The sequence below is a fragment of the Aethalodelphis obliquidens genome, unplaced genomic scaffold, assembly GCF_003676395.1.
Source record: "Aethalodelphis obliquidens isolate GAN/ISIS:26980383/991018 unplaced genomic scaffold, ASM367639v1 scaffold50, whole genome shotgun sequence".
In the NCBI taxonomy this organism is placed as follows: Eukaryota; Metazoa; Chordata; class Mammalia; order Artiodactyla; family Delphinidae; genus Aethalodelphis; species Aethalodelphis obliquidens.
The window spans coordinates 12,083,322-12,210,686 of NW_020837994.1; the positions used below are offsets into that span (position 1 = coordinate 12,083,322).

The 127,365-nt window shown below is 41.9% G+C and overlaps 3 protein-coding genes across 13 annotated transcripts; all 3 read right to left on the bottom strand.

Annotated features, from left to right (window-relative positions):
- Nucleotides 1-4,636: 4,636 nt before the first annotated feature.
- On the bottom strand, nt 4,637-11,790 carry CCDC89 (coiled-coil domain containing 89). Its single transcript, XM_027083565.1, has 2 exons — nt 6,238-11,790; nt 4,637-6,108 (listed from the first exon to the last, which is right to left on the bottom strand). The coding sequence occupies exon 2, from the start codon at nt 5,956-5,958 to the stop codon at nt 4,843-4,845; it is 1,116 nt and encodes a 371-aa protein (XP_026939366.1). The 5' UTR covers nt 5,959-6,108; nt 6,238-11,790; the 3' UTR covers nt 4,637-4,842.
- A 498-nt stretch (nt 11,791-12,288) lies between these two features.
- Nucleotides 12,289-113,133, bottom strand: LOC113607846 (synaptotagmin-like protein 2). Of its 11 annotated transcripts, none has more exons than XM_027083567.1 (20): nt 113,009-113,133; nt 68,481-68,978; nt 57,994-58,145; nt 55,333-55,468; nt 48,078-48,159; nt 46,731-46,845; nt 44,811-45,614; nt 41,537-41,605; nt 34,813-34,914; nt 32,800-32,853; nt 31,507-31,554; nt 28,052-28,146; nt 25,059-25,178; nt 23,573-23,742; nt 22,359-22,461; nt 20,184-20,354; nt 18,115-18,193; nt 16,283-16,382; nt 14,382-14,587; nt 12,289-13,544 (listed from the first exon to the last, which is right to left on the bottom strand). In XM_027083567.1, the coding sequence occupies exons 2-20, from the start codon at nt 68,579-68,581 to the stop codon at nt 13,399-13,401; spliced, it is 2,853 nt and encodes a 950-aa protein (XP_026939368.1). In that variant the 5' UTR covers nt 68,582-68,978; nt 113,009-113,133; the 3' UTR covers nt 12,289-13,398. The 11 variants fall into 11 exon arrangements, with proteins under 11 accessions (XP_026939368.1, XP_026939369.1, XP_026939371.1 ...); XM_027083568.1 differs by lacking the exon at nt 113,009-113,133 and adding an exon at nt 94,699-94,788; XM_027083570.1 differs by lacking the exon at nt 41,537-41,605.
- Nucleotides 34,921-41,528, bottom strand: LOC113607845 (uncharacterized). Its single transcript, XM_027083566.1, is given in 6 exon segments — nt 34,921-37,865; nt 37,868-37,998; nt 38,000-38,101; nt 38,103-38,865; nt 38,868-38,975; nt 38,978-41,528. Coding segments are annotated over 6 exon segments (3,516 nt in total). The 5' UTR covers nt 41,208-41,528; the 3' UTR covers nt 34,921-37,683.
- Nucleotides 113,134-127,365: the final 14,232 nt, after the last annotated feature.

Consider the following 127,365-nt stretch of genomic DNA (forward strand, 5'->3'; position numbering starts at 1 on the left):
TAATAAGATGTTCTTAATGTTTGGAAAATAATATCCAGTTTGTCCTTAAGGAGATGGAAAAATAATTAGAAAAGTCCATTCTTGGCCACCTCCCAAAATTCCAACAACTTTTTTAAGAGGCTGAGATTGAAAGAAAAAAAGACTCCCTGCCTGATAAAGCCCTGTCAATCTAAGTAGATGTGGTACAGCAGACACTGTTGGTGGCCCACCCAACATCCATCTCCCTTCATCCTCTCTGGCAAAGCCCTGCTTTTGCCAGGTAGCCCCATGTGCTATATACCACAGAGATTGGCTTCATTCCTATCCTATCCAGGATCCAGGCAGATCCTGATTGGTCCAAGTCAGTCATGGTGGCAACATTGCCCATGAAGATGTTTGGTTGGGGTATTTGCATATGGCCCAATTTTGGCCAATAATAATGAAGACAAGTCATCTGGTCAGCTTTGGGGAGAGTAGTTAGGGTCGTGGCCCTTTTTCCTTTATTCATGTGCCAAGAGGTAGTATCTCAAATGTCTGCCCAGTTCTCTTCATCTTGTCATAGTGGGGAAGAGAGAATCATTCCTGCCCCGACCCAGCCACCGCTACTCCACAGGTATCTGAGTCAATGAGGGCTGGATAGAACAGCAAGCACCCGCGCAGGTATTCCTTCAAACAATGTTCTTTAAAGGCTTAACTTCAATGTAGTGGAGTTGGGGAGAAATAGATTTTCTATCAATACTTTGTTCATTAGAAACAAATTAACTTCAGTTAATTTTCACTAAGTGAAACAGAGACAGTGTTGTGAAGACATCAGCCAGTCAGTTCATTTTTCCTGTAGTTCTCCTTCCTTTTCTAGCTCTCTTTGATTTTTTTTTGAACCAGACAAGTTCCTTAGAGGCACACTGAAGGGCTTACAGTGTAGGTAACACAAAAGATCACACTTAGCTACACAGCACTAGTCACACGTTATTTGGTTTTAGAATCTCTGTTCTATGGATTTTCATTTTAGGGTTACTGCTTGTGGATGCCACAGACAAATTCACTGGGGGTCTAGGTCTGCTTTAGAAAGTTTTGTTGTTTTGTTTTTAAATTTCTCCTCAAGGGCAGTAATTTGGAGGTGGCTGATTTACATTTTGACAGTTTGTTCCAATGATAAGCATGGCTTTACAGATGAGCATACCACAATAACTAATCTAGTTGCCCATGCCCTAATCTGGTCTGGGTCACAGATTAAATACGAGATAAGCACTGAGAGTGGAATTACAAAGTGCTGTGGAGCACAGAGGGGGAAAAAAAACCCAAACAAACAAACAAACAAAAAACGTTGCCCTTTTGTGGCTGGTTAGAAGGTGGTTTGTATACTGGGAAAAAGCATGGGTTTTAGAGCCAGAAAGCAGGTCCAGCTACATAATTTGCTGTGCCCAGCATAAAATGAAAAGGTGGAGCCCCTTGCCACACAATTATTAAGAACCTCAAGGCAGCAGCAGTAGAACCAAGTGCAGGGTCCCCGTGCAGGTGGCACGCCCATGAAGCCGGTCCTCCCAGAGGGGCTTGGGTTCAAATCTCACCCCTGCCACCCCAAAACTTGCTGGCTTTGGGTGAGTCACCCTCTCTCTCTGTGTCTCATTTTTATCTATGAAATAGTGATAACTGAACCTCCCTTGAAGAGTTGGTATGAGGGTGACATGAAAAGCACTTGACACGTGATAGGTTCACATTACTCTTACTTTCTTCCTTTGTGTTGTGGGCTCCTTTCCTCAGCTGTTCTCTAGGCATCCATCTTTAACCTTCTATTCTCATTACCCACTTTCTTTTCAATATCTTTCAAAAGGGTATTAGAGTGAGCATTATGAAATGGCCCACATCTAATCATTTGTAACCTACAAAGTGGCAATTTTATATGGTTCAACCTAACACAAACTCCTTAGCATGACTGAACAGTATTGTCCTTAGACCCGGGCAACTGAGACCCTTTCTTTGCGCCCACGTTTTAGGGAGCATGCACCTTACCCATCCCCCATGCTCTTCCAGACGCACCCTTCCCTCCTAATGAAGAGCCCAGGTGGCAAGTCCTCTACTAGCCCACACTCCTGTACGAGGATCCTAGAATTCCCTGCTCAAATGGCCCTCAGGACCCGCTTGGCCTTTGCCCAGGAGCCTCTTCCTCCTCCTCGCAGGCTGGGCACAAAAGTTGAATGGGAGAGATCACCACCCCACCCGACAGCTGTTTGGGCGGAGCTTGCACGGGCCAGCGTGGGTGGAGGAGGGGGCAGGAAGAGAGGCTGGCACGCATGCGCACCAGTCTCTTCGCTAATCCGCCCGAACCTGCATGGGAGGCGGAAGAGGGCTCGTCTGTGGCTCCTGTTTGTGCACTTGCCAGTCTCCTCCCGCCTCTCTTCTCTTATTTCTATCTGTAGAGATGCTTCTCCGCACCTCCTCCCAACTACTTATGATTTCCAAGTATTCTGGACATTTTTTAAAACCTCTGTGACTTTCTACACGATGCTGTCTGAAATCTTTCTCCCTTTTCAATACCTGATAAAATTCTACTAGTTATTTAAGAACCAGCTTATATATCAACTTCTGTGTTAGTCACCCCGGGCAATCCTCTCTACCATCCCAACCCTTACCCTCAGGCTTTTAACTGGTGTGTGTGTGTGTGTGTGTGTGTGTGTGTGTGTGTGTTTTACCCGCTGTGATCTCATAACACCCCTTGTGAAAACACATTACACTGTATGTGACTGCTCTTTTGCCCCTGGGCTAGACTGTGTGGGAGCTCTTCCAGGGCAGAAAACATGCTTCTTCATGCTTATTCTCAGTGCCCACCCCCAGAGCTTGGTACTCAGTAGACAGTCAATAAATCTTTCAGTGTGATGTTGTCATCAAAATCCCAGCTCCCCAGGGACCAACTGGCCTTGAGCAAATTACTGAATCTTAATTTCCTCTTCTTTGAAACAGAAATGAACACTATTACCTTCTTCAGTGTTGTTAAGGATTAAATAACACAATATATTGAAAGTGCTTCAGTTCAATGATAAATAGTATGGACTCAGTAAAGGGTAACCTTAATCAGCTCCTATATATTCTGATTCTCGGTAATGTGTAAGAGGAAGTAAATAGTCCTTTCATGCCAGCAAGGTGGATCCTTGGAATTTGTATTTAATACCACAATCTTAATAGAACTGTGAGAAAATAGGTTTTAAAAATTGCTTTAGGTAAGGCAAGTGATGCTTAAAATTGTTTATTAAAAAGGTACCAAGTAATATTTTTTAATAAATTCAAATCATTAGGTAACTCTTGGCACTCTTGGCACTAAATGGGTGAGAAAAATACTACACTGCAATCTATTTTGGGAAGTATTCATAATAATGCTTCTATGTCAACTAAATACAGGGAAATAAGGAAGCATAAAGTGTAGTTTTACATCTACCTCTTTAAGAACTTTGCATAAATATAATAACTATTATCTGTTTTTATCATTACACATTTAAGTATTCCTACAAAAATGATGTAAGTATACATATATACATTCCATTTAGATGGGTGTTTTTATAAAATGAAAGAGTTGCAAGAAAGTATGTTAATAGAAACACAACAATCACTATGTGTTGCTATAGGTATCATATCCAGTGTGCTATGATCTATTACCCCAAACTGGGGACTTTTGTCTATTAGCATATTGTGCAATATTAAATGAAACTACTGATATTTGCTTTTTTGTACCTCTAAATCCTGTTTTTATTAAGGAGAAAAACCAAGAAAATGGAATGTGATCTAAGCTTGCAGGAAATATTAAAATGGGTTGATTTTACTTACTTGAATCTTATTGCTCATATAGACTGACTATAATAAAGTTTGCCTACTTTGGAAAAGAATTTAACTGACTATAATAAAGTTTGCCTACTTTGGAAAAGAATTTAATGAGCTCAATTTTTGTTCTCCGAGCTAGTGCGACTAAAATAAAATTGAAAGGATACTGCCATAAAGCAGGTGAAGCAAGCAACTGTTTGGTCTGTTGCAAAATCAGACACTTTTCTGCAGGTTATCCATGCTATTAATATGCTATTAACTGTTATAGCTTACAGTCTCAACTACGGGAGATTACAAGCCTACCTATCTACAAGGGCTAATTATGCTAGTTTTTTCTTTTCACAGTAACACATCCCATTGCACTTTTAAGATTCACTCAAGGGGACTTCTCTGGCGGCGCAGTGATTAAGAATCCGCCTGCCAATGCAGGAGACATGGGTTCGATCCCTGGTCCGGGAAGATCCCACATGCCGCGGAGCAACTAAGCCCGTGTGCCACAACTACTAGACTGCACTCTAGAGCCCTCGAGCCACAACTACCGAGCCTGCGTGCCTAGAGCCCGTGCTCTGCAACAAGAGAAGCCATCGCAATGAGAAGCCCGCACAGCGCAACAAAGAGTAGCCCCCGCTCACCACAGCTAGAGAAAGCCCGTGTGCAGCAATGAAGACCCAACACAGCCAAAAATAAATAAATTAAAAAAAAAAAAAGATTCACTCAAGTCCATAATGGCTGCTAATTTTAAAACTTAGGACACATGAAGATACCTGGGGTTGAGAATGAATGAGTTATGGGGGAGGTGGAGATACTGATAGCAAACTTAGGGAGATTTCAAAGGCACAGAAAGAAATTTGGTTAATCTCGTGTATTCTAGGTGGTAGGACTGAAAATTAGTGTTATCCTGACAATGGCAACAACAATGTCATAGTAAAGTAGTTTTTCTTTGAGTGGTCTCTTGTACTTAAAGGTAGAATAAATGGAATCCCATCTTTACTCTTGCCACAAGGCACAAATACTTGATTTCTAAATTGGAGGCCAGAGGAACCAGAAGCTTCCTTATGGAAAGAGATGGCGGAGTTTGGCGTTGAGTTCTCTCTCCTTGCTTAAAAGATCCAGGCTGTGCTTTTTGAAGGCTTCTGACTGCAGCCTGAGTTCATCGTAGGCCTTCTGGATCCCATCTAGCCTGCGCTGGAGTTCCCGGACTCTCAAGTTACTGTCCACGGCCACTGCCTCTTGTTCAAACCGCTCTAGCGCACGCCTCCTGGCCACATCGGCCGTCTCCAACTTCTCCTCAAGCTGGCGGATCTCTGCTTGCTTGTTCTGAAGCACCTTGCCCCTCTCCATGGACAGCTGCAACAGCTCGTCTTTCTCACAAGTGACGGTCTGCAGCCTGGCCTGCAGCTCCCGGTTCAGCTGGCTGTGTGCCTCCTCGGCCTTGGCCATCTGCTCCATGGCCTGTTGGTGCTGCTGCTTGAGGCTCTGCAGCTGGTTGCGCAGCTGCTCTGTGTCCTTGGTGTGGGCGCAGGCCTGCTGGCTCTGGAACAGCTCCAGCAGTTCCTTCTCTCGGGCCTGGGCCTGGCAGGCTTCCTGAGCGCTCCTCTGTTTCAGAGACTCCAGCTCCTTGGTGAGGGCCTCACTCCGGGCAGTGAGCTGCAATACTTTGGCCTCCTGGTCCTTCAGAGCCTGGCTGAAGAGGTGGTCATTCTCCATCCTCAGCTTCTCATTCTCCTCTCTCAGCTTGATGTTCTGACTTTTGTGTTCGTCCTTGAAGCGGATCATCAACTCATGGTTGGCTGCCAGGGTCATAAAGCGTTCCTCCAGCCTCTGGGCCTGCTCGCTCTTGGCCTTCAGCTTCTCAGCATCCTGCATCCTCTTCTCCTCCAGCTCTGTGTTGAGCAGCTCCAGGATCCGGCAGCGCTCCAGGGCCTCGTCTGACCTCCGCTTCAGGATGCAGATGAGCTGGGACTGCTCCTGGATGCGGGAGTACAGCTTCGCCTTCTCACTCTTCTCCTCTTCGGACAGTCCCCGGAGGTTTGCCAAGGCTTCCCTCAGACCATCCAGTTCCTTAAACTCCATCTCCTCTTCCTGGTTTTCTAGATTTTTGTTTTGCTTATCTAAGGGTTCTTCAGAGGGTGGGGTGTCCATCCTGAGAGCCGTCTCTTCCTGAGGCATCAGCACTCTCCTCTACTGTCGGCTGACTGCACGGCCTCCCCCTCCAGATTTCAAAAGCCACGGTGTTGCTAGGGACTCCTGGCAATGTCTAGCAGTCGTTTTTTTCACCCAGTAAGGAGCCCTGTGATTGGTGGACAGGTCTTCAGAATGCTGTGAAGTAACCACAGGGGGACTCCGGTGAGTCCAGAACCAATCTGGTCAGGTTATACTTGCCTATCTAACCAGTCACAGCTCTCAGCCCAGTGTCTGGCCTGTACTGTACAGAGACGCCAAGTCCACCTGATTTCCAGCCAGCATCAGGGGAACAAGTCTGACTCCACATAATTTCTTGTGGGAGTAAACAATCAAGCAGTGGTGACATATTCTTCTTCCCTCTCCCGGCTTCAGTGGTCATGAGAATAAAGTCCTCTCTGTGGAAAGTGTTGGCTCCTTAAAAAATTTGCAATCTATAAATACAAAGTAGCAGTAGTACTCTGAGAGCGGTGATCCTAAATGGCTGTGAGTTTGTACCTGTAGTGTTTAACACACCTCAGAGAAAGAGCAAACCCCAGAGAAATTTCTTTCGTTTCCCGAAGCATTGTCCCCAGCTGGGAATACATTTTATTAGCTATTCAGCACTCCCTGTTTTACCCACTGGCACAATAGGGTTACAGAGAAAAGCTTAATGGACAATATGGACGTGATAAACATTAAAACAGAAAAAAGAATCAAATGAGGCTTACCTTATACACACCAAAGTCAATTCCAGATGGATTAAACAGTTAAATGTAAAGACTAAAATGAAAACAAAGTATTAAAAATGGAAACTAGAGGAAAACAAAGGTAAGTATTAAAGTTCTGGGTCAGGAAGGACTTTCTTAGCTTAAATATTATGTAAGAGATGAATAAGGTAACACTCAATTTGACTTAAACATCTAAAGTTATATATAATTTAAAAAATTATGTGACTCTGAGGTCTGGAGCCCCTTCTTTCTCAAGACCTGCCTGACGTTTTAGTTTTATTCCCTAGCCTAACACCAGCTATTGACGTTTCCCTAGCAGGCCCTGTCTGTAGGTGTTCCCTCTGCCTGGAATGCTTTTTTCCACTTTGTCCCTTGTCGCTCTAGTAATTTACCCAGCATTTTATACTTAGATAAGAATCACCTCCTCTGTGAAGCCTCTCCTAGCCGGTAAGTGTAGACGTGACCACTCACCTCTTTTAGTGTGGCCACTCTAGTCTATTTGTACTTCCAACAGAGCATTTGAAAGCCTTACTGCACTCATCATTTACTCCCCTGCCTTCCCCTGTTAAACTCTGAGATCCTTAGGGGCAGGAACTGTGTCTGTTTCATCCTTGATGACTAGACCAATGCCTTGGGGAGACTCAGATAAATATGTGTTGAATGGATGTTGAAGGCAAAAATCGAATAGAGAAAACTATCCACCATAAATATGACAGACAACAGATTTATATTTTTACAAAGAGCCTGTACAAATCAATAAAGCGTTAACATCTTAAAAGAGAAATAAACAATTGAATTCACAGATGAGGGGACAGAAATGGCCAAGAATTGAACCCTATCAGGGATCCAATAAATATAAGTTAACATTAGATATCATTTCATCTATCAAATTAGTCAAAAATTTTCCCCTTCTTTTAAGATGACCCAGATACCTGGTATTTAAGATACCTGGTATTATTATTTAAGATACCTGGTAAGGGTATAGTGAAATAGGTGCTCTCTTATACCATGGTAAAAGTCAATTGATGTATTGAGAACTTAAAACACCTTTATGCCTTTTGAATTAATGATTGTCCGTCTGGGGGAGATCTTTGCTGAAAGAAAGGCCTTTTTCTGAAAGAAAAAGTTTTGCTCCAAGTGTGGTTTATAACGGCTAAAAGTTGGAAACCAAAATGTCCAAAAAAGAGAAAATTTAAAGAAAATTATGGTATTTTCATATAATAGAATATTATGTAGACATTAAACATTATCATGTTTATAGGTAATTTAATGGCATGGAAATACTTGTGTTTGAAAGATAATTGAAAAAAGAGAGATAAAAGAGTTAAAATTTAGAATGATCTTAATGATGTGAAAACTTAAGCACAGAGCAAAGAGTTAGCTATTCCTGCAATCACTGTTAAGTCTGTGGTCAGACTTAATTTCTCAAGTCATGATGATAAGGAAAAAGCCTGGGGTGTTACTATACATGGATGGATTTTTAAATGCTTCAGATTTCACTTAGAGCAAAATAGATCTGAAAGAAGAGTTTGAGATTTTTGCTTTGGTCTCAAAGATCAGGATCTCCTGTCCCAAATCCTGAATCTGTCTATCAGGGAAAGCTTTCACCAGCAAAAGGCTCGGAAAATCTCCTGAACTAAAATTTTAATAACTTAAATTGTAGGTTATTTAGGGTTTATGAAAGTGAATTAAAAAATGTGAGTGAAACTTATTTTTAATTTCCCCCTCACATCTCTTCTTCACTTTTCCTTCAATTTCAAGCTTCGTATACTGAAATGGAACTTGAAAAGTTGAGGCAAGTGACTAGAAAATTAGAATAGTCCTCTTCATTTAAATAAAAGGGTCAGACATACATTGAAAATTTTATTTGCTGATTATCATATATGGTTGTCTGATGTAGTAAAGTGAATTCACAGAATATGTTTCCTAAGAAAAGAAAAGAAAAGAGGAAAAATACTCAAGATGTTAATAGCAGTTGTTTCTTGAGGATGAGCTTACGGACGCTTTCCCCTCTCTTTGTACCTAAGTCCCTTGCACATAATGGCTGCTCAATGAAATCTGTTGATTAAATACATTTTCTACATTAGGAATATTTTATATATCTCTTCTACATTAAAATTATTTTAAATATTAAATTCATAGATCACTTGTCAAGGTTAAGAATCTCAAAAGATCCTAATCAGTATTCATTCACTGATTTATTCAACAAACATTTGTAATGTATGGTGCGGGGCTAGATGCTAAGTATACATTAATAAATTAGGTATATCACTCTTCTCAGAAACTTTCAGTTTAGTAATAATGACTTTTGGCTCCTTTCTGCCATGGTTTTCTTTGTTATGCCATTTTCCCCCCTACCTTTGACCCTGAAGGTATCCAGTATATATTCCAGAGGTCCAAGTCATGAGCCTTGGCCAATGTTCTCCCTAGTGGTGACCAACGAGTTCCCTCCACTTGTCTTTGTTAAGTCTTTTAACATCTCCTTTTTAAAGCTGCTATTTACAGAGTTCTTCTATATGCCCTACATAGTACTAGGCATTTGTACATCTTCTCTCATTTAATTCTGACAATATTCTTGAAACATAGGCATTATTATCCACATTTTATAGTTGGCAGGGAACAAAGAAACTAATGCACAGAGAGGTTAAGTTGTCCCAAGTCACTCAGAGAGTAAGTGATAGAGACAGAATTCAAACCCAGATTTTTTGATACTGAACCCCATGGTCTTTAGTTCATCATTCATTCATTTGCTTAATCATTCATTCGTTCAATTCACATACTGAGAAACTGTTATGTCCAAGGTTTGCAGTCCCAGTTCTTAAGATAATTACCATCTAATGATGGAGACAAATAATAGAAAAACAGCAATTCAGTATGATAACTGCTAACATAATCATGGATCAATTGGACACATCACTCTTCTCAAAGAATAAAAATAGGGGCACAATGATCTGAAATCTGATCCCACATCCTGACTGAGGTGTTGAATGTGAAGAGTGAGAGTCTTCTTTTTGTAAGGCTGAAGAAGAACCAGTTCTTTAGGAACAAGTCAGCCAAGGAAGTGGAAGGAATGTTCTGTGATTGGATCAAATGTGTGGGAGCATTTGTTTTGTAAAACAAACTAGTGAAATTAGTGAATGAGCCTGCGGGGGAGTGGAGACAGGAGAGGAAATAGGAGAGTAATCCCAAAGGAGAATGGGGATTCTTCTTGGGACAAGAATTCTTCTTGGGACAACTTAACCTCTCTGTGCTTTAGTTTCTTTGTTCCCTGCCAACTATAAAATGTGGATAATAATGCCTATGTTTCAAAATATTGTCAGAATTAAATGAGAGAAGATGTACAAATGCCTAAGAGTACAAGAGAAGGCAGATGTTCGGGGACTTTTTACTTAGATGGTGAGTATGGATGAGAGATGTACAAAGAAGTCCAAGCAAGTTCCCTGGACGTAAGCCTAGGCTAACAGTAATCATGCTTTGGTGGGCTCCTAGGCCATGTGAACAGGTTATGCAGTTCCCAGGATCCTCACCATCTACTTAAAAGCTGCAGCAGTCATGATGGTTGGGGAAATTTCGGCCTCCCTGGAAACAGTCAGCAGTGACTCTTTGGAATATTATTTCATTTTTTAAATAATGGAATTTTGAAGCATTTTCACCAAAGGGGGAAACAAATTACATGGCTACCTAGCTCTTGATTTCTCCAGTGCCCATGTGTATGATACCCTATTCTTCTGAAAATGGATCACCTCTCCCTGGCCACAGGGCGGACACATAATCCACGCAGGGCCAAGCATAAGATCTTACCCTATCCATTCCTGGCTACCGTGAGTGGTCCAATAGGTGGGGACGTGACCCAAGCCTGGCCAGTTTCTCCCAGAGCTCTCTCAAGCTGAATCCAGGAAAGAGAAGTGCTTTAGCTGAGAGCTTGTGATGCTGGAGCTGCCTGTCCCTGAGGAAGAGGAGAGACAGTATCTGAGTTCCTGGTTCCAGCCCACGAGTCCCCAAAGTAATCTAGTTCCTGTAGTGCTTCCTTAATTCTCTGGGCTAACAGTTTATTTCCAATAAATCTCCCTTTGGGGCTTATTTCCGGTTGGGTTTCTGGAAAAAGAAAAAGAGCCCTAAAACATGCAGTTCAAGGAAATGCCTCCAGTTTAAGAAAATAAAAAATTTCAGCAGGGACTTTGCCTAAAAATCCCACTGGATGAAAAGTCTGTCAACTTGAGTTCACCAAAGAATTCAGGTTGCCTACACTTTATAATGCATGAAAATCCCATTTAGCCTTCCTCTTGTAGCCAGGTGAGATTAAAGCTTTTATAGATTTTTTCGGAAAAACAATGTGACACGACATCCCCTTGGATGACCCGAGGCAGTTGGAAGTTCTGTGGGCAGATGCAAGGATGGTTCTATTGTCCCCTCTGGTGTCTTGGGGATCTGGGGATGTGGGAGGCGGGCATTCCTAGTCCTAGATGGGGAGATACTAGGACTCATCTCATTCATGCTTCATAGCTGGCTGGATGCTGGCAGATGGCTGAGCAGGTAACTGAAAAAAGGGCTGAGAAAGTAGCTTGTACTATGAAGTGGCAGGAGCTGGAACAGGATTTGCACTTCTGCTATGGCTCCAGCCGATCTTGGAGATGTGCCTCCTTTCACCTCATCTTGTCCCTCCCTGCAGCCAGAACAGGAAGAGGAAATACAGCTAGATTAACCACCCTCCTAAAAGACCTTGAGAGACAATGAGGGAAGGGCGTTGTTTTAGGTTAGTTGCTCTTACTGGCCAGTGGGTCGAAGGTTCTAGCATCTGTTTCGGGGAAAGGAGGCAAGCACTCCAGATGTTTTCAATGACATTCGTTAGATACCTGTTGTAAGATCTCACCCTCCCCTCACCACCCAGGCTTCCCCCAACCTATATTAAATCAGGGCTTGTTTTGAGATGGTGAGCTAGTGGGGTTCTAAGGGGGAGTAATGCTTTATGTATCAAATGACCCAAAAATGTCTTTGTGGAAAACTTTAAGAATAAATGTTAATGTATCTTCAAAGCTTTTCAACTACTTTTTTTTTTTTTTTTTAAATTTTTGGCTTCATTGGGTCTTCATTGCTGCACGCAGGCTTTTCTCTAGTTGCGGCGAGCAGGGGCTACTCTTCATTGCAGTGCGTGAGCTTCTCATTGTGGTGGCTTCTCTTGTTGTGGAGCACAGGCTCTAGGCACGCGGGCTTCAGTAGTTGTGGCACATGGGCTCAGTAGTTGTGGCTCGCGGGCTCAGTAGTTGTGGCTCGCGGGCTGTAGAGCACAGGCTCAGCAGTTGTGGTGCATGGGCTTAGTTGCTCCAAGGCATGTGGGATCTTCCCGGACCAGGGCTCGAACCCGAGTCTCCTGCATTGGCAGGTGGATTCTTAACCACTGTGCCACCAGGGAAGTCCCTCAACTACTTTTTAAAAATAAAAGTTCTACTCTTAATAACACAGCTGAAGCTTCCCATTTAGAGGAAATGATGCCCAGAGTTGCAGTAAAGACTCTGGAGAAATATTAGCCCAAAAGTTCTTTAGCCTTGCTAGGGAATTTAGATTTTAGGTTTCTTAACATAAAGTATTTCATTTAAAACAAGAAGTAAGATTAATTTGACAATTAAATCATATAATAATTTATTCTAAGGGTTTTTACAAAATACTTTATGAAAATTATACAGACACAGGAAGTACAGTATAATTTAACAATTTACATTCTAATTAAAACTTTGTTGCAAGGCATGTCTGAGACCACTCTCATGCTCTTTTCATATAGTAGAGTTATAAGAAAAACAGAATCTCATATATGCAAGGTTTTTGTTTTATATACGGCACTCTAGTACAAAATACAGGCTTGAGACTTATCTTAGGAGAAAATTAAGCCCAAAACTAAATTCCACCTATGGCCAGTGGGTGGCACCAAAGCACATTTGGGACTTTAACACTGGGAAAAGGGGAAGTTTCTCAAGGCAAAAAACATACGTACGCAGTAAATATAGTCTCATTGCCCTAACATGGAATTCCATTTTCAATAGAGATTACAGAGTAAATAGCTTTCTTATGAACAAATTCTTCATCATCACTGATATTCTGCCTTTTTTTCCCCTCGTAGGAGTATCTTTCAGTCACTCTTCTACAAACCAACATTTCTTCAGTTCATGCAAGGGTTTTCAATGATCAAGTGGCAGGCCCTTCTACCTGTAGCACAAAACTGTGGTTTGAAACACATGGTGGTGGGACTTCCCTGGTGGTCCAGTGGGTAAGACTCCACGCTTCCAGTACAGGGGGCGTGGGTTCGATCCCTGGTCGGGGAATTAAGATCCGACAAGCCTTGTGGCATGGCCAAAAAATGAAAAAAAAGAAAAAAAGAAAGAAACACATGATGGCAAATTGGAAAACTCTTTTCATTAACAACACCCCACATTTAATTATTTTTGGCAGCTTTTTCTTTGAAGCAGCAGCAATGGTTTGATTTTCTTAACTTTCTCAAACATCTTCTTTAATGTTGGAGTCACAAACACATTACATGTTTTGTTATCATTTAAGTCTCTTGGGCCTTGTAACCAAAGAAGTACATGCAGGTTGACTTTAACATGCTGTGTAGCATTTGTTATGGCAATAGATAGAAGGTGAGGATCTCTGTCTACATAGTAACATTTTTAAGATCAGATTCCACGTGTTTAGTAGTTTTCAGTGGAGGAGCCAGTGGACTTTGGGTTCACTTGGAAATCTTGGCAATCAACAGCATTCTAAGAGGCAGGGTTGCTTCAATCCAAGTGTTGGGGGAATTTACCATCTTTTCCCAGAGAGCAACTTCCTCTGAAGTAGAGTCCATCCAATCCACTTCAGTACCATAGCTTTTCCCTGGAAAAAAAGGGAAGCTTTGCATTTAGAAAGGAATAGCTCATTGGGAAAAAACTGAGTCATTCCCTAATTATAATCACCAATGGAAACAGCTAGGAAGAGTTTTAACATCACCAGGAGGGCAGAGAAAGAACTGTTTAACCATCTGAGATATCCAATAATGGGACCCACCACAATTGGGATTATTCTCATTATTCTCAGAGTAATGATTTCTCTTCACATCCATATAAAAGTTAGATGAGAATCTGTCAGGTGCATAAGGGGATAGTAGGGAGGATTCCAGCATTGCGTTGGAAGTGACAGTACGTGATCTCTAGGGAAGTGTGGTTACAGCTTTAGTGTCTAACAGACTCAATTTTGAATCCTGGCTCTGCCACTTATTAGCTCTGTTTCTTAATTTCTTGGAACATCAGTTTCTCTGGGGCTAACATTAGAAACAACTCATAGAACTGCTGTGAAGATTAAATGAAATAATGCAAATAAAGCACTTAGTACAGTGATCAGTGCTCCATAAATATTAGTTACTATTATTATGCAAAGCACACTTTTAGCCATGAAGGGCCACAAATGTTTTTTCAGGAAAGAGTAGTGATGAAGGCTTTTCTGGTTTCCCCCACAATAACTTAAGCTCTGTGTGGACAGACATTGCATCCCGTTAATCTTTGTATCCAGAGTCCTTGGCACACAGCCTGACATTCCTTCACTCATTCATTTCATTATACTTAACAGAAACAATATCTGTTTTCATTAGGAAGAAGCAAAACAACAAACCAACCAATCTCTAGTGTCTCCAGAAGCATTTGACTCATGGAGAATTAAAAATGTAACAAATGTTACCTGTTCCAAAGCCAATCCGAAGACCTCCCAAAAACTGGTTGGTTAATTTGTAATGGTCCCAGACAGTAAGCTCGACACAGGCTTCCGTCAGGTCCTCAGGCCTGAACCCATCATACACCATGGTGTGGTTGAAGACAGGGTTGGTGGTTTTCCCCACAGCTCTCGTCTTCTGGCGACTTTTCCTACTTGTATCTGGAAGGATGGTACTACGAAAGGAAACATTATTGTGAGAACATTTTAATAAGACAGTAAACTCATGCTTTCAGTGTGCTTCAGCTACTGGGGATTGGCGAGAGGAAATGGAAGAAAAAAAGAGTGTAGAGAGATGGTGATGGTGATGGCGATGGTGGGGCATCCTGCCGGAAAGACTCTCTGCACCAGAGTGGACCACACTTGCTTGGAATCCTGACTCTGCCACTTAGTGGCTGTGTAGTATAGGAAACTGACTTAACCTCTTAGACACTTGCTTCCTCATCTATAAAATGGGAATGGTGATGCCTACCTCAAAATGTTAATATTAGAATTACATATTAAGCAAACAACTTAGTTCAGTACCTGCACTTAGTGTTTACTATGTAGCAATTGTTTGTGGATTCCTCTAAAATCTATTCCTGATTATCTGTGATAGCCTAAGAAATCAGTCTTGTACAGAACTGCAAAAGAAGAGAAACCTCTCCAATTTGCTAGATTTGACTTTGGGAATGAATTATATTACATATTTGCAATTATTTATATTTACTTTATGGTAATAAGTGAAATTAATTTAACCTACCATGTCTCTTGTGCAGACAAGAAGGGCCGGGACTAGTCTTGGAATGGGAGACTGACCTGAGCTGAAAAACTTATCAGTTGACATCTATGAAGAATATGTATAGGGAAAATCATAAATAAGGTCATATAAACTTAAATAGCTACAATTGGTCTTCTGGTAGAATCTATATAGATAAAATTAGTCAGAGAGAGTTAGGACAGCACAATAATATCTGTTTAGTTAAGATGCCAAGCATTTATATTACAACAGAGAAAAAGGTTGCAACTTAAAAACCCAAATTGTCTTAAACTCTTATGAGCTAATTATTAGTATGGGTCTATTTAGCAAATAACTTCCCAGATATTTACAGACTGAGGCAAAAGGCCTTTTGCAAATGGGCCACAAAACAGATGCTCCACAAAGGATCCAAGAGTTGTGGCATCACCATTAGCCATTTCATAAACTCTTTAGTATTGAATATTGTCCTCATCAGCAGATGTACCTCCTAGAAGACATTACGTATCTGAGCATGTGATCTCTGGTTTCAATTGTATGTATTCCCTCTTATCTTTATGATTTTAAAACTAAATGAAGTACTTCTCTGGTGGTGCAGTGGTTAAGAATCGCCTGCCAATGCAGGGGACACAGGACACAGGTTCAATCCCTGGTCCGGAAAGATCCCACATGCTGCGGAACAACTAAGCCCGTGCACCACAACTACTGAGCCTGTGCTCTAGAGCCCGCGATCCACAACTACTGAGCCTGCGTGCCGCAACTACTGAGGCCCACGCGCCTAGAGTCCGTGCTCCGCAACAAGAGAAGCCACGGCAATGAGAAGCCCGCGCACCACAAAGAAGAGTAGCCCCCGCTCACGGCAACTAGAGAAAGCCCACACGTAGCAGCGAAGACCCAATGCAGCCAAAAATAAATAAATAAATTTATTTTAAAAACCCCAAAAGCAAAAAACTAAATGAAGCCTTGGAGAGGGTTCATGTCAAAGATCCCTCTAGCTCAAGTCGCCACTGTCTCAAGTTAGTTTATTTATACTACTAATGACGACTTTCAGCATCACAGATACAGAAAAGTAAAACCAAGCAGCAAAGGCCAGGCTATTGTAGAACTGAGGGTGGAGAGTTATCAATGCTGTTACCATTTAACAAAAGAATTTAGATGGCTGCCCCTTAGCAGTGGTAGATCAAGGCATTCCTTCACCCAGATGTGCACTTCTCCAGTTGTAGGAAGCTTTTTACCTGTAACAGAAAAAAGAGAGAGAAAATGAAATTCCACTGCCATTCCTCTCTTGGCAGTACTGCATCCAAAGATGCCAACCTAAAAATGGTCTGACATAGCGACGCTAGCTAGTGTTTGATCATATGATCCTAATTGATTATATCTGTTCTTAACTATATCTTTCATAGTCTGGCTGTACTGAGCTCAGATAGCTCTATGAAAATAATTTAATTGATTCCAAGTACAGAGTATTACATCATTCTTTTTGGGTTTTGCTTGGCTCAATGAGATCAATTATAGATATTAGGTATGTGAATCATCCATTTACAGTTATATTCAAAACTACTCAGTGAAATGCATATACCTTTCAAATATTAATACCAATATCAATCGGTGCTGATAGGAGGCATTTTAAACATATCTGAGTATAGAGTAAACGAAACAGGTACTGGTTAAGATATAGTCACTCTTCTTGTTAAAAGTAGTTACAAATTTTATAGGACTATTGTATAGACACACATAACAGCCAGTATTATGGACAGGGAATTACTGAGAAGTTGGCTTAGTCTGAAGTTGTCTAGGTTGGGTGCACATGGGTGGAGGAATACTACCATATATTTCTGGATGGGTGGGCCAATCAGTCAACCAACCAGTATTTAATGAGCATCTATTATGTGCTCAGCCCTATGCTAGGAATGTCATTGGACATACAAGGAATACAGGAAATCTAGGTCGTTGGGAGATGTTTACAGTTAAGCTAGAGAGAGAAAATCAATAAAAACTACAAAAATGTAATATAAGAATGAAATGCAAAGTTATTACTGTAATGTTCTAGAAGATGATGTGATCAGTGAGGGTAAAAACATTCAGGAAAAGCTTTAGGGAGGAGATGGGACTTCATCTAAGACTTGGATAGGCTACTGAAAGCACCTGAGTTTGCAACCCCTGATTTCAGTCCTAACATTCATATAGATTCTTAAGGAGGACAACTTGGGGAACTGTGTGGGAAATGAGAGGGGGGTTAGCACAGATTTCCTGACAGTCTCTTGCTCCTTAACTGTGCTGGAGAACTGAGGCCTTAACATCAAGGATGCAATTAAAAATTTTGAAGAAAAAGCTTTCTCCCCTAATGAGACCTTGAGAGGAGAGGACAAATGAGCTCTAATTTCTTAGGGGCTACATATGAATTCTCCCAATTCCCACCTATGGGGGAAAAAACACACCAGTTCCATTTGTATCACAGCACTATACAGGAAAGGCCATTCACGCTGTGGAGATACAAACTTTTGGGAGAGTGAGGTAAAAGTTAAAACAAGGGCTGTAAGCTGGACTGAAAAAAAAAAAAGAGAATTTTTCTCATAGAAACAGAAAATAGAATGGTGGTTACCAGGAAGGGGAACCTGGAGGGAAGGGGAAGAAGGGAATTGTGGTTTAATGGGTATAGAGTTTCAGATATACAAGATGAAAAAGCCCAGAGATCTGCTTCTCAACATTGTAAATATACTTAACACTACTAATGGTACACTTAAAAACGGTTAAGAAAAATTTTATGTTATGTGTTTTTACCACAATAAAAAAAAGAAAATTTTGTAGTTTACAACTGTGGATTGACTCATTCGGTCTATACGATTACTAAATTAGTAAGTTTATTTAGGGCTTCACCTTTGAAAAAATCATAGAACTCAAAGAAATCCTTGAAGAAGGGAGACATAAGGCTAAGGACATAAATCTGGACAGAAAATCACTACATACCAGGCATTGGCTCTGGGACATACTGGAGAGCTAACTTCATTTCACCTCTGTTTTCTGCTTCAAAGGCAACTGGTGCTGTCTGGAAAATGAAGGAATGTCAGCAGGTATGAGACACAAACCATTTACCCTGTTTGTTGGTGCTCTGTTACGGGACCATATCTGCCTCATTTCTCGGATTAGGTATCACTCATGAGTGCCCTGGATTAAAATTTCCCTCCTCATCAGAGCTAGACTGTTGCTTTTATATTGTGTATCTTTGTGGGGTACCCAGAAAACATTTCAAGGCCTTTAGTTCAGAGAAATCAGAATGGCTTTCTTGGAGACAGGAGAGGTGTTCTGGGATGCTTTGGTTTTTATAAAAACACATACATTTTTTCAGTCATTCAACCAGCACATAAAACAACTTATTTGTATTCTCTTTCTTTGAAGGCGTAAGAAGAGTCGGGGGTGGGGGGGCAGGGCAGGGGGGGAACAAATATTACATTTTCAAAGCTGCATTAACCTAATTATTTTAGACCAAACGAGGAGATGCCTGTAAGAATAACAAAGACTGAACAATAATTTTAAAACATATCTATTATAAGAGAGAGAGAGTTCTACTTTCAAATTCTGGTCTTAAGAGCCTTATTTCCAAAACATGGCTACATGTCAGAAACATAAGGGAAGTCAGTTAAAAATGAGATGCTTTTGACAACTTCTGAGGAATTCTCATCCAGCAAGTCATGGGTAGACCTAGAAATAAGTGCTTCAGGTGATTCTGATGTGATATTTTGGAACCGTTTCTTAAGTGGAACTGTTTTATTGTGTAGATACTCAATAATAGTTTGTATTAATTGTATGTATCACTTGCAGCTATGATGGACTAGCTGGGATCACACCAACCCTCCCGATGAGGATAAAAAAAAAAAAACTGGATTAAAAGAATCTATTTGAAGGTGATGAAGAATTATTACGATAGACAGGACTCAAATGGACAAGATGTTGGAGCCTGACATTCTCTGCTTTCCACTTTGAGGCATTAGCTGATTTTCGAGTAGTGCCAACTGAGAGCACAACAAGCCTAGCAGAAAGAGACTAAGAAGCTGAGCAGGGCTTCTCACAGTGCTGGGGAGGCAAAAACTGGCCGGCTAAGGAGAGAGGGTCGCAGAAAATACTCTAGACCAGTAGTTCTCAAAGTATGGTCTCCAGACCGGCAGCATCAGCAATGCCTGGGAATTTGTTAGAAATGCATATTCTTGGGTCAGATCTTACCAAAACAGAAATCCTCGGAACAGGGCCAGAAACCTATGTTTTAATAAGTCCTTCAGGTGAATTGGATACATGCTAAAATTTGAGTACTACCTAGGTTTTCAGTTGCAACCCATGAAAGACCACAGTCTAGGAATATGGGCAAAGAAAAATTAGATCAGACCATGTGGAAGCTGAACCCCAGCTTCTAGTCAGTTCATTACCAGACTAGATTAAGGCCCTACTCTGTGTGTCAGATGCAAAAGTAAACCCTCTCAAATTATCCCTAGAATTTTTCATATGCAATGTCCAGCACGCAATAAAAAATGAACAGGCATATCAGAACAAAGGACCAAATGACCAAACTAAGATAAAAAATTAGATAAGAGGGACTCACAAACGTTTAAGATATTGGAGTTTTCAGATACACACTTTAAATAACTTTGATTAATAAATTCATAAAGATAATGTGAAGATGGAGAATTTTAGCAGAGAAATGGAATCTATAAAAAAGAATGAAATGAAAATGTAAATCTGAAAAGTATAATTGAGGACCTGTAGCTGGGTGTAACAGTAGATTAGACACAGCAGTTAAGAAAATTATTGAACTAAAAGATAGGTTAGCAAAAAATAGCCAGCCCAAAGAATAGAGAGGAGAAAAAAAAAGAATAGAAAATATAGAAAAGAGCATAAGAAACATATGGGACAGAGTGAAAAGACATAATGATCCCAAACTATGGGTAAGCATTCTGAATGAAAACGCAATTATAGAGCAGCTCTCTCCTGTATCCTAGGCCCCAAACCAACCAACCAACAAACCAAACAAAAAACTCTGCACTTACCTTCCGCTTTAGAGGGTACCACTTCAATTGTTTATTCTGTTTGTTATCCCAGTCCCAAGTTTCCAAATCAAGTTCCACTTCCCCTAGAAAACTATTGCGCTTAAATGTATCTCGGTGCCAAACAGACAGGTTCAGTTTCTGTGTCTTTAAGATTTGCCTGTCGATTTTATACTGCAGTTCAAAGAAGGAAATTAAAGTGGTAAATAATATTATTTTATGCCAAAGTTATGACATAGAGATGAAGAAAAAAGTCATCTGTGTAGATCAGATTTTTTCATCTGTTAGGTTTCAAGTCTCAAGAATATTGCAAAGTCATCTTATTCTAAGTGTCTTGTTTCAAAGAGCTCAAATTCATCTTTCACAAAAGCTCATTTTTCTTTCCCCCTCTGGAAAAGCAAATGATGGCTCAAATATCATAGCCGGCAATAGCTCTCTAAAAACAAAAGCCAATTATTCAATTTTTACTGGATGTTTTTAGTTCTAACTAGATATAACATAAATCAAATTCAGTCTAAAAATACAAATGAAGTTTAATCCAATGGTCTGTTTTCTACCTAAGGACAAAGTATTTTTTAATACACTTTATTTTTTAGAGCAGTTCTAGATTCACACAAAATTGAAAGTACAGAAGATTTCCCATATATCACCTGTCCCATATACATACAACCTCTCCCACCATTATCCTGCAAGGACAAGATATTTTTCAACCTGTTTTTTTTGGCATGCTAATAGTTTTAATCTAAAATGTAGTCAATCCTTGATTATATATAATCATGGAAGGGATAATAGTCTTTCTAATCTAAAAATAATCTCTATTTGGCTTTATGATATACTACTTGACTGTCCATTTTGGTTATTCCAGACTTGCCTTTCTCTGAGTTTACCATTTAAACTAGCTGGCTTTTCCTGAGTATAGGGTTGAAGTAGCTGACCTAGAAATAGCTAGGGTTCTGAAGTATATCATAGTCAAGTCATAATTAAAAACTTGCTACAGAAAATTCACCCATGGATGACTGAGGGTTAATTTAATGTTGCTCCTTTTCTCAGAGGATAACCAAATACTTGGACAGAATTTTCAGAAAGAGGGAATGAATAATCCTTCTCATATTTGTAGTTTTAAATAATCTGTTACTCATGACTAAGGCAGCATAATAAAGTTTGAAGGAAAAAGGAATATGGGCATTTGAGCCAGGTATACTCTTCATTAATCTATCCATCCAGCTATCCTTCCATCTATAAACATTTTTTAAGTACCTATACCAGACACTGTGCTAAGAGCCAGCATTTACTAAGTGTTTAATGCATACTAATTACTTCATACATATTGGTAGGTAGGTACTATTCTTATCTCCCTTTTGCGGATCTGAAGTGTAGATGGGTTAAATCATTTGCGTAAGGGTATGCAGTTTACAAGCAACACAGAGTTGGTCCCTGCCCTCTTGGAACTTACAATTAAACCAGTAGTTAAAGTGCTGAATGTTAACACAGCCTATTGTAAAACAAGGAGACTGAGGCAGCAGACAGCAGGGAAACTTAGGGGTTAAGGACAGCTTCTCATAGGAAGAGGCATTTCAGGCTGTGGGAAGTAGTTATGGACAGAATGTGGGGAAGAATATCCCAGTCTGAAGGAACAGAAAGTCCCAGCATTGTGAGAAAATGTAGTTCCTCCAAAGAACAGAAAGGAATCAGGGTGACCTGAAGAAAGACTATGAAAGTGGAATGATGAAGCTGGAGCTCAGGTTATCAAGGGAGTGGTATGCGTGTTAAGATGGGTGTACTTGACCCTAAGGATAATGGGAATCCTCAAATATTTTAAGCAAAGAAATAACATGATCAGAATTAGGCTTTTATAAGATTGTTTTGGCAGCAATGCTCAACTTTATCAGCTGTGTATCCTTGAGCAAGTTCCTTTATTTCTCTAAGCTTCATTTGCCTCATCTGTGAGACGCAGATAATACTATCCCCCTGGCAGGGTATGGAGGACATGCATGAGATAACGCATACAACAGTCATGGTGTATCATCTCATACAAAGCAGATTCTCAGAAAATGGTTATTCATTTCCTTCTCTCTTGGTGACTGACTTCCTCTGTAGAGACACTACCCAAGATGACATGGCCTTTTAAATGCATAGGTCACCATTTAGGATTTTCCTAGATAGAGAGGTCATAGATACCCGCAGTATCTCATTATACACAGGATTCAACGTTTTCTTCACCACAAGCGTTTTCTTCTTGCCCATTTTGCCCTTGTCTGGTAACAGATAAGTCTTTACATATCTAAAAAGAGAATTGAACAGACAAGAAGGTCAGAGAAAATAAAAGTGATGTGTCTAACCTCCATTTTAAAAAATGCACTGGAAATAGATAGAAATAATTATTTCATGACACTAGGAAAAGCAGTATGTAATAAATGCTCTCACCAACACCTTTACGCTTAAGCTTTTAAAGTGATTTCAGTGGAATTGATAATTTTATATTGTTTTGAAGATTTTTAAGGGATATTTCCTGAATTCCTTTCTTCCTTTGACCTTAACTAATGTGGGGCAGGGGGAAGACGACAGACCTCTAACGTGATGCTTAATTCTATTGGTTAGTTTCCTATTAAGAAAAGGCTTTGATGCTTGCAGAATTAAAAAAGTTTTTGTGACTGTCTTTTGAAAAAAAAATAATCTGGTACATACCTAATCAAGCCATATGAGTGTTAAAAAAAAAAGAAGAAGAAAAAGAAAAAACAACAAAAAGGCTATTAAGCCCAGTTCCTTTTAGGATTGGGCTTATGCTAGCAAAATAATTAAGCATCAGACTTCTGCATAGGGATAAGTAGGGAATACCATTCAACTTTGTAACTAAACTGAAATGGAATTAAACCTGTGATTTCAAAGATGAGTAGGTAATTCCCCCTAAAGTTCTATAGAATATAATTTAAATATGGAAACTACCTTATTCTAGAATCTTAACTATTTCTGCACCGCAGAGCATTATAAAGTATGTCCCACGTGTCCCTAATCTTAGAGAAAGTTTGAAAGTGTGTGGAGAGAGACTGGGGCTCAATCCATCATTCCTCATTTTGCTGCTGAATTTACGTAAACAGTCGCTTATCTTCTCTGTCCCTTGTTTCCTTATCTGTAAAAAGAAGGAATCAGGACAAAATGACCTCAAAGGTCCCTTCCAACTTGAAACGTTTTGTGCTTCTCTGATATTTTTATAATTTAGTAGGTTTGGCATATGAATCTATAAAGTAAACAGCATTTCCCCCCAACTTTTTTTCCCAAACGTTCCTTTTAATACAGTCACACACATACCCTCCCTTCAATTACTTTCTTTCCTTCCCAATTTCTATAAGATTAAGAGTAACTAAGAGAAAATAGTGACTCCAAAATGTACTTACGGGTCCGAACGCTGTTTTTTAATATCTGCTGCTGCTAAGTCTTTACACTGGGCCACAAACACATGCAACTCCTTCAGTGAGTCCACATAGTCGATTGCAAACTGAATATTTCCCTTCACTTCCAGATTGCCAAAGTCTCCACTATAAACACTCATCACACTGCCGCTCACCTGAAAGCGTCGGAAACACGCAGTGTTTGTCTCTATCTCATTCTTGAACCCAACACAAGGATCATGGATGTAATCTTTGCTTGCCATTATTTCTCTAGTTTGCACATAAAAGCAGTTAATTTAATATGGCATCAAAAAAGCATACCAACACAGACAACCTGACATGATATACATGACATGATGACTAGTGTTTAACAAAAATTGCCTCTAAGAGACATAGATGAAAAGTGAAATGCAAAGTTTTTTAGATGCTGACTCATTTCAAAGCAGGGTGATTTTATGGTAGGGGGCATTCAGAGTTCCATTTTTAGGCATGCTTAGAGTTTGAAGTGTTAAAGAAAGAGGATGTGAGAAACCTCAGGCACACAAATCACAGTGACACATTGCTCTATCAAATTTCCAAGGCACTAAAAAGGAATTTTACTATGTTACCCATCCGCTGAATCTAAGAAAATGCTTACTGAGCCATACACTTTTAGAGGTCAGGAAGGGCAGAAAATGGATGATTGATGAAGGAAGTTTAAAGCCTTCCCAAGGCCATATATTTGATTGTCATCAGCAGAAATTCAATTTAAATAGATTTTTTTTACAAAGAGTTTGAAAAATGCAAGGCTAGTAAGAATTTAAGCACAGATTTATCATTTGTTTAGCAGACCTGGTGAGATATGTGCGTGTGTATATGTATCAGAGATATTTGGATAAGTGTCTGAGGACATATTTACATATATATTTCTACACACATCTTACATGCACACATAAAACTACCTCACTTTATGAAAGTTCTGTGTAAAGTCAAATTCTCTAAATCAAATCTGAGCAACTACACTTAGGGAGCTTTCCTTTGAAAACTCCATTCTGAATCCCTCTATGGGGCAAAGAATCGCCTCTCCTATTCTTCTATGTGAATCAGTACTTTCATTCATCAGAATAAAAGTCTTGCTAAAAGACAGGTACAATTCTATACCTGCACACAGTATATAAAAGCATATCAGATATAAGCATACTTTGTGATAGTTACCACATTTGTTGCACAGAAAAATTTAGTGGTTCATTTTGTTGGTAATTTAGGTTTATTTTTTAAGTACTTACATCCAAAAAACCATATTTATTTATTTTGGATATGAATTCTCTTGTGATTAAAACAGAGAAAAAGGAAGATTTGGCTAGCCAGAAGCCAACTGTGGGTTAGAGAAAAAGCTCTCATGCCCCTGGAATCTGAGAAATACAACAAAAGGCCCTTTTACAGTAGCAGGAGCATGGTGGAGCAAGGTTCGCAGAAGCAGAGGGATATTAACATGAAGCCTTTGTTTACATACAGAAGACAAGGACGTCATGCCAGAGGAGCTGCTAAGATTGGTTAAAGAGCTCGGGCTCTTCTTGTGTCTGCTGAGCTGGTAACTGCCTTCTGATGTTGTATCTGTTTCTCTGTCATCACTCTACAAAACATCATACAATATATACAAAATTTAAATTCAGAATGAGTCAAGATCAAAATCTGTTTAGATAAAGATAATATCTTGGTATCCCACTGATCTATGACATTTTCCAAGGTCAAAGTGCTAACTGCCAAGGAATGGTATTCAAGATGGGGTGGGTGGTCTGCCTTGGACCTCATCGTAGGAGGAGAGCAGTGGCTAGGTACTGAAATAACAAAGCGATTTGTTTCACCTACAAGGTGGCCCCAGGGTGCATTCTCTTAATATTATACATTTATATTGCTTGGAAAACTTTGTTGATACATATGAGAAATTAACTTTACCTAGACAATAAATGGTCTAACATTTACTATCAAATCATAAAATGTCATGCCTCATTCCTCTCGTTAACATAGGCTTAACTTCCCTAAAAATCAATAGTGTCTCGTTTTACTTGAGACACTATTAAACTAGGGGAAACAAATGCTAATCTGATCTGTGTTTCAAGTTTTTTATACATATGTATATATGTGTGTATATATAATTTTAAACCACCTCTTAGGTATTTCTATAGCGCTATTGTGCTTATCTTTTGTGTTGCTATAGGGAAGTATACTGATTTGTACATTCTGCCCACATTAGATTTTAACAAATTTAAAAAAAAATAGCAACAAGATACTTATTTTAAATATGTCCCAGGAAATATTTACCTGGGTCAAGAAAGAAAAGTGACAATAATAAATTTTATTATATTTAGATCTACAGTTTATTAGATGGTAACTTTATGCTTCAGAATGAGTTCCTTTTGGGGTTAGAGAGTTTATGGAGCAGTTCAGTGGCTCCTGGGGTTAGGGAAACACCTTTATGGAGGAGTGATTAGTTCATGCCAACATATTCCAGGGCCCATGCAATTACATGTCAATATAACAGATGCCAATCCTAACGCAGATTAAGAAAAGGGTTAAAAAATTATGATTTATATGGATGAGAAAAGAATCCTTCCTCAAGGGTGAAAAAAAATCCATACATTTTTCATGTCTCTATTATCATACTCCCTTCCCACATGCTTACAGACCATTTCCCCCTATCATAGCCGTAATACATTCTACCTGGTACATCAGATCATTAGTGATTATTGGAAGGATAGGACCTTGTCTTGATGACCTGGAACACTGATTTTCATAAAGTTGGTACTCAACAAATGTGACTGACACTAAGCCTCAAAGGGACAGTGGACAAAGAAGCAATGTCTGATTTCATCCCACTTCCTTTAACATTCAGTCCAACCCCAGGTACTTTGAAAGGTAAAATGATGCAGCTTAATTTGGTATCTCTGACGTACAAACTCAACCAATTTGGACTGTCTTTTGTGCGGAGCAAGTGAGGCAGCAGGTTAAAACTGAAGGGAGGAGAAAAATAAAAAATCAGGCCAATCAGGTATCATTGGCCTCTCAAATTATTAGATGGTTCATTCATATGACCAACCAAGACCAAAGCATATCTACAAAGGTATAAAACCATAGGAACTCCATGAGGTGCCTATGCTGGTTTCCAGCTAATGAGTTAGTTTCAAAGAATGAGTGATTCTTTCCAAAGGAACTGTAATGTGGGCTCTTAAGCAAATGCAGGGGCTGAATACTTGCAACTATAGTTCATCTAAGGCTCAAGAGTAGATAGAACGGTGCCCAGGCGGTGGGGGAGAAGGGATGTAATTTATATATTGTCCAGAGCTTTCCTTACATTCCATCTACTAAGAGAACACTTAAGGATGAAGCTTTTATTTCGCCATTAAAAATCAGACCAAAACTGCAAATGGGAACAGCTAACATTAAGGTACTCTGTGACAGCACTGTGCTATGTGTTTTCCCTGCACTATCTCACTGACCCCTCACAATCTAATGAGGTAGGTACTAGGAAAGCACTCAGGGAAGCTAAGGAAATTGTCCATAATCACGTAACAAATTAGTAGCATGGCCAGAACTGGGAGTGCCTAACCTCAAAGCTCAGGCTCCTCACTAGCTGGTGGCAAGAACATGGAATCTTAGTTAAGTCACAGGATCTGAGTTCAAATCCTAAATCTACTTTTTAGTAGCTGTTGGATTTGGGGAAAGTTATTAAACCTCTGTGAGGCTCTTTCTTCTTTTATAAAATGGAGAAATTTGTACCTACCACACTCTGTTTGTGAGAGTTACACATCAGAGCGAATATCAAGTGCCTGGTACTTACTAGGTACCAAATGAATAATAGGTAATAGTCATGTTCTTACTTGAGACAGTAGGTATAGTAGTTAATAGCATGGGGGTCGGATCTGTACTCCAGTGCTGGTTTAACCCCTTTCTAGCTGAGTGAGGTTACCTTACCTCTCTTACTCTCAGTTTTCTCATCTGTAATATCTGGGGATAATGATGGTGCCCACCTCCCAGGGTTAATGGAGGATTAAATGAGATAATGTATGTAAAGTGCTTACCCCCAGTTGATATCCTTAAAGTTTGCTATGTCATTGTTACTTTACTATTTTAACATATGCTTTCAAGCTAGTCATGCTACCTAGACTTAGCTTTCACAAATCAACTGTACTCTAAAACTACAGAGGAGCTCATGCCAACATTTTTCTGCTGGATTTCTTATTTTGTACCCACTTTGAAACCAAAGTCACATTCCCAAATCTATGCACTTTGACTTCACCACCAATAAGAGTTACTGTATGAGTCAAATGAGATGTGCCTTGCCTTGTTCCAGGACTAACAACACTACCTCTATTGACATGCGAGGCGAAGGTCAGTCCTGCTGACCTCTTCGGTCTCTGCTATGGCTGAATACAGATACACCAACCTTGGCATAGCAAATCCACCTATTTGGTTCCATTTTTCGGACGGTACAAAAGACAAACTTGCCTCATCTTGGAGAAATGCTGGAACAGACTTGCTCATCCTTTTGAGTTTGTCAGGGTGGGAAAACTGATTATCAGGTTGTGAAGGCACTGTGGAAACTAAACAGTAGCATTTCCATTCAAAATTATCCTCACAGTTGTCAGACAAACATAAGGCATAAGTTGAAAACACACTTTTCTTTCGTCTATGAACAGAGATGTTTTTGTAAATTGGTTAAAGGAATAGTAGTTCACATGCACAGGACCATAAGGTAAGCAACATGCAGTTATAGAGAGAGAACTAAGCAAGGAGTTGAACCAAATAGAAAACAAAAATTTAAAAACCACTAGGTTTACTGGACTGCAGGACTGGATTTGAATTATACTGAAACCTACTACCAATGTGAATTGGTTTTAACTGATATTTTTTCACATTAGAGCTTTGAACCGCAAGATCTGTACTTTATTGGTTCATCTCCTTGAGATATATTACATTTTTAACATGCTGCAGGCTGAAAAACTATTTCATCAGATAGCAAGGATCTTTGCACACAATTCAATCATAAAAGTTTTCTGGCTATTGAGTGTCTAAAAGGAGGTTGGTTTCTTTAGTGATTGCTGGGATTACCTGTAAGAGTGTTTCGCCCTCAGAAAGTCGTGAAAGACTACAATTTCAAAACGAATTATTTTTTGAAAATGGAAATTATTTAGATACCTTTCAATTCAGAGAGTTTTCAATAGAGATATCCCAAGGCAAGTTTGAATGGTTCAATTTAAGATACTCTAAGAATTTACTATGAAAATGTAGCATATGGTTTCTTTCTGATACAGTAAGTATGTGTGTGGAAGTCACAATAAGATGATGAATTTGCTTCCTCGTTTGTGTAACTCTAGTTAGAAAACTTTCTTCTTCTTTGCCTAAGAATGACAATGTCTAAGCTTTTCTTATGGTGAATCAGAGCTTCTATATTGAATGGCTTAATATTTTTCAAGGCACTTAGAACAGTGTCTGGCACATATTAGGCCTTATGTAAATATTTGCTAAACAAATAAACATTATCTGATAGGAAATCTTTAAATTATCTTTTCAATGTGATATAAATATACTGACTTGACTTTCTCATTGAAAGAGATACTAGGAAAACAGATAAATAAAAATCAAATTGTATTTCTACATATAACTCAAAAGGCTCAAATTTAGTCCTGAGCATTAGCTAAGTTCATCTTTAGTTAAAAGAAATCTAATGAAGGAATACAGAAACTTGAACTACACATATTAAATATTTGCTCATTCACATAATAGTTCTCACCTAGCTTTAGGCTCACAAATGCATCAAAATACATTCATGGTGTCTCACAAGATGAGACCTACTTTAATTACTTCCCATTAAACAATAACACATGTGTGGGTGTATTCAGGTGACTTATACTGAAGCAGTATAAAAGTAGATCCCACAAGGGCACAATGTAGCCCAATGAGTATGTAAAAAGTATATATCTGTTACTCAAATGTAGTCAGTTTTACACTTATTGGGCTTTAGTTATTTGTGTTTTGATCATGCATTTCATTTTGTCTTGTGGTAAGAATACACTCTTTACTAGAGAAAAGGAATAACCCCAGCCCAGACGTTAAGAGTCATCTTGGAAAATATCACAAAAAAGAGAAATTAATTTACCCAGAATTTAGCACACGATTAGCCTATTTCCCTTGACCAATAACTAAGCTAATTAGGAGGTCACATATGAAGACACAGACATATAGGCGTACATTGTCTATGCCTATGTTTTGTTTTCACTCCTCAAGTTAAATGTTGAACAAAACACAGAAAGATAAACTAGGATGCCCAAACTTAAGTATTCAGTTGCCAGTTCAAAAGCAACTGGAAAAGCCTCTTTACCCAACACCCCTGAGGGACAGAAGTCTTGTTTCCTCTGCAGCAGCCGGACAGAGAACACACACCAAGGGCTGAAGCTTGGATTGACTTCTTTCGTAGGTGGTTCTTATGAATTTGTCAGGTCATGTGCCAAAGCTCAGCTCCTTCATCTCTGGCAGGAGAACCTCATGAGCAAAGTTTCAGATTTCGGATGAGATGTCACAGCTTTCAAGCACCAGCACTTCTCTACCTAATGGCTCCTTCCTTTGGCTGCTCTTCTCTTTAAGAATCATCAGCACATCCAAAGACTGTTGGGAAACTGTTATTAAAAATTATGTGGACTCCTGAGGGCAGGTGTGCGTATCATTATCTTCAACCCTCCAGTGCCTAGGATTATGAAACCACCTCAAACAGGGACGTCAAGAAGACACACATGCATATCTGCATGCTTTGCTAGCCTCCACAAACACCTTTTTAATGCACTATTTGTACTCAAGACAATAGTCACAGTTAAGAACAGCAGTCTTAAGATTGAACAGAAAATGGTAAATAATCATTATCTTTTCTTCATGGTGGATATTAATTAGTTGATGCATATTAGCTACCACATACAATATTATGTTGTGTACTAATTAATAACTTGACATTTGCATATAAAATAATCACCATAAGTCTAGCAATCATCTGTCCCCAAAGTTATTACGATATTATTGGCCATATTCCTTACGCTGTATATTACATCCCCACAGCTTTTTTATTTTATAACTTAACCTTTTAAGGTTAAGTTATAAAATAAACTTAACCTTTTCCCACCCACCATGCCCCCCAGCAACCATCCGTTTGTTCTCTATATCTTTGAGTTTGCGTTTTGTTTTGTTTTGTTTAGATTCCACATATAAGTGAGATCATACGGTATTTGTCTTTCTCTGACTTATTTCACTTAGCATAATACCCCCTAGATCCAACTATGTTGTCACACACATTTACGACTTGAGATTCAGATGTTCACTTGCTTCATATTGAACTATACTAGAGTTTAGTTTTGAACCTCAGAGCTTAAACCCTGCGCATTATAAAATTTGCTCCTATAGATAATGTAGAGAGGCATATATGACCATACTACATACTAATCGTCAAAGTACAGTTCTTTCTTAGGTCCAGATACGTTATAAATTGCTTCATGTCTATAGCCTTGCGTAAAGGCCATAAGAGATCCAGTACTCCAGACCATACTGCAACATAAAAGCCAAGTGATATTAGAAGGTGCCAACTTCATTTTAAGTAAAGATTCAAAAAGCAGAGAGACTGGCAAAAGTATAACAGTACTGAGCAATAACGTGTGTATATATAATACATATACATATGTATACATAAAAATTCTAAATATATATAACTATCCCTCAGTGGAATCATGAATTAATCTTTCAACACAGATAGTAGTAAAATATTTTTAATAAAACCCTTGTCAGAATGAAATAGTTTTGTAAGCTGCAAGAGTTTAGTATAATAATAAATGCTACATTAATGGGGTTAGTTATTTCAGCACATTTAACACCATGTAGAGCGGCAACATTCAGTCATTTGTGAGAAAGATCCTGCTACTCACTTCCTGGAATGCATTCATTTGTATCTGGTTCCTGATCTGCTTTTTGATCTACTCAGAAGAGCAACATTGAGAATAAATACCATTTTAACAGAAAGATGAAAGAGACACGAAAATAAAGCTCAAATGTCAGTTTCACTACTAAGACTGCAGAATACATCTGACAGTTTTTCAGCTTGCTTTCCTCCATTCCCCAGTGCAATTCTTCATTAGCCTCTTTGAGGTCTCCTGTTCAAGTAAATATCCAACATCCAGCACAGGAGATGTGCAGTGTCTTTCCTCTCACTCAATAAGCCACAGCATGGAAAATGGAACGAACACTGTACTAGGAGTGGTGAAGCTGAGATGCCCGTCCCCACCCTCCCACTGACTGACTAGCTACAAGAGCTTAGACAGATCACCTAATTTCTCTGAGCTTTCCTCTGTAAAATGAAGATAAAAATCACTGCCCCACCTACTTCAGTGAGGTGGTTGTAAACATAAAATGAGAACGACAAAACGATTACATAAAAGTAAGGAATGACCTTTGAAGAGCTCTGTTGCTGCATTTTACATGAGAAAGCTCAGTTAATATACATTTTTATCATTATAGTGCAGGCAACTTAGAAAACAAAATTCTAGCATACAAGTATAAATTATATTTATGTTTGCATAAATGCTGAACCATAAAAATCAGACTCATTTCCATCCCTCCCACCACTATTACCCTATTCATTTTATAACTGAACCAAGTAACACCTGATCCATTGACAAGCTGCAAGACCTCCTGGCTCCTAAAAATTCAGAATCAGTTAATTTCACCCTTGGTCTATACTTAGTTATTTACTTGAGAAGAGGCAGGATCCCCACTCTTGTTCTGGGACCCTTTCCTTTGACCTTAAATCTTTACCAGTTACACCTAGAGAGATCTAAATGCTGAGACTTGAGAATCAAATATAGGAATAACTTAACCCAGGAACCCACTCCACTCTCCCTGCCTTCACAAGGAGTTTTGCAAGTCAGAGTAGCAAAAATCTGTTCATACCCATAGAAATACAATTTCCTATTTTTAGAAACCCTCGCTTCCCAAGGGTCTCTGATGAGATCCTCACAACAGTATCACCAGCAGAAACCTTAAGAATACAAGCAGTATTAAATGCACCAAGTCAGAACCATTTTATAATAACTTAGGCACAATTCATCACATAGCAGCAAATGACGTTCTTCTATTTCTCTAACAGCTGCATCCCGGTGACTGCCCAAACCATCCCAGAACCTAATACACAGACAGACATGCAAATACATAAAGATATTTACCATCTTCAGCACTACGCACTAATTCTTCTGGCAGATTATCTACTTTTGCTTGATCTGTGCAGGAGAAATTAACAAATGGTTAAAACGACTGACCCTTGCCGAGAAGGAACAGTGAGATTGTCCCTGGAAGCCCCCGGAGTTGGAAGCAATTAGTCAAGATGCGGTGAGGGGTGCAACCAAGATGTCTTCCCCAAAATACTTTCCCTTTAGATTAGCTAGTTGAGCCAGTGCCATAGCGGGAGCTCCCATTTCAGCCCCGATGCAGCTTACATCAGCACACTGCTGCACACGGACTCCCAAGGGTTAGAGGGTTAGCTCAGAGCAAGCAATCGGCTGGCAGCAGGAGAAAGCACAGGGCTGCAACAGCCTCTTTATTCTTCTGGAAAGGGTAAGATGCTAGCCATGACTAACACCTTCTCAAACCCATGGTCATTAACAAATATTTCTGTGCGTGCATCATCATTTGTGTATGCCTCTGGGAGCCTTGCTTGGGAAGTCAACTGAAGAGATGTAACTGGGGACCAGCTGCTAAGTGGAATCTTGGCAGGCTCGTGTGAGAGTGGGTATCGGTATTTGGAAAGGAGCATGCAGGAATACCCGTCAGCTGATGGTGTTTTTTATTTTAACTCTGCGCATTCCTGAGTACTTTAGAGCTGCACCATGGAAATAGCCACATGCTTCTCAGGCAAGAGGTCTGCCAAATTGGACAATTGTTGCTGAGTTTTGGGGTTTTTTTTTCCCCTCAGGGCCCATCACTAACATCAGGAAGAACAATCAGGGCTGTCCAACAAAGGACTGGACTCGCCTTCTCTGGAAGCATTCAGGCGGATGTGGGGGGTTGGCCACCTGTTAAGGGGGCTTTAGAGGGAATTCCTGCACTGGGGGGAGTTTGGAATGGGTGACCTTCAAGGTCCCTTCCAACCCTGAGATTCCAAGATCTTTGGTAGGGTGAGGACTGCATTCCAAACTGGGACTCTATTGCCCCCAGAGCCCTGAAAATCTCTGAATTTTAAGAATTGTTTAGTGGCGTAGTTTTTTCTTTTTTAAAATCTGAGTTTTCAGTCTCAATTGCAGATGCGTAAAAATATTCTCAACATGACAATGGTCAATTTTAATCATATGAGTTTGGCAGTGGTTAACTTGCACTAAGTTTTCGCATGACCATCTATAATCCCAGGGGTACATTTTAGCTTAAAAGTATTAAGAACAAAACCCCAAGAAGTCACAATCTCTAAGTCCCTATATACATTATGCTGTATGTTAGTACTCTAGAAATCCTTCACCAGTTAAAGCAGCAGCCAGTGGGGAATAGTGTGCCTGAAGTGTTGCATGTCAGATAGCCTTTGGGCTTATAATTCCACTATCCAAAAGAAATGCATGAAAAGGGATAAAAGAGAAAGCAAAGTCCTTGAAGCCAGGGACTAATTCATCTCTATATCATGCAAAAATTCATCAGACATCCAACACTGTCATATGTAACATGGTCTCTTCATAAATGCTCTTGTTAATAGCCTGTTGATTTTGAGTCCCAGCTCTGCTGTATGATAGGAAGCAAACTACTTTACCTCTGTGAACTTCACTTTCCTCATCTGTAAAATGGGAGTAACAATTTGTCCCTCACAGGGTTGCCTATGCCAGTTAAATGGGAAAATGCATGTAAAACACTTAGCCAAGTCCTGGCACACAGTGTTCAATCAATGTTAGCTATTACCACTAGAACCACTAGCTACCACATTCTTTTAAAATTCACTGTACTTGAATAAACACTCAAACTGGGATTCTTCAAGGAAACCTAGTATTCTAGTAACCAAACCTCACGTGTTATTTTAAAAGCAAAGTTCCAGCCACTTTAGGCTGAGCCTCTTCAGCTCACTTGGGAAAAGTTATTCTCATCTGTTAACCCCCCTTTAGGGTTTTCAGTGCACAACAGCATGCAGTGAGGCCACAGAAGAGCACATACGCATTTTTAAGCTGAGATGGGGGCATGAACAGTGGGGCAAACTTTATTCTCACTTGATGAATCTGATGCAATATCTTCTAGACTTTTGGAAGGCATTTTCCTAGCAGCACTCCTTTCCAAAGTTTTCAAAACAGGACTGGGTTCTTCTTCTGAACCTGTTGCAAGACAAAACCGATGAATACTGCACAAAAGAAAAAAGAAAACAACCAAACTCTTAATAATCAATGGACACTGAAATGGTAGGTTGAAAGGAGGCATTATGCCATAAGCCTCTATACTTTTATTCACTCTATGAAGCACTCCAACAGAAGAAAATAAAATTTCTCCACTAAAGAATATTAGTATATTCTTTAAATAACTTTCCTGGTCAAGAAATATTTGTAAGCATAAATGATACAGAAACAAGATTAACAAGATTCCCACATTAATAGAAATGTGCTCTCTTAGTCTTCTACACCTCTATTTTAGGCACATGATTTGTTCTGTGCCAGACTTTGAATCTTTCCCCTTCACTTCTAGCTTTTGAAGACAGCCACAAAATGGTTTTAGAAGCATTAAAATAATTAGCTGAAAACCATAGAAGGCAGGATTCAGATGTTTTAACATCTGTGTATAATTGGGTACACAGATGGGTGAATTCTCCAGATCAACAAATGTAGGCTTTTTGGGTTTCATGAACTGGTGAAATTTCCAACAAAATGTTGGGTAATGACATGAGGTAGTCAACTTTTTATTTTACTAAGGCATTTGTGTGTGTGGGGGGGAGGTCTCTATTATCTACTAATGCCTTTATTTTATAAAAGGAAAGGCATTTTAGGACCACAAGGGAAAAAAAAAAAAAAAGGAAGAAAAAGCACATAACCGGAAAATAAGAACAGTTCTTTAAATACATCTAATTTTATAAAAGTTTTTCTCTAGATAGTCCTTAATTGTTCCATTTTGACAGTGGAAACTCCATCATGGATAAGCCCTGGTCTGAGTACTCTCATTCATCACTGTTGTAGTCTCAGTGACTAGAACAGTGGCTGGCAACAGGCACTTCGAAAATGTTTGCTAAATCAACGAATGATTCCATTAATGAGTCGATGAATTTGAGAACTACTTCTCTAGACAATACTTTCCTGAAATGCATCCCAGTTCTGCCCAATGTTAATAGGCATTCTCCAGTAAATGGATCCTAAGATGAATTAGATTTGGGACGCTCTGTGTTCAAACTTAAATGGTTTCTTACTGCAGACCTTCTTAGTGACTTTAATATGCTTTAGTGTACTAATCATGTGCACGATCTCCCAGCATTCCCTCCCCCCTTTTAAAGGAACATACTGAGGTATTGGTTGGTTAAGAGCTCAGCCACAAGTCAAACATGTTAGGCTGCTCATCAAAGTTATGGTGCCTTGTTGTCAGGTTCTTCCCTACTCTCACTCCACCCCCACCCATTTATTTAAAAAATAATAATTTAGGTTAGAAGATACAAAACTATGTACTATGTTATACCTCCTACTTGGCTTATAATTTTAAAATATCTTCTCTGGGCTCTGTCTGTCTGGGTGGTTATTTATATTGATTATTTCTTTTTTAGATAGGCTTTTCTGCTGTTCAATCAGTTACGCCGGTATACTTTGACACAGCCATATACATTAAGCAATAGTCTGTAAAGTAAGTGCAAATTTACAAGCCCTTCACCTCCTATAGGTCAATTTGGCCCAGTAACTCATGGGGTAGCTTAGTAAAAGTCTACTTCAACAAGTTTAAGATGTTGCCTTAACACTCTTGCATATGTCTGGTTTGAGAGACGGGTATTTCATTTTCCTTTTCTCACCAGTTATAAATGTTAAAGGGGCTTCAGCTTGATTACTTAGGATTAAAGGTGGATTCTTTGGTCACTTTTCAATAATAGGCCCTACAGCTACTTGCAAAGGAGCCCAAACCTCACCAATCAGCCACTCAGTAAAGCTCATTTGTTCTCATTGAGACTGAAGGGAGCCAGAAAATGACAAATTCTATTAATTTTCTACTAAGGAAGGTGATCAACATTAGTCGTTATGCAATTTTGGTTAAAATGTTCCAGCCAGAGAGCATCCTTTATCATTTCATCATTCTCATCAGCTAACTTCTAATCCCTATTTGTTCCTGGGTTTCTCTCCCAAAATAGCCAGGTTGCTCAGAATAGCAAACTGAGACAAGCCCTATCTTTTATAGCCTGGCTGAAACCAGAAGCCCAAGTCCACTTAGGTGAATATGGTAATTGATTAAGATCTCCATCCACTTAGCTAAGGCTGGAGCCAAAGAAATGCAGCAGGCCAGGCAATGCCCTTATAGGTAGAATCAGGTGAGGTCGTCAGACTGAGGCATACCCTGGAAGGGGAGGATCCTGCAGATAATTGCAAACAAGAGGGAGAGAGTGGCAACAGAAACACCACAGCCCAAGGTATCTCAGGGAAACTTCCAGCCTTGCACTTTGTTCCTGGTACTTAGCCACTAATGTGGTAAACTACTGTTCTTAAAAGGGAAATGTGTGACCAATATGGGAGTTTCTTGCCACAAATCTTACTAGAGACTCCTGTATGGACTGCCAATTAGGAAATTCTAATTAGCTCCAAGAGAAAAGCACACTTGGATGTTTTAGAGGTACTCTCTAAACCCCAAAAGTTCTTTAAAAAATATTTTTGAAACCTAAAAATTCTATCACTGATCAGTGAGAATAAAGTCAGATTCTGAAACACTGCCTGATGGGTAAAGCTATCTCTAGGTAACTCATTTGATTAAAGAAGATAAAAGGAAATGTAGTTTTTTATTAAGAAAATCTAGGGAGAACTGAAGTACAAAGAAGAATTTAGTACTATTTGGGATTGTCAAATTCATCCCAATTCTAAAAACGACACCATCCTTTATGTCAGCATTACATAAATCAACTCATTAACCAATCAGTTAAAAACTTCAAAATGCTCGCTGGAGGTATTTCTGCAGCTTTCTGCCTTAGAACTGATGTTTCCATCTGAAATATCAGAGTCAGAGAAACCTTCTTTTTCTTCCTTTTTCTCTTGTCTCTTATTTGGTGATGCCAGAATCAATTCAACTTTACTTATTTTTGTAGAGTTTTCTTTGTCAGGAGAGGAATGGGTTGCCTATTTCTGGGCACGTTCATTGCTTCAGGAGCCTCTTTGAAACCAAGCTCCTGAAAAGCCCCGTCTCAAACTACTGCAACCTCACTTTCATAATTCCTGTCCTCTGGGGGTTTTAGTTTCAGTGGTCCCTATTTCATGGTCCACAGAAAGTTGTGAGGTTCCAGGGATCTCAACCCCACTTTCAAAACCACAGAGATCTATTGGTAAATCAGCCAGCTTTGTCTCTTCCCAACACTTTATCACGTTGCCTGACTTGAGATTTGAAAACATTACTCTTAAGTTTCATTTCCGAGGCCTTTAAGGCTGTCCAGTAAAAAGAGGGCACTTTCCCCAAGAACCTGGCCTGCTTTGACTGTGAAGGCTCCTTCTCAGGAGTTTCTTCCTTCACTGACACTTGGAGCTGATAAGAAGGACCGTTAGATGATTCTTTAAGGAGTTTCTCAAAGCCAATCTCAAAAGCACTCCCAGTAATTGATGGAGCCTCAGGCTTTTCTACTGTTTCTTTTATTTCCTTAGGATGGAATTCAGAAGCAGCCTGCCTGGGCACCTCAGTACTACCTATTAACTTTGATGAATAAAGAGTCCCTGTATCACTGTCATATTTTGAGCAGGGGGTTTCAATTGTTTCCTTCAGTAGTTTTTCTAAAACAGCACTGAATTCAAGGAGCTCTGATTTAGGTTGAATAATTGTTTCCCTCACAGTTTCTGTCACTTCCTGAGATAACGCTTTGCCATCCTGAGGAACAGTAGAAGCAGATGAGCTAAGGGTTTGTTCTGATGGAGGCATTTGGGCAGCTAAATAAGATCCAACTTTATGAGTTTTATCAGGAACTACACTGAAGGAATACAAATCCTTTCTGTCTGGAACTATGCTGTCCCTTGCAGTCTGTGATGGGATAACTCCCAGAGAATTTGAGGGGCTACCTTCTACCTGCATGCCTTCAGGAAATTCTGCTTTTACTTCTCCAGAAACTACTTCCCTCCAACTGGATAAGTCAACAAAGCTTCTCTAAGTAGCTTTTGTAATACAGACTTTACATCATTCAGTGCAGGTTTGGGTAGAAGAAGAACTTTTTCTACAGTCTCAGAAATTCCCTTTGAGAAGGTAGTGCCTTATTCTGAGGAACAAGATGAGCATCCTTAGAAGAAGGCACACCTTGGGGAGTGTTGGCCACATCCCCAGAAGAACCCTTTCTGTGGTGATAGGAAGGTTGATCCAATGGGTAAGAACCTTCTGCAGCCATCTGAAACAAGTTCTCCGTGTTTAGCTGGCACTCACCGCTTTGAGCTTTCTGGGAGAGAGCTGAATTTCCCAAAGTTCCTGCCTCTGGAAAAGAAGCTAGTATCTCTCTCTGATAGGCTGATGTGTTCTGACTCCATTCTATCCCTTTTTCATAAACTCTACTCTCTTCAGACTCAGAGTCGATCCTAGTGGTTGCTGGTTCACATTTGGTTTGCGAGGGAGAGGGTGGAGGTCCAGTGGCTTCCTTCAGGAGTCTGTCTAGACTAGCAGTCAAAGTGTTCGAATTGACCTTTGGAGGAGCTACTGTTTTGTCTATATGCTCATTAACGATCTCCTTAGGTCTTTTGGCTTCTTCCTCGGTATCAGCAAAGTCTGTCTTTCGAGGCCATGTCCTATTTTCAGAAATACCTGGTTCAAGCGCTTGTTTTTTATGAACTTTTCCACCACAGGGCTGGATGACTGGTGATGAGGCTTCTGAAAGCAGCTTCTGTAAGCTGTCACTAAACGCGTCTCTGTAGTCTTTAGAGAAAACACTTGTTTTCACGAGGGATTCTTGAATCTCTTGAATCTCTCGGTCAGAGTAATCCTTTTCTTCCTTGAACACTGGAGTAACAAACCCTTCTGTATTTTTTCCCATGTTTTCCTTTGATGACTCATATCCTGGCAACTGATGAGTGGACTTTCTGGGTGGTCTCAATGGAAATGTGGTTTCATTTGGTAACACCTGGAGTGTGCCCTTTGAATTTAATTTCTCTATTTCCTCTCTTTCCGGAACTCTTTTCTGGCTTAGAAGCATCTCTCTTTCATGGGTATTTTTTCCTGATGATTTAATGTCACTGAATTCTTCGCGTTTCTGGCTATTAAAAGGCACAGAATTTTTTTGGCTTGTGGTAGTATTCTTCTCAATATTATCTTGACTGTTTGGATTGGCTCCTAAGTCCCAAAACTTTCTCAAATTCTCAAATTGAGAGTGATTATAGACCTGTTCTGTATTGGGTTCATCCATTCTTTCTTTTAGGGATATAACTTTAAAGTTGGGATTCCATTCACCAATCAGAGATCTGTCTTTCTCCAAAGAGGTATGTATTTCACTCCCAACATTTGAAGGAAGTTGCAGTGGTGGAAAAGTAATGTCCTTTTCACAATGCAAACTGTCTGTCACTGGTAATCTTCTTATAGGCTCAGTTGTCTTACTCTGAAACAGAGACACTTTACCTGGTTGGCCAGCTGAAGGATCATTTTTGGACGGACCTGATATTTGGGGCCTGGTCTCTTTAGTTTTATTTGAGGAATAAAAATGGCAGAGATGGGCTGCTTGACCATCCTTATCTAGGACCACTTGTTTGGCAGTGACTTGATTATTATATTTACTACAGCCTGTAGATAAACTGTCCATGGACTTCACAGGCTGATATGCTTTAGCAGAAAGTCGTTCCTGACAAAATGAAGATGTCGGTTCTTTATGAGTTAAGTTAGCAGTAGCTTTCTCACCTTCCCAAAAGGATATTCTGTCACTCACTCTTTTGTATTTCTCTCTTTGCACTTGGTTTTGGGGAACCTCACCTGCTTCTTGTAGTTGGACCTTAGGCTCCTTCCAAGGAGATTTATTGTTGGTAGCCTCAGGGGGTGACTCAACGGTCTGTGATTCTGAAGAAGCTTTTAGGATGTAACTATCTCTTCCTTTGCTCTCTCTCTCTGCCTTCACGTTGTCTTTCAAACTCCATTGTTCGGTAACTGTTGAAGAGTCAAAATTCACTTCTGACTTTCTTCTATTTTTTTCATAAACACAAAGCTTGGGCTCTTCTTCACCTAAACTGTCAACATCCTTAGTGTTGCATGGAACTTGATCTTCTGCATGAGATCCTTTGCAAACACTGTAGGAGTAGTTATTGGTTGGAGGAAGTACCCCAATTCCTTCTCCTACGTTTTTTGAACCTTGGCTATAGTCCACAGTTTTACTCTCTTGATTTGGACTGGAGATTTCAAATGGTTGCAGTATGCCTGGACTTTCCTTGCCTTGTGGGGACAAATTAATAGATTGGGGTTTGATATTCACATTTTTGCCATTTCCAAAAGGCATATTTTCCTCTACCTGGAATGTTGAATCAGATCCCACAGGTGTCAATTCAACTTTGGTGGATAACAGAGCCTTTGAGTCATTTTCTTTTTGACTGCTATCACCTGTCACCAAGGCAACAGCAATCCGTGACTTTGAGTCTGTTTTTTCTTTGGGCTCTATTTCTTGGGAATATTCGAGAGATGATTTCTTGTCATCTGAATGAGAACTTCGGTTAAACCAGTCTAGGACTTTAGATATGGAATCATCGGTTGTCTTCCTTATCTCAGTGGCATGTGGACCAGAGCATGAGGACGTCTTAGCTTTTAGGGACTTGAGAAGAGGGGGCTTACCTTGCTGATGGTCTCTAGAACTGAGATCTGGCACCTGAGATGACTCAGGCTCAACGTGAGACAGTTCATCTGCAACATAGAAATGCTTTTCTAAATAAGAAAAGAGAATGCTTAAAGAATTATTATTCAATCACTCACATTATCTTTTAAAAAGGCACTTTGTGTTTACATTTTCTACACCATTAGCTGTTTATATCAGCATTTATCTGGAGTTATAATGTAAACCATCCTAAATAAGATATTCTACCAAAGATGCCCTATAACAGTAAAGGAAGGTAAACATAGGCCCCTGGAAGTATGGGATGTAAGCCGAATTGGGGAATTTCTTTCAAGTGTCTGTTTTATTCTAAAAAATCAAGTAGATTTTGTATTCTGACCTGTGTTACATTTTAAACATTAATTTCTCTCAAAGCTTTGCATAAAATAGACACTCCAGGAAGATACATCATGTTGATTTTATGACGCCACCTATCTACTGGCCCACTCATAAACCCTAGAGAGGGCTTATACTCAAGTTCGAGAAACACAGACTTAGGAGATTTCAGAAGTTAGAAAAACAACGTTCAAGGAAGATTAAACAAGGAGCTCCCTCCAAAACATCAGAACGGCACAAGAAGGATATTTGCATCCAAGGGCCTTACTCCTGGTATACTGAACCAGAATCTCTGAAGATGAGGCCCAGGAATCTTTCCTACCAGCTATCCCAGTAGTTGTTTTGCATACTTCAGTTTGAGGACCATGGTCTCAAGAGGCTCCCCCATGATCCCCTATTTCCCTTCTACAATCTGTAAGCTGGAGATAGTCTCTGTGAGACAAAGTAAAATGAGGACTGATGGAGAATGGGATTTCTACCTGTTCCCTGATGTTTGCCAACCAACGGCTAGGAGGCTAGGGAAGGACACTTAAATTCTTTCTAGTCTACCAAGAAAGTAGGGAGAAATTATACTCCAATAAGGATGTTAAAAAAAAAAAAAGAAAAAAGAAAAAGTAGGGAGAGACCTTTCTGAGCCTTATTCACAGGGCACATGGCACATGTGGATGAGGGAACTCAGGCATTCTTTCCCTTTAGTTAAGACTAAAGGTGTTTCAGCATTTCTTGCTCTTCCTTATAAATGCTAAGCTACACAATACATGTTCTTGAAAATTATGTGAGCTGAATTTTTATGACATTAGCTACATCTGAAATGCACCAGAGGAGATGTCAGTTAATAAAATTATCTCTTTGATTTTAATCAACTCTGGCTAAATGCTAAAACAACAAAGGCTTACACAATAATTGGCACATAGTGGATATTGGTTTCCTTTCATAACTACACATTATACTATTAAATATATGTCAGTAATGATAAAGTTCCTTTGAGAAATCTTTAAGAATTCTTTGTTAGTCTGTTTAACAGAAGACTAATAATGAAAAGAATGCTTGTACTACACAGTGAAAAAAAAAGCAGTCTGGACAGTATAAACATAATTTAAATTATATCCATGCCTGAAAATTATTGGAAGGTCCTACAATTAAACATTAGTGATACTGCTGGGTGATATCACATATAATTGTTTTATTCTGTATGCATTTCTTCTTTTCAAATGTTTTTACACTTTTCAAATGAAAGTATATTACTTAAAAATAAGAAGAGTTTAAAAATTTGATGCCAGATAATGTTTTGTTTCCTTTGAGAAATTCTTTTGTTTTCTTCCAGTATAATATAACGAGTGTGATAATGACTGTCCTAAAGCTCAGAGCTCAAGTCAAACCCTTATAATTCACACAATTAGAGTTTACCATTCTTTTTTGGTCCTGATTTTCTTCTTATGCTCCATTATTTACTTGTATATATTTCTGTGGTAAGCAGGGGGGAAAGCAGGGCATTAATGAGTAAGCAGAACTTTGTATATAAGCTCTGAGACCAGAAGGCCTGTCTGTCAACCAAAATGGGTTTAGCTGATGACGGCTTCTCCCCAGACTTCACGGTGAGCTGAGATTGAGATTTAAAAATCAGAAAGCAAAAATAAATAGTTAATACAAAATTATAAAGGTAGTCTGTGGAAAAGCAGGTGCACTTTGAAAATCAGGAAAGGTTTACCATTTTTCTTCTATGGATTATAACAAAGGAAAATATTACCAAAGAAATTTTTTTCATCTTTTGGATAAACATTTAAGTAACCATCACCCAATTATTTGCTAATGTTTATTCAAACTTTAGTAGTTTCCTTAAAATGAGTTCCTTTATATCTTGAAGAAGCTAATTTTTAATTTTTTTTAAAAAAATATTCTCTTCTGTTCAAATGATTTAAAATACCCAGGGAGAGGGGTGATGGAAATGCTTTGTCCTTTAAGAAGTGGATTGATTTGAATAAGTATGAAAGCGTACGGCTGAGCAAAAGTGACTCAGGGTCAACTTAATATCGACTAATAAGGGAGGAGGAGAGTAAATGAGTTAGAAACTTGACTGTTGCTACTATAAATTTTCCTGACTATAAAAATTATCATAGAGTTAGTTTAGGACTTAGTGAAGATGGGAGAGAGTACACAAAATGATTTTTCCCATTGCTTCTGTTTTAAAACATAAGAATTGTGAAGTAATCATATAGGCATAGGAAAGCAGTTTGAGGCATCCCCTGAGAGTTCTAAGACCTTCAAGAAAGGACTAGTCAGCTAGTTAGCAGGAAAAAGCAGTACTCTCATTGCCTCTCGGCTCACACCAGCTGAAGGAGAAAGTTCCTTCAGAGCATTTAAAGTCTAAGAACAAATGGATGGAGGCCCTGGGCAGGCCAAAGTATGAGGCTTTTTCATAGTAAGAATTTAAAGTCTAGTTTCCCATCCTTTGAGGCTAAGAAGGTGACGGTTCTCCTGAAATTAAAAGAGAAACCGAAGTTTGGTTAAATCGTAATTGATAAATTTGCATTAGGTGAGTAATAATATATTTACTCTGTACAAAGGTATTAGCATATGTTTATTTCTCACTCTGTATATACACCTTGATTTAACTCAAAGTGCTATAATTTGTTTAGTTAAATTATTGATATGATTTTTTTTTTTTTTTGGATTAAGCATAATGTGCCGGAAAGTGTGCTATCTTGGTTCTTTTAGTTATTGGTGATTGAGGAAAACATGCAAACCCATTAAGAGGCATAAACATTCCCCAGTGGCATCCGCTTGAATTTTAGCGGGAATACCTAGAAAGCAAAATGGGTTTCTACCAGGCTGGCTGGCTGGCCTGGCCATTCCAAGCCCACTGGCTCAGTTTTTAGAGCCTGGTAGTGACGAATCTCTTACCAGCAGGGCTTCTGGACAATTTTGATTCAAGCCTTGACAATTCTGATGAGTTAGCTTTGTGTTCATTGATGGTGTGTGAATTCTCAGTGGACTGTGCTCTTGTAGTTAAAACTTCTTTGGGAGAATGGTGCTCATTCATTGGAAAGGAACCAGAAGTCGTTGGCTGATGCGTTTCATTTTTTGATGTACTTGGGCTTGAGGCTGATGGCTGAAAAAGCGAAGGCTTTCTGTATTGGGAAGGCTTAGGATCATTGCAAAACTCATCTATGTCCCCTGCATCTTCTGTTCCATTCTTCAATCTGTCAGATTCTAAAACACTAAATTCTCCTACTTCCTGGCCATGGACTAGCCCCAGACTCTGTGGGAGTTCATCCTTCACTGCAGAGAATCTCACGTGCTTTAATGGCTCCAGTGAGTTTGAGGAGGAGTCATCTTCTAAAGAATGCTCCTTCTCAGAAATTCTCTCATGGATGGTTAGGCCAGGTGACACAATTTTGCTTTTGGGTTCAACGTTCTGAGGAAAACGAACAGTTTCTGAGTCTGTGCTACTGGAACTGGAATTGCGTTTCAGGATCCCTCTTGGAGCCCCTCTTGTGTTCAGGGAGTCTGTCCTTTGTCTAGGAAAAGACTGGTTATCATCTTGCTTTAAGTCATGCGATTTATAGATCATTTTCCTGGCTGTGGGGATTGGAGCCTTGATTTGGGACCCATTCTCAGGGCCTGGAAAAGTCTGCTTTGTTTTCTCTAACTTTTGGCTTGAAATATCCAGGATAGATGACTCTTCTTTGGACTCTGACAATTCACCTGAAAAGTAAAACATATTAGATGATATACCAAATGCAGAATAACTCTGTAATTTAAAACACCTATCATAAACTTAATCTACATTTAGCAAAAACACTAAGTATTAAAGACAATGAAGCATGAAGCATAAATACAGACCTAATTAAAAAGCCTTAAAAAATTCATGCATGAACATCATTAAATTTAAGATTGCTGTGCTTTACATACATACATAGTTTGTGGTATTTTATACTCAATAAAAATTTTTTTTAAAAAAGAAACTTTAAAAATTCCTCAAGGAGGGTAAAGAAAAAACACAGAAGTCACTTAAAAAAATTCACGTATGGAAACCAGAAAAGGGAGCTCAATTTTTTAAAATCTCAATACCTAAAACAAAAATTAATTTTGTTAAAAAGTTAAAAAAAACAGGTAATGTTCCAGTGACTTCTTTTCTGTAAAGCATTTTATGCTATCTAAAGTGTATCCAATGGAGAAGAAAAATACACTAATATTAAAACAGGCTAATTGAAACTCCTAACTCTACTGTTTGTTAATTTTCTACCCCTTGTCCAATCTTTGATGCTTGTGGAATCTTCTTACAGTTGCTTTTGAAGAGATTAAATTGTCTAATGTTTCTTCTTAATGGTGAGAATGGTAAAATTCCCTAAGAGGCAGACTTCAATCAGTTAAGCAACAAATCTGATCAAATGCTCCTGGAAGACTGGGCTGATAATTACAGATTAGAGGATTGTAACATTGTCAAGTGGTCTTTTTATCTTGAGGCAAACTGTCCATTTTAAACAGAGAACTGTGTCTGTACCTGGTACACATCCAATAAAGACTGTTAAATGAATGACTGAATGCCTCTGGTCAAAAAATTTCCCAGGTCACTGGGGGGGGACCCAAGACATGGAGGTCACACAAGTGTCAGCTCCAAGACTGGAATGCATGAACTTCCGGTTTCTAAAATTTCTGCTTCCTTCCCTCAGGCAGGAAACCAGTGGGCAAAGTAGAAGAAAACCATCAGGACTTTTCACTTTCTCTTGAAAGCTATTTTGGTTAAAGGAACTCTGAGAATTTCCCTTAGTCCATAGATAACAAAGATAAAAATATCTACCTCATAAAAATAATATTTACCCTCTTTTGAAGTCTGAAAGAAACCAGCCCTTCCATTTTTTGACTGCTCATTTTTGATTTGTTGAGATAAGTGATCTTCTGGCAGCATGGAGCTATCAAATGGATTCTTCCTTTGCTGGGGAAAAATATTGTTTATTAAACTCATTTTAAATGTCACAGCAGCAACTCAGTGTCAGCAAATGCTTATTATCTCCAATAGTTGGTAGTTTTATCCAGTAAATTCTATCTGGCATGTTTGAAAAATGATGGTCTTAATTAATCTGGTTAGCAAAGAATTACCATATATATGCCATACCAAAAAAAAAAAAACACAGGACAAAATTGTATAAAGTATACTCAATTCCAGAGTCCTCCAAAGTTAAACCAGAACCAGGCATTCAAATCTAAATCTCACAGAAGTGAAATTTTTACAGATGTGAGAAAACATGGGCCTGAACATATCAAAGAGGTGGTCAACGTTGGGGTAAACCTGAGACTCTAATTAGGGCAGACTCCCACCCGTGCTCTTCCTACTGTATGAGACTCACTGTGATAGATTAAAGCTGTACTAAATATAATTGTAACTGACCTTTCCTATAAGGATTTAAAAGACAAGGTATCTTGAAGTGGTTCATAGTCACTATCATGATCATCAATTCTAATGACAGAAAAGCGTATCAGTAAATAGAATATTTTTCAATTGAAGTATAGTTGATTTACAATGTTGTGTTAGTTTCAGGTGTAGAGCAGCGTGATTCAGTTATACATACATACATATACATATATATATATATATTTCTTTATTCAGAATTCTTTTCTCCTTTAGGTTATTACAAAATATTAAGTATAGTTCCTTGTGCTATACAGTAGGTCCTTGTTGGTTATCTATTTTATATATACTAGTGTGAATATGTTAACCCCTAACTCCTAATTTATCCCTCCCCCCCAGCATTTTTTTATTAATGTAAGACTGAATATCAATATTTGCTATCTGTTGTTTCACAAATTGACAATTCCCTCCCCCAAGCAGACCTCTAACAGAGATTCAGGAAGCCATGAATAGGAATAAGTTGGTTCCATGATATGGAACCAACAAGCCACATTCTTATGCTTCAAAGAAGCAGCCCCCAACAGCATTAGACTTTTCATTCTTTAGGACAAAAACTCTAGGTCTTCAGCAATGCAGTAACATGATATTCATAAAATTTTCCACCACAAGAGTGATTTCTTATATTAAACAGAAAAATTATCTATGTTTGGTAGGAAAAAAGTACTACGAAATTCTCTTTATTTCACGGTGCTTTGAAAAAATGAGAAAAATGGCACTCCTTCCCCGAATGAGATTTTCAAAGTCTGAGCTCAATCTACCTTGGCTGGAGATACAGCTGACTTCCTTGTGCTTTCCTGGGATGTATCAATCATGGTGGAAGCTGGATTTACCACGCTGGAACTGCAAAAGAAACAATTCAGCCAATAAAAACTTACCCTTTGAGGAAGCGTAAATCACGCCTCTGAAGCCAGAAGCTATTAAGGCAGGATAGGAGAGGAAGTTTGTAAAATCAAACTGCCAGGAAGGTAGAGGGAGTTGGAGCCTAGAGATGATTAAGCAGCGAAGCAAAGGCAATGGGAGAACAGAAATGAAAACAGGCATGAGACAAGACGAAAACCATCCATCAGAAGAAGCCTTGAAGTTTTTATCACGGTACCAGGCACACAGGAGGTTCACAGTTTAAATCTGTACAAATAAACTCACCTCAAAGTCAGGACCTAACATCAGATGCAGACTAGAACAGTGAGCGGTTGTTCTCAAGAAGGGAACATCCCTGCTGAAATAAGGCCCCAGAGCATTTTAGAGATTCCGTAGGCCAGGACCAGAAGGGCACTGCTTACTCTAACTCGGGTAGAAAATAGCTAAAGAAAAGACGCAGGTGAGACAAGTGATTGGGCAGTAGAACAGAAGAAACAGCAGATCTAAGAGATGCTGTGCCGGGAGGATGGTGGATTGGGGCAACTTACTGGGAACTTTCAACCCAACTCTACAGGCTGGCCAGGTGAGTTCTCGTTCGAATACAAGAGGAGTAAAGACAAGCAGAGCATCCAGAAGATGGTGGGAGGTCAGAAGCCTGGAGCTGGCTTAGAAGGGAGAGGAGAATTCTCTAGACCATGATTCCCTACCGGAGGGACAGGGCAGCCCTAGGGTGAGAGTGCAGGGAGGGTGAATGGAGAAAAGTGAGTTGAGCCAGCTCCCTCCTGAACAACTACTCCCTTGGCTGTTGAGTAAGAAGGGCAAAGAGGGTCATAGTGGCTCCCAAGAGGGAGGAAAACGACCCACTCAGACTTCCTGCTCCAGTGGCCCTGCCTCAGGCATAAGAGGGGAAGTCACTATTGGCTGAAAGCACCGTGCCTGGTTAAACTCCACCAGTTCTCCTAGTGGCATCACAGAGTCAAGGACTTGGAAGAAGTACCTCAGAAGGTGCTGGCTTTTTACCACGAAGCTAAAGAACTGGAGGGGGGGAGGGGAGCATTTTGCCCCAAGGCCACAGAGCCTTGCCCAAGATAGTTGTCACTAAAATTATGGACTAGATGTTCTTGCAAATTCATTTCCTTTCCTTCCCTCTGCACGTTGATTGCTACTTTTGTAGTCCCAGGAACAGGCTGAACACTTGAGGAAGCCATGCTCCCTTTTGTTGCCTTCCTCACTGTTCCAGAAAGGAATTACAGCAGATGAGGCAGCTGTATATGGAATACAGCCTGACCGCAGGGTTGTGAGAAAGGGGGAGGAAAGGGATGGGGAGGGGAAGGGCAGGGAACAAGAGGAGGAACTTATAATGGAGCCAGAATTAAGGCTAATAGAAAAACACATGGCAGGAGGCCTCTGTTCTTGAAACAGGTGAGCACAAACTTGAATCAAGTTATCTAGCGGCCAATGTGAGAAAAGAATCCTGGTCACTGATAGAACTCACAGTAAAAACAGCCAATAGCTCAGGACTAGAAAGTAATGTCTCTTGAGTGTCACTTTAAGAAGCCAGTGAGTGATATGAGGAAGCTTATAGCGGATGCCATGTTCAGTTTTCTCAGTGTTTTGTATCATCTCCTTTAGTAAATAAATCAGTCACACAATGAGAGGACCTGGGCCAAATGCTGATGGTTGGGGTCTCCATGGAACAGCCATCTTCTCCTGTCATCTTCCTCCTTTCTCCTTCCCACTCACCAAGAACAAAGGACAAGCAGAGTCTCTACATTCTCCTCCCTCTGCTCCCTGGAAATCCAGTTCCTGCACCTCTAGCCACCAGGCCCACGACTGTCCACACTGCATATCATGTTGTCCCCTCCTGCCCAGAGATGAAACCAGTCTCTCTCTACTAAACTCTACTAAACTAAATCCATGCAGCTGTGGATTTCATGTCTGCTCTGCAACCTCATTCTGTGCATACATATCTTATCTCTCATAGTAAACTGGGAGATCCTTAAAGAGTATCTTGACCATTTTTCTATTCCCCACGATGCCTTGTACAGTGCCTGGTACGCAACTGGTGAACGACTGAATAACTGAAGGCCAACTGAGCCAGTGCCAAGGAAGGCAGCAGCACACAGGTGCCATAGTTTTTAAAAATATCTATGTTGTTTGCCAAATTACAATGAGGCGCATTATTTAGGTTTTAAACAAAATGTCTTTGTTCCTGCTATTCAGAAATCAAAAGAGAAGAAGAAATGAGGCATTCAGAGCACGCGATCAAACACCAGAAACATACAGTATTCACTGGGTTACCTTGTGGTTGGAATTGGCGGGAAATGGGATGAGGGTGAGATACTTGGTTAAGTACAGTTCACAAGTCTGCTTACTAGAAAAAAATAAAACAAGAGTCTTATGCCTCACACTGTCTCTGAAAATATAGTTACTTCCTCAGTTAAGCTCCGGCTTTGCTTCTCTTGAGGAATGCATCAATGTTTTGTTTGCCTGTCTTTTAACTCACAACCATCAATACAGCAACCATCTTATTCTCAGTTGATCTTTGCAACATCCCTGTGAGGTATGTATCCTTCTCCCCATTTTACTAGCGAGAAAACGGAGGCTTGGAGAGCTTAAGTTAGTGAAAGAGCTAGGGATTTGCACCAGATGTGTCTGACCCTGACTCCAAAGACAATCATTGTAATGGCTGGGCTCTACTGCCTCTGATTTCTCACATGAGTAAAGCAGTGGTTTATGGCAAGAGGACTGGAGTGAAGTCTGGGCGATTTCTTCCTTCCCAGTTACTCTCACATCTGTCACTTCCTTTCCACCCCTACTGATTCCTCCTTTATTTCTGTCATCTGTACTAGCCTCATATCCGACCTCCTGACACCAAAGTTCCACTTCTCTAATCCATTCAGCATTCCACCTCTAAAATGGGATGGTCTAAAACAGAACTTTGATCATGTCCCTCTTCTGCTCGTTACCTTTCCTGGATCCTCAAGGCCTGTGGAATGAAGCTGAAGTCTGAACTCCTCAGGAAGGAATTGGAGACGCTCCACCATCTGCCCCACTGTACCCTCCCACTCCGCCTTCCTGTTGACCCTCATGCCAAACATGACTCACTGTCCCTCTTTGCTGTCTCCCCCAACCTATCCCCAGCCCTTCCCTCAAGCGTTTGCTCTACTCTCTTGACCCAAATCCTCACTATCACCTCCAAGCCCAGTCCAAATCTCACCTCCCTTGTGATGCTGGTCACCTATCAGCTCAGCTGGAAGTGGGTCTCCTTGTCTCAAGTCTTACTGCACATTTTATTGGTACCTTGGGATTGGGATTTGCTCTCTGCCTGGTACTATTTATTATCATGTGATCAGATATTCATATATGGAAGCATTATTTTTCCTAAGAGAATATAGTCTCTTTATAGCCAGATACTGTGTCTTTTGTTTCTTAGAATCCCTCTCAGAGGGATCAGATTTCTATTCGCAGGGTGTGTCCTGCATATATAAGATATTCAATACATTCCATGTGATGAGTTCTTAAAACTGTACAGCAAGCCAAGGTTCACACCTTGAGCTCTGTAATTTCTTCCCTCAGGTACCCTTCAAAAACTACCTGCAATACTAGATGTAGCACTTAGCCAAAATGGGTTTACTTCCGTAAGAAGATTATTAAAATATTAGACTACGAAACTACTGTTAGGGTTCCCCTCCTCAAAGTGTTTGCATTTTAATACAAGTCTTTGAAGACTTAACTAAAAAGAAGAATAACGTTAGGTACCGTGGTAGGGACATCTGGGGAAGAGGGAGGGCTTTATAGCAGTCTTAGAACTACACCACGTGGGCAGTGGGACAGTCCATCTGCTCCTATGCCTAGCCATAAAATGTTTCCAAGCACATGCAGCAACTTTTAAAGCTTTTGAACCTTAACTAGCCTTTCCCTCTAAAGCAGTTAAAAATGAATTCCCTGGAGGTCCAGTGGTTAGGACTCCGAGCTTCCACTGCAGGGGTCACGGGTGTGACCCCTGGTCGGGGAACTAAGATCCCACAAGCCTTGTGGCACGACCAAAAAATTAAAAAATAAATAAAGCAGTTACAAATAACACCAGACATACCCTCTTCTGAGGTATTTTTCAGCTTAAATATGAACTGTGTCTGGAATCAGAAGCAAATTTTGCAAGTGCTTTTTTTTTCCCCCGTGTTTTTTGTGGTTGGTTTCTCCCTTTGGATTGTTGATTTCTCCCTTTCTCCTTGGCAGCCAATGCTGTGCCCATGCCCAGTACCCAGTGCTGTGCTAACATGTATTACGCTCAATGAGGCTTCAACACATCAACAAACACATGAAGAAATGGCTCAGGGATTGAGTGAAGCAAATTCAAAAATATGCTATGCCTTTTTTTAAAACCCCAAACACTGGTCCTTTACCACTGTGTGTGCCAATACTACCATGCTGAAAATCAGTAACCAGAACTAGAGCTGGGATCACTTGTACTTTTCTTTGCCACTCGAAAGGGAACCTCATTCTCTGCTGCTCTGTTCATCAAACCTCTCTCTGCTTCCCCGTGCTACAGATGCAAACAAAGATGAGTTCCAAAATAACGCAGGTAGCTTCCCATGCTTGAATACACACTGAATACCCACAGTGTTTTAACTATTCACAGGCAGAAGCCCACAGAATTGTACCCACAACGGAAGAAGGACTCTTGCCTCAGAGTTTATTAGAAAAAACTCCTTCAGAAGCTCCAATATCCAGTCACTGCTGGCTTACACTCCCCAACTCCTGACTCCTGGCTAACAAAATATTGACAGGTATTGAGTCATTCTATTGAAGTTCACTTAGTCTAAAAGTACAGGCCCCAAAATATACTTAACACACCCAGTTCCCAAATGTTAAAGTATAGGTGAAAAACATGCTGGAACCTGATACTGAGTAAAGCAGTAGTTTCTGACACGGAAAGGAGGAATTAAACAACAGCTCCTTCTACAGTTCTGGGTGATTACCACCCGTGCCACGTAATGAGCAAGGCGTGCTGGATACATCTAACATTTTTATTCCTGCCTTCTCAACCTACCTCATCTATGTTATAATAACATAATTATGAGGCCACCTGCAAATTGCCAATTTTCTTTCTTCCTGAGAAATGCCAAGTGGTTCCCATACCTCATTTCATTCAGTCTCATAACATCCTGGTGAGGCAGCTTAGTTCTGATGTACATACAGATGAAACCCAAAAGACTCTTCTGAGATCACGTGAGAAATGTAGCAAACGATGGAGATGCAAATGTGGACACTATATGCTCTAAGGGCAGTGACACCTTGGTCCCTTAGGTCCTTTGAGATGAAATGAGTTCCTGGGAGAAGGACAGGAAGTCTGACCCAGATAAAAGGGTACAATGAGCTAAGTTTGTGTCTGACACCCTCAAATCTTCTCTTGTCCACCTCTTCCCTCAGTCAGTCAGCGCTCTGGTGTCCCCATCAAACCCAGCTCTTAGGAGCTGCTCTCAGTTCCTTGAAGGGGAATCTAAATGCCTGTGTTCTCACTCCCAGAGTTTCTAATATTTAAGGTGTCCTCTTGCTGTATGGAAGGAAGGCAGGCCTTCATCCCATTAGGGAAGTTGCAGGCAGCTGGAACATGGGGAGGCACAAGGAGAAAGAGGTAACGTGTTCTCACATCCTTTCCTGAGCTCCCTGAAATACCTGTATGTATGTGAGAGCCCACACTTCCATTCATTGAGCAACTACTATGCGCTATGAACTATGTGTTAGGAATTCTACATGTACTAGCTAATTAGAGTCTCAACAATCCTGCTAGCAAACTGTTTCATTCCCATTTTACAGCCAAGGAAACAACGGCCCAGGAAGTTAAGTCACTTCTAGTGCAAGGTCACAGAGTCAATTCACAGCTACTGTTAAGGTGTTTCAACCTCTAGCCGACATGGCCTCTACAGATATAACAGAACATTACAAATCATCCTAGAGGGGAAATAGTGCCACCTACCACCCAGGAAAACAAAGCAAGTCCTCTCCAAAAGGGAAATGGATAGATAATGGGAAACAATAGAATCAGTATTCCATCATCCATGTGACATAACTTTACTTATATTTGACTCTGAAATGCCTGTTGGTGCCTACAGTATAGACCCTCTCCCTCACCTGTAAATTATGTTGGAAACATCCCTATTCCCCAGGTGCCTCAGCCTTGGATCCTGGATCACTGGCTGTCCCACCAGCAAATTCACTGACTTCATTCTTCAAATGAAATCTTCATTCTTCATTCTTCAAATCTTCAGTTGGAGATTCTGAATTGAGTTGTCTTCACTGAAGTAGTAGAGATAAAATGCAACTGCTCTCCCACCAAAGGGTAACAACTATACCACCAAGGGACAGACACCAATGGGAAGATCCTTAAATACCTAAAAGCAAATCATCATGGTTCCAAAAGGTCTGTGACAACGAAACCCCATAATCAGCTATATCACAGGAACCATGTACTGTACAAATGCACGTTTTGATTGGCCAGATGATAAAAATGTATGGAAAACACAAAAAATCAAGACTGAAATATTGAGGGCAATCTGCATCCTTAAGAGACATCTATTGAGTGCCTACCATGTGCCAGGTATTTTACATACGTTACCACTAATTCTCACCATAACCTTTCCTATATAGTATGATTCCTATCTATAGTTAGGAAAAGAGATTCAGAGAGATTAAGTGACTTGCCCGTGGTCAAATGGCTAATAAGTGGCATAGTCAGGATGTGAATTCATGTCTGCCTGGTTCCTGTGCTTGAGCTTCTTCTACTGCACCAAGCTGTTACAATTTGATCATCATTCATCTCTTTCCTGAATGACTTATTCCCCTACATTCATTTTGGAGTATCTCTTCACTGACTCTATGGAGATATCCTTAGCACAAATAAAAAAACAGCTCTTGTTGGTGCTGGAAGAAATCACCACTTAACATTTTAGTTTTATTTACTATGCAGATCTGTTAGAAATTCTGGAAGCTGAGAAAGAGTACTGCGCAGGCTTTGTCCACATCAGGGCCCAGAATTCTCTCGTACATGCCCCCTTCCCATGCCCGTGAGACCTGTCTGGCATGTGCACTCACATAGCAGGACCAAGCCACGAATCCCACGTGCAGCAGTGCTCCCCAAGAGCTCAGTCTTACCTTGGGTTTGCAGGTGCTACGTCTTCTTCTGGCTCTTCTACAACACCGGTTAGCTCCGGGGGGAGGAGAGCATCTTTGTTGACATTATTCACCCAGCTTTTCTTTGCCCTGTTTGCTCTGTCCTTACTCTGCTCAGCTGAAACAGGAAATGATAAAGACAAGAAGGTTATCTATCTCTTACCTCCACGACCTACAACTCTCATATCAGCTCTTATCACTGAAGGCTGGAACCTGAACGTCAGGTCTCCTCTGAGTGCCCAGGCAGTCACTAATGAATCTGAGCACTTGGGATCAGAATTGCATCTGCAAGAGGAGTCAAAACACAAAGACCTGGGCTTCCCTGGTGGCGCAGTGGTTGAGAGTCCGCCTGCCGATGCAGGGGACACGGGTTCGTGCCCCAGTCTGGGAAGATCCCACATGCCGCGGTGCGGCTGGGCCCCGTGAGCCATGGCCGCTGAGCCTGTGCGTCTGGAGCCTGTGCTCCACAACGGGAGAGGCCACAACAGTGAGAGGCCCGCGTACCGCAAAGAAACAAACAAACAAAAAAAACCCACAAAGACCTGTATACAAGACCTAGTTATATTACTAAGTGGCTCTGAGGCAGAGGGAATGTTTTTTGAGCTCTATGAGCCTAATATTCCTCTTCTTAAAAAGAAGACACTTGTGAAAATTAAAAGAAATCATGCAGGACTTCCCTGGTGACGCAGTGGTTAAGAATCCACCTGCCAATGCAGGGGACACGAGTTCGAGCCCTGGTCCAGGAAGATCCCACGTGCCGCGGAGCAACTAAGCCTATGCACCACAACTACTGAGCCTGCGTGCCACACTACTGAGCCCATGTGCCACAACTACTGAAGCCCACGCGCCTAGAGCCCATGCTCCACAATGAAGAGGAGCCCCCGCTCGCCGCAACTAGAGAAAGCCTGCACTCAGCAATGAAGACCCAACGCAGCCAAAAATAAATAAACAAATAAATAAATAAAATTAAAATAAAAGAAATCACGTAATTTTAAAAAAATTACATCTGCGAGAGAAGTCAGTAGATTCCCATGTTGTTACCTCCCTACAAGTACCGTCTCCAGAGAGCATGGGTGCACCTTTAAATGTGCAGAGATGACTAAAGCAAAATTCCGACTGCCCTAGGTGATTCTGACCTGAACTGGGGTCACGACCAAATGTGTACGGCCAGGGGACCCTCAGGGCAGGGAGTCCTCACTGGGACAGACACACCATCATTACCAAGTGTTTACTGAACAGCTACAATGGGCCCAACTTGAGGCTGGGTTCTGGGACACAAAGGGGAACAAATGCTTCTATTCTGGAATGTCCCTCTCCATGGCCTCCTCCTCCCCCAATCTCTACACGTCCAAATTCTATATCTTTCTTAATAGCCAGCTCAGATGCCAGGGCCCCCTTAAAATCTCTGTGATCCCTCTTCAGGAAATAACCTCTTTTGCCTCTGAACACCCAGAACCCTTTACCTGAACCTCTTAGATAATTAGCATCAACTGAGTGATGACTGAGTGCCAGGCATAGTGCTGAGTCCTTTGCATGCATTATCCTATGAGGAGGTAACTATTTTCCAAGTTTACAGATTTGGAAATAGAGGATCAAAGGGTTCAAGAAACTTGCCTAAGGCCACATAGCCAGTAAGTGCCAGGAATACTTCCATCGGTGTTAAGAAGATGAAGCAACATAAGGGCTCCCAATTTCCAAATACTCACATCCACAGGTCTCTTTACACATAAGTCTATTTTCTTCAGCTGCAAAACGGAGTCCACAGTACTAACTTGCACCCTTCAAGATTTCTGAAGGTCTGGGTGGTTTTGGAAATCAAGAGGGCTGTGAGCAATACATAGCACATCGTAAGAGGTCAGCCCTCATCTGTAAGGAGCGTGGCTCTGAGTCCGAAAGACTGAAATCCCGGAGCTGTCATTTGCCAACTATATGACCTTGGGCAAGTTACTTCCCTTCTCTGAACTTCACATACCCCACATATAGAATGCGGATAAGACCTACCTTACAAGATTGCTACTACAATTAGAAATAATAGGGACTAAACGCCTATCATATATTAGATACTGAAGAGGTGACAGCTATTTTCCTTACTGAGTACAGGCTAGAACTAGACAATGGCTGTTCTTAGGGATAAAGGTTTATACTGGCTAGTGCAGAGTTAATTAGAGAGAAGACACTCGGTTAATATTTGATGAACTCAACAGAATTCTAAAGAAGCCCTCAAAATGCTGTCTTTACAGTCCCTTAAATGATATACTTGGTTTTTAAAGAAGTACCAGGTGTCAAGGTCATTGAACAGGGAGGCTAATCTCTTCCTGTCACCCCACTCAGGAGAAAAGGTTCCGAATTTTCAGAATTAAAAGCCAAAGAAAGAGGAGGTGGTAGATCCCTTATAACCCCCAATTGTCTAGGCTACTCCAATTCAACATGGCATCTAAGGGCCTTCTCTCATCCTTCTTCACCACAATAAGTCACTTAGCCCTGCCCTCATCCATCCAAACCCAGGGCAAGGAGATTACGACCTAGAGGACTATGCATGGTGCAAAGCACACCCCTAAATGACTGACACCCTTCCTCTCTCCCAAGGACACCTTCTCCCAAGGACAAATGCTGGCTCTAAAAGTACTAGCCCAATCGACTCACCTGCTCCCTGGTGCCTCTTCTTTCTCATGGACGCTCTGATGATATCTGCTCCGTGGATTTTCTCTCTGTGCCTTTTTGCCTTGGCTTCATAAAACCATTGGCCACTCATATTCTTCAGCTGCTGGTCATCCTTAATTTTTTCAGGCAAATGTCTACAAAAGAAAAAAAAAGCTTTACTTTGCTAAGAACCCACAGTAAATAAATGAGTTTATTATGACACTGCATAAAGAAATCTGTAAACATACAGCCAGAATGAAGTTCTCAATATCTTACAAGATCCCGCAAACCTCCCAGATGACTAACAAATGTATGCTTTGACTGAAAGGTCAGAGAAGCCGAGGCCAACACTTTTTAAAAATTCAAAGATTTAAGCCATGATCCCCAGATGATGCCTGAAATTTCTCAAAAGCAAATTCACTCTTTGGCTGCAGGCTTGCTGTTCACTGTTCAAATGTAAATACCGCAGAGAAAGATGACATATTAAGCTTCCCTAAGCTTTGGTTTCTTCATCTTTAAAAAGGGGTTAATAATAGTAACCCACCTGACGGGGTCGCTATGAGGATTAAATTAGCTAATGCGTGCAGACCACCTCTGCACATGCCTGGCACCTAATAAACACTCACTGAATAACTGGCTCATCAGTTCTTGCCATTTCACTGAAATGAGCTTATCAGAGACTTTCCTGGAAGCTTGTAGGGGACAGTGCATGAGGTCCCTGGTTCTTAATGTTAGGAATGAATTGAATTCAACAAGAAATGAATTCAAGAAGACTGGCTGGGATCAGGAAAGATAATATTTATATGGGGTGGGGAGTGGAGGCAGACATAAATTCCATTTGTGCAGATACTGCATCTAAGTGTTCCATGTCATTCATGCTCATTGAAAAGTTAAAACCTAAAGAACAAGCCAAGTGCCACCCTCCTAAAATCTCCCTCATTTACAGTGAGGGGAAAACACTGTTCTACATGACAAGTCCTATAATCTCTGCATCTCTCTATCCACGTCAATAAAATGAGAATCAAAAAACCTATCTTTTCTTTTTGATAGAGCTGTACTTACAATAAAGTGGAATAAAAGCCTTAAGGGGACTTTGAACTCTTGGAGGGTAATGTGTCACAAAAATCCAAGAGGGTTTTATGATTGTCATTCGAGCCAATATGCACGCTTCCTAAAGTAGCCAATCTAAGTGTTTTAGCCAGAGAATGTGTATGGCAGCCACACCCAAGGTGGTGGCAGGGCTGTGTGTGAGGGTTGCACGCAGGCCTACCTGGGAACGGGGAAGGCAGGAGGGGCAGTTACCTGGGTTCTGGCAAGTACGTTTTCTCTCTCCCAAGTGTGCCTGGAGAGATCTTTCCAGCCAGAGTCCCACTCTCTGCTGGAAACTCCTCTCCTCCCCCAGTTACCTAGAAAGAAGTGACCTTACGCCAAACATGTCCAATCACAACCCTTGGACATACCTTGCTGTGACAGTCCATCATCAAATCCAGACAGGGACAGTGTCTTCATTTCATGGTTCTGAATCACCAGAGAGGTCATGGTTCTTATAAAATGTTTCTAATGGTTTCCCATTGCCTAAATTTTTTTTTTTACTTTTACTGGAGTATAGTTGATTTAAAATGTTGTGTTAGTTTCTACTGTACAGCAAAGTGATTCAGTTATAGATACACATATATCCCACATAGGTTATACAGAGTATTGAGTAGAGTTCCCTGTGCCATACAGTAGGTCCTCATTAGTTATATCTTTTGTATACAGTAGTGGGTATATTTACAATAGCCAGGACATGGAAGCAACCTAAATATCCATCAGCAGAGGAATGGCTAAAGAAGATGTGGTACATACATGCAATGGAATATTACTCAGCCATAAAAAGAACGAAATAGTGTCATTTGCAGCAACATGGATGGACCTAGAGATTGTCATACTGAGTGAAGTAAGTCAGACAGAGATAAACAAATATCACATGATATCTCTTATATGTGGAACCACTGCCTAGCTTTTCAGCACAGCAAAAAATCCACCCTGAGCTGCTGGTGGAGCTTTTTGCCTTCTCTTCCCAAAAGGACCACATTCAAGTTCAATTCCAGAAAAGAGAAGTCCTTCCAGCTCTCCTTGACTAGACAGTGAGCCCCTAGGGGCAGGGCCTGTACTCAATATAGCTTTTCTTGGTGTCTGGAAAACAGTGGGTGTTTATTCAGCGCTTTTGGAGTGAAGGGATATCATATGAGGTCCCTGACCACCTGGCTTCAGGATACCTGTTCAGATTCATTTCCCAGCACTTGCTCCCATGCTCCCCCACGTGCCAGCACACTAGACCTCTTACTGATCTCCACACTGCTCTTACATGACCTCTGTAGACATTAACGGCAGGAAGGTGTGGCAGAAAGACTATGGGCTTTGATGTCTCCCCAGATTAGGTCCAAGTCCCCGTTGCGACCCTTCCTAAATGTGATCTTTGGCAGGTTACTGAACCCCTCTAAGCTTCAGTCTCCTTGTTTATAAAGATAGGGGAAAATAAGACCTACTCTGCAGGACTTCCAGGATGATTAAATGCGGTGTTTACCTGAAAGTACCTAACAGTGCCCAGATCCTGGTGAGAGACCAATAAATGTGAATTCTCTCCAGATGTCTATCCCTCACTTCTCTGCCCAGCACATGGCCCCTCATCCCTCAGATCTAGGTGGCACCTCCCCAGGGAAGCCTTCCCTGATCCTTGAGGGCACTGTGTGGCTTGCCCTTCTCCGTGCTCCCACAGCTCCTCCACGACAGCACTCACCACACTGTGTTCCAATGATCTATTTGCACATCTGTCTTACACACTAATCCGTGAACTCTGCAAACTACCTGAAGGCAAGGACTACCTCATAAACACCTTTGTAACACCAGCATCCAGCACGGAGCCTGGCACAGAGCTGATACCCAGAAACTGTTGAGTGAATAAATCAGTTAACAAATAAATGCTCAGCAGCCAACCTAGTCTGAGTAAAGACAAGAGACAAGAGAGAACCTGTCGCTGCTGGGGTTAAGTGAACCACGCTCCATCACAATGGCAGTGCCTCCTCCTAATGAGGCAGGCCACCTCATCTCTTGGTGGATTAGGGAGAAGCATGATGAAATATGGCATCAGCCACCATCGTGTTGAAGAAGACCACAAACCCTCATAGCATAACAACTCCCAATTTCTCTTCATGAGATTATTTATTCGCTTATCTTTGTTGTTCAACGGAAAGGCACTTTGTAAGGGTCCTTACGCAACTCTTGATCTGCTTCTGCCTAACTGACTGTCTGCAAGCCTCTGATTCCATTAAGCTTTCAGTGCACAGTAAGCCCGCACCACGTGAGTCGGGCTCATTGAAGCACATGGCCCTTCACAGTAAAGCCATTACAGTAAAGAATTGAGGTTGGGTTTCTGGCTCATTTCTTTTCAAGTGGCAAAAGAATAGGAAATTCTTTCAAATCCAGTAAGTGCTGTTTATATATCTCCTATCATGATAATCACTACTAGGGTAAATCAATCTCTTTTTCTAGCTTAGTCATTTGGAATATTTTACAGATGAACCCATATGTATGACAGCAAAGCCCAAGTTTTATAAAGGTGTAGATTAAAAAAAGAAATCCCGCCATCTAGGTGGTGCTGTCAAAATCTTCTCTGGGGCTTCCCTGGTGGCACAGTGGTTGAGGGTCTGCCTGCCGACGCAGGGGATGCGGGTTCGTGCCCCGGTCCGGAAAGATCCCACGTGCCGCGGAGTGGCTGGGCCCATGAGCCATGGCCGCTGAGCCTGCGCGTCCGGAGCCTGTGCTCCCCAACGGGAGAGGCCACAACGGTGAGAGGCCCATGTACCGCAAAAAAAAAAAAAATCTTCTCTGTACCTAGAGACTATTATGCTTAGTGAAATAAGTCAGACAGAGAAAGATAAATTCTGTATGATATCACTTACATGTGGAATCTAAAAAAATAATACAAATGAATGTACATGCAAAACACAAATAGACTCACAGGCATAGAAAACCAACCGGTGGTTACTAAAGGAGAGAGGGAATGGGGGAGGGGCAAATTAGGGGTACGGGACTAAGAAATATAAAGTACTATGTATAAAATAGATAAGCAACAAGGATATATTGTACAGCAAGGGAATTATAGCCATTATTTTGTAATAACTTTTAATGGAGTATAATCTATAAAAATACTGAATCAGAATGCAGTACTAATATAATATGAAACATAATATTGTAAATCAACTATACTTTGATAAAAAAATTAAAATAAAATAAAATCTTCTCTACCAGCCCATATTGATCTCTCAATTTTCTTGAACTCTAATTGTACCAACCAAATTAGCACTTGATTCTCTCGTTGTTGTACCATTTAGTTGAAGTGGGAAAAAGGTAAGTTTCTTGACACTCACACTTTTTATACCTTACCATCCTCTCCACACGTGCATGTTGTACTTAGTAGAGAGCTAAGGATAGAGAAGATGCTCAATAAACACCCATGGGCTGCCACTGGGCAGAAGTGAAGGCAGAAGAACACTCAACCCAGAGAAGACACTGTCCAGTTGGTCCTCCAGGCAGAACATGCTGGTCACACCCCATTCTTTCAGCTAATACATACAAAGCATGTGTTCGGTACTGGGCCTCACGCGTGGCACTTAACATGCATCATCTCATTTAATCCTTACAATTTCACCATGATGTACAAAGAATTCAGTCAACTGCAAAAGATGGCCATCTTGCCTTCTCTGTATGGTAAAGGCCATATCTCTTCATTTTTTCGTTCAACAGTTCATTAATTCCCTATCATATACCAGAAATATGCTTGGAATTGTACAGAAAAAAGTTAGTCCACAGCCCTAACTGCTAACATCAACTCCTGCGGTGCACAGAGAGTGTGAACACTTTCAGAGGAAAGCCAGAAGAGCAGTGGCGCCCTTCATCCTGCGTTCAACATTTTTCCTGCTTGTACTCACGTAGCACACCCCAGCTTCTAGCTATTCATCATGATGAGGCAAAGGCCTAACATCATAGACAGGACCTGGTCGATAGTATCTGCTCAGCTATGCATAATAAGAATCAGCAGACTGGCCAGAGAGGTTGATTGATCCATTCCCAGATTTTTTTTTAACCTTTCAGTATATTCTGGGCAAGACGGTTAGACTATGAGATTTGAAAGTACTCTTAGATGTCTGTTTTGAATGAGAGAATGTTTGTTTTGAATGGACCTTAGATAGTTACAAATGGCCTCACTTTATAGATGAAATGAGGCCCAGAGAGTTTAAGAGGTTTGCCCAAGGTCACACAGAGCAGGGACCGGAAGCCAGCCTGACTCCTAGCCAACGTTCTTTCCACTGCCCCATCATCCTGCCTGAGAGAGCCAAACGTGATTTTGATTTCTAAGATGGCTATCACACTTCACTCTTTCTACAAAGGCATTCAACCTTTGATAGAGAATCTGAAAACAAACGCGTGAAAATGAAATAAATTGCAAAAGTTCTTTACAGCGGAAAACAAGAAGAAACATGCATCACTTGTGCTGTGGACACACCACAGATCCCCACAATCTGCTGCGAGGCAGCACAGTGTGTGGGAAGCACAGGCTTTGCAGTTGCATAAGCAAGGTTTCAATCTTACAGGGCACTTAACCTCCTCCACTCTATTTCCTCCCCCTTGTTGAGTGGGTTCAGCTACACTGCTGTGCGGATGAAAGGGGAAAACGTGAAGCTCTGTGTACAGTGTCAATCCTGGACAAATGTTGGTTCCTTTCCCCTTTGCTTTCACAGAAAATGCCATCAGAGGTCCTAGAAAGCAGTTCTTCAATGACAACTGCCTTTGTTTAAAAGAAAGTAGGTCTTAAGGCAGCAGCTGAGGATCATAAGATGTGGTCATGGGCTTCCCTGGTGGCGCAGTGGTTGGGAGTCCGCCTCCCGATGCAGGGGACGCGTGTTCGTGGCCCAGTCCGGGAAGATCCCACATGCCACGGAGCGGCTGGGCCCGTGAGCCATGGCCGCTGAGCCTGCGCGTCCGGAGCCTGTGCTCCGCAACAGGAGAGGCCACAACAGTGAGAGGCCTGCGTACCACACAAAAAAAAAAAAAAGATGCGGTCGTGGTTGAGATGGTGTCTACTGCAAGAACGCCCATCACCCTAGATGTGGTTGTGTGTTTATGGGATGGGGGACGTGGTGCTGGCGGTGTACAGACACACAGCGGCAATGATTTCCTGCTGGCAGTGTGATGCAAAGCACAGGAAATACCACCTCCAGAGTGTGTCACTTTCAAACCCTAAGAGACTAAAGTTACATCTATGTATGTATGGTGGTGTTTCTTTAAAAAAGGAGGACAGAGAGGGAGGAGGCAGCGGGGAGCGAGAAAAAGAATCCATCCTGATGTCTGCTTCACTGCTGGTTTGTGAAATGTCTCCAGCTGGTAGTTAGGAAAGCAGGCTGGGTAGTGAGGCATGGTAATAACTGGGCCTAGCACTGTGGTACAGGTAGGGAGGCAGCATGAAAGACAGTGACCTGGAATTGCTTTCCTCTAACAGAACCCCCGAGATACCACAGTAGATATTCCCTTGGGTTCAAATCCACATTCTACTATTAACAGGTTGAGTGATTTGGGACCTGGACGCTTCCCCTGTTTGACACTCATTTTCTCATCCATGAAATCAGGATGGGAGGTAGCATAAAGGATAAATCATCTCCAAAGTACCCTGAAAGAGCTTGGATGTGAACAAGTCAAAGCACTGGGTAAATCAGGAATGGCAAACAGATTTCAATTTAAATCCAACTCTCATCAACAGCCATATTGTAAAGGACTCTGAGGCAGTGTCTGGTCTTAGTGGGCAGTGGTGCTATGATCCATTAGTAATGTCCTCACGGCTACAGGAGGGTTCTACTCCAAAGCCCATAATGAATTAGCATTTGAAATAGCAGTCTGAATTTTAGTGGCAGATTGCCTTGCTAATGATGTTTTCCTTAGGCTAACATTAGAATTATCTAATTTATGTTTCTAAAGCCATATACTAACTTGGAGGAGGACTGGGGCATTGTAAAATCAGGTTAGGGAAACAAGGTTGAGATTTTAAATTTGCGATTGATAATCCATTAAATGGTTAAATGGTAAATTCCTTGAGCACTGGGACCATGTTTCAATTACCCTAAAATTCCTTCCATTTGTTCAGAGAAGTTCCCTAGACTTAATGAGTACTCAATTAAATTTCACTGTATTAAATAGTTGAGAGTTTTAGGAGTAATTTCCTTCTAAGGAATCAGACCACTGACCAGAGAATTCTGTCCTTTTTTAGAGGCATAGGTGGAGTGGTGAATGAGGGAATTAAAATGTATCAATCACCTACTATGTGCTAAGAAGATTAAGAATTATCTTACTTAATCCTGACTGTAATTCTTTGAGTTTGGTACTAGGGTCATTCCCAGTCTCTGAGTTGAGGCTCAGAGAGGTCAAGTAACTTGCTGAATGAACCATAGTTGATCAATGGTGAGGACAGGATTCAAACTCACTAAGTTTTGACTCAAGGTCCCCGCTAGGGCCCTTACTGTTCTTCTGAAAAAGCAATACCAGTGTGCAACATGGGGCAGAAGGAAAAGCAGTAGACCAAGAGCTTTTCTTATCATGGCTTTGGCACTGACTAGCTGTGTGACCCTGGGAAAGTCACTTCCCCTCCCTGGGCTTTTCCTTCATTATCTGTAAAGTGACTGATATGGACCCCAAAAATCTTTCCAGAGCTGTCAGGCTATCACTCTGATGGAAGAGCTAGAGACAAACAGCTGCGGGATGGTGACGGGGCTGAAAAGCAAAAGCCCATAGAATAGCATTTTCAGAGACCAGAAACCTAGTCATGGTTCTACCAGCCCAGGAGCAGACAGCCTCAGAACCAACCCAGGTTCCGTCAGTCCTAAAACCAAGGGTGCCAGAGTTCCATTCCTTTTGCGTGGAGCAGGTTACGGGTTGGGCCTCTGTCAGTGTCCACAGGCTATGGACCTCATGCCCATCTGTGCCCCCCACACACAGTCACTCAGTCCTGGACCTGCCTGTGGCCAAGTCCACATGAACTGCTTGGTGACTAATTAGGAAGGCCCCCAGAATGGTAGCAGTAAACAGGACTTGACTCACACCAGATTTTCACCACCCCAAGCCTTCTTCCTATCAGTTTACAAAAGCAAGAAACAAGGGCAACACCAGCAGCAGCTTCCGAAGCATCCTCAGAAACAGTGCATGGAAGGAGAATCTGCAAAGTCCCTGCTACAAACGGACTCACAGCATTCCTGCTGTGGCTGCAGACTGGATGGTGTTAGTGGCTACACACACACCCCTTACAAGGCCCAGTTCCAGGCAGAACTTTGAATTTTTTTTTTTTTTTTTTTTTTTGCTGTACACGGGCCTCTCACCGTTGTGGCCTCTCCCGTTGCGGAGCACAGGCTCCGGACGCGCAGGCTCAGGGGCCATGGCTCACGGGCCCAGCCTCTCCGCAGCATGTGGGATCCTCCCCAACCGGGGCATGAACCCGCGTCCCCTACATCGGCAGGCAGACTCTCAGCCACTGCGCCACCAGGGAAGCCCAGAACTTTGAATTTTTAAGTATATTTTCAGCAATTACTATAGATGCCTGAGAAACACCTCCACTCATCTCATACAGAATCAGAGAACTACAGGGAAGACCCAGCAGCCTGGAATCTCTGGGGTCAAGTAAATACAGAAGGGAGGGAGAATGAATCTCTCTTCGTAACCTGGCTAGATAGAGGAAACAGAATTACAGACCACACGTAAGGTCTTGTAAGTGGGAGGAATCAAAGATCGCAGCTCGCCAGGATTCAGAGTCCCCACATCCTGAGGCAGGAAGAGGGACAGGACCCGGTGCAATCCCAGCTCCACTGCTTTCTTTCCCATCCTCTGCATCTTATCTTCTGAGAGACTAAAGGAATTCCCATTTCCCACTGTGCTTGAAAAATCAACTAATATTCTCTCTGTGCTGCCCCCTCCCCTTCTTTCTAAAATAGGTCTAACGGTCTTCCCAGGATGTCCTGTCTGCTATAGTTTTCTTAGGGAGGGGAGGTGGAGTTAGTGAATGAGTACCTGAGGGCCAGGATTTAGTTCTCACTTCTGACACCTACGGACTACATGAGCTTGGGTGAGTCACCTGACCTGTCTCAAGGTCAATTTCCTCACACATCAAGTGGGTGTAATTACATCCCACCCTGCACCCCCAACTGCACGAGTGCTGTGAGCTCAGAAGAAATAAAAGTCATGTAAGCTCCTTGCAATCTGTTAAGCACTATCGATATATGAATTATTGCTAGTAGCCATAGTTAGACACTCTGGAGTGCTTGAAGTGAATTTCAGCATGTTCTTTTATAAGGCACCCATGTTCAAATTAGGGTCAAAATATGGATAACGAAATATGGGCACAAATAACTCCATTATTCATGATCCTGCTATCCTAAGAAGTAAGAACAGGGCTTATGTTCCTTTTGGATAACTCCTAGGTTGGGGATCATGCAGTTACTATGACTAACTCACATTCAGGAAACCTTTCGCTGCCTTCAAGGCCCCAGATCACAAAGGCAACAGATGGCAGGGCTTGGACTCAAGCCCACTTCTTCAGCATTCTGACCTCACGCTCCTCCAGCCCCGCAAGTGAGTGAAAGTGGTGGGAATGCTGATGTGGAACATTTGGGTTCCTCCCAAAGTGAATAGCGTGTCAAAGTTGCCACTCCTTCTTATGGAACACAAATGAAAAATTGGCTCAGTCAGAACTAATTTCAATTGCTGTTGAAACCAATTCAAACATTTCTGAAGATGGGCAAAAATGTGAGCTACTTGTCAATTTATTTTCTTCTGAAAACTTTAGAAATTAAAAATTTTTCTAATTTCACACATGATCCATTTTTTAAGTAGATTCAGTTAAAAAAGTCGATATATATGTGTGTGTTTACATATATATATATATATATAGAGAGAGAGAGAGAGAGAGAGAGGTAGATGTATATATGTGTTTGTATACATTATTTCATTTTTAATCCAGTGTTTAATAATTTAAAGGAGTTTAGTTAGGTTTTTAATCAAAACTATTTCTGGCAGGAGTCCTATGGGATAAATTAAGAGATACGGGGCTTCCCTGGTGGCGCAGTGGTTGAGAGTCCGCCTGCCGATGCAGGGGACGCGTGTTCGTGCCCCGGTCCGGGAAGATCCCACGTGCCGCGGAGCGGCTGGGCCCGTGAGCCATGGCCGCTGAGCCTGTGCGTCCGGAGCCTGTGCTCCACAACGGGAGAGGCCCCAACAGTGAGAGGCCCATGTACTGGAAAAAAAAAAAAGAGATATGGAGGAGAAAGTTCTGTCCAGGAAATAAACTTACAATTGGAATCCATTAAGTCAGGCTCCAAGTCAGAACTACCACTTAAGGTTGAGGAAAGAAAAGTGTCCCATCTTCTTACAGACTGCCCATCCTCCCATGCCCGAGGACCCGTCAGGCCTCTTACCTGACTCTCTCCTCTTCAGCCCTCTTCAGGGCAGCATCCCGCTGCAGAACCTTCATGATGGCCTCTTGCTCTTCCTCTGTCAGGAAGCTTAAGTCGATCATTTTGAAACGTGTACACAAAAATGACAGAAACAAATATGACTTAAAATTCTCAAAGCTAAACAAAAGTTACTGTAGCCCAGATGATCAGAAGATGCAAAAATGAAATGAAACGATATCTTGTTCAGTTCTTCAGCAAAAGTCTTCTATTGGCTGGGTAAAAGTTTTAGGTGGCTGATAGCAAAATCCTCAGCGCCCTTTCCCTCGAGAAAGCAGTGGTCTGTGGGATGATGTCAAGAAGAGGCTCTCGGGATGCTGCATTCCTTGCCAGACAGGTCACTTGTACCTACAGCGGCATTCCTGCTCACGCCCCCTCTCCTGGACCAGTCTGAGCACAGTTTATTCTCCTTCCGTCCAACGTCAACTTGATGAGAGGCAACAGCATCTGAGCATCACCTACCTGCAGAACCGTGAGACAGTAAACACCACACAGTGAGAGGCAGTTCCTATAAGCATTGCTCATTATTTTAAGATTTAAAGCATGTCTGGGGGTAGAAAACTGACCATGTGAGATGGTGTCTGAGATCAGGGAAACCAGTTCTGCCAGCTTCTTGAGCAAATAGAAAATGGGTCATGAAATATGCTTCAACTCAATTCCGGACCGCCAAGATGGAGAGTGCACAAAAACGCCTGTCAATGTTTAACCATCCACAGAGGGAAGAGATGGTTGCAAAAATGCTCACTTCTTCTTGCATAGGGACATTCCACTAGAGTATATCTGTGCTCGGTAATGACAAGAGAATTAGTATTGGGTAGAGGTAATCTGCACAACAATGGGAATCGTTATTCTCCACTTAGTCCCACCTCTAACTTTTGCTCAACCTGGAGCAACTCACCTAGCTTGTCTCCCTTCATTTCCAAGGAGAAAGAACGCTTACTGGTGTTGTGTATATAATCTGGGGGAATGGAAGAGGCAGAATTTCAAAACTCCTCAACATTCAAAGTGAGCATTTTTGCGTAGAACCATGGGCAAGAATCCTATTTTCTTTGAGGCATTTTAAATCCATGAGCAGTGAGAAGATGAGACCTACAGAATGCCACAGCCAGGTGGAACTTCGGAGATACTCCAGGATCGGGGCCCTTTAACAAGCACAGTACTGCATATACAGTAGACACTAAAAAACATGGGTTTAGTAAATTTTAAAGCAGCCCTACTTAAGAAAATACAGTGTGTACACTAGTAATTTTTATGAATAAATTCTTTGCTCTTTGGCAAAACAGAATTACTAAGAAGTACTCGCACCACTACTTGCTAACTACAAACCATTAGGCAAGTTACCTAACCACTCTGAGGCTCAGTTTCTCATTAGGACATCCTTCACAGGTTGTCAGGATTAAATGAAATAATGAATATAAAAGAGCGCATAGCTTGCATCCTGTACCAAAAATAGCTAAAAATATATTCTAGCTTCCTTTCTGAGTTCACACTTTTGTCCCAGCCAGCTGAATAAGAGTGTACTGGTTACATAATTTCCTTTTCTCTTTTGTATCTTTCTGATCTCCCCCATGAAGCTTGGACTTCGTAGGCAGGTACTCAGGTGACCTTTGTTTTATCTTCCTGAGATCTTTGCATATTGCCCACAGTGATGACTCAAATAAATATTAAGACAACACTTCACACTTATTTTTTTTAATTTGCACGCACTTGCATATGTTACTGCCTGCTTGTTTGTCTTGAAAAATAACTCATCCTTCAAGATGAAAGTCACCACCTCCAGGAAGCCTTCCCTCACTCCCATAGCCAGAGTTAAATGCTATAGTAGATTCAATTATTACTAACTCTTCACTTCCTCCCTGAAACAGAACTATACAATCATGTTGCCACTACAGTAAGCAGAGTATTCATCCCTATCTTTCTGGAGGTGGGATTGGCCTGTGACTTACTTTGGTCAATGGAATGTTATAAATGTGATGCAAGCATAGTCTGTGGATACGCTTGTGTGGTTTGGCTTGGCTTCTTGTACTCTGGCCATAGACCACAAGAAGAGCTTGCCCCAGGTAGCCACTGCCTCTTCAGTCAGGGTCTCAGAAAAAGAGATACAAGAACAGACCAGAACCTCATCCACCTGAAGCAGGGCCACCTTAGCTGGTCTGTAGGTATTGAAGCAAGAAGTAAATATTTTTTGTTGGAAGCCACTGAGGTTTGGGGTTGTTATACAACGAACACTTTTGTAGCAGGAACTTGACTAACACAAAAATTTTCTCCTCCACCTACGTATCTTCACTGTTATAATTATCTGCTCTCCATCTCTCCCATCTGACTGTGAGTCTCTCAATGTGAAGAAGTAAGTGAATGAGTTGGGACTTCCCTGGTGGCACAGTGGTTAAGAATCCGCCTGCCAATGCAGGGTACATGGGTTCGAGCCCTTGTCTGGAAAGATCCCACATGCCATGGAGCAACTAAGCCTGTGCACCACACTACTGAGCCTGCACTCTAGAGCTCACAAGCCACAACTACTGAGCCCGGATGCCGTGACTACTGAAGGCTGCGTGCCTAGAGCCCATGCTCCGTAACAAGAGAAGCCACTATAATGAGAAACCTGTGCACTGCAACAGAGTAGTCCCTGCTCACTGCAACTAGAGAGAGCCCATGCTCAGCAATGAAGACCCAATGCAGCCAAAAATAAATATATAAATTAATTAATTTAAAAAAAGAAAAGAAATAAGTGAATGAGTAAATGAATTAGTGAACCTAATCCAAATAGACAACTTCACTACGGGATGGCTATCTCAATTCTTTCATGCACAGTAGCTTCCTTTCATGTGCAGTAACTTCCTTAGATCTCAAAGGCTGGCAAGGAAATAGATTCAGGCCACATTCTTGGAACCATGTCCTTCGTGAGGCATCACACTGCCTCCCAGGTTCAATGGGAGATTGTTCTTAAGTTCAGTGAGTCGAGGACAGGAAGAGAACAAAGGAGAAAAACAACTTAAATTTTCCAGCAGTGGTAATTGGCAGGGGAGCTAAAGGGAGAAATGCTGGTTTCCACACCTTCAAATAGAACTATAAGCTAACCAGTGCTTCTGTGTAAAAGCTTCTAGGGTTAAGTTTTTCCTAAAACTAGGCTATTTGGTGAGGCAAAGGGCAATGTCCTTATTTTACAAAGAAGTGAAGGGCTCGAACCCTTGACTCCTAATTGGGTAGTGGGGAGTTACTACCCAGCCAGATCGTGGGAAAGCCCTCAGATGGCAATCAAGCCTCTTCAGTACCAGGTGACCCCCAACTCCCAATATTCTGGATGATATCTATCATGAGAGCTAGTCAATTTCATTCATTCATTCAACAAACATTTATAGAGAGCCTATTATGTGCCTGACACTGTTCTAAGCCCTGGAGATACATTAATGAATAAGACATTAAAAACTTCCTGTCCTTGTAGAGTGTATATGTCAGTTGGAGGGGATAATGATCAAACTAAATAATAAAAACATAAATAAAAAATAAAAACAATTATGTAACTTTTGGGAAGGTGATAAGAGCTCTGGAGGAAAACAAAGCTGGGAAGGGAATAATAAGGTGAGGGGCATTAGAGTTTTACAGAGAGTGGCTAGGGTAGGTCTCATTGAGAAGATGAAATTTGAGCAAAAACTTGCCAGAGATGAGGGAACGAGCCACGCAGGTATCAGAGGGTCCTGAGGTGGGAGTGTATTTGACATGTTCAACAAACTTCAAGGGAGCCAGGGCTGGAAGGCCAGTGTGCCAGGAGGAGAAAAGGATGGAGCGGGCCAGAAAGGAAATAGGTCAGACTGTATCGGGCTTTGCAAGGACTGTAAGATTTCTGCAGCAGCAATAAGGGAGGGCAGAAAAAAAAGAAGGTAATAGGGCTTCCCTGGTGGCGCAGTGGTTGAGAGTCCGCCTGCCGATGCAGGGAACGCGGGTTCGTGCCCTGGTCCGGGAAGATCCCACAAGCCGCGGAGCGGCTGGGCCCGTGAGCCATGGCCACTGAGCCTGCGCGTCCGGAGCCTGTGCTCCTCAACGGGAGAGGCCACAACAGTGAGAGGCCCGCGTACCGCAAAAAAAAAAAAAAAGAAGGTAATAAATATTTACTGGGCACCTCCTAACGCCTGGCACTGTACATATATCATCTCATTGGATCCTCACAAAGATCTGAGGGAGGTATTTTGTTACCTTTGTTTTTTAAATGAGGACCATGAGGCCCAGGGAGGTGTTTGCCACCAAGCTTGTGTGTGGCGGGGCTGGCATTTGCCAGTGGCTTTGTTAGAATAGGTCACTCCGATATTGACATCTCATTTAATTCTCCCCTGCACACAGATCCTCAAACTGGGGAAGCAGAAAAACGCTCTTCTGTCTGGCTGTGGACCTTCTCTGCTTAAGCATAAAAGAATCACTGGCCCAGAGCTGGCTGTGAGCATGGAGGCAACCTCAGTGCAAAAATTCGGGAGGGATGAATCTTGGCAACAGGGATGCCTGATGTGTTTACAGAAGGAGTAGCTCCCGGGATGAGCAAACAGTTCTCCTTAGGTTCAGCCCTCCCTCCCATCCTCCTCATGCTACTGAATATGAATACGACAAAGCCATATTCCCAGGCTTAAAACCCTTCACCAACTTCGCACTGTCCACTGGCTAAGGCTCAAAGTCCTTACTGTGGCCTGTAGGGCTCTCCGTGAACTCACACCTGCTTTCTTCTCCAAGCTCTTTTTCTGCCCCACTGAACTTTTTCAGCTCCTTTTGCCTTCAGGCCTTTTCATATGCTTGTCCTGGCTCCTAGAATACCCTTTCCTGAGAAAATACCTCTCGGGTCTCAGGTGAGATGTCACTTACTGCACAGAAGCCTTCCCCATCCTCCCAAGGCCAGGTTAGCTGCCCCTCTGGGGTGATCCATGGGCACCTAACTTCCTCACTCAGGATACTCACCACACCATCTCGAATCCCATCTACTCACATCTGTCCTCCACTAGTTTATGCGCAAGGCCAGGGCCTCTAAGTGCTTTGTATGCCCACCCATCACCTGCCACTGTGGCACCCATCTACGTACGAGGCACTCAGGTATTTCATACGTGAACACGGGTGGAAGGGGACTGAGCTTCCACTTCCGCCTTAACGTGAACCTGGCTCTAGGGTCCATCATTGAAAAAGCAGGTCCATGTTATTCACTGGGTTCCAGCTCCAGGTCCTTCACCATGCCTGTCTGGTTTAAATAAATTACCTGACTTCTCCAAGCCTCAGTTTCCTCACCTGTATGATGGGTCTCTTCACTCCTACCTTCCCTTCCTTATGGAAATACTGTGAGGCTCTGGCGAGAAGGAAGAAAGTGTCGAGGACAAGTGAGGAATGGGCAGCAATAGGAACAGCGGCTAAAAGGGAAATGTGGGGGCTCCAAATGCAAAGTGTGCTTAATTCAAATGTTCCTTGCCTCCTTTTGAAATGCATAGAAATACCGGATGACTATGTTGTATAGCAGGAACTACCATAGTATTGTAGGCCAATTATACTTCAAAAACAAACAAACTCACAGAAAAAGAGATTTATGGTTACCAGAGGTGGGGATTGGGAGAGGGGCAATTGGAGGAAGGCAGCCAAAAGGTACAAACTTCCAGTTACAAGATAAATAAATACTAAGGAGGTAATGTGCAACCTGACAATTACAATTAACACTGCTGGGTGTTAAATATGCGAGTTGCTAAGAGAGTGAATCCTAAGAGTTCTCATCACAAGGAAAAACGCTTTTTCTATTTCTTTAATTTTGTCTCTTCATGAGGTGATGGATGTTCACTAAACTTACTGTGATAATCACTTCATGGTGTATTTAAGTCAAATCGTTACGCTGTACACCTTCAACTTATACAGTACTGTATGTCAATTGTATTTCACTGAAACTGGAAGAAAACAAACAAAATATTTTGCATGTGTCAGCCCTGCTATGCCACATCTGTAAAAGCCTATACTCTTCTCTTTGTCAGCTGTCCAAAAGGCCTCAAACAGTTGGTGTTTGCTTTTGACGGCAGCAAAGAGAAGAGCTAGGCTTGCAGGCCTAATCTCCAACATTCTGCCAACCAAACCCAGGTTAAACTCTGATTAACAGCAGCATTCGTTCCCCCAACTCTCTCTGCACCTTCTCCTTTCCCAGATGGCTGCTGCTGTTCCAAAGCCTGCGGGCCTCAAGGAAGGGAAGGAAAACTTAAGTAGTGACTCTCACATGATGAGGTTTTCAGAAGAGAAGCAAATTGTTCTGACAGCCCAATGACATCACAACAGTCTGAAAGCAAGACAGCGTTCATGTTCTCCGAGTCTGCTTTGTTGAGAGAAAGATGAACTTCCTCCTTCCCCCAGGGGTTCCTCACATGATGTTTTCTAAGCCTCTCACTATCTTGGTCATTTTTCTCTGGGCTGAAAAGTGAGTAGGTGGTGTTAAGACCCTTCATACACAGGAGGTCAGTTAATCACTCTGCCCACCCAGTACGGCAGGTCTTCTCCACATCGTGCAGATAACACGGGGCTTGAGGAGTTAACTAACTTGTCCACAGTCGTTCAATCAGAATGTGATTTGGACCCAGGGCTGTAGGATTCTAAAGCTGTCGCTTTTAATCTTTCATTACACCCCTCCCCCCCTTATTCTCTGAGAAGTCACACAGCTAGTTAGGCACGAAGATGAAACTAGACCCCCAGGTGTCCTGATGCCCAGCCCAGTCCTGTTTTCACCCAGCTGTCCCTCCTTCTGGACGTCCTACTTTCTTCTTTGTCATTTCCTATGAGTGAATTGCACTGGCCCTCAAAGCACGGCATGCTCTGCAGAACTTGTCAGCAACAGGAAAATGATTGGGCCCTTTGGGTTTGTTTTACGGATAGACATGGAAAAGAAGACAAGCATGGATAGAGGAAAAAAGGCACCTGTGTCAATATGCGGGTGTTTATATGTGCTCATTAGACTCTGAGAATGGTAGCAATCCCAGGAACCAGAAACTATCACTAAAAGAAGTTTCTTCAGGGCTTCCCTGGTGGCGCAGTGGTTGAGTCTGCCTGCCGATGCAGGGGACGCAGCTTCGTGCCCCAGTCCGGGAAGATCCCACATGCCGCGGAGTGGCTGGGCCTGTGAGCCGTGGCCGCTGAGCCTGCGTGTCCGGAGCCTGTGCTCCGCAACGGGAGAGGCCACAGCAGTGAGAGGCCTGCGTATCGCAAAAAAAAAATAAAAGTTTCTTCAGATGTTTTTAAACTCAATCAGAATGTTGTTGTTGTTGTTTTTAATAGAAATGTGCTTATGTGAACAGCAAACTTTGTCCACAGCACTGTCAGGAAACAAGGCTATGTGAATATTTTGTTTCTGCATGGTCTCTGCTTTCATCAGTCTACTAAAAAACATGTAAATTATTTACTCTAAATTGCCTAAATTGGGCTTCTTGAGAGGAAAGAACAATTGTCTTGTGACTGGTTCAAAGTAGTTTCTCAAAAACAACCTGAGTTGAATGAATAAATGAAATGAATCTAGGAAGAAGTGAACAAATGAAAAAATATAGATGGAATAAGAAAGAATAATTTATCCAATAAGTTTCTGTTTTATTTTTTCACAGGGGAACAACTGAAAGTCAAAATTGACAGGCACCGCAAGATACAAAGCTTTCACTTTTGTGAGGATTTTTCCAAAAGTGGAAGAAATTTTTCTACTTCAGTCACCGCCTTCAGCCCCGGGGCTGATGCAACTGACAGGTAACATTTCCCATAGACTGACTTGGTGATCTCAAACTAAGGATGAAGAAAGTGCAGAGAAGGAAAGACTACTCATATGTGAAAATGCTCCCTACACCTTAATCTCCTCTTCAAACCTAATGATAATGTCTCTGGATTTCTAGAAAAGCTCACCTTCTGCCATTCCTAGGCAAGTTTAGACTTATGGTACCTACAGGAATCAAAGAGTTTAATCAAGTCCCAGTCAAGGGTAAGATAATGGGCCACGTGAAGAAGACAGTATCACACACAACCTACCTTCGTACAAGTACTATGTCAAGTACTAATAAAGGAGGCACAAACCAAGTGTCAGGGGCCACAGGGATTTAGGAAGGAGATCAAATGATGAGAGCCTTGGAGGCTGAGAAGAAGGGAGCGGGCATTCTGGGCAAGTGCACTAGCCGTGAAACCATGAAGGTAGGGTGTTCAAAAAGAAGGCTGGTAACTGGAGTGTAGGGTACAAGTGGGGAAACAGTGTCTGGGGTCAGACCCTGAGGGGCCTGAAATGCCAAGAGAGGGAACTGGAACTGGAATTTTTTACATTTTTCAGTCTCGATAAATGTGCCTGAACTACCCTTTTAATCTGTATTGTCTTGGAATATCAGGATTTCAAAAGATAAAAACAGTGAAGAGAAAGGAGCTGGGGAAATGGGTGGCTGAAAATTCGTATTAATCTTCACACTTGGGCTGACATCTCAAATCTAAAAAAAAGGATGACAACCTATGAAAGGGATGACTTACAACACATCCAGAAGCTTTAAGACAGTATGACAAGGTTCATCGGACATCGCACGGAGCTGCTGTAAAAGCCAACACAGTTATGGGCTCTTATTGGTTACACACCTTGGGAAGCACCTGGAGCCCTGCCTCAGTTCAAAATGCCAGACGGAAACTTCCTCTCCCTTTGCCATACCAGCATACACCACAGATCTCAACTCTGGAAGAGATTAGGTTGTATGTCCCAAACGTTGGAATAGTGTACACTGTCTCTGCCCTTAGAGAACTTATATTCCAGAAAGGAAGACAGATATTGAACAAGCCTGAGAAGTCCTACAAAACAGAAGAGCAGGGTGCCTTAAAACTTTTAACCAGGAGGCTTATAACGTAGTTTCGGGGGGCCAGGGAAGGCTTCCTTGAAGAACTATGATCTCTGTCAACGGTCAACTCTACAGTGATATCTAAATTGGGAGTTCTACCACTTTAATCAAACTTATCATTGCTTGTATCAAAATACGGCCGATGAGCAGCAGATTCCCAGACATTGCTTAAGACCCACTGAATCAAGATCTTCAGGGACAAGGCCCAGGAATCTGCATTTTCTAAAATGTTCCCACAGGATGCAGATGTTTGGCCAGGTTTGGCAATCACAGCTATAAAGGATTCCCAGTAGGTCAGAAATGGCTGACGACTGGTTAAAGAGTACAGCAAAATTAAGCATGTTCATTTGTACATCAATTGTTTTCCAGCTGTAACAAGAGCAAACGCAAAAATGAAGTAATGGCTGAATCATGGAGTCATAACCAGTTCTTTGTGCAGATGAGGAAGCTGAGACACAGAGGGGTTAGACCAACTGCTTAACGTCACACAGCTACCTAATGTGAGAGCTGGGACACTCAGAGGAGACCTCCTTTATCTTCCGGGACAGATACAGATTCAACCCACATAAGGATTTGCAAACGGGCTAATAAAATGGGTTGAGATACATTTCCCAGCACCCCTGAAACCAGCACATTGATGATAACAACAGGCATTGCAGATGAATTCTAGATTTAATTATTTTCTAGGTTTCAAATTCAGAGGAAGGGAGTGGAAGAACCAGCTGATTTATTAACCAGGCTGGAATTAAACCCAGGATCGTAAAGTTAACTGAACTGTAGCAATCCTCAGCTCTGACTTTAAAAGGACGACATAAACCCTCACTTTTGGTACAATCATGTACATTCCTACTCAGCCTGGCAGTGAGGGACTCTCTCCAAAGGTACAAACTCAGGGGTTCCCAAACCTGGCTGTATATTAGCATCACCTGAAAAACCTTAAAAAAAATATATCCGTGCCTAGGCCTCTTTGCCTTCCTTCCACCCCGTGCCAGTGATTCTGATTTAACTGGTCTGTGGTCAGACCTTACCCGAGATATTTTTTTTAAGCTACTCAGGGGGTTTGAATGTGCAGCCAGCACTGAGGTCACTGAACTCACTGGTCCTCTCCTCTTTCTGGCCCCTGCTCAAATTTAAGACCTAGGGTGAGGCAAGCAAGATGCCCAGGGCCCAAAATTCAAGGAGGCAAGGTTGTGTGAGCACAGCACACTGCACTGCAGCACCCTGAGAGTGAGACCTCCTTACCAGTCAGGCACCCAGGCACACGACGTAAGCAGATGCTCACTTGCAGGGCATGGCAAGTGCAGTGCCAGTGCTTGTGTGCCCTTTTCTCCATAGATTTGTGCCCTGGGTGCCTTATGTGCCTCACCCTTGGCCCAGACCTGCTCAAATCTCTCTGGTCAGACCATTAATTATCCCATCAAAGATACATCAAGTTCTTTTTTTTTTTTTAATTGAATGTATTACTAATACTATTATGATTATCATTCAGTAACATATATTTTCTTTGTTAAAAAAAAAAAAATGTTTGAAAATCACAAAATCATAAAAGATATAAAGTAAGTGACCTCTTTTTCTCTCACACTTACCAACTTCATTTCAGAGAAGTAATCATTGTTTTACACTGTATTATATGTCAATTCAGGCATTTTCTATGCAGATACTCATATCACATATCTCAACAAAAAAAGTGGATATTGTTTCTGTGACTTGGGTTTTAAAAATTTAATAATACTCTTTCAATGTTTTTGTTTCTATGTTAGAATAGATAGATGGGTGCCATTTTTCTTTAATTTTTCCTTTTTTTATTTTGAAATAAATTAAAAAATTAATTTTAAGCTCATAAAAAACTGCAAGAATGGCACAAAGACTGTCTATATACTCTGCATACATTATATTAGTTTGAAAGTGCTGCTATAACAAAATGCCAAAAAAAAAGGGCGACTTCAACAGTAGAAATGTATTTTCTCATAGTTCTGGAGGCTACAAGTCCAAGATCAAGGTGTCAGAGGGTTTCATTTCTTCTGAGTCTTTTTCCTTGTCTTGAAGATGGCCACCTTCCCACGATGTTCTCACATAGTCTTTCCTCTATGAAATACCACCCTAGTGTAAGACATATCATGTTCCTAACTGTGTGCAAGGTCTTTCTTGCTCCTCTCCAAGAGACACTTGTTTTTTGTTTTTTTCTTTTTTTGCGGTACGCGGGCCTCTCACTGTTGTGGCCTCTCCCGTTGCGGAGCACAGGCTCCGGACGCGCAGGCTCAGTAGCCATGGCTCACAGGCCCAGCCGCTCTGCGGCATGTGGGATCTTCCCGGACCGTGGCACGAACCCGTGTCCCCTGCATCGGCAGGTGGACTCTCAACCACTGTGCCACCAGGGAAGCCTGAGACACGTTTTGAAATGGATACAGGTGAATAATGCCGACCACATGCATTAACTATATACCCCTTGACGTAAGAGGCTGCTGTGATGGCGCAGGACACTCTGGTTTTAGGGTCAAAAGATGCTTGGAAGGGGACTGATCTTTCATTAGTTCTTTGGCAGTTCCCCTACGGGTTCTGGGTTTGTTTCTTGGTCTGTGCTACATAGCCAGTAAGGCCTACCTTACAGGGTTACCGTGAGGATGACGCTGGGCTGTAGGTTAAATGGTCTGGGACGTAGTAAAGGCTTCATAAACACCAGCTGACAATAAATCTTCAACATGTCACCAACTCAATCACCTTTCTAGGCTACCTTGAGGTTGGAATGTTACTGCTGCTGCTTTTTCTATTTTCTTCATTAGACTTGTCTCCCTCTTCTAACCTCCCACCCTATTGTAAGGAGTCAAATTCCTGGTTTCTGCAAACACCCCCATCCCCAGAGGCCTTTGAGTAGATAAAAAAAATCTAAATTGGGGGTTGGGATTTGGCAGTAGAGAGGGTGGGTAGGAGGATCCCATTTTGAAATTTTACCAAAATTCTTCTAAACCTTCTCGTCTTAGGCCTGGACCTCCGCTTTAGAAAATCAAGAGCCAAGAGCCTGACAGTTTGGTCTCTGGTTCTACATTAACAGCCCTTCTCTGATTCTTCTTCCTCTAGAGGTGGGCAGCGAGGTGCCTCGGCATCCCCGTGTCCTCAGCACCTAGTACGGTGCCTGACTTACAACAGGTGCCTCATTGATTGAATAAAGAGAAGAACAAAGAGATTGCAGGGACAAAAAGCTTTGTCAAGTTACCTTCCATAGATGTGTTTGTTAACCCTCTGGTAGGCAGAATAAGGGTCCTCCAAAGATGACCACATCCTAACTCCTGGAACTTGTGAATGCGGTAAACGGTAAAAGGGACGTTACATATGTGATTAAGGATATCGTGATAGGGAAATTATCCCGGATTATTTCAGCAGATCCAATGGAATCACAAGGTCCTCATAAGGATGCAAGATGGTCTAAAAGAGAGAGAGGAGATGTGAGGACGAAGACAGGTTGGAGTGATGAGCTTTGAAGATGGAGTAAGGGACCATAAGCCAAGGAATGCAGACAGCCTCTAACAGCTGGAAGGGGAAAGGAAACATTCTCCCACCAGAGCCTCCAGCAGGAACTCAGCTATGCCAACTCCTTGATTGTATCCTGTAAGACTCATTTCGGATTTCTGACCTCCAGAACTGTAAGATAATAAATTTGTGTTGTTTCAAGCCACTAAGTTTGTGGTAATTTGCACTGCAGTAATAGGAAACTAATACAGCCTGAGGATAGATAATGTGCCTTATTCACCTCTGAACCCCCAGTTTGCTGCCTGGAACTCTGTTGACTAAATACATCTTTAAAAGCAACACTGACAGTGGATGCTTTCCTCTCCTTGCCATATAGCCAATCAGTTTCCAGGTTCGGTTGACTGAACCTCTGCACTCTCCCTCCAATTCAACCCCTTCTCTCCTTTTCTACCACTCATTTAGAAGGGAACATGAACTGAACGTGGCTTCTTCACTTCCTGGTTCACCCTCACTTCTGGTTACCGTATACAGTCCAGCTAGACTCATACTCCAAAGCCCCACTTCGAGCATGCCATACTCAATTTAAAAACCTTCCCTAGCTCTTCCCTGATGGCAAAGTAAATCCAAATTCCTAGTACTGACATACTTCTCATCCCAAGCTCCCTATCTAATCTTATTTTCCACGGACCCTTTCTCACCCCGTGAATTCCAGCCAAATCACTCCTCAATATCAGCTCTACACTATCATCACCAGACCTCTGTTCTTGTTGTTGTCATCACCTAGGATGTCTTTCCCTTATTTCTGCACACATCCAAACCTTACCAATCACTCAAGCCCCAGCTTAAATGACACCTCCTCCATGAAGCTGCTCCTGCAGCCCCCTGCCCCTCAAAAATATCCCTTCCACAAGCTAGCAATAATTACTTCTTTCACTGAGCCCTCATAGGCTCTTATCTGTACATCTGTCATCTGAAGTAGGAAAGAGCACAGGCTCCAGAGTCAGACGTGGGTACAATTTGACCCTCTTGTGCAAGTTACTTAGCTTCTCTGAGCCTCAGCCTTCTCATCTGTAAAATGGGCATCATACCTGTCTTACTGGGTTGTTGAGAAGATTTAAGCTCATATATAAGTGCCCAACACAATGAGCATTCAACAATTACATAAACATTACAGAAACTTATAAACATATCAAATTCCCACTTCTAGACTCTTTAAGGGAAAGATTTATGTCCACTTCATTTTTGTAGCCACACACACAGTAATAGTAATAGCCACACCTTGCACATAGTAATAGTAAAAAAAAAAAAACAAAACTCTTAAATATTAAGTAACTCACTGAAGTGTTGGGAGTATCTCCTCAGGCTTCCTGTTCTGTGAATAGTAAGGATGGCCTCATTTTTCTCTATTTAAGAGAGAAGGGGAGAAGTATTCTGGTTCTCTTTCGGATCATCTGTGTTAGACAGAATTCTTAAGACAGAAATTTTGTAAGACCTACTCTCTTTGGTTAATGCCTCTCAACTACTCTTCAACCCTACCAACGATTTTAAATGAGTACTGTTTTCATTAGCATAAGTTATACATTGTTATTTTAATGTCACTGAGTTCTAGATCAGAAAGTAGCTGTTATTCCGGAGCCAGCGGGACAAAGTTCACTTTTACTCTATCATGTCTAGAAATCCCATGCTGGACATGATCCTTCTTTCCTCAGTTGGGTATGCAACAGTTAACTTCCTTTAAAGGCATTCTTTAAACCACTTTTATGCTAGAGGAGAAACTTGGCCCTTTATTTCTCAATCTAGTTGGCAGCATCATGAGGAGGAAAGAACATGAGATTTAAAGTCATATGATCTGGTTTGAAAACGAGTCACCCACTGACTAGCTTGGTGACCACGAACATAGCACTTACTTGAGTCTCCATTTCCTCCTTTCTAAAACTGATTCTAACCACTGCCCACCTCCCTTGCTGAATTACTACAGGGGGCCAATGAGACCACACATGGAAAGACAGTTTGTGAACTGCAAAAATGCTTTACAGCTATATTTATCCATTTACCTTCTAACACAGCGTGAGCTCCAAAAAGACACCCATAAGATTAGATAGGAGTAAGGGTTCACAAAACACTCCAGAAGAAATGAAGAATACTTTCACCTCACCTGCCTTCATATAGTCCGTGACCCACAATAGAGAGGTAGTATTGTAACTGTAGATGTCAAATAACCACAGGCAAGTTCCCTTCACAGGATTCTTAAGGAATATCTGACTTGATATCTGTAGAGTGTTCCAAGGTGACAGTCCTGAATGAAAGGTGCTACTCAGTGTACTAGGATGCAATTAGTCAGAACTCTACCCAGGCATCGTGTCAGACTCTACATACATGGCATCCCTGAATCTTCAAAACCCCACAATCCTTTGAGGTATTTGCTGTAATCCAGAAGGACCTTCACTGTGATTGAGAAGGTATGAGACCAACCACATAGGTATGTGAAGGTATGAGACCAACCACATCTAAGACAGCACTTAACATTAATTAGCACTTAATATTAGTTAGTGCTTAACATTTTAAAAAAAAGGGCAGCAGCCATCTCAACTCCAGTCTAGTTTTCCCCATACTCTCGTCCCTTATTTCCCAGGACAGGCTGACTCAGACTCAGTACAATGCCTCACTGAAGGGTAAAAGCCCTAATGAGCAAATCTCATGAAAAATTCAGCTGGTCTTTTGGAGAAAAACAGCTGGAGCTGACCTTAAGAATTCCACTAATTCCCCCTACCACACAGCCTAAAAATAGTCAAAGAGCATTTCTAGCTCGTGATGGCCTTTCCTTTAAAGGACATGATATGCAAAAAAGGCATGCTGGGGTCATTGGCCCAAATCATGCAGTCCCCATGATAAATCTTTGGCTAAATGTTCCTATGAGAATCTGCCTTCACAAGGTCAACACTGGAATTTCATCGTGAAGGCTCCCCTCTGCCCTACTCCCCAGGCACCACTGGGTCTATACAAAGATGTACATTATCAGCCACTGACTAGCTGTGTGGCCACGAGTACGTCAATTTCCATTCTTCGGCCTCAGTTTCCAAATCTGTCAAATGAAATGCTAGACTCTGACCTCTAAGGTCTCCTTCTGGTGTAAGACTCCCTGGGAGGTCCATTCAACGGCTCCTCATTGCTTTCAGGATAAAAGTCAAACCCCTCAGTGTTCCATGGGCCCCTCCAGATCTGGCCCCTGCCTTCCCTTCCATTTTCCCCAACATCATACCCTGATGGTCCTTAAATTTACCTCTGACACTTCTGTGCCTTTGGAACACAGAACTCCCTCTGCCTGTAATGCCCTTTCCCAGCTTCTTAGACTTCTCTTCATCTTTCAAGTCACAGTCCAGTTGTCACCTCCTCTGAGAAGGTGAGTCTAGCCCTTTCCTCACAAGTTGGCTACAGTCTTCTCCTCTGTGGTCTCACAGGACTGTATGATATAGCAACTGCCTGCTGACTTGTCAGTCTCCCTTACAAGGACCCTGGGTGCTCCCGAAGGTAGAGACATCGTGTCCATCTCCTCTGTATTCCCACTACCTGACCCTGTGCCTGCCATATAGTGTTTGCTGACACTGGACCAAATTCCACTGAAGTACCACATGCATTTTAAAGCGTTGTTACAAAGGACCAGAAATTGATTTTTTTAAAGGAATGTTTTCTCTATTCAAAAAGCAAGAAAGTAAACTATCTGCAAGGCTTTGCCTTATTAGGAAAAAATATATATAGCGGTTTGGAATTGTGACATAATCTTCGTGGAGATGAAAAATATACACTACATGTGTTTCTGAGAAACCTCTCTTTAAACTAACTGAACCACAGTTTTTTTAAAAGGAGATTCAAATTTAGAAATGATGTCCAACTTGGTGGGTTTTGGTTTGGGGTGGGGTTTAAAAAAATTTTTTTTTTAGCAAGAGGAAGGAAAATCTCCAAAAGAGATAAATTATACACTAAGCCTTCTGAAAATTCTCGGCCAGACCCTGGAAAAATCAGATGAAAGGATGTGATTTTGTATAGAAAAGCAAAATGCCTTATTAATAATATTGAAAGGTATGTATGTGTGTTATAAAAGATAAAAACTAAGTTAATGAAATTAATAGGTAGAACTTGGATTTGACGGAAACGTTGGAGAAGAAACAGACATTTTATCTTCCTTCAATACCTTCTTCCATCTTTACACACATTACCTCTACACCATAAGGCGAACCAGCAAAGTAGGCAGTATTGTCTGTGTTTCACAGATGAGGAAATTGAAGTTCATGGCGGTTAAGGGACTTGCCTAAACATATCTTGCCTCTAAGCTACAGAGTTGGAATATGAACCCAGGTCTGCCTGGCTCCAAAGTGCTGTCCGACACACCAGGAAGAGAGTGGTAAAAGTGGAAGGAAGGGCCAGGCACACAGGTTCCTATGAAGGAACTCAAAGATGCAAAGAGGAGCTGCGTTTCCCTCAATGCCCACACACCCAAGACACTGAGCTTTGCAGTACAGAATGTTGTTAAGCCTGACGTGTAATGCAACTAGTTACAAAGGGATTTTTATACTTTATATGATCCAGTTTATCAGCATATATAAATAAACTCCTAAAGTGTGGACAGCAGGCAGGGAGTATGATGATCCAGCATTAGCAAATCTTTTTTTTCCCTAAGCCCTCCTGAACTACAAAAATTCTTGCACTGGGCTTCCCTGGTGGCGCAGTGGTTGACAGTCCGCCTGCCGATGCAGGGGACACGGGTTCGTGCCCCGGTCCAGGAAGATCCCACATGCCGCGGAGCGGCTGGGCCCGTGAGCCATGGCCGCTGAGCCTGCGCGTCCAGGCTCCGCAACGGGAGAGGCCACACAGTGGGAGGCCCGCATACCGCAAAAAAAAAAAAAAAAATCCTTGCACTGATCCGAGAAAGAGCTTTATAGTGTCAGTCAACACTTAAGATACCCTCCAAAGGCAGGAAAAAATGATCACTGATACTTCACTATTCAGAGTCAGCCTGGAGGAATAGCTGAAAACCAGTTCTTTCTCTGCTGCTAATGACTGAAACTTTTGGTGGTTTCACTTACCTCCCTGGGTGATCTCACCTATAAAATGAGGCATTTGATCTCTGATCTCTCAGATATCTTCCAATTGTATAAGTTTTTTTCCTCATGAGCGTAAAATCAAATGATCAAAGTAAATTCCAACACCACTACCCAGCTAGCTGAGGGAGCAAGAGATGTAGAGGAAGAATATTGGAAGAAAAAAAAAAAGTCATCCTTCTGCCCAGTGCAAAATGTCTTTTTGGGGAAAAAAAAAATCTTTCATAAGATATAGCTATATTGAAGGAGAGAATGATAACTAGTAAAATAGGGTATAAAAACTGACAAAAGTCGTCCTTCCCTTCTTTGTGCCCCTCTGTCCTCCTTTCCTCTCTCATTCAGAGTGTTCCCTGTTTGGGACTGGGTGAGGCACTACAGATACAACTATTAAGTAGTAAGACCTGGTTCCTGCTGTCAAGAAGATTTGGCTCCCAGCAATAATAACAGCTCCCTTTTGTACAAGGTTGGGGGTTTACACTATACTCTGGCATATGCGCTCTTCACAACAACCTTGGGAGGGCAGGAGGGCAGGTAGGAACAAGTATCATCATAATCCTTCTTTCACTGATGTGAAAGCTGAGGTTCAGCAAGGTCAAGTGGCTTGTCCAAGGTCACACAGCTGCTAAGTGACAGAGCTGGGCAGACAACACATCTGCAGAGGAGGAAAAGGACTACAGACAAAGGGGTATATTTGTGACAACTGTGTGACGAGTGGGGAAGTGAAGAGATGAGGGCAAGAACTGGGAAGTGGTGAAACTTGAGTGGAGCCTTGACTATGGGATAAGATTTAGACAATTCACAACCTATACTCACTGAATTCAAGGCAGAAGACAGCATAACACTACTTTAGAGAGGGTGGAGTGCAGAAAAAACAAAAGGATGTCTATACTTATACACACACAGAAGCACACTGTCTTTCATTTAAGAAGTGGACATTCTTTAGCCACCATCAGTAATCAGCGTGTGTGTGCTCTGAGTATTTTTCTCAGGAGCAGAAATGGGTGGCTCTGAGCCTTTTCCCTTGGCACTCGCAGTGGGCATCGGGGAAAGGGCCATGTGGCGTTAGGGGCATGGGATCTGTACCCAATGAGCCAGGGTGAAAATCCTTGAACTTGGCACTCTTGACCATTACAATAACTACCTGAGCGAACTGGCCTTCTCAGTCAGGTATTCTTCTCTGTGAGGGAGACTAGTCACATGCTTGCTTGTACAGCCAGCCTACCTTCCCAAACTGCATTCATTGCTACCTAGGCTCAAGAATGTAATTAATGAGCAACCTGGACGCGGTCCTGAAGTGGGAAGCAAGAGGAGGAGAATGTCTGAGAAAGATTTCAAGGTGATGATAGAGCCTCAAAATTACCTAAGTGTGTAATAACACAGGCCCAGGCTCTGTATATCAGAGAGAGTGGGATTTAAGTCAAAAAACAGGAATTGGGGAGATTGTGGATTCAGGATAAAGGTCCTTGAGAGGGGAGACTTTGGACACAAAGAAGAGTGAGATTAAAGTTAAACCACAGACCTATTTGGGGTAGGGATTTAGGGGACAGGAATTCTACAGTTTACTCTTTGTAGAATTGTAGATCTTATTTCTTACTAGTAAGACTTTAGTCAATCCTCCAGAATTCTGATTCCAATTTTATTTCATCAGGTAACATTTCAAACAATACCTATTTCATCAAGGGCTCTGAGATGGAATTCACAGGTGTAATTCACACAATAGAGGATATTAAACAAATCCCCTCTCATCTCCAACCCTAAGCAACTGGAAAGCAGTGGGGATGGGATGGAGGCTGGGACTCTATGATGATGGTACCCAGGAAACGGTTTTGGAGTTTTGACTTGAAGCTGAAAGTGACTCTTTTCCAATCAGAGGGAATTTAAACCTTCTCTGCCATCACATGAACCCAGTACTATTTGCAGAGTGGATACAATGACCAAAGACAAACAGAGCTCCAAACTGGACAGCAGAACCAGTGCCAGCATCTTTTCAGCCTTTCTGGCATCTTGAGGAGCTCATCAGAAGGCGGCAGAGCCTTCCACAGACATCTACCAGTGGAGTCTTGAAGACTTGTCCTTGAGCAAGTGCCGAGTAATGACTAAGCTTAGTGAGGAGGAACAAGAATAGACACACATATACTCTATCTACCTACCTATCCACCTATCTAAAATATAGTGTGTATATATACAGATATTTTCAAATATATATACACATTTGAATATAACAGCATTTGTATACATGAATATATGCTATAAATATATATATACACATATATATATTTACTTCTCAATCATTTGCAACCAATTTATGAAATCCTGAGAACTCCTCATCCTATTGTTATATAAAGAAAACTGTTGCTAAGTGACTATAAAGCCAGGATTCTGATGCCCAGGTAGGGGGTAAAATCAGGCACCTCTCCCCAGTAAAACAACGTCCTAACAAGGCTTATTTTGGTTCAGATGTAGTTGGGGTTTTTTTGTTTGTTTTCGGGGAGATTAGCAGGATTATATGTGAAGTTACTGCTGTTGTAAGTAACTATGAAGACCCACCATGTTAGAAGACGTACATACACTGTAAGGAAAGTATCATTATCATTCCTATTTTACAGAAGAGGAACTGGGCTCAGAGGAGTGGAGAAACTTCACCCCCGTCTGTCTTCTTAAATACTAATTCACACACAGATATGGGTATATGTGTGTATTGTATAGATAACAGTTACCTTCTACAAACTGATAATAGAATTTCAAGTTTTCATTTCAAAAACTACAAACAGGGCTTCCCTGGTGGCGCAGTGGTTGAGAGTCCGCCTGCTGATGCAGGGGACACGGGTTCGTGCCTCGGTCCAGGAAGATCCCACATGCCGTGGAGTGGCTGGGCCCGTGAGCCATGGCCGCTGAGTCTGCGCGTCCGGAGCCTGTGCTCCGCAACGGGAGAGGCCACGGCAGTGAGAGCCCCGACCACCGCAAAAAAAAAAAAAAAAAAAAAACCCTACAAACATATGGGTCAGGTAATTCTTATAAATTCTTATTATACTGTTTTTTTTCCTAGCGGAGGTAGATCTTAAATAAATGGTCAAGCTATAATGGAAAGCTGAAAATATTTAGGTAAATCAATCTTACCCATAACTTTGATTACAGAAGAAGATGAGCACTCATTTTATAAATTCTTAATCAATGAAGACTGATCAATAAATACCTCCTAAGGACATCTGTGTGAGAGAGACTTGTCAGGTACGTTACACTTCAGAGGAGGGCTGTGATTGTGGAAAACCCAAATGTACTGGAAAAAGAACACTGTCATGGGAATTAAGGTCAATCTCTCTCCCAGCTCAGACACTCCTGACCTATGTGATGTTGGGCAAGTCACTTAACCTTCTGGGTCTTTGTTCACCTCATTTGCAAAATAATGGCACTGAAAAAGATGATCTTTCTTTTCCAAAGAGGGATCTCATAGAGCCAGCAATAAAATGCTCTGATTCATACTGGCGAGAAGAGCAAAATTCAGACCACAGCAGAATTTGGCTACAATAGGCCACGGCCCCAAAACTCACGAGAACACTTTTCATCTCAAAGCCCAGAATGACGCCATCCCAATCTGGCAGGAGCAAGTTAACATAGTCATTCAGTTGTGTTCAGGCTCCTCTAAAGAGTAAGATATTTTACAACCGAATTAAATAGCCCTTATTCTTGACAGTAAATAGCAAACTAGGCAAAATTCGTTATTATTGACTAATAATAACTATAAGAATGTCAAAGGCTTAGGCAGCACTTACCATATGACAGGCATTGTTCTAAACACTTTATATCATTAATTCATTAATTTCTCACAACTATATGCCAACGTAAGCATTTTACAGATAAGGAAACAGAAAGACTAAGTAACTTAGTAAGTGGCAGTGAAGGACTCTACTCAGCTGTTCAGCACCAGTGTCCACACGCTTGACCTCCATGCCACCCTGCCCCTCTTGGACAACCGTGTCACCCTCTAGATGCCTGGATTGTAGCCTTATAAGTCTTTGGCTCTTCCTGCCCCTTTCTCTCTGACCCTCGCGGACTCTCCGGCTTGTTTCATTTTCTAGTCTCTGGCAGATTCTGCCCACAGGTTTCCTCGGACTGAACTTTCAGAAGCAGCCCAAGGACAGGAGGAGCCAGAAGGCCTCCAGCAGCCTAGTGGACGCTATTCAGCCACAACAGCCATGGGTCATGTGTCCCAGAGCAAACTTCTTGGTGACCTGACACAGAGTCCTAAAATCAGCCTTCACAAGGTAACTGAAAATTCATCTTTCTGAAACCCAGGGAGAACTCTCACCTTCACCAAGAGACAAGTCAGAGGAGAAAAGAAACATTTCCCCAGGAAAAGCATTTAATGAACTCAGATAAATTAAGACTAAACTTTGTAAAAGTTTAATGGTAGAGATGGTGCAACACAATGGTCTGAAAATAGAGCTTGGGCTTTAAGGGCAGGCTTAACCACCACATGCCTCAAATTCCTTCTGCCTTATTCGTCCATTTGGAAGGCCAAAGCCACCAAGAAGAAAAAAGGAGTGTGGTGAACCTCATGAATGCGTTGCAAAAAGGAATTAAGTAAATTAATAGAGATGTGAAGAAAAAACATCTTATCTAAAGATATGATATTCTCTGCCTGATTTTTTTTTTTTTCATCTTAGATACAAGAGAAGAAAAAAGAATGAAAGAAAACACTGAGGAGATCAAAGAGAACTAGTCAGCCTGCAATGCTCTTTCACTTCAAATTCTGGGTCCATAATTATATTATTCCCCAAAATAATAGCTTTCAAATGCCACCACTATAGGCTGAGATACAAGGGAAATAAATGATATCATCATGGGGTTTCACTTTATTACTTGTTCATTGTATTACATTCATGTACCTCAGAAGCATAGAAAACTACCATCCTTCAACATTCATTTAAAAAAGAATTATACAAAAAAACCCCACCACCTTAAATTTTAGTGTTTCATTTCTTCCCACAATCCCACAGAGCTCGTAGGGGGAAAATGTTTCCATCATCTACATTTACAAACTTGTTTCTATCAGCCCTTGGAATCTCTAGTTACTCACATCACAGCCTTCTGCCTGCTACAACACACCCGTATTTGCATGTATTTAATGCAGTATCTTCTTATTTGGGTGTTACTTCTTACTTGGATCAATCAGAAGAGGTTTCAAGGTAGGGAGGAAAGAAGTAGGAGGTGAGAAAAGGGCAATTTGAGTCAAGAGAAATCCCACACCCACTCCACATTGAAATCACAGCTATATACGATGTATGGTCCCCGCTAAAGGGAAAAGCACCTGGGGGCCCCTAAAAGCTAGAAGGCAAAACACCAATGAGGTCTATTCTGTGGGACTCAGTCTCACCTGAGGACAGAGGCTTCTGTAATTCTGAACAAAACTCAAATGAAATGACATATGCTAATAACAGAGGGGATAGAACAGACTTTCAGTATGGGCTCAAACTAACAACACAGCTCATTTGAGGGCAGATGGAAATAACCCCCCTTCACGGATGTAAAACAGAAGGAAAAGTGGGATTTCAACTTTCCCCTTAACTAGCTTTTATCTGGCAAATGTCTAATATCGTCCTAGGAGTCAAAGTCCTTGTCTACCAGTCTTATAAAAAGAAAAGAAGATTTTTTAATTAACTTTTTAAATTGAAGTACAGTTGATTTACAATGTTGTACCAATCTCTCTTGTACAGCAAAGTGACTCAGTTATACATATATATATATATATATATATATATACACACACACACACATTCTTTTTCTCTTAATATTCTTTTCCATTATGGTTTATCCCATGAGACTGGATATAGTTCCCTGTGCTATACAGTAGGACCTTATTATTTATCCATTCTAAGGGTAATAGTTTGCATCTACCAACCCCAAACTCCCAGTCCATCCCTCTCCCTTCCCTCCTCCCCCTTGGCAACCACAGGTCTGATCTCTATGTCTGTGAATCTGTTTCTGCTTTGTAGATAGGTTTATTTGTGCCATATTTTAGATTCCACATATAAATGATATCATATGGTATTTGTCTTTCTCTTTCTGACTTACTTAGTATGATAATCTCTAGTTGCATCCATGTTGCTGCAAATGGCATTATTTCATTCTTTTTTAAGGCTGAGTAGTATTCCACTATATATATGTACCACATCTTCTTTACCCATTCATCTGTCGATGGACATTTAGGTTGTTTCCATGTTTTGGCTACCGTGAATAGTGCTGCTATGAACATAGGAGTGCATGTTTCTTTTTGAATTAAGTTTTGTCTGGGTGTATGCCCAGGAGTGGGATTGCTGGATCATATGGTAAATCTATTTTTAGTTTTCTGAGGAACATCATACTGTTTTCCATAGTGGCTGCACCAACTTACATTCCCACCAACCGTGCAGGAGGGTTCCATTTTCTCCACACCCTCCTCAGCATTTGTTATTCGTAGACTTTTTAATTATGGCCATTCTGACTGGTGTGAGGTGATACCTCATTGCAGTTTTGATTTGCATTTCTCTACTGATTAGTGGTGTTGAGCATCTTTTCATCTGCCTACTGGCCATCTGTATGTCTTCTTTGGAGAAATGTCTATTACAGTCTTCTGCCCATTTTTTATTGGGTTGTTTTTTTTTGTTGAATTGTATGAGCTGTTTGTATATTTTGGAGATTAAGCTCTTGTTGGTCGCATCATTTGCAAATATTTTCTCCCATTGTGTAAGTTGTCTTTTCATTTTTTTTTTTATGGTTTCCTTTGCTGTGCAAAAGCTTATAAGTTTGATTAGGTCCCATTTTTCAATTTTTGTCTTTAAGGAAGAGCAGATTTGCAAACAATTTTTGCAGAAAATTCTTCTATTCTTCTGTTTCCAAAATAATTCCAAAGGCTGACTGGTGAGATTTTCAATTAAATTTTTAATCATTAAATGCTACAGAAAGTCTGACTTGGTCCAGGAGAATTCAGAGTAAAACCCTGAAAATTGAGTTCTTGCGGCCTGTCAGAGTCCACAGGAGCTTAATGAGGTCCACACCCTGGACTTCCAGCTTGATTTTCCAAAGAAGCCATATACTGAGAGCCGTAGGCCACTGAAGTCGAAGAGTCAACAAAGGTAATTTTCCTTCACCTACTTCTTAGTAGAATGTAAGTCGTATAATGCTTAGCTCAAAAAAGTACTCACTGAATGACTGCTAAATGAAAGAACAAAATATCCCCATGGAAGGCACGACAGTGACTCCCACTTCATGCTCTACCTGAGGTTAGACCCAACTATGCTACATAAATAGTGTAAAAAAAAAATCTTGTTCACAGCAGCTTTATTGTAATAGTCAGAAATTAGGAATAATCCTGATGCCCTTCAAGAGGTGAAGAGTTAAACTGCAGTATATATCCATACCATGGGATACTACTAAGCAATAAAAAGAACTATAGATACACACAGCAACCTGGATGAATCTTAAGGGAATTATGCTAACTGTAAAAAAAAAGTCAATCCCAAAGGTTATATACTCTATCATTCCATCTATGTGACATTCTTGAAATGGCAAGATTATAGAAATGGAGAACAGAAGAGTGGTTGCCAGGGGTTGGGAATGGGGATAGAGTAGGCAAGAGGAAGATGGAGATGGTTGTAAAAGGAAAAAGGGAGAGATCCCTGTGGGGATGGAACTGATCGGCATCTTGATAGTGGTGGATACACGTGATAAGATTGTACAGCACTTAACACACCCAGGAGCACTCTTGTGCTCACACACGTGAGTACCTGTAATACTGAGGATATCTGAATTGTACTGATGTCATTATCCTAGTTGTGATTATTATACTATAGTTGTGCAAGATGTTACCATTGAGGGAAACCGGGTAAAGCGTACACAGGTCTCTCTGTATTATTTCTTACAACTATATAAGAATCTACAATTATCTTAAAAGTTTTTTTAAAATCTTAAGAAATCTCTCCTCTGCCACCATAAGCACCACCATCTGAGACTGAATGTTTAACACACGAAATCTTTCCTCACCACCTACATAGATCTCTCCCGCCTCTAAATGCACCGACTGTTTTTATCACATAATCAAACTCCTCTTCTTACATTAAGGACAGGTGTTTCAGGACTCTTATCTCCTTATAGGATAAAAGCTCCTGCGACAGGAGCCATGTCCTCTACCCCTTTGATACCCTCTCAGTGCCTAGCACAATGTTGAACCAAGAGCAGAGACTGAATAAAAGTGGTTTTAATAAATATGTGAATGAAGGAACGTACACATTTTCTACTCCTTATAGTAGAGCTGGGTAAACCAGTAATTCATAATCCTTTTGCTCCAATTTTCTCAACTCTGAAAGGCCTGTGAAAGCTGTGCTCCCCACCCCAGCCTTACAGGCCTACAGTGAGGTTAAAGATCACCTCCCACTGAGGCTGCAGTAGTAGCTGCATTGATTATTTGCTGTGTGATCTTGTGCCAGCTAATTTCTCTGAACCTCAGTTTTCCCATTTGTAAAATGGGGGATACTGCTTATTTTTGCAAAATGGTGGCCAATTCTTAGTAAGTTTCTGCCTTTTCAATACATAGTGTTTTATTCACGTAGCACGTTTCTCTAAAGATCGAACTTTACTTCCATTTACAATGGCAAAAGAAATGTGTGCAAAGTAAATGGAGATAGAGGATGGAGAAACGGGAGGAGACCAGTTCAAGTGGAAGCTGACAAGGGAATTTACCGGTAGTTGTTAGGACAGTGCACCACAAGTACCCCTCCCCGCAAATCACTGTGGAAGAAGGCTTACCTCGGGCATGGCCTCCTCCCCTTGGTTTCATGCCTTGGTCCTGTCCAAAGGCAGCACAGACACTAGGGCAAGACACCCCAAAAGGCTACGATCCCTAAGAATAGTGGGCTGGTGGTACTGAAGAGAAGGAGAAAGGGCTTCTGTTTAGTTTCTCTGCCAGGGAAGTATTTGTTTTCAGGGTAAGTCTACTGCTTCCTTCTCAGGGCTGGGAGTGCCTTAGTACATTCTTACCCAGAGGGTGATTAACTTTTCCCCTAAGTATGCAGCTGTCTGAAAACATATTTGCTCTGGATGTGTCACTGGGTTATGAAGAGTTCTATGAGAAACACTTTACACATGGCTGTTTCCAAGCCCAGGCAGTAGAGATACTTGCTGACCCATAAGACAGAGATGGACAAACATTGGATATAGTTCCAGGGTCCAGGTTTTAGAAGAATACACTTAGTTGGTTGGTCAGTCATTCTGAGCCCTGACTATACACCTGGCCTCAGCTAGAAACTGAGGAGGAATCATTCATGACTGTTACAGAAGAGACCCCGTCCCTTAATGGAGATCCTGGTCTAATTTTGCATATTCACACATGTTTGCTTTACTTCTACCATGATGATCTTGCATGAAACAACGGCACGTTTTGTCAAAGCCAAGGTCTTCCAAGCATATTCCCTATAACCAGCAGAAGTGTATGAAATAGAATATAAAGATATGTCCAAGTTAGACAACAAACGTATGGCATAACCCACAGGTTTCAGAGAAAAAGAAATGAATGTGCTGTCTAGAAGGATTAAAAACTTTAAAACTTTATGAGTTCTATTCTCTTCCTTATTAATGCAATGAATAATAGCATGCACTCATTAAGTAATTACTACGTGCCAGGCACTATATACTAAGCCTTTCAAAGAATCAGTTCCTTTAACCTTTAAAACAATCTCAAGAGTGATGTGCATAATATTTTTTCTATTTTATAGATGAGGAAACTTCAGCTTAGAAAGACCAAGGATATAAAACCAGGATCATCTGATTCAGAACCAGTATTCTTGATCCTCACACTAAGCTACACTGCTCTGGGCTTGTTTCACAGAGAAGGCCAAGGTTGTTATTGCTATTTCTGAGAAGAAAGTACACTTAGTATTGGTCCTTCAAACATATTAGGTGGAACCACACAAAATTGCAATATGCAAATGCTCTGATCCACAGAAATGACAATTTCACTTGGTTCAACATAATACAATATCAAGACAGAGAATGACATGTGCCTGGCCCCGGCACAGTTCCTAACTAGCTGTGAGACTTCGGGCAAATCACTAGTCTTCACTTGTCTCATCCCATAAAATGAAAAGGTTGAGCTGAATTTGTCTTTAAGTTCCCTTCCCGCTCTATAATTACAAGGGAAGGAAGAGAAGCACCATAATTCATTTGTTCAATAATTATTTCTTAAGTGGCAACTACATGCCAAACACTGTGCTTTCTCTTTCATCCTAAGTTCATCTGCATTTCAAGGACAGCCTCCCAGCAGCTTCCTCTGATCCCTGGGCTCTCACTTGTTAGATGTAAAAACCCAGCTTGAGGATTCTTGCTTGCCTTCTATTTAGGGAAACTGGCAGGTGCCACAGGATGCTAGCAGCTCCTGTCCCATCACCATTCCACAGCATAAGGGAAAACCAAATGCCCTAGAAACTACTTCGGGGTAAAGAGATAAAGTATGGCGTGGCAGCGAAATGGTACGTGTGTACAAATGTGCATCTTCCAAAACAAAGAACTCTCAGTAAGTATACTGGCTCACAGTGACCTCCAGAAAATATTCTTTTTTTCTGGTCTTTACTTGCACACCCCCTCCACCAGGAAGATAGTCATCTAGTCTTTTAAATTTAAAAAAATCCAGAAGGAAGAGACCTCAGTTTTGCTGGGTAGAGCACTTGAGCATCTAGTCACAGCGTTTGCAATGATTAAAGATTGGGAGTAGAGGATTATGGGAAAACAGCAAGCCTGTTTTGGGATTATGGGAAAACGGCAAGCCTCAAGACATTAATTCAACACTGACTGTGCTACTCAGTAGCTTTGTGAGCCTGGATTCATCATTCAACCTGCCTTTGCCTCAGTTTCCTCATCTGTAGAATAAAGACTGGGATAGACAACTTCTAAGTTCCTTTCCTATCCTAAAGGTGGACCAGCCCTTTATCATCTAAGTTTTTACCAACTAATCTGCCATCTGTTCCCTTTTACACGTCCATTGTGGACACAGCAAACAGCTGTCTTCCAACACGCCTAAAACAGCTCTTCAAATACATACTTGAAGTCTCTCATGTGTGCCCACTTCAATCCCTCTCTTCTGGCTTAAGTCGTGTGGTTAGCAAGATGTTGGGAGTAACTCATGAGGAGTCATATAGCTAAACTTTGAGCTCATAAATAAGGGAATACATGCAGCAAATAGCTGTTTGCTTTCTCAATTTCTTGAAATTGAGAAAGACCCATAACTCTCAACCTCATTCCCTGGGAATCCTACCAGCTGTTACAGGAATACAAAAGCTGCAGGAGAAGGGGATGAATAACCTTGACATGCTGACAGTCTAGCTGAGATCGAACCTACACACAGTATGTAACCGGTGAATTCTATAGGAAAGATTATTATTATGTGCTAAATTTGGGTATGTACCCAGTATGAGTCAAAAGAAGCCAGATGAGCAAGGTCCGATGTGGGGTATAGTCTGCTTCAGCGAAAGCCCGTTGTTCTATAGATTGGACTCTGAATCATTGAAAAAGACACAACTCACCAGGGAAAATGACACCAACCCAGCCTCTAACCTCTTCAAATTAGGGGTGACCCTGGGCTCTACCAATAGAGCTCCCTCAGACCCTTCTGGGATAGATCAGAAAGGGTTATCTGACAGGGCAGTGGAGGCCATTGTCAGCCACATGTCCCTTGCCCTTCTGTGTTCTATTCTCAGTCAGGGCTGCTCATTTCTCTCTTAACCTGTAGCTTAACTTAATAGTCCATTTAATGCAAGCCATCGCCAAATGGGGCTCCTATGAAATGTGTCACTTTAAGTACCTTGAAGTCTCCAGAAGGATTTTTCCTCCTCCTCAAACAACTACCTTTTAGAAACCAAATAAATAAACCAAAGAATCAAAATGATTTCACAAGAGAAGTAATCACAAAAGCTATTTGTTTGTTAATAAACTGCTACTCCACCTGCCCTGTTCCATTACAAAATACAAATACCTATAAGGAAGAAAGTAATTTGAGAACTGTTATTAATCAAATTCTGTGTTTCAGAGATAAGCAGTTTTCTATTTTCTCTTCAAGGATTTTGAATTATAAACTTTCTCCAAGAGACAGACATGGAGAAAAGTTTCAGCCACATCAAATTTTGAAAACATCCATGAAATGTAAGCTGATATATCTCATAACTGATGTTTTTATAAACCTGTCCTTAAAAATCAAGGGCATGCTCTCAACACGTTCTGTCATGGAAATTGTTCCAACAGGCAAATAAATAGGCATTTCCATGGTTAAGGCCTCACAGCTGTCATATTATTTAGTTCTGCACAAATGAAAAATCCTATTACCAAAAAAAGGTTGGAGGATCTGTGGCTGGAATCTGGCAAGCAATTGCATTTCCATTTTGTTTTGGTCAGTACGCTCCCTCAATGCAAATATGAACACCACAAAATATTTAATTAAAACTAACTATGTGGTCTGAAAAACAAGTCCAGCACAACTGGAAACATGTCCAAATGAGAAGTTAACGCTTTGCCATCTTTAATTAACGATGCTATGAAACTCATTAGAGAAAAGAGCTCACAGTTCCTCAACCCCCATGCTCCAATGACTCAAAAATGCATATTCAACTCTAAAAGACAACAGAACAAGCAATAAAACCTCCCATTTCCTCAAGGTCACAGAATAGACTTTCATATCACAAAACTCAAAAGAATCCAAATTCCCAACCGGTCATCATATTTCTCCATGAACTGGTCTCCCAGTGGGGGAACTTGAGTTTATAAAGTCTTCACTGCTTGTTTGAACTCGATTTCTACTATTTGCCTGGTATTTGAGGGAAGAAAACAACATTATGTTAGGGGGAAAAGTATGAAAAGACTCAAACATGAACTTTCATTTCTTTCTGATTAAAAATTTAAAATATTTTTTAAGGTTTATATAGACCTAAAAGAAAAGCAGAATTTCCAGAAACTGCTCCAGGAATTCATGGAAAGAGAAGCCTTTCACCCGTACTATTCTTTTAATAAATGAAGCAAAGAAATAGCAAGGACTAGATGGCCTTTCAAAATGCCTAGGTTCCCTCAAATGATTTTTGACAAGGGTGCCAAGAACACTCAATGGAAAAAGGACAGTCTTTTCGATAAATAATGCTGATAAAACTGGATATCCACATGTAAAATAATGAAGTTGGCCCTTTACCTAACACCATATACAAAAATTAACTTAAAATGGATCAAAGACCTAAAACATACAATTCTTAGAAGAAAACATAAGGCAAAAGCTTCATGACATTGGATTTGGCAGTGACTTCTCGACTATGACACCAAAGGCACAGGTAGCAAAAGAAAAAAATAAATTGGAATTCATGAAAATTTTAAAGTTTTGTGCATCAAAACACTATCAACAGAGTAAAAAGGCACCCCACAGAATGGAAAAAATGTGAAAATCACATATATCTGATAAAGAATTAATATCCAAAAGTTATAGAGAACTCCTAAAACTCAACAAAAAATCCACCCAATTAAAAATGGGCAAAAGACTTGATGTTTCTCCAAAGAAGATATACAAATGTCCAATAAGCACATGAAAAGATACCTGACATCACTAATCACTAGGGAAATGCAAATCAAAACTGCAATGAGATACCATCTCACGTCCATTAGGATGGCTACTATGAAAGAAAAAAAAAACAGAAAATAGCCAGTGTTGGCAAGGATGTGGAGAAATTAGAACCCTTGTGCAGAGTTGATGGGAGTGCAAAGTGGTACAGCCTCTGCGGAAAACAGTACGGCAGTTCTTCAAAAAATTAAAAGTAGAATTATCATATGATCCAGCAATTCCACTTCTGGGTACATACCCAAAAGAACTGAAAGCAAGGACTTGAAGAGATATTTATACACCCATGTTCACAGCAGCATTTTTTCACAACAGCTAAAAAGTGGAAGCAACACAAGTATCCATTGATAGATGAATGGATAAACAAAATGTGGCATATACATATAATGGAATATTACTGGCCTTTAAAAAGGAAGGAAATTTTGACATATGCTACCATGTGGGAGATCTTTGAGGACATTATGCTAAGTGAAATAAGCCAGTCCCAAAAAGAGAAATACTGTATGATGCTACTCACATGAGGTACTTAGAGTAATCAAATCACAGAAGCAGAAAGTAGAATGGTAGTTGCCAGGGGGTAGGAGTAGGTTGAAATGGGGAATTATTGTTCAATGGGTATAGAATTTCCGTTTTATAAGATGAAAAGAGTTACGAGATGGATGATGGTGATGGCCGCACAACATTGTGAATGTGTTTGATGCCACTGAACACTTAGGAAAGGTTAGGATGATAACTTTTATGTGTATTTTACCACAATAAAAAAAAATGGGGGGAAAATGCCTAGGTTCCTATTCCTTTCTATCACTGAAGAGCAGTTAAGTGGCTGCTCTTTGGTATCCACATGCACATTTCAGAATTACCACTTATATGTGACCTTGGGCAAGTTACTTAGTCTCTCTGCATTTCAGCTTCCTCATTGGTAAAATATCTACTTAAAGGTATGATGTGAGGATGAGATGGGTTTGTATGTGTAAAGTATTTAGTCTCGCATAATAAACACTACCTAAGTACTAGCTCTTATTATTACGACCTCCACCACTAAATCTATTCTCAGCATCACAAATAAAATCTCATCCCACCAAGGAGAAACCATTGGCATTTCATTCTCTGAAATGATGATGGCCTGGCCCCAGGTTCAACATATGATCTAAAAAAAGTGAATCTTCCCTTCCTCAGCAGGAGCACACTAATGGGAACTGGGGCCCAAGTTACTCTGTCCTTTGGGCAGCAAAAGAGGTAAGACACTTACCCCCAGTTGCATTTATTCAACAAATGTTCATTGTGTACCTAGTCTGTGCTGGGCCCTGTACCGGATGCTAAATTTATTTGCTCACACCCAGCACTTCCCACTGTACTCTGTGGAGCCCAAGGCCTTGTTTCCTTACTGAAATATGCTTATCATCTAAAAGCAATGTGGTATAAAAGCATTTCCTAGGATGAAACTAATAAGAATAGAAGAGGGCACCCCAAATCACCTATTTCTATTTTCCTCCTTCTAGTTCTGTTCTTTAAAAAAACCACAACTCTCCATTTACTTTCAAATTTCATAAAGCAGATTGTTCCCAGACAAGCTTTTATCCAAGATTATCAGAAAGAAAGATTTCAGGCACACTTGCTCTGAAACTGACAAAATGACAGAGCAGGCCATTCCTGCCTCCACCCACTCATGGACTGCAGCACACTCCTGGGCCCTGTGAATAGAGCCAGGACCCTGGAAAGGCAATACACAAGCCTAGGGCATGCACAGGAGCCACCATTGCCAGGGAAACTTTCTCCTTCTCTAAACCTTCCAGCTAGGCACCAGAAGATAAAACTTCTCAAAACTTAACATTTACTGAGGCCCAGGTAAGGCTTAGCCACTTGTAAAAGAGCTGATATAGTGATTGATTATTAATTATTTTATGAAGTCACACCATTGTGTTCAGGGAGCACAATGGGGAAAAAAAAAAAAAGCACTGACTTGGGAGTTTGGACCTAGGCTTGAACTCCAGGGTTAGCACTCACTAGCTGTGTGACTCTTGACAAGTATTTCACTTCTTCTAAGTTTCATTTTCCTTAACTATATTTGTACAGCTTAAAATTCCTACCTTTGAGGATCTTTGTGAAGACTAAAGGAAATGATTCATGTTAAATACCTAGCTGATGTCCGACACAATAGAATCTCAACATTATGGATGCCCTCCTGCCCACCCCTTATTTTCAAGCAGGAAAAATGTCCCAAGGAACTCAACTCCTGATTTAGAGGAATAATAAGAATGCGTGGATCCCAGGCTAATACTGCCCCTAGTTTTTCTAAGAGCCTAGTTCTGATAACTAATACTTTTAGGACTCTGACAGTACTTGAGATGTTATGAAAAATCCAACCAAGCCTCCTCCAATAGCTCTTTCTCACCCAAATTTTACAGAGAGCAGTCAAGAAGCCTTCAGCGTTATCTCACAGAGCATTATGTTCATTCACATGCCCATATGCATACAGTCTTAAGAATTGGGTTCTTCTCTTATGTGAGGACCAATAACCTCTCCAAAACTTTAATAACTCTGAAGTCTTAGCTAAAAGAAAAAAGAAACAAAAAGGATTGGGTCTGCATTTGTGGCATTTCATGGTGTGTTGAGTGGATCCCCAAGAGCAGCCCCAGATTTCTGATGGTTCAGTGGGAGGACTCATAGGACAGCATACAATCATACAGCCGTGATTTATTACAGTGATGAATACAAAGCAAAATCAGCAAGGAAAAGAGGCAGATGGGGTGAAGTCTGGGGAAAACCAGGCATGGGCTTCGAAGAGGCCTATCTCAGCTGAGTCATACACACAAGTTGTGACAACATGTGTGAAATGTTAACAACCATGGAAGCTCATTAGAGAGTCAGCGTCCAGGGGTTTTTACTGGGGACTGGTCATGTAGATACCCCCTGCCTGCATGTACCCAAATTCCAGACTCCCAGAGGGAAAGCAGGTGCTGAACATAAACTGCATTGTTTGCACAATTTAGATACAGTGAGCTACTGGTATCATTTAGAGTGGTGGGAACCCTTCTGCAATCCAAGTTCAGATACCAGTCAAAGACCAGCCTTGCAAGCAGGCATTTTTAAGGACAAACAGTCTCAGGCTCACTACGTTAATCCCTTCCCGCACACACAAAACAAAAACCCAAATATTTAATTAATAACTGCCCTATGACCGCTAAATTCTTATAGCTAATTGACATGTTGAAATTCGTATATATAAAAAAAAGATAGTGAATATAACTCAGTGCTTCAAAATATATTCATTCAGCACATTTGTACTGTGTCAGCCTGCTGGGCTCCAGACAATAAGGAAATAACAATAAGTGCCTGCCCTCTAAGAAATTTCAGACCAATAGAGATGATAAGATGAGTACACAAAGAGCATTAACACAAGGTGGTATGCGATGACGACCATAAAAGAGGTATAAGCCAAACACTAAACCAGTTAGAGAAGGGAGAGGAAACTTCCTGCTGTGATGAACCAGGAAGGTTTTGGTAAGAATTACCACAGAGCTGCAGTTTTAAGAACAGGTAAGATTTGGAGAGTAAGTGGCAGGGCAGGGAAGAGCTCAAGAAGGGGAATAAAAGTATCGTTCCAGGGCTTCCCTGGTGGCGCAGTGGTTGAGAATCTGCCTGCTAATGCAGGGGACACGGGCTCGAGCCCTGGTCTGGGAAGATCCCACATGCCGCGGAGCAAGTAGGCCTGTGAGCCACAACTACTGAGCCTGTGCGTCTGGAGCCTGTGCTCCGCCACAAGAGAGGCCGCGACAGTGAGAGGCCCGCGCGCACCGCGATGAAGAGCGGGCCCCCGCTTGCCACAACTAGAGAAAGCCCTCGCACAGAAACGAAGACCCAACACAGCAAAAATAAATAAATAAATAAGTAAACTCCTACCCCCAACATCTTAAAAAAAAAAAAAAAAAAGTATCGTTCCAGGCACAGACAGGAAGCTATGTGAACAATGCACAGAGGCTGCTATAGGGAAAGGGGAATACGGTTTGAATGGAAGACTGAGTTCATAGAAGGGGATAGTGGAAGATATGAACCTAAAACACAGGTCTCAAATGTCAAACTAAGGAGTCTCGAATGTCAAACTAAGGTGTTTTATGCAGTGGGTAATGGGGGAGTCTGTGAGTTTTGTTACTTTTCTAAACATGTTACTTTAGCATGAATGAGAGGAGTCACTATAAATCAAAAGGACCAGTGCTTTTGCCATAGATGTCACAAAAGCCGCGGAGAGCTAGAAGGTGCAAAGAGGTGAAATATAAATGTCATCTGGGAACAACATTGAGAAGGAAGCAGTAACAGTGCTCCTCAGGAGATGCAGGAATCAAACAAGACTCAAAGTTCTTAAGTCAATTGCAGGATTAGTGCATTCAACCACAAGTGCCTGGAAGGGCAGCCAGGTTAAAGGTAAAAACTAACAGCAGGGCAGAAAATTCAGTGGCTGTGTCTCGAACTCCAATGGAGATGAGGAACCAGTGCTCAGGAAGGAGGTGGCGACTTGAATGGCAAATGTGGAGGAAGCCAGCTTAGAGGCTCAGCTGTAGCAGAGGAGAAGCCAAACACTGCACACGGCAAGTCAAGAGCTATGCACTTCTTCTGCCTCAAGCAAACATAACTAGGCTCTTAAGCTTGACAGAGAGGTAGCACAATAAACATAAGCATGCACACACACGTGCACACTACTGAGAAGTGCTCTGTGGCCAGAGTGCCTCGGTTCGGATCCTGACTCCACCATGTATTAGCTTTCTGATCTGAGACGAGTTACTTAACTTCTATGCCTCTGATTTCCCATCTATAACATGGGCTCAATAATAGTACCTTATCTCATAAAGTTGTGGTGAGGATTCAATGAGTTAATTCATGTAAAGAGCTTAATGCAAAGTCTGTCTGGCACATAGTGAGTGTTCAGTAATTGTTGGCCACTATTATTATCTTGAGTCTCACTATTATGTCATGATATAAAGCCAGGCAATCATTATCATCTCCATATTACTAATAAGGAAACTGAGGCTCAGAGAGGAAATACTTGCCCAATTTTCACACAGTGCAGAATACAAGTTAGGGGTGTATAAAGTCCAGTCTCCTTAATGAGATTTACAAAGCTCTCCATGTTCAGCCCACCCGCTACCTCCCTGGCCTCAGTTCCTGCCAACCTTGCCTTGAATGTGAAACTGTGCCCGCCACACTATTTCTTGCCCCTCTTAACTTTCTGATCCCTATTCATCCCTCAAGTCTCCTCTCAAGTGTCACCTCTTCCAGGAAGCCCTTGGCACTTGCTCCCTCTTCCCTCTCACCACCCCACCTCCTTCTATACTCACATCTGACTATTAATATCACACCATGTGTAATTATAGACATCTGTTTTCCCCACAGGACTCCGAGCCTAAAACAATTTCTGGCACACAGTAAACACTGAGTATTTATTGAATGAACTAACTCTTGTCTGTAAGTCTGATATTCTTCCCCCCAGAGCATGCTGCCCCTTTATCAACAAACGTTTGCTGTTTAATAATAGTTTAAAAAGAGTAGCGACAAAATTTCACCAAAGATCAACCAGTCATACTATACTTAAATATCAAACTAAACTTAAACACGTGGTCACTGTACCTATAGGGAGTGAAGCACACAAACACACCCTTCAAAGAGCTGACCATTCCCACCCACAGCTCATCTGTCTTGGTGCCTGTGGTCTCAAAGGAGAGAGACCAAACCCGAACCTATCAAAGGATTCCTCTTCCGCTCGATTAACCCACTGAGAAGGACCCGGGGCTTGGCACGTGAGGAAGACAGGTTCAAAGGTCTCACATCCAAAAGCCCAAGGTGAGGTGCCTCTATGAAGTTAAAGGGTACATCTTGCAACCTGTGTTCCACCTGTCAGCCTGAGACTAGCTTTCAGTTCCCGACGACTCAGAGTGATCATGGGGAAAGGTTACCAGAGAAGGGAGAAAGGGAGCACGTCCACTGTATCCGCAGTTCCTCACACACCAAGCAAACACCTGTGCTCCATTCCACGAACATCTGTTCCCGGAAGCTTCTGACAGGTGGAGCCACATCTCCTCCACACCCTTGGCTCGGGCCACCACCCAGTTCATGTGGGAAGCGGGTGATCCTCTCCACGTTTAGGCAACTCTAGCAACGGAGGCTGATCTCCCCAGGGGCTCTTCCCTGAGGAACTCCGGGTGTATGTCAGGTTTTCCCATTGGTCTGGATAAAGCCGACAACACTCAGGGAAACAGAAACACAGGCCCAGAAACAAACAAACACACACTTGTGTGTACTTGTGCCTGACGCTGACGGCTTGGGGAAAAGGGCCACTCAGTTTCTTGCGATCTGCCCACAGATGAGAGTTTTGTGGCCCACGCCTCCCTGCTCCTCCCCCACCAGGAAACTCAGAGACTGCTAACCGCAGCAGTGCCTGCTGAGCATGAGAAATTCTGCAAAGCACGAACCAAATTCAGCACATACTGGGTTTCAACAATTCCCAGAACTTCAATTCTGGAAATACGGCCCTTACACATTCTTACTGGGTCCAAGCCTCAATCGTTTGTGCCAGAAGGACACCTGGGTCCTTATTAAAAGTGGTAAATATGCTTAACTCCAAGGCAGGCATAGTTATCGTCTTGGAATTCATCCCCAATGTGGTCCAGTCCATAAATTAGTATATGGAGCCACTGTTTTCCAACACATGTGTACCTTCCTCCAGAAGTCTTGAATGAAACAGCAGCACCATCTCTGCTCCTACAGGTACCTTTTACCAAAAGCTTTAAAATATCTTATCTGTTCCCACAAGTCCAAACAAGCGTGCCTTCGATCAACTTCAAATCCACCTTCCTGTCCACTTACTGTGGACAGTGTTACTGTCCTAAAGTCTAGTTATTTCACACACGATATTGAGACACTTCCATTAGTTCCTTGCTGCCTTCAAGATAAGGGACAAGTTTTTAGCCTGGTTTCACCTTTGGGCATCAGCCCCCCACGTTAAATATATGACCATTAAATATACGCCCTCATTTAATCCTCTGAACAAACTGTGAGGCAGGTCTGATCTTTCCCATTTTACAGACACATTGAGGAAGTGATATGCTATGGTGACAGTTGCAGACTTGGGGGACAACCAAGGTCTCAGGATGCGCCCTTCAACATGTCCCAAGATGGCAGACCTAAAACAACCCTAGAATCCATTCTATAAACAATTAAAGAATTAAACTGAAAACCCAGACCCTTTATTTCTTTTTTTTCAAATTCTTTTTCAAATTCTTTTCCCATTTAGGTTTTACAGAATATTGAGCAGAGTTCCCTGTGCTCTACAGTAGGTCCTCGTTGGTTAGCCATTTTAAATATAGCAGTGTGTGCATGTTGGGCTTCCCTGGTGGCGCAGTGGTTGAGAGTCTGCCTGCCGATGCAGGGGACACGGGTTCGTGCCCCGGTCCAGGAAGATCCCACGTGCCACGGAGCGGCTGGGCCCGTGAGCCATGGCTGCTGAGCCTGCCCGTCCGGAGCCTGCCCATCCGGAGCCTGTGCTCCACAACGGGAGAGGCCACAACAGTGAGAGGCCCGTGTAATGCAAAAAATAAATAAATAAATTAAATAAAATAAAAAAATATATATATGTGTATATATATATATATATATATATGTGTGTGTGTGTGTGTGTGTGTGTATATATATATACACACAGTAGTGTGTGCACGTCAATCCCAAACTCCCAGTCTATCTGTCCCCCTCACCATTCGCCCCCGGTAATCATAAGTTCATTTTCTAAGTCTGTGAGCCAGACCCTTTATTTCTAAAACTCAAATGATTAGTCTAAAACCAGCAGTGGTGAAGATTCTGACCTAAAGAATCTAACATGCCAGAGTTCAGTCTTCCTCCTAGCGCAGATGGCTGGCAGAGGGGGCAGAGTGGTTGAGGCACGGATATGACAGGGCGCCTTGGCTTGGCCTGGGATCCAGCCCATGCCCTCAGCCTCAGAGCCCTGTGTTTTAATCAACTGACTCAGCCAGTGGCAGGAGAGACCAGGCGCCTGTGGCCGTGAGTAATGGCAGCACAAAACACATCTGTCTAATCAGAAGCTGATGGTGTCAGTTACACCAGGAGTTACAGTAAAACAATGCTCTACAAGGGAAAAAAGAATGTCTATTCACTCAGAAGTTAAGCAATGCCTTTCTTTCTCCCTCTAACTCACAATGCAAATTTGTGGAATTGTTTACTAGGTCTTATACCCCCCTCTCAAATATTTCTTGATGCATTTATAGAAAGAAGACTTATCTATAAATAGCAAACCAAATCTGTTCCACTAGTTGCTGCAAAATATCTAGAAAGTATGACATTAGGAAATGCTTCTATTTTGGCTTTCTTTAATCTCTATCAACATTTTGAGGGATAGTGCATAGCAACGTGTTTTTGTAAGTGGTAAGTACTTCACATATGTAAAGTCACTGCAACCACCTGAGGACCATTACACCACATTTCAGCATAGACTTCATTTCAGAAGAGTGATTCATTCATTCTTCCATTTGTTCATTTATTAATTCATTGAAAATACTAAGTTCCCATTGAGTGCCAGGCAATTGGATGCAGAATTAAACCAGAGATTCCAAGCCCTTAGAGCCTCAATCTTTTCCCGAATTGGCCTTTTCATCTCCAAGGTGTTCCAGCCACACCTGGTGCTCTCTCCTCTCTCGGGTCTCCTCTCTCCCTCCCTCGTCCTAGCCTATGGTTCTAAACCACTCTAGAGTGTGCTCTCTCACGTTCCACAAGGGTCCCAGCACAGGACCAATACCCAGTGGGCACTAAAGAAAAGTACTGTAGTTAGTGATTTCAGAAGTGAGTACTTTGTGACACACACAGCCTTATTAACATAAATAACCTGCTTTCATTAGGCTTCTGTCAACCTACCTTCCCAAAAGTTGCCTCAAAGCAGTTCTCCCTCCTACAATCTGAGGATGTTCTAGATTAACAGTAACAAATAGATGAGCAGAAACAATTCTCCTCTTAATGATCTATGGATCATGTGTTCTGCATGAGGGCCGTCAGCTGGCGAGACCCTTAGAAAATAATGAGGGCGCACTGAAAGCAACAGGAAGTGGGAACATTTTCTGACACCTGATTCATTTAGATGCTCTACCAAACTTTTATGTGGGCAAATGTGAATGAAAAATAACCCAGAATCATAGATTTTTAAGACTGGAAAGAACTTCATCTGGTCCAACTCCCTCTATAGATTAAAAAAAAAAAAAAAAACAAGGCTCCGGGAAAGGACATGACTAAACCCAGAGCTCACAGCCTATCTGTGAGATAGGAGTAGAAGCCAAGCCACCTGCCTCCCAATACAGGGCCCATTCCTCTCCGTAGAGCTGCTCTGAGCTGGGTGAGTGCCGCCAGGAGTACATCATCACCTTTCCGGCTGCTCTCACTGCTTCCTCCCAGCATGCTTCGGCCTTGATTTAAGCATCTAGAGACAGCCCTCAGGAGCTCTGGGACTCCCTGCGCAAAGGAACAGCTCCCTTGAATGGCAAGCCTGTTTTTATTCTGTGAAATGGGACTATTTTCTGTCCTTTTCTTCGCTTCAGGACTGTGATGAAGATCAGTGAGACGCCAGCCACGTAGGAATCCTATATTCTTTGAAGAAAACAGAGTAGGAATCCAACAGAGCATCTGCATCATAATTAAGTCCTACTAACGTTAGGCCCAGGAGTTAGATTTCAGCATTTTTATAAAGACCGACAATGTTTTTGTTTTATTCTACCTTTAAATTTTTTTTAAATTGCATACACACTGACATGCGATTCAAGTAACAAACAATAACACCTGCCACTTGGTCCTCCTAGTGACTTCGGTGGAGAAAAATCAAGTAGGTGTCATTATTTCCAATTTACGGGAGGGAAAACTGGTTCACAGAAGCTACCCAAAGTCACACAGGTACTAAAATGCAATGTTGGAGCAAGGACCTTATCTAAGGCTCTCTCCTCCTCACTGTGCTATTTAGCTTTAGAACTTTCTGCTCACGTGTTGCACATCAACAACACTGAAGAGCTACCTTTTTGTTACATCTGAGACATCTAAGATACTTGAGTCACTTTAACAAGGAGCACAACTTGACCCCGTAACTTCAGTAGCAGCCCCACTGCCGGCACTTCTTTCTGCTGGAAACTAAATGACACAGGGGAACTATAGGGGGTGAACTTTGGGGGTTCACAAACAGGATTAACCTTTATGATGTCTTTAATTATTCATGATTTACTCTCAACATTCTTTCAAAAGCAACCTGAGATGGCTCTTAGCCCTGACAATAATACAATCAAAAGTAAGGGTTATATTCATTTGTTCTTTTTCTTTTTAACGTACAGAGAAAAGATTTGGAAGGTTGTATCCCAAGTTTTGCATTAGTTGTTTCTGAGTACAGATGTATTATTATTAATGCTAATCTGTATTTTATCTTTTTCTACAACAAATAGGTATAGTTTTGGTAATAAGAAAACAAACAATAATGATATCACTTACACGTGGAATCTTACAAAAGCTAAACTCATAGAAACAGAGAGTAAAAGGATGATTGCCAAAGGCTGGGGAGTGGGGGAAATAGGGAGATCTTGGTCAAAGCATACAGATTTCCAGTTATAAGATGAATAAATTCTTAGGATCTAATATACAGCATGGTGACTATAGTATGTATTACATACTTGAAAGTTGCTAAGAGACTAAATCTTAAACGTCCTCACTACAAGAAAAACAGTAGTGATATATACATGTATGAAATCATCATGTGTACACCCTAGACTTATGCAATGTCTTTTATATCTTAATAAGTCTGGGGGGAGGGAAAACAATGATTGTTTTTGTTTTTTAAATATGTTCTTCACTCTGAAAAATGGGAAAAGAGGTTATCACCACAGGAGGCTGGGAAGCTCTGTCACTATGAACCAAGTGACTAGAAAATGCAAACAATACTTAAAGCTCCCAGACCAGAACCTTTGCCCTGTTTCTCCATTTGGGTACTCTCAGCCCCGCAAGAATATAAAGCAACATGCCAGGACACCAATTTTACACAAATATTTTGGGGAAGAAAACTACATATAAAGATTTACCAGAAAAACTAAATTTGACAGACATACGGAATCAAATGAAAAAACCTGCATAAATCCTTAAAACAATTTCCATGTTCGCTGGGGCCAATCTGAACTATAACCCAACCCCTAGGAGCACTTGTCAGGCTTCTTTTGCTATTAGAGACTCTTCTAATGGAGAAGTTTGGGAAGCCCTAAGGCAAATAGTACCATCTTATTTCCCCCCACTTTTTGAGAGAGCAGAAACCTGATTAAAACTAAGTCACTTTTCCTTTTAATTTTTTTAGAAAGTCAAATTTGTCTTCATCTACTATCTTTAAAAACTCCTTTATAGAACAGGTGGCAGCCAACACATTATCAGGGAAATCTGTTAAGCCCACAGGGGCACAGTTCACCCTACCCTCCTTGCCCGAGGGGGAGAACGATCTGGCCTGGCATCCTGGGTTCTGAGGATGGTGAGGGCCCGGGCTGCCCCAGGGGCCGCCTCACATTTCTTCAGGACAGCAGACCACTCTGCACAAGGTGCTAATTCATTCATTCCACAAATGTTTATTGAGCGAAGCCTGAGAAAGGCCTCTTAGGGGACAGTGGGATCATTCACAAGCCAACGGTCAGGTCTAACGGATCAGCTGTGGACAATCAATCTTTCATGAGACCTCAAACCACCTCTAGGATAAAGCAAACAGGGTCCTCACCCAACCCACTCACCAGCAGCTGGGTGGGATCAGGCAGGCGTTCTGGAACGGGACTGCTGCTTGAGAGAGGCTAAGGCATCACTGATGCCCACCGGAATGACTGAAACGCCTGCACCATAAATGACATAACACCTCTAGAGTGCTTTGAATGGAGTCTGTCACCTCGTGAGAACTCAATAACAATCATTTTTGCTGTCACTATTCCAACTTGCCCTTACTCAAGGAGCACCAAAAAAGGGAAAAGAACACAGGTTTTAGAGTCACAAAGACTGGATTTGAATCCCAGCTCTGCCACTTACTTGCTATGTGACTAAGGGAAGCCATCTTTCTGAGCCTCAGTTTCTCATTTGTAAAATGGGGTAGATATCAGGATACCAGCCCTCACATGGCTTTGTGAGAACTAAGGACGTGTTACATGCAAAGAAGAGTGTCTGGCCCATAAGTGCCCCCAAAAGAGTCAATATTGCCACTGCCCTGCCCCCCTCCTCCGCTGCTCTTGATGGACCCTGGAATCTACTTTCACCTGGATCCCACACTAAGGGCTGAGGGACAGAGAAGGGAGAGAATTGCTGGAGACCTTCCATAGAACCCACCAAAGTCCTCTGCTCCTTTCAAGCACCCTCCTCTGACAGTTGGCTGCCTAGCTGAGGATGGCTGCCAAGAAGGGGACGGGAAGCTGAACAGCAGTTGGAATCCATCCCACCTTCCAGTGTTGTCTTTCTGTCTGTCCGTCTGTCTGAAACCCAATGGGGCTTCCTCTGCACATCCTTGCATGGTAGAGGCTGACAGTATGATTCATAGTCTGTTCTTATCTAGGCTTCCATCTCAACCCAGAACCCAAAGCCCTGGAGGCTGCTGGTCACAAACCAGCACTCCACGAAAATGAGGACTTTTCATTCAGGCAGGAAGTGGAGCCCCTCAAAGTCAAAGGGGATTTAGAAAGGGAGGAGGGAGGAAAAGGAAGAGGGAGGAGGATAGCTGCAGAGAGAGAGGCCCACTTCCTACATGCTGGGAGAGCCCTATGTCCTAGCTGCTGAAGCAGTTGGTTTTCTACTTTGAAAGATAATAAATCTCATTCCTGTAATTTATAACTCACCACGGGACAAGGTCTGGGTGTAGGAGGAGAACTCCAAAACAAATCTGCTTATTTTCCAGGTAGAAATCATCGGCACCCAACTCCCCCTTCCCAACCCCCCGCCTGCAGATAGGTCCTAACGCCCTACCTTACTCCACCTGAGCAATCTAGGGACAGTTACTCTGTAGTCAGGGCCACCTAGCAGCCAGTCCCAAGCCCAGGCTCAGTCCTCGAAAGCCCCAGGAAACGCGACAGCCCACGGAACCGCCGCCTACCCAAGCACCTCGGCTTCCTGGAGACCGCCCCCTGGGCAGCGGAGCCGGCTCTTTCGTGAGTGCGAAATTGAGAAAGGGCGCTTGCCGGGTGTCAAAACGAAGTTCACGTTTTAGAACTCAGAAGACCAGAAAAGCATCACCATTCAACACCAACTCCCTCATTTAACGGAGGAGGAAACACAGACCCAGAGAGGGAAAGAAAGTTGCCCGAGGTAACACAGCGAGTGGGCAGATTAGTCGAGGCTAGAGCCGGGCGCGCTGACAGCCTTTCGCTGCCTCCCTCGTCCTCTTGGCCGCAGACCCCGGCCGGTTGGAGCAAACCCCGCAACCCCGAGCGCGGTGCGGCGCGTTACCTTCCTCCGGACTGGGCGCTGCGAGCCTCCTCTCCCCCGGCGGGGTGCTGGCGGCTCTGCCCGACTTGCTCGCCCTGCGGTCCAGGTGCCGCCCGGCCGCTGTCAGCGATGGGAGGCGCGTGCGGGCTCCCCGTGGAGCGGCGTGCGGGCGCTCAGGGGCCACTCCCCGACGCACGGGCCAATAGCTCTGCGCCCGCGCCCGCCCCGCCCCCGCGCCCCGCCCCGCCCCGCCCCGACCTCCGCTCCCTTGGACTCCAGTCCTCTCTCGGGTCCTTCTCCCACTCCTCCCCGCCCCCCTCCTGTTTCTTCTCTACCCCTTAGCTCCCCATCTTGGCTTCCTTCTCAACAACTTTTACCCCGAAACAACTTTTTCACTGTGCAGATAAAGAATGCAATACATTTTTTGACCACTCTGCTTTAGGGGTCCTTGGAGCCCGAGAGCGTGGAGCGCCGGGACCTCTTCCACTCAGAGAACGGGGTCAGCCCCGGCGCAGTGGAAAGGGGCGCGCAGTGGTACGGAACAAGGTGCTTTCAGCACTCCGAACGTTAGTTTCCTCACGAGAAAAATAAACAAAAATATCTCACAGGTTGTTGAGAGGATTAAACGAGCTGATGATTTTAAAATATCTAATACAATAATACCTGGATAAACGGTGAGGGTGATGTGTACGGCCTGAGCCACCTAATGGGTGCGGAGTGAGGACTGGTAAACTGCTGGAAGGTGCTGGCTGGTGGAAAGGCAGGCACGCATATAAATACAATATTGTATCAGGGCCAGCTGAAAAAAAAGTTACCGATGGTGGAGCCAGACCCGGCAGATTTCCGAAATTGGTGAACTTCAAGGCCTTCTGCTTCCTCATCATCTCCCCAGTTACTGTTGAACATCCAGTTGAGCGTAGCCCAGGTCTGCCTTGGGTCCTTCCAAAGATCTTTCTTCTCCCGAACTTACAAGTACTGATCCCCAAGTGCCTTCGTTTAGCGCTGGGTGCAGGACTACTAATCGACCTAGGAATCCTTGCATGGGGTTAATGTGCGTATTTTGGCTTTCACCCTAGCTTTGAGAGCCTAGTGTGTCCCCCGTGATGAGTGAGCACTCCGGATGCAAAAGAGGATTAAGCCTTTGAAGAGACAAATTTGTAAACGATTTCAATTTAGGGTAATAACTGCTATAATAGGTGTACAAAGTGTTATAGAGTCGCATACACTGGGGAGAGGAGAGCAGTAAAAGCTTGAATACAAGTGCGACCAAGATAAGTCTTGAAGAAGCGCTATAACTTAGGTCAGGTGGACGCAAAGAGGACATGAAGATGCCTGTCATATGCCTGGCTATTGCACAGAGTGAGTGACAGGGGGGCAGAGATGAAGCTAAGAAGGAAGACAGACAGATGCAGGAGGAGTAGCTGTGCCTGTCTTGCTGAGGGAAGCAGGCTGTCATCATCTTCTTGGTGATGACTGCTGGTGAATGATTTTAAGCAAAGGAGTGGCATGACTTCATTTGCTTTTGGTACCTCAATTTCAGTGTCGATTGCACCTGCCTTGTTTACCTCCTTCCTGCTCCTCTCCAGCCTGGAGGGCAGGCACTGGGTCTTGCCCTGCCCGCTCCCCCGCCATCGTTGCCTTGCATCACCTGGTACAGGGCTTTGAGGGAAACTGATGCTCGCTACTCCCAGTGTCACTCCTCTCCAGCAAACAAACAGCAACTCCCAACTGCAAAGGAGGATCTAAGGCTTCTCACTTCAAGTTCTGGGGCAGGCAAGTGGGGGAGAAATTTTGAAGTAGGGTCTTGTCAGGGACCCTCAACTCATCCAAAGTGGCCATATCGCTCAGAGCTTAAAAGCTAGAGCTCTGACATCAAACGGCCAAGGTTCAAATACTGTCCCCACCACTTTCTAAGAGGACCTGAGCTCAGTTGCTTAACCTCTCTGTGCCTCAGTTTGTTCATCTGTTAAAGAGATGATAATTATGCCCCTCTCTAAGGCTACTGTGAAGGTTAAAATGAGAAAACACAAGACACCCTGTGTTTAGCAGAGTGTCTTGCACATAGAGAGTGCTGAATAAATCTTAGTTAACATGATGCTAGCAAGTCAGGGGCGGCTTCTTCCTCTTAACCTACAGATTGCCACCCTTCAAAATGGTTTGCATACAAGTGACACTTAAGTTTCACAGAATTCTCTGTTGATATTGAAGAGAAAGACAAGTGGGTAGGGATAATACAGTGCAGTGGTTATATGTGCGTGTCCTGACTCCACTGGACTCCAACACTAAACTAGCCAGGTGACTTGGGAAAAGTTACATAGCCTCTTTAAGCCTCTGTTCCTCTGCAATTAAATAGAAATAGTAATATTACCTGTCCTGTGTAAGGGAGATGCTGTAATACGCATAGCACACTGCCTGGCCCAAGGTAAGATCTCAATAAATGTTAGCTAATAGTATGATAATGGTTAGAAGAGAGTTCTTATACTTTGGGGAAAGGGGAAAGTAATCTAACAGTAATGAATTGGAAGGGGAAGTGTAATCCCTCCCCCCAAACTAAACTCAAACATAAAGGTTGGTGCTGGATCTGTGAAAACTGACTGGGACACAAGCAGAAGTTAGCTTAGAAACAAGCAGGTGGAACTTAGGCCTGGAGAGTTTTCCAGCTGCGCGTGGGTTATTTAAATTTGGAACCTCCATTTGAACAAAGATTAAATTCTTGCAACTCTATGGAACTGAAATAAAATGAAGTGTTGTTTGCAGAGGTGTGTATGACTGCCCTCTGAACTGGCCTCCTGGGATGGTGGAATTCCAAAGGCTCTTGCTTTCAAATGAGAATCTGGGATTTAACCCCTAACGCCACCCAGCTGTTACGTTGTAGAGTCACAGGCACATTGCCAAGTTGTTTAGTTTTAGCATCCAGTTAGCGGGTAAATATTTGTGGGATAGGCTAGGTATGGTTCCTGCAGGCTCAGGACATCCTCACCTTTATTTCTGACCCAAGGAATCCTTCTCAGGCATCAGGACCAGGGACAAATCTCACAAGATTCTGCCCTCCTAGTTGAATGAATCAATCCTTTGAACATCTCAATCAATCCTTTGAACCCGCATGATGTATTACTTAAGCCTTTTCTTTTTCTTTTTTTTAAAAGAATTTATTTTTTATTTATTTATTGGCTGCGTTGGGTCTTTGTTGCTGCGCGTGGGCTTTCTCTAGTTGTAGCGAGCAGGGGCCACCCTTCATTGCGGTGCACAGGCTTCTCATTGCGGTGGCTTCTCTTGTGGTGGAGCTCAGGCTCTATGCACGCAGGCTTCAGTAGTTGTGGCTCACGGGCTCAGTAGTTGTGGCTCGCTGGCTATAGAGTGCAGGCTCAGTAGTTGTGGCTCACGGGCTTAGTTGCTCCGCAGATGTGGGATCTTCCCAGACCAGGGCTCGAACCCGTTTCCCCTGCATTGGCAGGCAGATTCTTAACCACTGTGCCACCAGGGAAGACCCTTAAGCCTTTTCTTGGCATTGATTTCATTGTGTCTTTATAGTTAGTTGTCACAGGATATGCCACTCCCCACCAGTTTTAAATCTCCCCCAATTCAAGGACCCCTTTTTGCTTTGTGTTTCTTCTCATGACCTCTACCCTTCCCTCAACCCCATCTCTACCCCAAATGACTGTACACCATAGGCACTTAATTAATGCTTGCTAAATTGCATCTCATAGTAGACATGTTACAGAGAGTAGCACTGTTGCCACCATGGAAAAGGAAAAGAAATTAAAAACCAAATCTTCTAGTGAAGACATGAGTTTGTCTTTAAGCTATGTTGATTTATAACCTCTTACCCACCAAAAATGGAAGATATTGCAAAATGCTGTACAATTACATCCAGTGTGGTAATGTGGTTATGTGACTTATAGCAAGCAGTAGGTATCAAATGTACAGCATTTAGCATACAATTCAGTCATAGTACTGGGTCGCCACAGCAGGAATTTGGTTTTCTAAATAATTTGCAAATGCTGAATATCTTTTTAACTTTTGGAAGTACAAAACTTTGGCCTTGAATCAAATTGTGTTAGCAATCTCTCCACAGTCTTTAATAATGCCTTGCATTTCTACAGGGCTTTGTATTTTCAAAGCTCTTTCACTCTGATTATCTTGTTTGATCTTCACATCAACCCTATGATGTAGGAAGGGCAGCTATTAGTATCTACATTTTACAGATGAAGATAGGAGGGACTTGAGAGGATCAGGTCCTAAGCTTAGGCCAAATGGCACACTAGTGACACAGCCAAGGTTGGAACCCAAGGATCTGTAAACCAGAGAGATTTCTGATATTCATGAACATTTTGATTATTTATGACATTTATGAGCAATGGTCTTATGCAGACGTCCTAATTTATATTCATGTGCATATATTTTCATAGAGTTCCTTTTAAAAAGTAAAGAAAAACCTTCATGGTGATCATCTCCCTCAGATATGTATGTGTAATAGTCATAATTTGTTACTTCAGTGCCTTTCATCTGCACATATCAACATGCATTTCAACATTAATTATTCTTTAAAAACATTTCTTGGTTTACTCTATCTGTAAGAACATATTTTCTTACTTTAATGTTTAAAGAAATAACATGTTACTTCAAAACATAAAGACCTCCAGGGACTTCACTGGTGGCACAGTGGTTAAGAATCCACCTACCAAGGCAGGGGACAGAAGTTTGATCCCTGGTCCAGGAAGATCCCACATGCTGTGGAGCAACTAAGCCCACGCGCCACAACTACTAAGCCTGCACTCTAGAGCTCGCGAGCCACAACTACTGAGCCCATGTGCCACAACTACTGAAGCCTGTGCACCTAGAGTCTGTGCTCCACGATAAGAGAAGCCACCCAATGAGAAGCCCACGCACCACAACGAAGAGTAGCCCCCACTCGCCGCAACTAGAGAAAGCCCGTGTGCAGCAACAAAGACCTAACACAGCCAAAAATAAATAAATAAATTTATTTTAAAAATAAAATAATAAAGCTCTCCATTTATATGAAATACCTAGAAGAGTCAAACACAAAAAGACAGAAAGTAGGCTAGTGTTTACCAGGGACTGGGGAAGGGGGTAATAGGAAGTTATTGGATACAGAGTTTCATTGCGGGATGTTGAAAAAGTTCTGGAAATGAATGATGGTGATGGTTATAGAACAGTGTGAATGCACTTAATGCCATAGAACTGTACAGTTACAAATGGTTAAAATGGTAGATTTGTTACCGAACACAAGTTTGTGTGCCCAACACACAGTGAGGCCAAACAAACCGAAAAGTTGGAGCTTGGAGCAGAGAAGGGATTATTGCAGGGCTCGTGCCCAAACCGCCCCCCCCCCCACCCCGAACTCCCTGAAGCATTTCAGCAAAGCAGTTTTAAAGGCCAGGTGAGAGAGAGTCATCCCAAAGGGTATGTGACCCACTCCTGCACAATTCTCTGGTTGATGGTGATCAATCCTTAGTCACCAGCAGGTCTGGGGGCTGCGTGCTCATGATCGTCAAGTAGTTAATTTCTTCCACATGGTGGTGGTTTTTAGCAAATGAAAAACTCAGGAAATATGCATGAGATACTATTATCTAGCTAGTCAGAGAGGAACTACAGCAGAGGATATGGGGGAGGGGTCTGTCCTGGGAAGGCCCCATAGGGTCCTGCTCCGTTACAGATTTTATGTTATGTACATTTTACCACAACTTTAAAAAAGTAGAACACCATCTTATTTTATTAATATGATTCCCTCTAATAGAAGAAATCTAGTTATAATGCAACTCATGACCATTTTTGTTTCTTTACATTTTTTTTTTTTTTCCAATTCACCTTACCTAAGAGCCCCTTTCCACTTGCTGCGGAAGAGACGATAGCAATCTGTAGGGAGCCCTACTAACCTTTTAATAAAACTCTAAAATGAGGTTAAGGTTTGTGTGATAAGGTGGGATCCTAGTAGATTTTTATAGCTGCTACTAATCAAGTACTTCCTACCTGCCAGGTATTGACTAAATGCTTTTACCTATATAATCATCTGAGCAGCTTCAAGTGACAACAGATGAGAAACTGAGTTATATGAAGGTTAAGGTACTTGCCCAGGGCTGAAGAGCCAAACACGAGGTAGTAGAATCTCCCTTCAAACAGCAGTGGTTTGGGTTACATGATTGGACTAAAGCAGGGTAACTTCCTCAAGTGCTCCTTAGGAGACTACTTCCTCTGTGCTGTGATTACTGTCACCTTCCTTTTACAGAATCACCATGTCCTGTGTGGCTAGGCCTGTGCTGTCCAAAATGGTAGCCACTAGCCACATATGGCTACTAAGCACTAGAAATGTGGCTAGTCTGGAGTGAGATGTACCCCAAGTACATCTCAGAAAAACAAAAAAAAAGTAAAATATCCCATCAATACTTGTTGTGTTGATTCGATGTTGAAAAGATAATATTTTGGACATATTGAATTAAATAAAACATGTTATCAAAATTAATTTCATCTGTTTTCTTTTATTTTACTGTAGCTACTAGAAAATTTTAAATTAAATACGTTGGACTTCCCTGGTGGCACAGTAGTTAAGAATCCGTCTGCCAATGTAGGGAACATGGGTTCAGTCCCTGGTCCGGGAAGATCCCACATGCCGCAAAGCAACTAACGCTGTGTGCCACAACTACTGAGCCCGCGCACTTAGAGCCCGTGCTCCACAGCAAAGAGAAGCCACTACAATGAGAAGCCCGCACACAGCAACGAAGAGTAGCCCCCGCTTGCTGCAACTAGAGAAAGCCCGCACGCAGCAGCAGAGACCCAACGCAGCCAATAAATAAATAAATAATTTTATTTATTTATTTATTTATTTATTAAATAAATAAATAATATGTTGCTCTCATTCTCCTTCTACTGGAAAAGGCTGCTCAAGGTTGCCTGGGTCACTTCTGCTACCTTAGTTCTTCACTGGGAGAAGGGGAGTAACCTTCATTTCCCAATGGCTCAGTAGAAAGTTCTCCCTTCACCTCCTTCCCACCATTGTGCCATGTCCAGAGAGGGCCTTTTGAGTTATTATGTACAAAATAGGAGAGACATATTGAAAGAGCTTACCTTTGTGTCTAATACTCTGCTTTTGAATTCAAAGCACAATAATTACAAAATGTTGTCATTACTACTGACTGGGGGTTTTATCCCCTATTCCTTTTCAAGTACAGAGGGATCTTGAGTAATCATACATTTCAAGAACGGAATGTCTGGTTAAAATGAAACATAATCCTGGTCTATCCTTTGTTTATTCAGTTGTTCATTCATTCATTCATATATTCATTTCATATTACAAATATTTACTGAGTGAATATCTGGTTAAAATGAAACATAATCCTGGTCTATCCTTTGTTTATTCAGTTGTTCATTCATTCATTCATATATTCATTTCATATTACAACTATTTACTGAGTGAACATTATGTACATGGTATACTGCTATGAGGAATTCAAAGATGAACAAGATTAGTGTCTGCTGCTGATTCTCTTTCAAAAATATATTTGTTTATTTCTTTGCTTATTACACTGGACATCACAGGCAGCCTGATATAATAAAAAAGCCCTGGACCAGGGGTCATAAGGCCCAGAATCTAGTCCTGGTTTTATGAGTTATGTGAAATGAGCAGGTCTCTTCAAATCCAAATCTCAGGTTTTTTCATTTATAAAATAGGGAAGTATAAATATACCAACGCTGCCTATTGTGAAAATAAGATCATGAAAGTGGTAATCTACAAATGACCATTTCTTACTTATTAAAAGACACTGCATTAGAAGCCAGGAGACTTGGCTTCCTTTCTGGATCCTACTAACAACACACAGTGTGGTTTTAACCTCTCAAGCCTCAGTGTCCTTAAATTAAGAGGTTAGACTGCACAGATTCCAAGATGTCTTCCTGCTCAAAATCCCAGGTTTTAAGAGTTTATGATTTAAAGTAATCATTCTCTGAAGATCAGCATTTAAGTTTACCAGAGTCATAATTTTCATATCAATTCTCTAGCCATAGATCTTATAGGATTTAAAAGTATGAAGCACTAGACACTTCCCTGGAAACTGTGCCTATTTGTTTGTAGAAAAATCTCTGCATCAGCTTTTTTTTTTTTTTAACAGTGTTTTGTCCTCTGCATTTTATTTTATTTTATTTTTGCGGTACACGGACCTCTCACCGTTGTGGCCTCTCCCGTTGCGGAGCACAGGCTCCAGATGTGCAGGCTCAGTGGCCATGGCTCACGGGCCCAGCCGCTCCGTGGCACATGGGATCTTCCCGGACTGGGGCACAAACCCACGTCCCCTGCATTGGCAGGCGGACTCTCAACCACTGCGCCACCAGGGAAGCACGTCCTCTGCATTTTTTAAAAGCCAAATGGAAGAGGACAGAAAGTAAAGAAATTAAAAACAACTGTTTGGGGCTTCCCTAGTGGCGCAGTGGTTAAGAATCCTCCTGCCAATACAGGGGACATGGGTTCGAGCCCTGATCCGGGAAGATCCCACATGCCGCAGAGCAATTAAGCCCAGGCACCACAACTACTGAGCCTGCACTCTAGAGCCCGCGACCTGAGCCACAGCTACTGAAGCCTGTGTGCCTAGAGCCCATGCTCCGCAACAAGAGAAGCCATGCAATGAGAAGCCGGCGCACCGCAAGGAAGAGTAGCCCCTGCTAGCCGCAACTAGAGAAAGCCCGCGCGCAGCAACGAAGACCCAACGCAGCCAAAAGTAAATAAATAAATTAATTAAAAAATAAAAACAACTGTTTCAATCACCAATTGGTGTGTAGCAAACCACTCCAAAACATAGTGGTTAAAACAAAGATTTACTACTTCTCATTACTCTGTAGGCTGGGCGGTACTGCTGCTGTTCCCTCACTACTACCTGGGATGTCTGAAATGACTGCAGTCAGCTGAGAGCTCAACTGAGGCTGGAACATCCAAGATGGCCTCTCATCCTCTGGGGCCACTCTCCACATGGCCTTTCCTCATCCAGTCTTCTAAGTCCAAGCTTCTGAAATGGCAGCTGAAGCCCAAACATTACAAGAGACAAGCCCCCATGTGCAACTATTTGTGTCATGCTTGGTAATATCCTCTGGCCAAAGCAAGTTTTGTGGCCAAGTTCAGAGTCAATACAGGGGATCTGAATATGTGGAGGCATGTTTCATCAAGGACCACCGAGGTAATAGTCTACCACTACAACTTCCATTTGACCGAGTTCTAGATCTTATCCCCATCTCTCACACTTCTGCATAAATCATTCCATTCTTTACTTCTGTGCCTTGTTCATACTTCTATTTCTGCATATGTCACACTCCACTTTAATCATCAGTTCATATTTTTATATTTCCCACCAAAATGGGAGGTACTTGTACAGAGAAGAGACAGTGTCTTATTCCTCTCTGAATGTCGATCATCTATCAAAGTGTCTCCACATAGGAGATACTTAATTAATAATATTGAACCACCAAACTGAATTGTTTGGAACTTCACCAAATGTCAAGAGTAGAGTGCCCCTTGGGCTTCCCTGGTGGCGCAGTGGTTGAGAGTCCGCCTGCCGATGCAGGGGACATGGGTTCGTGCCCCGGTCCGGGAAGATCCCACATGCCGCGGAGCGGCTGGGCCCGTGAGCCGTGGCCGCTGAGCCTGCGCGTCCGGAGCCTGTGCTCCGCAACGGGAGAGGCCACAGCAGTGAGAGGCCCGCGTACCACAAAAAAAATTAAAAATAAGGAGCAACCGAAGATTTCTGAGCAGAACAAAAGGTTAAGTCCAACACTGGTATACGGAACAGACTCAGCAATAGAAGTCATATGTATATGCCCATATTCAATGTTGGGTCAACGTTGTTTGAGTTTAAAAGAAGGAGGCACGCTGGCTCAGGGCTCAGGGAGGTTATGAGCTGACAGCAGAGCCATGGCAAATACAAGAGCACTGTACACATGAGCATGTGGTAGAGACAAATGGGCCAACACTCAACCACTCCCCCAGACCCAGTGGGAGGGCACCCCACTGGGTGTTAGTCTCTCCAGCAGCCAGACCTGAAGGACCACGCTAGACTACTGTTGAAACCAGAGCCGGCCGTGCCAGCGTTGTGCTGCTGACTGTTGTCTCCTCCCCACTTGCCCCAGATGCTCAGAGACTTGTTTACTGGCCTTCCTTTTTGAGGAGGCCTCATAGTCTTCCCCAATTCATTCATTTAATCCTCACCACATCCCTGTAAGGCAGGTGTTACCACCTCCATTTTACGGGTAAGGCGACTGAGGATCAGAGAGGTAAAGCAATTTGCCCAAGGTCACAGAGCTAGTAAATAGCAGAGTTGGGATTCACACCCTCTTCTGTCTCCTCTCAAAGTCTGTGCTTTGAACAAGTACTCTCTGTGAGTCTCAGCCCTAACCAGCCTGTCAGATCAATAGTTTTAGACCCCCAGGTATGGAAGCTGGAATTAGTACTAATACAGCCTGGGTTTGGTGTGCCCCCTGTGCTCACCAAATTGCAGCCTTGTCCCTAGCCCCTGTTATGCTTGCCTGTCTATAAGACTGGATCTTACCGTAACTTTCTGCTTTGCACTTTAGTTACCCTGCCGGGCGGGGAGCCTAGCCTGAATCCCTGACCCCTTGACCCTCTCCTGCCAGTCTTGTCCTCCCAGTCATGATCCTGCTCCAAATTAGATAAACCCCTGCAACCCCAATCTTGTTTCTTGCCTGGATCTGACCACTACCACTGTCTGTAAACTGCTGCTGGGCCCCAATCCCTGACATCTGATTTCCCCCAGTTAGGTCAGGTCATGTCTAAGGCTCCAACCTAGAAACTAGAGCTGGGCTCAGACTGAGATAGAGCTGGCCAATAGCTGTGGAACACAGAGGTAAGAAGGGATCCAAGGAGAGTATCTAAGGATGGAGGCAAAGAGGGGAAGCAAGAGCCAGGCCAAAGAAGTATCAATTGCAAGGAGGCTGGCAGAGGGGGAACCAGCCAAGAGGGGGTTAAGACTGTAACCAGAGCCAACATTACAGAGGAAATGGGTGCATAAGGAAGGACAGAGGTGAAGGCAGCAACAACTTCCCAAGCATTTAAATATGGAGACAGGGCTTCTGATAGGGGCTACCAGTGTATAAGGTCGCAAACTGGTTCAGACACCCAGAACGGACCTCCTTCTGGCTCTGTTTAAGCCCTCAGGCACTATCAAGGATTGTTGGTTGCTGTGACCACAATCCAGCCCAATCCCAGCCTCTTCTATCTCTCCACTTTCATTCATTCATTCACTCATTCAGTTAAACATCTGACCCTCCACTAGAATATAAGCTCCATGCAGGCAGAAACACTGTCTATCTTTTTTCATCATTTTAAGGCCTAAAACCCAGAACAATGTCTGGCACGTAGTAAGCACTAGCTATCAATTAGTTGAACGAATGAATAATAAATGAATGTTTGGAAAATGTATTGAATTCTAGAGTATTTTCCGAGTTGTGACAGTAACTTTACTTAGAGTGCCAAGCACATGTTGCCTACTGATATTCACCAACAATAAAATGAGAGATTTGAATAGGCTAGCAGCCATCAGCGTGTGGAGTCTTCTGTCAGACACTTAATACACTGAGATCATTTAAAAATTTCTAAGAGACAAATAGCACATTGACTTGAGAAAAGGAAAAAATACACTTTAATTAGTCAGGTTTTAGAACATCTAAGACAAAATAATTTTTTTTCTTTTAAGTTTAGAACTAATTTGTGGTCAATATTATCAATACTACTAAACATTTGCCAATGATTTCAAAAGAATTTGCAACAAAGAATGCCTGCAATTTGCCAAAAATTATACAGTCAACATTGTAGGCAAAATAATTATGGAGTCTGACCACAAAATTTTCTAGACTTGAATGGAGTTCCAAGAGGAAAATATTGATGCAAAGCTTTGAAATTTTACTTTGTATTACTTCTTAGGGCACTAGATCAGATAAGACTCAAAAGTTTTCAAGATGCAGGTAAACTCCACATAAGCCCCAAATCATCTACGTACTGACTTCAGGATGCTGTTGTCAGTCAGGTTGGAGCTCTATGGGTCACCTTCATGTTCAGAGTAAACAAATAACAATCCTTGGACTTGTACAGAAACAATGGCAAACCCTGAGTGGGGCTTTAACTTTGAATTAAAGGAAACCACAAGCCACCAAACTGCTGACCATGAACATGTTTACATTTTATCTGATGGGGGGGTGAGTGCAAAAGAGTTTGAGTGACTTACAGAGCTGTTGCCCGTGGTGTGGCCAAGGGAAAGAGGACTGGGGGATATGCAATAAAAGGATCCAGCTACACACAGTTAGAGGCTCAGAAGGTCCAAGGCAAACTTGAGCTTGGGTTGGGCAGGTATGACTGTCTGTTGGGTATGTGAGTGGAGGGAAGGGACGCTAAAGTAAATAACAGGTGTCAATCAGAGTGACATAGGGTCTATAGAAGATTGCTGAAAGTCTGGTTTATGATCATCAAAAGTGTCAGTCTGAATATGGGGAATGGTTGACAGAATTTTGTTAAAGATTTCTCACTAAATGTCATACTGAATGTCTTGGGGTCGAATGGATTGCGTTGAGTAACATACAGAGAAAATGTTACAACCATCAGTGAGAACTTGCAATGATACATTTCAATACCTAAATTGAAATTTAATTTCAATTTCAATACCTACATTTCAATTTCAATTTAATTTCAACCTAAATGCTCAATTCTGCCATTCTAAGTAAGATAAAGCGATTGAGGCAGCAGCAAATATTACCCCTCCCCCTGCACTGGGTAATTCAATGGGAATAAATGAGCCAATAGGAAGTAAGCTCCTTGCTCACCAAGGAAGCAGGCTAAGAGGGGCAGGGGGAGGACTACAAGAATTCAAAGCCGTGACCACAGACCAGGGCTCCCGTGGTCTATGTAATGTCTGTCCTGTGCAGATGACTCCCTCAGAGTCTATTCCACTCTTTCTGCTCTCTCCAGAGACTTGACAGAGACGGGCAGAGCTGAGATGCGATCTGGGATGAGTCACATCATGAGCGCTACTGTCTGCTACATCCATTCATAGGGAAAGGTTGCTGGGACCATTAGGTATACTGCCGTGGCTAAGAGGTCAAAGAATGAAGTTTGCATAAATCAGTGCCACTTCCTTCTTTGTTTACTCTTCCTATTACATAGCTTATTTACTTTTTGAAGTGTCTGATGCTGAGTGTGAAACTCAAAAGAACCATGAGGGTGAATTATAGATGAAAGGGAACATTCCTCTGGCTAGTTCCTAGAAGCTATTTTGCAACATGGAGCAATGCTTTTTATTTCCAGGCAAGTGGACTATCTATAGCAGAACCCTAACTGGGGGATGTGTGGATGGGGAGGAAAGAGTTGGGTGCATGATTTCTAGCCAAGTTGTCTGGGGTTTGGAGCAGGGCTCAGCCTAAGCCAGAAAATGAAATATTAGGCAAGGAAACTGAGGCAGAAGCCCAACTGTACAGATCTTGGCAACACAAGAAGATTAAGGAAATGATGCTCAGAGTCAGAGAGCTGAGAACTGAAATCCAGGCTGTCATTCCCCATGAGTGTAACCCTTGACAAGTGTCAACTCAACTTCTCTAAGCCTGTTTCCTTATGTGTAAAATGGGGATAATAATAATCTCATAGGTATATTGTGAGAACTAAGCTATATAAAGTGTATAGGATAAAAATAAACACTTCTTTTCTATTAGATTAAAAGCTCCCTGACAAAACCTGAAGTCAACAGAAGGAAGGAAAAAATAAAGATCACAGAGGAAATAAATAAAATAGAGATTTAAAAAAATAGAAAAAAAACAATAAAACCAAGAGCTGGTTTTTTGAAAGGATAAACATAATCAACAAACCTCTGGCCAGGCTCACCAAGAAGAAATAGAGAGGACCCAAATAAACAAACTAAGAAGTGAAAGAGGAGAAATAATAACTGTTACCACAGAAATAAAAAACCATAATAGAATACTATGAACAATCATATGCCAACAAATTAGACAACTGAGAGGAAATGGACAAGTTTCTAGAAACATACAGCCCACCAAAACTGAATCGAGAAGAAATAGATAATTTGAACAGACCAATTACTATAAGTGAAATAGAATCTGTAATTAAAACAGCAACAACAACAACAACAGCAACAAACCTCCAGGCAAACAAAAGTCCAGGACCAGATGGCTTCACTGGGGAATTCTACCAAACATACAAAAAAGAGCTTATATGGATCCTTCTCAAACTCTTAGCATATAAGTCTTTCACCTCCTTGGTCAGGTTTATTCCTAAGTATTTTATTTTTTTGATGTGATTTTAAAAGGGATTGTTCTTTTACTTTCCCTTTCTGATATTTCATTGCAAACAAACAATCCCTTTT

What these genes read in the sequence shown, in the direction of transcription:
- CCDC89 (XM_027083565.1), bottom strand. Translation starts at nt 5,958, where the DNA reads ATGCCTCAGGAAGAGACGGCTCTCAGGATGGACACCCCACCCTCTGAA.
- LOC113607846 (XM_027083567.1), bottom strand. Translation starts at nt 68,581, where the DNA reads ATGATCGACTTAAGCTTCCTGACAGAGGAAGAGCAAGAGGCCATCATG. An exon ending in GCTGAAGAGGAGAGAGTCAG is followed by an intron (nt 58,146 to 68,480) that starts GTAAGAGGCCTG and finishes TTTCTTTTGTAG; the next exon opens with ACATTTGCCTGAAAAAATTA. An exon ending in CAGCATTTCTCCAAGATGAG is followed by an intron (nt 25,179 to 28,051) that starts GCAAGTTTGTCT and finishes GATGTTTTGTAG; the next exon opens with AGTGATGACAGAGAAACAGA.